Here is a 144,179-nt window from a genome sequence, read left to right as displayed (position 1 = left end):
TCCATGGTGCTTAGAGCCTGCTCTATTGGTTAGAGAGCAGGCTCCCTTGTTTTCCTTTGTTTTGACGAATTTGGGAACAGTTTTGGGCACTGTTTTGGACGTGTTAGGGATTCTGAATTGTTTCAAGGACTGGAATGAGAATTTTAAAAGTAATTTCATGGGATTTTAAACTCTTTAATTGCATAATTTGATCTTTAGTGCAAATAGAATAAACAGTATAAAAATAAGCAACTTTACACACTGCTAACGGATAGGAAGGACTGAATTGTTTAATCATGTTTTAAAAATTTAACGGATTGTAGCATGGACTCTAAACATGATATTATGCTATAATTGAACCCACAGTGCAAAATTTATCTCTATATGCTAATGGTATTCACCATGTGGAAGTTTTAAGCAAATGTCGCACACGGTTGACGGTTATAAAGTATTTAGTTGCTTACATTTATTTTAATGACTTAGATGACTGGAGTATGATTTTTAAAGTTGTTTTGGATGCACAATAGGGTCTTACACATATTAGATTTTGTTATGTTTCTCCCAAATTTAATTGAAGAATTAATTATATATTTTCTGTCAATTACATGGATGTTGGTCTGGTTTTTAATTGAAGAATTAATAAATGATATTCTGTCAATTACATGGATGTATACTAGATTTTGAATTGATGAACTCTTAAATCTTGTCTCATCAATTACATAGATGGATTCTGGATTTTAAATTGACAAATGATTAAACATTGTCTCATCAATTACATGGATATTATTATGGATTTTTAGTTGATGAACTGTTTAAATTATATTTTTATCAACTATATGGATTATGTGAATTTTATTTGATGTACTGTTTAAAGTGTTGTATCATTTACGGATCATATGCATTAGATGCACCGGTATGGGACGGTGGCATATGGAAGGACGGATTAGATCAAAATGCTAATCCTTACCCATTCATACATACGGAATGGATTATCTAAAACGGTTAAATCCTACATGGTTTCATGTCCTGTCAACTAAAACAGTTGAACGACATATTGGATGGTTGTTTATATTTCTGTGTTAGGAAGGATAAGGATTTAATTAAACTATTTAAATCCTAATTATATGTTGTGTTTTGGCGACGAACAGTTGACCGGCACAACATTGTATTTGGATGGAATTTATATATATAATTATGGTACCGCGATATGACCTTAAGTCTCATAGTCGACGGTTATGGAGCGTATATGCAGTAAGATGCGTAGCTGGCTATGTTAGTTGAGGTATACCCTGTTAGGCTTAGGTAGTCATGCCCACTCAGGTGCGTTTTGCATGTTGCCTTCTATACAGGTTGAGACCCTCATCATAGTCCAATAAGAGTCCTGTAGTGTGGATATATATATATATATATATATATTTACGGACTATATAGATATGGTTGAGATATCTACGATGTATCTGCGTATTGGGTCTCTATTTGGATTATAGTTAGGATAGAACTTGTTTATGGACCTGACCCACTATTATTTTTCAGGTAACGGACGGTTCCAGGTCTTAGAGCTTGTTCATGTTGAGCAGAGACGGTCACTCATTCTTCCGACGACGTATGAGTTTTCTTCATGGTTTAGCATTGGATGTTCTTCGGGTGTTTGTTCTTCAGTGTTGGATTTTTATCAGGGGTCCACCAAATGGATTCCCGAGTTGTATTAGAAATTGAGAAGTTGAATGTATCAGAATAGTTTCTTATTTATAAAATTTTATTCTGAGGATTAATTTTGTTTATCATTTTAGTTTTCTTTCAGTAATTTATATTTATTCTATTTATCAAAATTGTATTCTGTGTTTGATTATTGCTAATTGGTTTAATATCCTTGGGTAATCGGGCGTGGCCCTGGCCAACCCGCATCCTAAAATTCGGGGGTATCTATAATACCCCTAATTCTCAAAAGGATATAATTAGAATTTAATTTCATTTTTTTGAATTATGTGTTTATTTGCTTAATTGGTTAATTGTGTATTTTTTTAAAATTACTTGTTTAATTGAAATTGTTTGTTTGTTTTAATTAATTGTTTAATTATTATTTGATTAATTGGTGATTTAATTGACGTGTTTTATGTAGTAGCTTATATGGTTAAATCTGTGTATGCTAAGGTTTTATTTTTATATAATTTTGGTCGCCGACTTATAATTTAGTTTGGGGTTTAGAATTAGGTTTTAGTGGAAGTTTATATATATACACCGTTAAATCTGACATAGGGTTTAGACGCTTATATATATATTCTTATTTACGTCTGCTAGGGTTGGAAAACCCTATTCACGACTGGAGAGGTAAAAAAGAGGGAAACTTGAGAGAGAACAGAGAGAGGCTTGAGCGAAACATATAGAGGCTCAAGGAGGAAGAAAATGAGTTGCTCATGGGTGAACCAAGAGGCAACAGAGGAGGAGAATAGTGAATTGAGGTGGAGAACAGTCTTGGAATTCTGAAATTTAGAGACGATGTTGTAAGGTTTCAAACTGAAACCTAAAGGCAAGTTTTATTCTATCTCCTTCCTGTAAACTTATGTTCTGTGCATTCTAGGTAGTCTCCAGGGATTTAATCAATGTTAAAACAATTCATTTATGCATATGTTAACTATATTTAATTTTGGTGAATTAAATTGGTTTGCAAGTTCTTACAATTTCGTTAACTGGTGCATGTTGTATTTGAGTTTAAGCTTAGTTTATTTAATGTCGTTGATGCATGTTGATGCCTTATAATTAATCTAGGACACTAATTGAACACTTGAACAAGTATTAAAAGAATTACAGAGGTATGGGTATCGCCAGAGGCGAGGAAGACGAAGTAGAAAACGCAGAACGGCTTCAGGGAGTGAGAAAGAAGGCTACCAAAAAGAGGGAGCCAGCTCCTTCATCAATGGAGCCTGCTCCAAGGAGCATGGAGCCAGCTCCTAGCTGCTAAGAGTAGGCTGCCAATGTTAGGGAGCCGGCTCCCATTCCAAAGGAGCAGGCTCTCAATTGGAGAGAGCCTGCTCTTGCCCAGAATTATGTATATATGGTTTTAGGGCACTATTTGGATTGTATAGGGTTTGTTCGTTTTGTTTAAACTATTTTAAATGGTGAATGGGACTGTTATAGACTTGTAATAATATGGGGAAACATTAACTCATAATTGGACTAAGGAATGGAGCAAGATGGATTTAGAGAAAAACCTATAGACTGCACGCTGTTGTGATTAATTTAAATTACTTGCTGTAACTTGGAGCTTCTGTTATATATAATTTAATACTATTTAATTATATCTAAACAGAGTTATAAGTATAGTGAATTACTTAAAATTTAACTATGCTTGGTTTTAAATAAATTGGTATTTATTTGTTGTTAATTATATCAATTTATGGACTATTCGGAGGATGTAAATGCTATGACTTGTTTTAGCAATTTAGTGGACTGTAGTGTGGACTCCAAACGTTACATTCTGCTATAATAGAACCCACATCGCATAATTAGTGTCTTTGTGTTCTTGGATTTAACAGTAGGAAAGTTTAACCGATCTTGCATACTGTTAACGGATAGACAGGATTAAATTGTTTGGTTTTGTTTTAACAATTTAATGGACTATGGAATGATTTATAAATCATGGTCTGGATGCATAATAGGGTCATTTAATTATCAGACTTGGTTTATGCTTACTTTGGGTTTTAATTGCTAAGATATTAAACTTTAATCTGCAATTACATGGATTACGGTTTTGGAATATAATTGCTGAAATATTAAACTTGATTCTGCAATTATTTAGATTATTGATTTGGACTTTAATGGCTAGACTATTAAAATATGTCTGTCAATTACATGGATATTGTGCTGGAGTTTAATTGATGAACCATTAAATACTGGCGTTATCAATTACATGGATATTGGGGATGTATTTGTTGTTCAATTGAGTGTGCATCATTTATGGATCATTTGCATTGTATGCACCAGTATGGGATGGTGGCACATTGGGGATGGATTAGATCAAAATGATAATCCCTACCTATTTATACACACAGAATGGATTAACTAAAACAGTTAAATCCTACATGGATGCATGCTCTGTCAACTAAAACAGTTGAACGACATAACGGATGTTTGCTTTACTTTTCTATATTATGAAGGATTTATATATATACTTATGGTACTGTGATATGAGCTTGAGTCTCAGGATCATGGTTAGGTTGCGTATATCGCAAAGGATGGGTAACTGGATATTGTTGATGTTCCCTGACAGGAGATGTACATGGCCACTGGAAAGTATGGTTTACATGTTTCCTTCCATGCAGGCTGAACTACACTATAGGCTAGTGAGCATCCTGTAGTGTGTATCTATATCTATATGGACTATTTTAGTTATTGCCGAGCTGTCTAGGATGTATTTGCGTATCGGGTTTATGTATGGATTGTAGTAGGATGTGAACTTGCATGTAGGCCTGACCCACTCTTATTTTTTTCAGGTATTAGTCAGTACTAGGCTTAGAGCTTGATCGTGATGAAGCAGATATAGACATTCACTCTTCCGATTACGTAGGACTTCCTTTTGTATTTAGTTTTGGATTTTGGTTATGTAATTTATTTTGATTTGGAGTTCTTAGGGGTCCACTGGATGGATTCCCGAGTTGTACGGATTAGGAAGATTAAATTATATTAATCTATTATTTTGGAGGATTTTTATATTTAGAATTCTTTTCAGCGTATTATTTTACTTTTAAATTCTTTTGTACTCTTGCTTGTTTACATATTAATTATCTGATATCCCTCGGATCTGTGCTCAGACTTGATCACCCATGGCTCTAGAATCGAGGGGTATCACAGTATCACAGTTGGTATCAGAGCACTCTAGGTTCAAGTGTCTTTAGGAGTGTCTTTTGTTATAGGACTACTGTTTTGCGTCTCTTAAAACATAGAGCCATATTTGGATTCGTTGTACTCTATTTACGGTTCGTTAGTCGGAGCGGATGTCAATTGAATTTTGTAGATACAGAATGGTTGACACTAGGAGGAGGATGAGGTCCGAGGCGAAAGCGATAAAGACCTAAAGGAGTAAAGGAATACGTTATCGAGTTCTTTGCCAGAAACAGAACTTAGGATCGAAGGTTTAGTTCCGGGGTTGGCATTACTTAGAAAGTATAAGCCAAGGAAGGATTAAGGTGTAGGTGTTAGGTCACCGCATTTCGGGTCCAACACAATTTCAGTTGTTCTAAAAAATGAGACAAGTGAAGAATAGGAGTCCGAAGAGGATCCTAAGGGAAGAGATTTCAGTGTATCCAAGAAAGAGGATACTAAATCTTGAGGGATCGCATGAGGGTGATCTTGTTCGCTAGTAGTATAGTGAATGATACTAGTAGAGTTGGTATGGATCAATCTACATATAGTTAAATTTTCGTATCATCTCTAAGAGAGCTATGTACGAAGTACTCTTCTGGAGTTTAGGGATCTGATGGAGTTCTTATCAGAACGAAGAACTGATTTTACATCATGTTCCAGAGAGTGTGGGGATTAGGTTATGACGTTCTAAGTTACTTTATAAAGCCACGTTAGACGGTTTGCATTCCGCGTATAAGGAGGATGAGGGTTAAGCCCTTTGGTATTTGCTTAGGCAAATGAATGTTGCTTTTTGAGCTATGTTAGAGGATATGTTTCGCGGTTGGATGATTTCCTACGAAACTATAAAAGGGGATTTTGTGAAACAATTTTTATGCAAGTTGTTTTTGAAGGAGGATTTCTTTTCTAGAAAGGATGATGTTTTAAGTAGAATTATATTTTGTTTTATTATGTGTATCATATGTGTTTTATTTTCGTTAATTGGTCCGGATTTAGAATATGGTTCGGTTCGGGACACAAGTATGTGATCAGCCAACTACTATTTTTAATAACATGGAGTAATAGTACTTTGTGCGCTAGGATTGTGAGCATGTGGTCATAGGATTTGGTATAAATATATAGTTCTAGCCAATTTATTTGACATGGACATGTGTCGTTATGGTATGGTATTTGGGATGGGGTAGTTAAACCATCATTACGAGTTAAATAATCTAGTATGATTAGCTTGACGTACTTTACGCTAGGTCTGGATTGTATCTTTTTGCAACGCCTAGATAATGGTGGTTGTTGATACTTTGGTATGCGTGAGGTTGTGGTAAATAAAGACCACTGTAACACTACGATGGTTTATCATAGGCGTAGGAGGTGCAGAACATCTTGGAAAACTTCAGAAGGTTGCTCCCAAGACGGAAGGAGGATTTAGTACTCGTTTAGGTACTTAGTGGAATGACACCTATTGAGGATAGTAGACTGAAAATTTTCATTAGTCTATCCTTAATCAAGAATTTAATCACAAGAGCGTGTCATTAGGAGGAATTGCCGGTGTTGCACGTGGAGGAGGAAACTAAGTCTCTTCATTGCATAAATAGTATGGAATTTTTGTTTTTTTTTTTAGGTCCCAGGTCGCAACAATTAGCTTTTGCTAGGGAATTGATGATTATATGGAAGATGGAAAAGTTCCATATTCATTTGAAGCGAGACAAGGAGTCAAATTGACACTTACTTATATTAAAGAAGTAGGGTATGTCAAAGACAAGATGGTGAGACCGATCATCTATAATAAGGAGGAGGTGCACGGTGTGTGTGAAAAAGTCATAGCTAGTTAACTTTCGATGAATGGAATTACTGGTTAACTTTCCATATTGGTAAGTCTATCGTGGGTCAGTGGTGCATGGACTTAAGTTGTAGGGTTAGCTTTTGACGATGCTCTAATTTAAACAGTGGGTGCAGACGAAAGCTAGTGGTACCAGACTAGATGGTACTTTCTGTAGACAAATGGGAAAGAGGATGTAAGGACTGAGGTTCATAACTTTTAGTTTTTATTCATCCTGCTGAAAACAAAATGCTCCACGGTATGAAGCAGTTGTTTAGAAGATAGGCAAACAGAGGGACGTAGCGATTTTGACACCATTTCTAATATTTATTAGATGATCGAGCTGGACCATTCGAAATTACTGGATCCTTGCAGCCATTTTTTATACTACAGTGGAAATGATAGAGTATTTTCACGGATTTAGTTGAGGGATTGCTGACTTTACAAAAGGGTCCGGATTTTGGTTGGGATATTGGATTAATTTCTAAATTAAATCAGCTCAACTATTGTTTATTTCGAACTAGTAGGATATCAGCTTATATGAATAGAGTGGATTACGAGACGACTTAGATACATCAAAGTGGTGATTTACACTTTGCATTAAGTTATATCTGGTGGAAGGGAAGATGGAAGTGGATGCTCTCAATAACCGATAGGATATTCATATCTTTCGATTCGTTGTTGAGTTTGCCATTGGAGTTTTAGCTTGAATAATAATGACACGGGCTGTTACCAAGGAAATTACGGAAGTCAACTTCAAATACTGGAGCTGATCTTCATGGAGGTGTGATCTTACTCAGATAGAGTTTAAGGTATTGGCGGAGGATTAGTAGTTTCTGTTAATGTTGTCAGAGTGAATGCGATATAAAATTAGTCACTTCGTTTCAATGCACTCAGACAATTATTAAGGTACATCAAGGTATTGAATGTCTAGTCAAGTGAACCGGCTGATGTAAGGACATGTTTAATTGGTATATCTGGATAGGTTGGTTTTAAACTATGGTTATGCGTATGATATGCATGTTATGGCTATGTGTGATTTAGTTCATTATTAAGTCTAAAATCGGTACATGGTTAAATTGTAGGTATGGTCTATTTGCCAAAGTATAACTAAATATACTTAAGGAAGCATGGTTGATTTGCCAAAGACATTGTTGAATTGTCAGCATGGTTGATTTGCCAAAGACATGGTTGAATTGTCGGCATGATTGATTTGCCAAAGTATAAATAACTATACTTAAGGGGGCATGGTTGAGTTGCCAAGCTATAAATAAATATATTCATACTAACAAAGTTGAATTGTTAAAGCATGATTAAAATTGATGCGTTAAATTTGTTATTGGCATTTGGTATTACATATAGATTAGCGTTGTCAAATTTGTTCACACTGGATGTATAGGAATTTTGTGCGCTTATCTTATGGAACTTGGAGGAATAGGAATCGTTACCTTAACTATATATTAGGTACAATTGAGTCATTGTTCGATACAACTTAGGAGTTGTATAGTTGTGGGGTTTCTTAAATATAAGAACTTTGTTTATTGTTGGATGCATTGGGATTCGGTGGCGTCTATACACAGAGGCTGAGTCCATACGAGAATGGAAATGAATTTTAAAAGCAAATAATTCAGAGTTTCGTGAATTCCAATGACGGAATTCCTTTTATTGGGGGGGAAGAATGTAATACTCCTAGTGTTCAAAAAGGTATAAATGGGAATTTAAATTTATTTTCTTATGAGTTTTAGTTGTGTACGTGGCTATGTGGTTATGTGGTTTCTTGCTAATTGTTTAAATAAATTAATTGTCTAATTTTGTTTAATTTTAAAGTGTATGTTTATTTGGGTTCATGTATATGTTTTAAATTCTGCATTTATTTACTTGGTTGTTGGTTAATTGTTTAATTGATTTATTTTAATTGAAGTATACGCTAATGTGGTAATTAATTGTTAAATTAAATGTATTTTTTTTAGTTTTAAACGGAGTATGGACTTGGATAGAATCAATGGACTTTTTGGATCGTGTAAATGGGTATAGCTTTACCCATGGATGGATATTCATATATATATGGGTATATGTGTATATGTGGATTAATTTAATATTATTAATTATTAATAATTGAATTTGTCATTTAAGTCATCATTTAAGGTATAAAATAATTCTAAAGTTTTATTTCTATTTATAACATCACGGGATTCTAGGTTGCCCACTTGCATACATATAGTTGGTATATATAATTTTTCCTTTGTTTTCCTTAGGTAAATAGGTTTAGTTTACAAATTAGATTTGCCTATAAATATCTGTAGTATATCTGCCTAGGGTTTTAGAACCCTATTCACGGCACAGTAGAGGCAGAGAGTCATAACAGAGAATTGTGAGGAAAACAGAGAGATTACAATGAGTGTTTCGGCTATGGATTAAAGGATGGACCTAGGAGGAGGGAAGGTTGAGCAGTAGGAGGTTGACAATGAATGGACGTCGTCGGAAAGCTTAGGAAGACGGCGACGAGGTTTTGATTCAAAACCACACAGGCAAGTTCTATTCAGTTTCTCTCCCCTTGGCCTATGTTCTGTGCATACCTAGATGGTCTCAAAGATTTTAATTAAATATTAATTGAGTTTTTGCATGCGTATTATATGTCAAAGTGATCATCTATATATGTTTAGTGTTTGTCTGAAATAATTCTTGCAAGTTTGGAAGTTCTTCATCTGTCCTTAAGGCATAATAAATTGGTGTTATTTTAATCATTGTATTAGTTCTTACCATTGTAAACTAAGTACTGGGATGGTACTAGATATATATTAGACTATTAAGATCAGTTTTAAGGAAAAATAGAAGGGTAGGAAGAGACCGGAGACGAAGCAGATGGTTAGAAATGGCGCAGAGGTGGATCAGTGCTCTCAAGGAGGGAAAGAGCTGGCTCCAGGAGGTTGGGAGCCAGCTCCCCCCTTCATAGAGCCGGCTCCAAGGGTTAGGGAGCTAGCTCCATGGTGCTTAGAGCCTGCTCTGTTGGTTAGAGAGCAGGCTCCCTTGTTTTCCCTTGTTTTGACGAATTTCGAAATAGTTTTGGGCACTGTTTTGGACGTGTTTGGGATTCTAAATTGTTTCAAGGACTGGAATGAGAATTTTAAAAGTAATTTCATGGGATTTTAAACTTCTAATTGCATAATTTGATCTGTAGTGCAAATAGAATAAACAGTATAAAAATAAGCAACTTTGCACGCTACTAACGGATAGGAAGGACTAAATTGTTTAATCGTGTTTTAAAAATTTAACGGATTGTAGCATAGACTCTAAACATGATATTATGCTATAACTAAACTCACAGTGCATAATTTATCTCTATATGCTAATGGTATTCACCGTGTGGAAATTTTAAGCAAATGTCGCACACGGTTGACGGTTGTAAAGTATTTAGTTGCTTACATTTATTTTAGCAACCTAGATGACTGGAGTATGATTTTTAAAGTTGTTTTGGATGCATAATAAGGTCTTATACATATTAGATTTTGTTATGTTTCTCCTAAATTTAATTGAAAAATTAATTATAGATTTTCTATCAATTACATGGATGTTAGTCTGGTTTTTAATTGAAGAATTAGTAAATGATATTTTGTCAATTACATGGATGTATACAAGATTTTGAATTGATGAACTATTAAATCTTGTCTCGTCAATTACATGGATGGATTCTGGATTTTAAATTGACGAACGATTAAACATTGTCTCGTCAATTACATGGATATTATTATGGATTTTTAGTTGATGAACTATTTAAATTATGTTTTTATCAACTATATGGATTATGTGGATTTTATTTGATGTACTGTTTAAAGTGTTGCATCATTTACGGATCATATGCATTATATGCACCAGTATGGGATGGTGGCATATGGAGGGACGGATTAGATCAAAAAGTTAATCCCTACCCATTCATACATACGGAATGGATTAACTAAAACGGTTAAATCCTACATGGTTTCATGTCCTGTCAACTAAAACAGTTGAACGACATATTAGATGGTTGTTTATATTTCTGTGTTATGAAGGATAGAGATTTAATTAAAACATTTAAATCATAATTATATTGTATTTTGGCGAAGAACAGTTGACCGGCACAACATTGTATTTGGATGGAATTTATATATATAATTATGGTACCACGATATGATTTTAAGTCTCATAGTCGACGGTTATGGAGCGTATATACAGTAAGATGCGTAACTGGCTATGCTGGTTAAGGTATACCCTGTTAGGCTTAGGTAGTCATGCCCACTCAGGTGCATTTTGCGTGTTGCCTTCTATTCAGGTTGAGACCCTCATCATAGTCCAGTGATAGTCCTGTAGTGTGGATATATATATATATATATATTTACGGACTATATAGATATGGTTGAGATATCTAGGATGTATCTGCGTATCGGGTCTCTATTTGGATTGTAATTAGGATAGAACTTGTTCGTGGGCCTGACCCACTATTATTTTTCAGGTAACGGACGGTTCCAGGTCTTATAGCTTGTTCGTGCTGAGCATAGATGGTCACTCATTCTTCCGAAGACGTATAAGTTTTCTTCATAGTTTAGCATTAGATGTTCTTTGAGTGTTTTTCTTCAGTGTTGGATTTTTATCACGGGTCCACCAGATGGATTCCTGAGTTGTATTAGAAATGGAGAAGTTGAATGTATTAGAATAGTTTCTTATTTATAAAATTTTATTCTGAGAATTAAGTTTGGTTTATCATTTTAGTTTTCTTTCAGTAATTTTTATTTATTCTATTTATCAAAATTGTATTATATGTTCGATTATTGCTAATTGGTTTGATATCCTCGGGTAATCGGGCGTGGGCTTGGCCAACCAGCATCTGGAAATTCGGGGGTATCACAGGTTCACTCTTATACAAAACATGACTGCTGTCCGTATACTCGCATATGAAATTTCAGCTGATCTTTGTGACAAGTATTTCAAGATTTCTGAGCGCATTGCGATCGAAAGCTTGAAGAGGTATTGTGATGCTATAATCGTTGTGTATGCAGAGGAGTACCAACGCTCACCAAATGTAGACAGCATTACACATCTGCTTCGAGAAGGGGAAGAAAGAGGATTTCCAGGTATGCTTAGCTATATAGATTGTATACATTGGGAATGGAAGAACTACCCCACAGCATGGCATGGCACGCACATGGGAAAAAACCATAAACCTACCCTCATATTGGAGGCCGTTGCATCGAAAAATCTGTGGATCTAGTATGCTTTCTTTGGTATGGCTGGTTCACACAATGACTTGAATGTTCTCAATCATTCCCCAATATTCAAGAGCATAATCAATGATACAGTGCCTCCAGTTAATTAAGTGGTAAATGTGCATCGGCGTACAATGCCGTACCTAAATGGGTAACTTTGATGCATACCATGCCGCACCTAACAACTGTCGAAGAGAAATTACTTGCTAACAAACAAGAAGCTGTTAGGAAGGATATAAAACGAGCATTCGGCTTGTTGCAGATGAGGTAGGCTATAACGCATCAATTGCTACTTTATTGGAATACAAAAGATCTAAACAAGATAATGAGAACGTGCATCATATTACACAATATGATCATTGAAGATGAGGGTGAACACATTTTGCAATGGACACCTCCGACGAATGACCCAATCTACCTTCCACATTACATTTGAAACCCATCAATGTTGGCGGCACACATTTCCTCTCTCCTAAGTAGGATTCGCAATAGATCAGATAATGTTGATCTTAGGAGAGATCTCATTGAACATTTGTGGAATCAATTTGGTGATGAAGATTCATACTTTTGTTGTAATTGAATAAAATGTAATTTTCATATTGCTGATGAATAAAAAATATTTTAAAAATTATTTGTTTCAATTATATTTGTTAAGAAATTTAAAGAAATAATTATTTAAAGAAATATCCATTACATATGTAAATAAAAATTCCATTAGCTTCCCACAGATAGAAAAAGAAAATTACATTACATAGCTTCACAAACTACCCATTTTACTGAAACATGCATAAATTTTATTTTGTTGATTCATGATTCATGTTTTTACTGCTGCTGTTAGAGCATCATTTCTCTTTCGAAATCAATTTGCTTCTGCTCAAATTCTAACATTTTCATTTCTTTTTGCGCCTCAAATTCCAACCTTTTCAATTCTTTTTGCGCTTCAATGTCCATTTTTTTTTTATGTTCTTGCTCCAAGCCTAAATCGAATGTAGCTTTCAATTTCATTTTTTGAGATTTGATTGCCAATGCATTCATCAACTCATTTTGATGGGTAAAATCTTTAAATTGTTCTAGAAATAAGTTATGTTGTACCTCATCTTTGCTTTTTTTTGCTACCCTTCTTAGATGTTTTTCGTCCAGGGGGTCGTACAATGCCATGCGAACTTTTAACACTAATTGCAAGCGGATCGTCGTCGCCAAGGTTTACTGAACCTAGTGTTAATTCTGCAGGTGTTGACGGAGTAGATGGATTGGTTAGGACTGTTGACAAAGCAGGTGGAACAGTTTCTGTCCAATTTCTAGACTCATTCATATCGATTCCACTGCTCTTTTATTTTTCCCTTTATCATTGCTGTTAAAAATGGAATTCCATTTTGACGAATTCTTTAAAATACTCCAACAGTGATCCAACTTAAATGGCTTATTTTCTGACGTATTAAATACATTTCTTGCTTCACTGAGCTATAAAAAAATAAACAATAATTAAAATAAATAAAAAAAATTTAAAATTTTACAAAGTAAAAAACTTATTGCATCTTCAACGTTAAAGCCACTAGGAGTATGATGTTGGATCTGTTTATAATATCCAAAAAATTAGTTAACAGTTTTTTTAATGTGTGAGAAACGATTTTGCAAACCCGGTACATTTCGGGACGTAGTGCCCACTGATTGCCGAATAAAATTTTCATGGATTTGTTGTCAATTTGTGATTTTCTGTTGATCTGAATCTGTTATTGGATCGTTCCCAATGTCAACCCATGCTTTGCATAATGCTTCATCTTCTTCAATGGACCAATTTTGTTTCGAACGCCTTAAATTATAGTGGATTTGAGATGGTTAGGAATGAGAAGGTTGGAACTGAGAAGATTGGAATTAAGATGGTTGGGATTGAGATGGTTGGAATTGGAAATGAGGTTGGAATTAGGGATGTGGTAGGTATGAGAAATAAGAGTATTGAGGTTGAGATGGATTTTCGGATTGAAATTTTTTTAAAGAATCTAAATTATAATTGGATTGCGGTGGCAATTCGGAATTATAAGATTGGTTAAGATGGGGGCAAAAGAATGGAGGTGGAGGATCCATGGAAATAAATGTTAAAAGAAATATTGAGATAGATAATTATTGAAAATGAGAATTATTAGTAGAGTTGAATTAGTATTTATAGTGTGTGTGTGTGTGTGTGTGTGTGTGTGTGTTATTTTATAAATAAAAGAGCTGTTTGATAAAAGAGCCGTTTGGTAAACAAATATTGCCGTTTCATAAAAGAGCCATTTGATAAACAAATACTGATGCTGAGTGAAGAGACAGGAGCAGTGAGCCAATAAAATATTATGCACAATGGATAAAACTTATCCAAACACTTTTCTATCTGTAGACAAGAGCATAGATAAGACTATGTGAGGGCCACAAAATTCATTAGGTTTTGACAAATTATACACAAATAGAGTGTTTGACCTTTATTATTTTATCCTTCCCTGAGATGTGGAATGTTTATCCACCCCAAATTTGGAATGTGTGCTCAACAATCTCTACCGTTAAATTTTTTTTTTTAAAATGACTAAATTATGTTTAAAAACACCAATAACATTATATTTTGACATAAAATGATAAAAAATCATAAAATGAAAGTATCAATTTTTATACATTATATTATTAAATTTTAAAATAAAAAAAATTGTTAATCTTTTTAGGGTTTTTTTAAGTTTCTTTTTTTCCCAAAAAAAAAAAAAAAGAAAAAAAAAAAAGAAAGTTAGATACAGTAATTGTCTACAAGATGGGGGAAAAATAAAAGGATAGTCTTTTGGTTTGACAATTTTTTTTATTATTAAATTATATAAGGGTATAATAAATTGGGTTAACTCCACCTACACCCCCTAAGGTTTGCCAATATTCCATTTACAACCCATCTACATTTCATAATTCTACCTACCTCCCTTAAAGTTTGGCTTTACGTATCAAGTTACCCCCTACCGTTAAGTAACTACAGTTTGTGCTGATGTCAGCAGGAAAAATGGATAGAAGGTCAATTTTGCCCTTCCAATCCTTGAAATGATATTTTTAACCTTATTGACTATTACAGAATTACAAAACTATCATTGACTTATTAACTCTAAAATACAACAATGCCCTTCACTTAGGCACGCGTATATATGTGTGTGCATATATTAAGAGTGTTTATTATTTTCAGTTGGAAATTGAGGGTTAGTAATGGTTGTCAGAGAGCAATCCTCCCAGCAAGGCTCGCAAGAGACGGTTTATGAGGGATGGCTGCTTACCAATTTCCTATTTTGGAGTTGGTTTGTTTGAGTTTTAGATTGTCTGAGATCAATTTATGGACATACACTTGCTCCCTCAATGAAATACTACCTGACTCAATTTTGAGATCAAACTATCATTATATTGTAGGCAATGGAAACAAGCAAATAGTTAGGTAGTATTTCATTCATTCATCTGATTCAATTTTGTAATAATAAAAAAAAAAATAGGATTTTGCAATTGAATCGGATGAATGAATGAAATACTACCTAAGGTACACTGATCTAATGGCTGAAGAAACTCAAGTACTAGATGAAATCCTAATGCAAAAGAATAATTAATTCATTTCATTCCATCCAACACAAAGGCCAGTATAGTAAGCCATATAATGGCTATAAAAACATACCAACCTAATCCATAAACACAAGTTGCAAAACATATTATTCTTTTTAGTAGCAAAAACAAATCAACACAAACATAATGCAAAATACTAACAAACATCATTTTTCAACATTACAATTGTCCCATAATGACACATATTGCCAAATAAAGTCTTCATTTTATGTACTTCTTGGATTCTGAGATCTTAAACCCACTTCCTCTGGCTCCAAATTGGGCAAATACAGCTATGTATTTCCCTCTCTATGGTAAACTAATTGGTGCCCCTGTTCCTTTATGTGGTCTAGTGAGGGTCATCTTCCTTGTGCATTTGATGGACCTGCAATCCCTTTTCCTTTCTCTATATTTGGAGCAGCAAAACCACTTCCTCTCTTTAACTGTTACACATAACAAAAAACATATATTAAGACATAGAAATGAATTAGTTTTCTATTAAAGAAAGCCATTACAAGATACCTATTGTGTGTTTAGCCCGCTACTCATTGACTTCCTACTCCTCTTGTTTGTGTATTTGTTGGACCTGTAGTCCCCTTTCCTCTCTATACAACACTTGGAGCAACTAAACCACTTCTTCTTAACTATCACACATAACAAAAACACATATGTTAAGACATATAAATAAATTAGTTTTTTTTATCAAACAAAGCCATTATAAGATACTTGTTGTGTGTTTGGCCCTGATTGGGCTGCTCCTTGACTTCCTATTCCTCTTGTTTGTGCATTTGTTGGACCCGTAGTCCCTTTTCCTCTCTGTACAACACTTGGAGCAACTGAACCACTTCTTCTTGACTGTACACATAACAAAACACATAACAAAAACACATAACAATTGAACCACTTTTTCTTGACTGTCACACAACACTTGGAGCAACTGGACCTGCAGTCCCTTTTCCTCTATGCATTAGTTTTTTTATTAAACAAAGCCATTACAAGATAGCCACAGAACCACTTCCTCTATGTGACTGTCACACATAACAAAAAACATATGTTAAGACATAGAAATGAATTAGTTTTCAATTAAAACAAAACCATTACAAATACCTGTTGTATCCCTTTTCCGTTTTGTTGTGTGCTTAGCCTTGAATGAGGCTATATGATGGCACTAAGCTCCCATTCTCTCTTACAGCTTCTTTTTCCTGACAATAAGATATATAAGTATGTTAATGATTCATTAGATAAAAATAATAATTTAAAGATAAAGTAAATTGAATACCAGTTCTCTTCTAGTTGGAGCCCTTTGACAAGTCCTTTTGTTGTGCCTTATCATTTGGCAAAGCATGCACCTTATTTAGAAGTCCTTCTGACCACACTAGTAGTTTTGCAAGGTTCATTAGCATCTTGTTTTGTTCTTCCCAGGCCTGCCAGGTAATCTTTTAGGAGGAGGAGGCTCTAATAATATTCCAGTAAATGGCTCCCACAATTGTTTGTCAGGTATAGGATGTATATTCCCTTCATGTATCTTCATATATGTGTCAATAGTGTAAGAGGAATCACAAAAAGTCTCAATCTTTTCTCTGTTGTAACATATTGCAGCTGCTGCATGCTTACAAGGTAAGCATAAGATTTGCCAACCCATAGAGTCACATGTTCTTGTATTAAGATTAACAATATGCCTAATTGTGTCATCTATGACTTCAAACTCTCCCTTACCAGCAACAATGACAGCAAATGCCCTTCCCTCATCAATAACCTTGTTTAACTTCTTCTTTATGTTTGGTGTAACCAATCCTTGCCAAGTGCAACCTTGTTGGTACCTCTTGTGAATTCTTTCTATCAGTTTTGCCTTAATCCTATCTAAGCATGAAAGTAGAGGCAACATCCTAAGATCACCCACCTAATTGTTAAAGCTCTCACTTATGTTATTAGTCACATGATCATTCTTCAAATTTGGATTGAATGCATGCCTAGCCCATGATGACAACTCAAAGTTATTCATGAGCCAGTTGTGGGCTACTCTATTTAAGTTCTATATTTGGTCCATGGCCTTCTGAAAATCTACTGCATTATAGGCTCTAGCAACCTTCCAAAATTTTTATCTTAACAGTAGACCAGGATATTTTCTCTTAAATGAATTATATAAATGCCTACAACACAATCTATGAGTAGCTTGAGGAATAATTTCAATTAATACTTGGTCAAGACCCTATCACAAATGATATAAAAATAGTACATGAATTAAAATAAAATTATTGTAGGGTGAATAAAAAAACAGTAAATGAATTTAAAAACAGTAAAGTAAATAAAAAAAATATTAAAATGTAAAAAAATAATAAAATGCTAACCTTTTGCATGTCTGACATGAAGGTCCAAGGCTTAGCAAGTACATCTACCTTAATAACAGTGCTCAAATGCTGCAAAAAAATGCCCAACTTTCTTTCCTCTCACTCTCCACTACACCAAATGCCACAGGAAATAACCCATTATTGGCATCCAAAACAATGGCTGACAATAGCACACCACCATATGGTCCCTTCAAATGGTAGCCATCCAACCCCATAAATGGTCTACATCCTAACTTGAATCCAGTTCTCATTGCTTCAAATGAAAATAATATTCTTCTAAATATTGGATTCAAAGTATAATTAAGTCTCCAATGGTCAAACTTAACTATACTGCCTGGATTGCATTTTCTGATTTCATTTGCATATTATGGCAATAACTCATATGAGGAAGCATGATTGCCCTCAATTTCAGCCATTGCCTTTCCCCTTTGCTGTAATACACCTAATTTTAAAAAGGATAGTCCTGGTATTTTAATAAATTATTTGAATGTATTTTTGTTTGTTAATTATTTATTTGTTTTTATTAGTTGATTTTAATTGCTTTAGCTGATTTATTTGAGATTATTTGCATTTTGTGACTTATTTGATTTAATTGTATTTATTTGAATTACTTGTTAAATTGTTTGTTTTAAAAATTAAATTATTTGAATTTGGTAATTGTTACATTTGAATAGGTTAATTATATAAATACATTAACTAAGGTTTTAATTATGTTTTCAATTAGGGTTTTTCTTGGAGCCGTCATACAAGTATCTAACGTGTGTGTGATTTAAGTTTATGGGCCGACTCTAGTTTAATTAGGGTTTTTGCCTTAGCTCTAGTTTAATTAGGGTTTTCTAAGGGCCTATATATACGTGTATGAGTTTCACTGAGGGTTTGGAGAACCCTATTCACGGCACAGTGAAAATATAACGTAACAGAGAGAAAGTTGAGAGAACAGAGGAAATCAGAAGAGCTACCAAGGACAAGAACAGAGAGGAACAAAGGAGGGTTGTGGTGGATTAAAATCACACCCATAGGAGGCTTGAAGGAAGTAGTAGTTTCCGGAAACTTATAGACGACGCCGGGATTTCATAACTGAAATCACAGGCAAGTTCTTCTCTTTCTCCTTCTCTTTGGCTCGTGTTCAGTGCACCTAGATAGTCTCTAGGGTTTAATTGAACACTAACTAGAACCTATATGTTTAATACATGTTATATCAATGATCTTTAGGTGTTGATATTAATTCTGCAAAACAAAAATTTTTGTATGTTTTCGTTTCAGCATTCTGTTCTTAAAGCATGTTAAGTTAGTTGCAATTTTAGCCTCTGTAATTTTTTCCAACTACTGTAAATAGACCGTTGGAATGATACTAGGTATATATAGGACTATTAAGTTCAGTATTTAAGAGAAACAAAGGAACTAGAATGACCGGAGGTGGAAAAGATAGGCTGAAACGGAGTAGAACAGGGACGAAGGCTCTCAAAGGAGGTGAGAGCCGGCTCCATGGATGTGGGAGCCGGCTCCCACAAATGAAGAGCCGGCTCTAGGGCTGCTAGAGCCAGCTCCAGGCTCAAAAGAGCCTGCTCTTTAAAATCTAGAGCAGGCTCTATTCAATTCCCACTTCCAGACTTGTTTTTTTTACGGCATGTTTGGTACTGTTAAGCATGGACACTGTACTAATGGGTCTAGGTCTTCACAGAGGGACTAAGAGGTTGTTTTAGGATGTTATTAGGACCCTAAATTAATTAAATTTTAATTCTAAGTGATCGGGATTAACAGTATACAGTTGCTGAATTTTCTATGTTATTAACAGATGGAAGACAAAATAATTACTTAATTAAATTTCAGCAATTTAAATGGATTTAATGTGTTTATAAAACTTGTTTTAAATGCACGGTGAAGTCTTTTATTTAACAAACTAGACTTGTAGCATAGTGTGGCCCTGTGCTAAAAGATTAAACGGAATTCAAGTATACAACTAAGTACGCTGTTGCCGGATGGAAAGAAATAATTTGCTTAAGTTAATGTAGCAATTTATTGGCCTATAATATGATTATGAGATTTATTTTTAAGTGCATGATAGAGTCATTGATATGTTAGATTTGATCTACGCATGCTCTGAACGTTAGTTGTTAAATTATTAAATCTGTTACTGTAACTATATGATTTAATTCCTCTATTTAAATTGTTGAAACTTTAAGCACTTTTCTGCAACTATTTAGATAGTGGTTTTGGACTATAAATTATTAAACTATTATATATATGTTGTAATTTACATGGATATGGAGGATTGTATGCACCGGTATGGGACGATGTCATACTAGGGACGGTTTAGCTCAAAACGCATAAACCTAACCTAATGGATTAAAGGAATGGATTGGAAAATATTGAATCCTAACTGTGACTAAGTCAGATCAACTGCGAATAAGTTGAATGGCTTCCTAGATTAATGGATGGTAGTTAAGTCATATCAACTGAATAAGTTGAGTGACTAACTAGTTGGTTTATTGTATGTCAGTTTAATAAATATTTGAACTACATACCCTGGTTTTGGACGGACTTTATATATATGTTTATGGTACCACGAGATGAGTTTGAGTCTCAGACTCATTGGTTAGGATACGTATATGCAGTGGATGGGTAGCTGGTTATAATAGGTTAAGGTGTACCCTGTTAGGTCTAGGTACTCATGCCCACCTTTGGGTGCGTATTAGAATGTTACCTTCTATTCAGATTGATACCCCTATTATAAACCAGTGAATGTCCCTTAGTGTGGATATATTTATATGTATGGACCAGATAGATATTGTGAGGTGTCTACGGTATATCTGCGTATCAGGTCACTGTATGGATTGCAGTTAGATTAGAACTTGCTCGTGGGCCTGACCCACTCTTTTATTATTCTTTTCAGGTATTAGACGGTTCCAGTCTCAAGCTTGATCGTGCTAAGTAGAGACTCTCATTCGTTCCACCAGCAACGTAGGATTTCATTTCACGCTTTAGTCTTGGATTATCTTTATTTTCAGTTATTCAGTTTCAATTGAAGTTTTATTTCGGGGTCCACTAGTTGGATTCCCAAGTTGTAACCTTCGAGGTTTTGGAAGGATTGGATTATTAATATTTTCAATTTGGAGGATTTTATATTTCTTTTGGTTCTTTATTTAAATTCTTAAATTTCTATTCTGTGTTCGCTTTAAAATACTTTAATTGTTTGATATCCCTCGGGTTTGGGCCTGGGCCTGATCAACCCGTGTCTCGGTTCTGAGGGGTATCACAGTTGGTATCAGAGCACTCCAGGTTCAAGTGTCTCTAGGACGTTTCGTATTAAGACTTCCGCGTAGCGTTTTCTTTTGAATAGAGTTTATGTTTAAGATTCGTTGAATTCTTTTACGGTTCGTTTAAACTCGTACTGATGTCTATCTTTCTATATTAACAGCATGGTTAACACTGGAAGAGGACAAAACCTGAACAGTCGACAGAGGAGAGCGGCACGTAGACAGCAGGAACGTCTATAACGTCGACAAATGGAGGAAGAGCAGCAAATGCCAGGGTTTCAAGAGGAGCAGGAGGAAGTTCAACAGGCTCAGGTTCGGGTCAGAGATCCAGAGATTCCTCCACACCTCAATGACCTTGTTGCTTGGGCTATAGAGGCTGGGGTAACAGCTGCACTCCGGAACCAACCATAGGTTCAGCAGGCACCTATACCAGCACCAGTGGTTCAGACGAATTCTTAGGGAAAGGCTAGGAGCTCTTTCACAAAGGGGAGTCCACCTGTGTTCTCAGGCTCCACCGATGCAAAAGTAGCTCACCAGTGGAAACAGGACATTTAGCGTCATCTTCGTTTGGTTCAGTGCACTGAGGTGCAGAAGCAGATGCTTGCTACTTTCAAGCTAGTTGGGGATGCACTACAGTGGTGGGAGTCGGTTACCACCCCAGAAGAGAGGATGACATTGACTTATGATGAGTTCAGTGCTCGTTTTGACGAGAAATATTTTCCCTATGAAGTCAGGGCAGCTATGAAGACCGAGTTTCGTAATCTACAGTAGGGGAACATGACAGTGGCGAAGTATGAGCAGCAGTTCACGCATTTATCACTTTTTGCTCCGGAGGAGGTGGATACAGAGGAAAAGAAGCGGAATAGTTTTGTCAAATGACTGATGTGGTCTATTAAGCGAGCTATCACAGGGAGTCTAGCTTACACTACCTATGCTCAGGTGGTGGACGCCGCACTTCAGTAGTATCAGTTGACTCTGGATATCAGACAGGCTAGAGGTGAGAAGCAGGGTGACAAAGACTCTACTAATCAGTCAGCGAAAAAAGGGAATGGCAATAGACATCGGCAGAATGACAAGGGCAAGTTCTAGGGACAACAGCTTTAGAAGAAGCACAAGGGTGGTTTAGATGCTCACAAGAATGGGGCACCTATTCAGAGGCAGCAGAGTGGGGGACCATAGGCAGGACAGGGTCAGCCTCTAGTTAACCGACGGAGGAGGCCATTTGGTACTTTCCAGGGTAGTTGCTACACTTATGGGGAGTATGGCCATACCTCGAGGCAGTGCCCTAAAGTAGGACAGGGACAGGGACAGTATGTGCAATAGGGACAGAGGGCGTCAGTACCTTTACCAACTCCACAGGTTCCACGGATTCAGGGACAAGTACATCTGGCTTTACAGGCATCGCCGCAGACTCAGGGACAGGCACCACAGCAGTTGTACTATAGCAGGGTGTATAACCTCATGCCGCAGGATGTTCAGGCACCTCAGGCTGTTGAGGGTAAGTTTCCTATTCATGGTTTGCATGGACGTGTTTTTTATTTGATACGGGTGCTACACACTCATTTGTAGTTAGGAATTTTGTTGTTTTATCTGGGATGAGGACGAGGGTATGCACTAGACCTCAGGGTATTTCGACACCATTGGGCGACACAGCCATTTTACATGAGAGTGATGGGCCTGTGACACTAGATATTGGCAGACTCAGGTTTCTAGCCAATCTACTGGTCCTGGACATGCATACTTATGATGTGATACTTGGGATGGATTGGTTATCTCACTACCATACCCAAGTTAATTGCTTCGATAGGTCTATTGTGTTCACCATACCTGGTCAGGATATGTATGTTGTAGCTATGCCACGTTCTAATGGGGGCTGTAGCACCTATTTGTTCCATGTGGAGGAGGAACCGAAGGAGGAGATTACTATGTCATTGGATCGCATACCGATTGTACAGGACTTTTCGGATGTATTTTAGGAGATTTCAGGGTTGCCACGTAGTCGCGAGATCGATTTTGTGATAGACTTAGCTCCAGGCACTGCGCCTATTGCTAGGGCACCCTATAGGATGGCACCGGTGGAGATAAGAGAGCTGAGGGATCAAATTCAGCAGTTACTCAGCCAGGGTTTTATTCGTAGGAGTACATCACCTTAAGGAGCACTGGTTCTATTTGTGAAGAAGAAGGATGGTTCGCTTCGCTTGTTTATAGATTACAGGGAGTTGAATAAGGTTACTATTCGTAACAAGTACCCTCTACCCCAGATCAATGATTTGTTTAATCAGTTGCGGGGAGCTACATACTTCTCCAAGATTGATCTGCGTTCTGGGTGTCATCAACTGAGGGTTAGGGAGCAGGATGTTCCTAAGACAGCGTTTCTTACGAGATATGGATCTTATGAGTTTCGTGTCATGCCGTTTGGGACGACTAATGCACCAGCAGTGTTCATGGACTTCATGAACAGGGTCTTTCAGGCTTATTTGGATCAGTTTGTCATTATCTTTATTGATGATATCTTAATCTATTCTCGGACGGAGGACGATCATGCTAGACATCTTCGGATAGTCTTACAGACGCTTCGTGAGCACCAGCTATATGCCAAGTTCGAGAAGTGTGAATTTTGGCAGCGAGAAGTGAAGTTTCTAGGTCACGTGGTGTCAGAAGGGGGGATAGCGGTTGATCGAGCCAAGGTTTCAGCTATAGTAGAGTGGGGGTAGCCTACTTCACCTTCCGAGATTCGGAGTTTTCTCGATTTGGCAGGATATTATCGTCGGTTCATCCAGGGGTTCTCCAAGATAGCAGGACCACTTACTCATCTGACCAAGAAGGGTGTACAGTTCATGTGGGATGAGCACTGTCAGTGGGCTTTTGATGAGCTGAAAAGGAAGTTGACTTCTGCACCGATTCTGGAAGAGCGAGATCGAGTATCTTGTTTACATGGATGCTTCGTTGCAGGGTCTTGGATGTGTTTTAATACAGGAGGAACGACTGATTTCCTATGAATCTCAGAAGCTTAAGCCTTACGAGCTTAATTATCCAACACATGATTTGGAGTTGGCAGCTGTGGTCTTTACCTTACGTATTTGGAGGCATTATCTGTTAGGTGAGTCCTTCAGATTATTCAGTGATCACAAGAGTCTACAATACTTGTTCACTCAGCGGGAGTTGAATATAAGATAGCGCAGATGGTTGGAGTTTGTGAAAGACTATCACTTTTCGATACAGTACCATCCAGGGAAAGCGAATGTGGTGGCGGATGCACTCAGTCACCGACCTGTTGGTAGTCTTTCCGCTCTATTCACTACTAAGTGGAATGCATTGAAGAAGGTGGATGAGTTATCAGATGCTTTTATGGCTTGCATGATGGTTACACCTTCCACCATTCGCAAGGTTCTGAAAGTTCAACTCACGGATCAGCAGTGCATGGACAATGTTGCAGAGATAGCTTCTGGGGAAGTTCTATTTTACTATGTTGGAACTGACGGAGGCTTGAGGTATAAGGGACGCTTAGTAGTACCTTTTGCTGACAATTTGAGGAATGATGTGATGACTGAGACTCACCACTCTGAGTTTTCTGTTCATCCAGGAGGCGACAAGTTATCAGGATATGAAGCGGCATTTTTGGTGGGCTGGTATGAAGAGGGACGTTGCTCTTTTTGTTTCTCAGTGTAGTACTTGTCAGATGGTTAAGATTGATCATCAGAGGCTGCCAGGAGCTCTACAGCCACTACTGATTCCGGAGTGGAAATGGGAAAGCATATCTATGGATTTTGTGGAGGGATTGCCAAATTCTTTCAAGGGTCATAACTCCATTTGGGTCATTGTGGATAGGTTGACCAAATTAGCGCATTTCTTACCTATTTGCACTGACTACACCTTGGAGCAGTTGGCAAGGCTTTACATTTCAGAGATTGTGAAGCTGCATGGCATTCCATTGTCTATTATATCAAATAGGGATTCGAGCTTTGCGTCTGGCTTTTGAAAGAGTTTTCAGCAAGCTTTGGGTACGGAATTACACCTTAGCACTGCCTATCATCCTCAGACTAATGGACAGACTGAGAGGGTTAATCAGATCATGGAAGACATGCTACGGTCGTGTGTTCTTGACTTCAAGGGATATTGGGAGGATTATTTGCCACTTGTGAAGTTTGCTTATAACAATAGTTTTCAGAAGACTATTGGGATGGCACCTTTTGAGGCGTTATACGGCCGACCGTGTCGATTGCCCGTTTGTTAGATGGAGGTTAGCGAGAGCAGATTCTTGGGTCCTGAGTTCATCAAGGATACTTCTGAGAAGATAGCTCTTATTCGAGATCGCATGCGTACTGCCCAAAGTAAGCAGAAGAGCTATGCTGATCGTCGCACTCGGGCATTGGAGTTTCAGGTTGGGGATCAGGTTCCACTCAAAGTGTCTCCTATGAAGGGAGTTATGCACTTTTGGAAGAAAGGGAAGTTGGCACCGCAGTTTGTGGGTCCATTTATGATTACGGACCGAGTTGGCGCTGTTGTTTATCAATTGGCACTTCCAGATAATTTGGATCGCGTGCACAACGTGTTTCATGTTTTCATGTTGCGGAAATTTCTGCGAGATGAGGATCGGTATCATCATATCGATGTTGGGGAGATTGAGTTGCAGCCGGATGCAACTTATTTGGAGCCACCATTTCGGATTGTCGACCGTCGGGATTAAATCTTTCGTAACAAGGTTATCCCTTTAGTTCGTGTGCAGTAGAGTCATCACAATGAGGCTGAATCCACTTGGGAACGAGAGGATGTCATTCGCTCACAGTTTCCTAAAATATTGGAAGAAGGTAAGAGTGAATTCCGAGGATGGAATTCCTTTTGTTAGGGGGGAAGAATGTAATACCCCTAATTTTAAAAAGGATAGTCCTGATATTTTAATAAATTATTTGAGTGTATTTTTGTTTGTTAATTATTTATTTGTGTTTATTAGTTGTTTTTAATTGCTTTAGTTGATTTATTTGAGATTATTTGCATTTTGTGACTTATTTGATTTAATTGTATTTATTTGAATTACTTGTTAAATTGTTTGTTTTAAAAATTGAATTATTTGAATTTGGTAATTGTTACATTTGAATAGGTTAATTATATAAATACGTTAACTAAGGTTTTAATTATGTTTTCAGTTAGGGTTTTTCTTGGAGTCGTCATACAAGTATCTAACGTGTGTGTGATTTCAGTTTATGGGCCGACTCTAGTTTAATTAGGGTTTCTGCCTTAGCTCTAGTTTAATTAGGGTTTTTTAAGGGCCTATATATACGTGTATGAGTTTCATTGAGGGTTTGGAGAACCCTATTCATGGCATAGTGAAAATAGAACGTAACAAAGAGAGAGTTGAGAGAACAGAGGAAATCGGAAGAGTTACCAAGGACAAGAACAGAGAGGAACAAAGGAGGGTTGTGGTGGATTAAAATCACACCCATAGGAGGCTTGAAGAAAGTAGTAGTTGCCAGAAACTTAGAGACAACGCCGGGATTTCATAACTGAAATCACAGGTAAGTTCTTCTCTTTCTCCTTCTCTTTGGCTCGTGTTCTGTGCACCTAGATAGTCTCTAGGGTTTAATTGAACATTAATTGGAACCTATATGTTTAATACATGTTATATCAATGATCTTTAAGTGTTGATATTAATTCTGTAAAACAAAAATTTATGCATGTTTTCGTTTCAACATTCTATTCTTAAAGCATGTTAAGTTAGTTGCAATTTTAGCCTCTGTAATTTTTTCCAACTACTGTAAATAGACCATTGGAATGATACTAGGTGTATATAAGACTATTAAGTTCAGTAGTTAAGAGAAACAGAGGAACTGGAATGACTGGAGGTGGAAAAGATAGGCTGAAACGGAGCAGAACGGGGACGAAGGCTCTCAAAGGAGGTGAGAGCCGACTCCATGGATGTGGGAGCCAGCTCCCACACATGAAGAGCCGGCTCTAGGGCTACTAGAGCCTGCTCTTTAAAATCTAGAGCAAGCTCTCTTCAATTCCCACTTCCAGACTTGTTTTTTTTACGGCATGTTTGGTACTGTTAAGCATGGACACTGTACTAATGGGTCTGGGTCTTCACAGAGGGACTAAGAGGTTGTTTTAGGATGTTATTAGGACCCTAAATTAATTAAAGTTTAATTCTAAGTGGTCGGGATTAATAATATACAGTTAATGAATTTTCTATGCTATTAACGGATGGAAGACAAAATAATTGCTTAATTAAATTTCAGCAATTTAAATGGATTTAATGTGTTTATAAAACTTGTTTTAAATACACGGTGAAGTCTTTTATTTAACAAACTAGACTTGTAGCATAGTGTGGCCCTGTGCTAAAAGATTAAACGGAATTCAAGTATACAACTAAGTACGCTGTTGCCGGATGGAAAGAAATAATTTGCTTAAATTAATGTAGCAATTTATTGGCCTATAATATGATTATGGGATTTATCTTAAGTGAATGATAGAGTCATTCATATATTAGATTTGATCTACGCATGCTCTGAACGTTAGTTGTTAAATTATTAAATCGGTTCCTGCAACCATATGATTTAATTCTTGGATTTAAATTGTTGAAACTTTAAGCACTTTTCTGCAATTATTTGGATATTAGTTTTGGACTGTAAATTATTAAACTATTATATATATGTTGTAATTTACATGGATATGGAGGATTGTATGCACCGGTATGGGACGATGTCATACTAGGGACGGGTTAGCTCAAAACGCATAAACCTAACTAATGGATTAAAGGAATGGATTGGAAAATATTGAATCCTAACTGTGACTAAGTCAGATCAACTGCGAATAAGTTGAATGGCTTCTTAGATTAATAGATGGTAGTTAAGTCATATCAACTGAATAAGTTGAGTAACTAACTAGTTGGTTTATTGTATGTTAGTTTAATAAATATTTGAGCTACATACCCTGGTTTTGGACAGACTTTATATATATGTTTATGGTACCACGAGATGAGCTTAAGTCTCAGACTCGTTGGTTAGGGTGCGTATATGCAATGGATGCGTAGTTGGTTATAATAGGTTGAGGTGTACCCTGTTAGGTCTAGGTACTCATGCCCACCTTTGGGTGCGTATTCGCATGTTGCCTTCTATTCAGGTTGAGACCCATATTATAGACCAGTGAATGTCCCTTAGTGTGGATATATTTATATGTATGGACTAGATAGATATTGTGAGGTGTCTACGGTGTATCTGCGTATCGGGTCACTGTATAGATTGCAATTAGATTAGAACTTGCTCATGGGCCTGACCCACTCATTTATTATTCTTTTCAGATATTGGACGGTTCCAGTCTCAAGCTTGATCGTGCTAAGCAGAGACTCTCATTCATTCCACTAGCAACGTAGGATTTCACTTCACGCTTTAGTCTTAGATTATCTTTATTTTCAGTTATTCAGTTTCAGTTGAAGTTTTATTTCGGGGTCCACTAGTTGGATTCCCAAGTTGTAACCTTGGAGGTTTTGGAAGGATTGGATTATTAATATTTTCAGTTTGGAGGATTTTATATTTCTTTTGATTCTTTATTTAAATTCTTAAATTTTTATTCTGTATTCGCTTTAAAATACTTTAATTGTTTGATATCCCTCAGGTTTGGGCCTGGGCCTTATCAACCCGTGTCTTAGATCCGAGGGGTATCACACTTGCCCTGTACAACTGTGACCTTTTTGTCTCAAATCCAAGAACCCCTTTAATTACCCCTTTACACTCAATTTTGGATTTTCTTTAAAAAATTTACCAAACTTCTTAGCTAACCACCTATAATCTACTTCTCCATTATAGGAGAGCCTAACACAATCATGCTTGTCATTATATGTCTTAACACAATATGTCTCCTCTTCTCCGATAGGGGATGCATGTATCCTCCATGGGCAGCCTTGTGTTGCACACCTGCAAGTCACTCTCAACCTTTCATTTTTTACCCTTTTCAGTTTAAATCCCTCCCGAATTACATAATCCTTCAATGTATCTCTAAATTCTTCTATATTTTGAAAGATATGATATCTTTGCAATTTAATTTTTTGCCCTTCAACTTTTTCAAACACTTTTCCAAACTTGCTATAGTCAATCACCATCTTTGACCTTCTCTTTCTTTTTCCTTTTGGTTTTATCTTACCATAATACCCTTCATCATCATCATCATGTTCTTCTGCATTATCTCCCTCTCCATCTTCATCATAATCACTTGATGAGTAGCCACATTCATCATTAGATTAGTAGTCACTTAACCCATCATCATTTCTATTGCAATACTTATTCCCCAATGTTGTTTCATCTACTAACCTATCATCACTCTTATTTTCATTCCAATCTTCATCTTCAGTGCTAAAAACATACACATAACCCTCATCCCCATCCTCATCAAATTCTTCTTCATTGTTTTGACCACCCTCAACATTTTCCCTTTCATTATTTTGACCAACCTCTTCATTATATGCCCTATTCAGTGTCAAACTCAACATTTACCTAATCACTGTCAAGACCCACACCATTATAATCTACCTCTTCATTCACACCACAGTATGATGAAGCACTAACATGGACAGAAGAAGTTTCAATTGATTAGGTACAGATTGTGGTCCATTGTTTGGAATCTCAACATTGATAGCTGGAATTATATCTACAAATATGTTTATGTCACTCCTACAATTGTGAAAACTAAACATCTCCAACACATCATTGTCATCAACAACCAACATTCTGAGCTTACTATCATATAATTCGTATTCAATTCTAAGTGCAACCGCCACATCACCAAACAATGGACAACAACAATACTTATAACAATCATCGTGCAATTCCATATAAGAGTATCTATCAGGATTCACATTCCATAATGTAAAATTGCACATTTTCGTTAATAAAGTGGACGATCGTCACTGACAAGGGTGGTAGGTGGAATTATGAAACGTAGAGGGGGTGTAAGTGAAATATTGGCAAACCTCAGGGAGTGTAGGTGGAATTAACCCTAATAAATTTATATACTTAAGGGAAAGTCAAAATAATAAAGGTCAAATATTCTATTTGTATAATTTATTAAAATTTCAAATGAGGTCAGAATAGTTTATCCAATAATCAATTTTAATATATTACAAATCACACAAGTGACCCAGTCATTAAAAGGGTTTCAAAGGGTCAAAAACTCGCGACATTCCTGAATTGACTCACATAAAATTCAAAAACATAGGATTAACAAGTGTATCCGAACTTTAATATATGATGTTGAGAGAGGAAAGGAATATTTTGGTTCTACCTCATCTACATAAGAAAATTTGTAAGATAATATAGAACCTTGTATTGCCATGGTGTATTGCGAGAATTATTAAGCCCTTAAACAATTGAAACCATATCCTTAGTAACACATGCCCTACGCGCAACAAGTCAAAGAAAGCCTTGCAACCAACTAAAATAGTGAGTGAGTGTTTTAATTAGGTCATTAAACAAATAGTTAGTGGCTAGCAACTTATATTCAACAAACAATGAGAATCAGCTGTCGTCTCTTTCTAGGCCTCCCTCAAATATTCAATACCCAGACATAACCAAAATTTGTCCTTTCCTAGATTCGGTTGAAATTTAAGTCCCCTCACAATTTAATTTAAAAAAAAACAACGCGTTATCAAGCTGTATCTCTCTTTTTCTGAGATATCAAGCTGCACTTCACTCACCCTGCTTCCTTCCTAGTAGCTTCTCTCTCTCTCTCTCTCTCTACCTTTCTCTCTCTATAAATACCATGCCCCCCCATTTCTTATTCACTCAAACTAGTACCAAAAAAACCATTACTTCACCACCCATTATATATCTTCTGAAGTTCAACAATGGCTTCTTTCGGTTGTAGTCATTTATTTACAAAAATTGTTCTTTTATTGTCTCTGTTCCATTTCACCTCGGCAGCGAGGAGACTCACTGAGTCAACTCAGGATCAGGAAAACCTTCTGTTTCAGTACCACAATGGCCCCCTTCTTAGCGGCAAAATCTCCGTCAATCTCATTTGGTACGGCAATTTCAAGCCTTCCCAACGTGCCATTATTTCAGATTTCATTACCTCTCTCTCTTCTTCTTCTTCTTCAAAACCCACAATGGCCCAACCATCTGTCGCCACGTGGTGGAAGGCCACAGAGAAATACTACCATCAGATCAACTACAAGAAGTACTCTTCTCTGGCGCTCCTATCAATGGGTAATCACATCCTGGATGAGAATTACTCATTGGGTAAATCACTCACTGGTCAGCAGATCAAACGGCTGGCAGCGAAGGGTGATCAGAAGAACGCCATCAACGTTGTGTTGACCTCGCCTGATGTGATCGTTGATGGGTTTTGCTCCAGTAGGTGTGGGACCCATGGGTCTGCCAAGAGCAGTGCCCAGGTTGAGGGCAAGAATTACAAGTTTGCCTACATCTGGGTTGGTAACTCGGAGACTCAGTGCCCGGGTCAATGCGCTTGGCCGTTCCACCAACCCATCTACGGACCACAGAGCCCGCCCTTGGTTGCACCCAACAACGATGTGGGTCTGGACGGTATGGTCATGAACCTGGCTAGCCTGTTGGCTGGGACGGTTACGAACCCATTTGGAAATGGCTACTATCAGGGCCCGGCGGGTGCACCACTAGAGGCTGCGTCAGCTTGTCCTGGTGTTTATGCTAAAGGGGCCTACCCGGGCTATGCTGGGGACCTGTTGGTGGACCCCACTACTGGGGCTAGCTACAATGCGCACGGCGTCAATGGGAGGAAGTATTTGGTTCCTGCGCTAATTGACCCTTCAACTTCGTCGTGCTCAACTCTGGTCTGAGATCACAATGTTTCACACCTGTGTGTGTGTGTGTGTGTGTAACAAATGTATTCATAGGAGTATAACAGATTCTTTGATTCTTTATTGAATTTTCACGTTGAATAATAATATCAATTTGTTTCAATTGTTATCGCAATATTTATCTCTCCAAATATATATATACTGACTTGTGTTTTGAACTCATTTTTACTCAGGTTTATATACGCTTTTATTAAATATAATTAAGTCATAACAAAAGTCAAACATAATATTGAGCAATTGCTTGCTTAATCGATTCATGAACACTACAACAACTGTATAGTTTGATTAGATGAAGAATTATTTTTCAAGATAACTAAATAGCGGTGAAAAGACATCAAGTGAGACGATGCCATGCAATTCAATAATTTCTTTCCTTTTCTAATTAATTTTTTATATATTTTATTTCCTAGTTTATTATATATTTTCCTTTCTAATTAGATTTTTTTTTTTAATTTCAATATTTTTTACTACTTACATTATTAATTTTAACTAAATAAATAATTTTTTTAATATTATTTATTTTCTTCTCTAATTAGATTTTTTTTATTGAATTAAATTAAAATTTCACTACTTAATTTTGTATATTTTAAAAATACTAATTTTTTCAAACTATTAGGTTTTACTACTAATTTTTTTAACACTAATTACAAAATTATATTAAAACACAATCTACATTTTTTATGGTCCAAATACCTTTTAATCAGGGACGGACCAGCGCGCCGGGGGGGGGGGGGGGGGGTCGGATGCCCCTCCTGAAATTTTAATATTTTCATTTTATACCTTAATGTTTTTAAAATTTATGAAAATGGCCCACTAAAATTACAATTCGTCCCACTGGATTCTTTTTTTTTAGCATTTTATACTTCAAATTTTGATAATTTATGAAGATGCCCCCACTATAATTATAATTTGCCCCACTGATTTTTTTTTTTTTTCATTTTATACTTAAATTTTTTTAAAATTTATGAAAAAAACTCTATTAAAATTACAAAAATGAACCCATCATATAATTTTGTACCCACAAATCCTCCCCCCCCCCCCCCCCCCCTCCAAAATTTTCTGGGTCCGTCACTGCTTTTAATCCAAAACACTCTTCTAGAATTTTTTTGTCTTTGCCCTTCCAACTTGAATTCTTTTTAGTCTTTGGGCAACCCTTCCACCATGTGCAACATGTATATATATATTTTTTTATTACACATGCTTAAGTGTTATTTAACAAAATAAAAAATGCATTACCAATTCATTTTCTTTACAATAACATGGGCAATATGAGTTAGCTAAACTCACACAATATCAATAACAACATATAGGAACAATAATTTCATCCTAACATAAAAAATAAGTGACTTACAAAAGAACGATTTGATAATCAAACTATTTCATCACATTATAGAAACTAAAATTTAAGCTTGATTTATTCGAATAAAATCAAGCAAATAATAATTTTAAGTACATCCCTAGAATATGTCCGATTTACATATAACTAGAATAACGAATAATGTTCTTTTTCTTGAAATTGTGACTCAATGTGCTTCATACGCGGCTGTCCAATAGCTTGCAATCTTCTTTTGTTCTCAGTCTCCCAATAAAACTATCCGAATAAGAAATTGAATAATAAGAGTCCCGATTAGAGTGAGAAAGATATAGAATAGTTTCCTTCTAGAAGGGTATTTTGGACCATAAAAAAATGTAAATTGAGTTTTAGTATAGTTTTATAATAGGTTTTAAAAAGTTAGCAGCCAAACCTAATAGTTTAAAAAAGTTAGCATTTTTTTTTAAATATATACAAAATTAAGTATTGAAGTTTTAAATTTTTCCTTAAATAAATAAGTTTTTTAAATATTATATGCCAACACTTCTTGCCTTGTAAAAAAAAAATTTAATTTATTAATATTATATATTTCCTTCTCTAATTATATTTCTTTTTATTAAATTAAATAATATATTTTTTAATATTATATATTAATGTTGATTTACTGAACTGAAATAGAAAAACTCTTTATAATTTTAAGAATATATATATAATACTAGTAAAACACACGTGTAGTTATAAAGTAAAAAAAATTGTAAGGTAAAAAATATTTTTAAATGTAAAGTAAAAGAATTGGAAAGGATCAAAAAAATATATAAGAATAATTTTGCATTATTATTTATTATATATAAATAATATTATAAAATATATTATTTATTGAAATAAATAACATTATAAAATTTTAAATAAATTATAAAATTAAATATAAAAATAATTTTTATATAGAATTATTAGTTTAGGATGTTATTGGTTTATTTTGATATAGAATTTTGTTATGTATTTATTAAAATGAATTATATTTTTTTTTCTAATTAGATTTTCTTTTATTGAATTCTAGTATTTTCAACTACTATATAATTATTATTAGTATTTATCCTCTAATTAAATTTTCTTTTATTGAATCAAATAAATAATTTTTAAATATTATATATTTACTTCTCTAGTTAGATTTCCTTCTATTGAATTTCAATAATTTAATTTTAAAATATTATATATTTTCTTCTCCAATTAAATTTCCTAGTACATTATTATTCTTATTAGTAATTTTTACTATTATATTATTAAATAAATTTTTTAATTTTATATATTTTCGATATAAACACGTGTTAATGTGTCATGATTCAGGAATGGCCGAATGGGGCTCAAGCCCTGTGGGCTGGACCATGTATAACAACTGGCAAGTTAATTGATTTGGTTAAAGAAAGCAATTTCTGATGCCCAAGTCCACACATTCCTGCCTACAACCATTTTTACATTAATTGAATGATTCTAAGCCCCTATAATCTGATCCAAAGAAATTTGAAATCCCAACTTAGTGGACTCTGTAAAATAGCCCGTGTTGGAATATTTGACCATGTTAACAATCTACCGTACCATACTACTATGTTACACTATATGCAATTCTGCATGTGTGTTTGTTGTGTACATACAGACAAATATATATGGGATTATGGGGTAAATTACACTCACCCTCTTTGAAGTTCTACTAATACATACCGACTTGTTCATCAAATTATACATACCTTCCTTAAAATTTATATGTCAAATACCTCTCATTTGTTAACGGTCAACACAATCAACGGTAAAAAAAAAAAAAAATTGTTATAATAAAATATAACATATAAGGATATAAAAATAATTACAAATTCGACAAGTTTGACAGAAGAGGTCGGTGTAATTTGACAAACAAAAAGATGTCAGTGTAATTCCACAAATAAGAAGAAAAGTCAATGTAAATTGACGAAATCTCAAGAACAATCATATTTTCTCTGTTCCAAAATAAGTAACTTTTTAAGAATATAATTTTTATTATTTTTTATTATATTAAAAGTAAATGAATTATCAAATTTACCCTTAACGGGTGATGGTTTATCTTTTACATGTTAAATGTAAGAAGGTTAAATTAATAATACTACACAAAAGGGTAAAGCACCGCCAAAAGGACACTCAGATACAACTTACCCTATTTTGGGACAATGACACCCCATGATAAGAGTTGCAAGTCAAACATAGCCTTTAAACATGTGAAAAGTCAACATTACCCTTTACTGTTTTATTAATTTGAATTATAAAATATCAAAATAATTAAATAACCAAATTACCTTCCTAATCTGAACACCCAATCAATCCTACAACCATATTCGCCACCACACCAAACTCCACAACCTCCAACACATACCCGCCCCCACAACCACTACCATCCCCACTCCCAAACCACCGCCACCATCTCCACCCCAACAACCACCCCTGTGTATTCCGGCATAATCTAGCATCAATACCACTACCATCCCCATATCCACCCTCACAACTACCTCCATTAACTCATTACCCACAATAAAATCAACACCACAACCCTCACTTATTCACTACAGTCATAGTCGTTGCACTCACCTCATCAGCAACTATGGGCTCCATGGATTCCAGCAACCCCATCGATTTTGGTAGCGATCTACCATGTGTTTATGGAGGTAGGGATTGATTACGCTGGAAATTTGTGGCGGCGAAGTCGGAGGATTGGGCTTGGTTCTGCAGATTGTCCTCATCGGCGAATCGATCCACAGCAACGGGAACGATCTTCCGTGGTGGTGGCGATTTGCGGTAATGACATTATGGTGGCCGGCAATACGCAGGGACGACGACGACAATATGCATTCACCATCGCTGCACTTATCTCATCAGCGACTATGCATCGATGGAATCGAAGGTGGGTCAGGGATCTAAAGTCGACCAGTCACTTATTCATTACTGTCACCATCGCCGCATTTATCCTGCTACTTGTAAGTTAAATAGACATAGAGGTATTTCGCCCTTAGGGACTGTAATCCTTTTTTCTTTCCTTAAATTGGTGATGTCTCTTTAAGGTAAGCCTTCAACAAGATCCGATGTTAACAAACTTCCAGGTGAAAAGGACCCGACGGTGGAGGAAAGGTAGCTCGCCGTCGCCGCCGCCTTGTGTGTGTGTGTGTGTGTGTGTGTGTGTATACATATATATGTGTATGTGTGTGTTGGTGTTGGGGTGGAGGAAGAGAGATATATATGTGTATGTGTGTGTTGGTGTTGGGGTGGAGGAAGAGAGAACAGAGAGGAGAGAAGGAATGAAACCGGTATTGGTCTGAGGTTAAAAAGGTCATTTCAACATTTAAATTGGTTAATATAAAAGTCAAAAGGTAAATATGTCAATTTATTACCATTGGAATGTTTTGATAACTATATCAAACTTGAAGGGATGTCTTTATCTTCAAATAAGGTAAGTTGTATCTGTATATTCTTTTGACAAACCTCAAAAAATGTTGTCGTACTTTACCTTACAAAAAAAATAATACATTGAAATTTTCAAATAACATATTTATTTTGAAAGGAAGGGAGTAGTAATATACCCTTGCACTACACACGCACACACACGATAGAGGTAGAGTAAGCTGCCAATGGATTATCAGCATCAAAAGAGTGGGCCCGCAAATTAATGGACTGAAGCCCAAATATGGCATACCTTTAATTTAGGGCAGCTGCCCATAATAATTGATCATACTGTTCTACTTGACATTAGCATCTGAATTGTGCTGCCCAATTTGTGTTGTACGCTTTGTACTCTCACCAGTGTGCATGTGAAATGGATGGTACCCAACCAACTCGTGTTTGAAAGAAGCCAAATCAGCACGGACCAGTAAAGAATAAAGTTTGGGAAGCAGCATATTCAATTTTCAAACCATACAATAACCAGTGTCAATACAAACGAAACCAACCCATCTCACATTCACATGGTTCAATATGGCCAACAAATTAAAACTATATATTCCAACATTGATGCCATACCCGCCTCTTCTCAGTTCATCTTTTACTCATCCCACTTGAGTCTGTCATGTCTCAATCCATACCTTATAATATGAAAGTAAAATAATATACTCCCTTAGTCACTTATTAATTGTCGATTTTTTATTTTTAGATTATCTCAAAATACTTGTCCGATTTAAAATGTTAAAGTAAAAAAAAAAAAAAAAAAAATTATCTTTTTAAAATTATTCTTTAAATTTTTACAAAACTCTTAATTTAATAATATTCCTATTTAAACTTCAAAGAACAATTTGATAATTTTATAAGAGGATTATGCATTAATTATATGTCCCTTGAAAGTTCTAAAACAAATTGGAGATGTAATATGCGAGACCGAGTACGTTATAGGAAAGATTTTCACATGAGAGCAAGTCTTGCATTGAGTTTGCTGGTTTTTTTTTTTTTTTTTAAAGAATTTCATATGATCTCACCAATAATTAATTTATGTACTTTAACATTAACTCTCCTAAGAAGCATTGATACAGATATGTCAGCACATCAAATTCTAAAAAAGTATAACACCAACAAATGAGACAATTATAAAACTTTAAAAAATTTATAAATTCTATACGAATGTTACATCATTTAAAAAATGATGCTATTCGAATATAAAAAAGAATACTTCCCCTATCTCATATTAATTGTCTATTTTAGGGAGTATAACTTTTCAAGAACATCTTCAACTATTGTGCATGTTTTTTTAATATAAATCTAAGGGTAAAGTACAGTCACACCCCCTGAGATTTGACAAAAGGAGACTAAGATGCAACTTACCTATTTTTCGGACAAAGACACCCCTTGAAAGTTCAAAAATGGATAAAGACACTCCTTTATATGAAAAATTGATCAAAATAACCCTTTGATCATTTAGGGGACTTTTTTTTAACTTTACGATTTAATAAATTGGACCAATCTACCCTCATGAATAATTTATGCATAAAAAATAAGATAAAAAAAAAAAAAACTTTATATTGTTCACCTTTTTTTTTTTTTTTAAATGTCCCAACTTCTTAAAAATGTAGACGTCTAAAATGATTATTTCAAATAAATTATATTTTATTATTACTTCTTCTTTTTTTCTTTTTCTTTTTTATTTTTAAATTACGATGCTTAATTCTTTCATATAAAAAAATTAAACCAATTTCTTTTTCTTAAAAATAAAAAATATGGTACCAGTATAACTTTATGCATCTTAAATTATATATCAAATATTACACATTTCTCAATATAAAAGAAAATGGGTAACAGTATAACTTTATGCATGCCTTTATTTTTTTTTCCCCCTTTGTTTTATTTTTTTTTTCCCTTTTATGTTGTGAAATGCATAATATTTGATATATAATTTAAGATGCATAAAATTATACCGGTACAATATTTTTTATTTTAAAGGAAAAGAGATTGGTTTAATTTTTTTAGATGAAAGAATTAAGCATCTTAATTTAAAAATAAAAAAGAAAAAGAAAAGAAGTAATAACAAAATATAATTTATTTGAAATATATGTATTGGATTAAAAATCATTTTAGACGTCTACATTTTTTAGAAATTGGGACATTTATAAAGTAAATAACAAAAAAAAAAAAAAAGAAGTTAAATTGTTCATGAGGGTAGATTGGTCCAATTTATTAAATTGCAAAGTTAAAAAAAAATCTCCTAAATGGTCAAAAGGTAAGTTGGTCAAATTCTCATGTAAAGGGGTACTTTTGTTCTTTTTTGTCCAAAAAATAAGTAAATTTCATCTGAGTGTCCTTTTGTCAAACCTCAGGGGGTGTGACTGTACTTTATCCTAAATCTAATGTGTTATAATAGATTTACACAAAAAATTTAGATTATTTATTTTTAGCTCCAGCGGTTGTTTTATACATTTTGTGTAAAAAAATTTGTCTTTTAATAACAACCAATCAATGTCATGCCTGGACCCCACATAATTTTTACAAATCTACTTAATATAGGGTAGATTCGTTAATGGAATGAGAAAGAGGAATGAGAAAAGAAATATGTTGATGCAGTTGTGTAAAATACACATTAATTTTATACATTTGTATATTTTAACAAACTACAGCACAAAAGAGTATTTTAACATATTGCTGGATATGCTTTAAAAAGACATTCAATTATTGCATTGTCATCTTTTGAAATTACCAAATTTAAGTTTAATATGTATTATTAAGTTAGAGAGATTTTTTAAAAAACTAAAAGGGTAATGATGGAAACATAATTTTAATTTGGTTTAAGAAAGGAAATGTAAGTAATTAATTTGGAACATCCTTAAAAAGAATAGTGCACTAATATGGAAGTGTTAGTATCTAATATCATATCATTATAATTATGTTTTTGTTTTTTAAAAATTGAATATTTTTCGGGCATTTGTTTGTTTATTTTATAGTTTTAAATAATGAACCCTTCCATAAATTATTGAACAATTGTCTAAAAATATCCATCTAGTGTTAAAGTTTAACATGATATCAGATATACACTACAAACACAATAACTCATATAAGTGTGAAGTGTCACATGAACTTCCTATGGTAAGGATGAGAATTTATCATGTAGGGGCGGGTATCAGTTTATAGCGATTTTTGGGAATCAGTTAATTTATTTAGACAGGAATAATTTTTAGACAATACTTAGATCTCACTGAGGATTTGGTAAATCCTCACCTCTTATGTGATTTAAAAAAAAAAAGAAAAAAAAAAGGTCATTTTTAATTAAACAGGTCAAAAAAATAAAAAAATAAAAAATAAATGGGATGGTGTCCAAATAAAAGCAGGTAAAGAGAGTACAATTTTAGATTTTATTTATTTATTTATTTTTTTAGAGTTCAACGTCTGTTGGTTTTGAACAGGTGTAAAAAAATTTAAAAGAAGGAGAAATTATAGAAGTAAATAGGAAGGGACGGATCCGTGCCGGATAAAAAAAATTAAACAGGAACAAAAACGAAGTAAAAAGATGAACAATTTTGAGCACCGCAGCATTTGTGCCATTGCTCTCTTATGGCATGCAACTTCCTCCTGGGCTTGTTAAAAGATTTTTTGAAAGATTTTGGCAAATACAATATTGCCTTATAGCTTATCCCCCCTCCTCTCTCTCTCTCTCTCTCTATATATATATATTTAATACAAATATTATTCTGCCTCTGTCCTCTGTGACACCTATCACATCTATCTTTCATAAAAGAGAAAGAGACACGTGACCAATAAAAATGCTACTCTAACCAAAGTCATTTGGCTAACTTCATCATTATATATCATAATTAAACTACAAATCTGTCAGGTAGTTGTCGTTGTTGATAGAATAGAATTTTCGCCAAACAGATGCTTTCTCAAACTCAAAATATAATATATGAATAAAAATAAAATATTTTAATAATTTTTATATTTTTTTTTTATATTTTGAGATTTTCAAATACATTCTTAAATATAGTAACTCGAAAAAAATGACCTCTTAAACTCAAAATATAACAATTAGATAAAAATAGGCACTTCAATAGACTCTCTCAAAAGACCTCTCATATTTAGAGATGGTCAAAAATTGTTAAAATGAAAATAAGGCACTCCAATGGGCTCTCAAAACATGAAATGATTGTTGTGTCAAAAAATAGTATTTTGAATGAAATGCACCATTGGAACAGAATTGTAAAAATATAGCATTTTGACACTGTAACTCCTCTCAAAATTTAGATTTGGTATAAAAATATAGCATTTTGCATTGAAGATGCTCTTAAATTCAATTTAGAATTAGTAAATTTTGGCCGATCCTAATTTTCTCAACTAAATTAATTCAATCGATTAATTTGTTAAATAAATATTAACATATTAGAAGAATTCAATTCCCCTTGACCCAATTTGACACATTTAACTATAATAAACACCAATATATTTAAAATCCTATAATTAATCTTATCAATTCATGATATTATTATAAAATTTAAATAAGTTAATTATGTAATTTATTAAGGCGAAATGAAAATTTTACTAGTATTTTTGAAGATTTTTATTTTATAATAAAATATATTAAAAATTATAATTTAATATCAGACCTGTTTATTCCGGATTTGAATTGACACGTAAATACCCTTTTATCGTCCATACGACAATAATAGCAAAGTGTGTCGTTTAAAAAAAAAATTAAAATCGTAGTATTCAACTCCAAATGACAAATTTACCCTTTAGAATATTTCTTCTCAGACATATCTGTCTCTCCAAACAAAATGTAAAATTTCTACCTGAAACTGTTTGTTACTCTCTCTCTCTATGTACCTCGTTTTTCGATGAATGGAAGATGTGAAGTTAACATCGCTTTGGATGCGTACACAGAGTTTTTGATTCCGGTTTTCTCGAATTGTTGTTATCGCTTTTGAGCCTCATCTACCGACTGTTGTTGGTTGAGAAGGGAACGAAAGGGGTGAGTTGTCTTCAGGGGCAGATTCGTCATTTCGTCTGTAATCTTCGGTTTATAGCATTTTGTGGTGTGGCAATAGCCCTCTTTGACAAAATACACTCTCTTTATCTCACACTAGGCCTTGTATAGCTCCTACTCGTCTTTACTCTCTTCCTGATCTTCTTGTTGGGTGTTGCAGTGCTTCTGTGGGCTGTTAGGTAAGCTTATTAGTTTCTCTCTCTCTCCTCTCCCTCTCTCTCTCCGTTGGTTTCTGGCGGATAATTCGGTGTGTCTTTAAAAAACAGTCTTTGAGCTCTTTTTCGCTTGGTGACTTATTTCTCCTGCTTTTTCCTTAATATATACACATATTTACAGTGACTTGGATGATGCTCTTGTTCTTATTGGTTATGGGTGTTTGATTTCTTGATCTGAGTCACTTGCTTCTTCATTTTGGTATTGGTTACTTGACCATTTTTTTTAAAATTGTTATTGGGTGTTGTTGAGGGAAAAAATCTCTTCTTGTAATGATTTTCTTGCAACTTTTGGTCATATTGGTATGTTTGATTTGACAAGGATGGATCATTTTTTTTTCCTCTTCTTTGTGAAACAATGATTTCTTGTCTGTTTTCTAGCAATAGAAACTTGGGTTTTGGTGTTTTTCATGTATTTCTTTTGTTTATGCTTCCCAACCTTGAGTCTTTTGATTAATTATTGTATAATATTTATTTTTTCCCCCCTTGTAGAAGCTTCAGTTCTCTGGTAGTTTGTTAAAAAAAGTTGGGATTTTGAAGAGTGAAAGTGGATAAGGTTTTGCATTTCCCCTCTTTTTTTCTCTCTTCACACTTCCTTTCTGTTCCCTAGAATGCTTGGTTTGTTTGGTTTCTGTTTCTTTGTTTGATCTTTGGTTTCTGCATTCACATGTGTCTCTTTTATGAGATCTATGTATGTATGTATAGAAATGTATAATATTTATATTAATTTGATGAATAAGTGTTTATGCCCCGAATTTTTCGGGTTGTTTGTGGTTGGATTGTTGATCTAATGCTGTTATGATGAAATGGGACTAACTCTGGAACTGGTGTTTGCATTTTGAATTGGTTATGAAGGTTTAGATGGAAGCAGAGGGTGCTGATTTTCGGCGGTGGGACGAGCTAATACCGGATGCATTGGGGCTAATCTTTAGCAATCTCTCCCTCCAGGAGATGCTAACGGTGGTCCCCTTGGTATGCAAATCATGGAGGAAAGCAGTGATGGGGCCTTATTGCTGGCAAGAAATTGACATTGAGGAATGGAGCAATCGATCTAAGCCCGACAACATTGAGCGAATGCTTCGAATGCTCATCACAAGAAGCTCTGGTTCGCTGCGCAAGCTCTGCGTTTCCGGCCTCCCCAACGATCTCATTTTCTCCTTCGTTGCAGAGCAGTAAGCAAAATTGCATTATTTCATGACACAGCCATTTTCATTTCATAATGTTATTGGTATAAGCAAAGTTACTTGCACAGCTCACTAGTTCAGGCTCTAGTTTGTGACATTCAATTATTCCAAGTTTTGAGTTCTTTTTTATATGCCTGCAAATTTCACTGGCTTTGACAGGAATCAGATGAACATGTTAACCCAATTTTGGTGCTTATTTTTGGTATGATAGTCAATTCACTGGTTGAGCTAGAAATCGGATGAAACCATTAGTCCGAGTTTGATTGTCATGTGGTATGGTCAGATGATTTTTTGGTTTACACAGGGTCTGGCCTAACCATTTAGTTCAATTGTAATGCTATTCGGTTTACTTGTAACCATTTGTAATGCTCTTTTGGTTCAGTCGCATATCATTTTTTGATACTGAATTGAGATTGATCCGTTATCGTAGCCCATATTGATATGATCTTGTTACCTAATGGGTTTTGCTAGTGCTGGTGCGCTCCAGAACTTGAGACTGCTGAGGAGCGACATGAGTGATTTAATCGTTGAACAGGTTTCCGGGAGGCTTTCCACAATCACTTTCTTAGATTTGAGCTATTGTTGTAAGATTGGCGCTCGTGCTCTAGAGGCCATTGGGAAGCACTGTAAACTGCTAGCAGTACTGCGCCGTAACATGCACCCATTAGACATGGAAGGCATGCTCTCACAGGAGGACGAGGCCTATGCCATTGCCAGAACAATGCCAAAGCTCAAGCAACTTGAGATGGCTTACCTTCTTATCGATACTGAGTGCGTTCTTGAGATTATCTCCAGCTGCCCCAAGCTCGAGTTTTTGGATTTGAGAGGATGCTGGAGCGTGAAGCTTGACGAGAAGTATGTCAAGGACAAGTTCCCGAAATTGAAGGTGTTGGGGCCTCATGTCGTGGACCATTACGAGCAGAATGATTGGGAAGAAGATTGCTCGGATGAGTCTTACGCAGACTCATTCTATGACTACGAGAGCTTTGATGGTATGTGGGATGATGATGAGGAAAGGCTGGAGCTGAGGTTTTATGAAGGATTTGATGAGGACAATGGTTATGGTTGGCCACCATCCCCTTAAAGTTTTAAGCCTTGTGACATTGTATTGCTCACTCTATTGCTAGTAGTACTTGCATGCTGCTTTTACTTTGGGACTTTGCAGTGCTTTATGGTTGTACATGTTTGAATGGGAATGAAGCTGTGTTGTTTTATTTTACCCTCCTTATGAGCTGTGTCCGCGTTGAAGAAAATCCTCTCCCGTGAATAGTACATCTTGTTCCATCCGGTTTGGGATGTACTTTACAAAAAGTTTGGGATACTTGCTAAACGTCTCGAATTTTTTGTAATGTGTAACCCGAACTAGACGAAACAAGACTTACTATTCCATTGGAGGTCCGTGTCTGTGTATCTATTATTGTAAGAATGCAAATCTTACAAGAATGCCATCTACTAGAATTTAGCTCTGGTGCCAAGTATAGATTAAACTCATTAGCCTAAACCTAGTTGTGTTCAAAGCAAAAGTGCAAAATTTTGAAGTTGCATACTTTAAATAGAAATATGAAATAAGAAAACATGACTATTGCGGAGTCAGGAGACACAGGTTTTGAATGGCTGGTTAGCTTTGCAGGCCATATGTTAAATTTGATACCAATGCAAGTGCCCTGACAATGTTGCTCGCATTAAACTAAAAGGGTCAGTTGGGCATGCAAGTGGGGGGGGGGGGGGGGGGGGGTTGGGGGGTTGGGTGTTTATTTCATGTAGGCACAATGCTCCTGGGAATGTCTCTTGGGAGACGTTTGTTTGTTCCATTCTTGTTTTTTTTTTTTTTTTTTCCTTTGTTAATTACTACATTAAAAAAAGACCTTGTTTATGGGCTCATTTGATAATTTTATAGACTAGCTAGATAGAATTCACATGATTACATGTGATTCGTGTCTTTGGATCTTGTACTTTTACAAGCCCAAAGACTATTGAGATTTGTGTTTGACCATTTAATTGGAGGGTTTAGAAAATTTCCCCTCAAATTATGTGCTGCACGTGGTGGACAAAGATAAATTAAAAGAGAGACGATCTTTTCTGTTACCAAATCACTATTAGCGTGGTTGAAAGAGAGATATATATATGTATATATATATATATATATATATATTTTTTTTTTTTCTGCTACCAAATCAGTATTAGCATGGTTAAAAGATATTTATATATATATATATATATAAAAGGTAAGAAGTGTTAGCCGTTGAATTAGTAAGTGCAGATGGCACTCTAAATATAATTATAAAAAATAATATATAATTTAATTTTCTCTTTTTGAATAAAGAACATGAATACAGGTATATTCGTGAACTTGAATACAGATACACCTATTCATAAAATTAGACATTATACTAACTGGTATCTCACATGAAATTCAAATTCAAAACCCCCTACTTACATGCATATTCACACACTATGCAACAAAGAAAAATTATCCAGTTGCCACCGACATGAAAATTGACAACTCACAGAAATAAATTCAATGAATGGTATGATATATAATTGACCCTTCCTCGCAGATGGTTACAGTTTCAAAGTTACAAAAGCTATGTGGTTGTGCCTATAGTTTTCAATCTTGGCAATGTGTTAGCTTCACCAATGTTGTTCCAAAAGAGCCAAAAGGTTGAATATGAAGAAGTTTTGGCTTTGAAGTAAACCTTAACAGCCGCTTGACATTTTGTTAATTATGTGTCAATGTTTTTTCATAGTAAAATCTCTGCAATTCCGTAGACCCAAGACACGTTTTTAGGTTAAATACATTTTTATTTATTTATTTATTTATTTATTATTATTTTTTTTTTAATGTTTGGGAATACCAAATTGATCCCTCCAACTTTAAATGTAAATGATCAATTCAATGCTTCCAAACATAATAACGAATTTTAATCCTTTACACACTGAATAAAAAAATACGTGAGGTTTAAAGAGTTAACACGTGGAGAGAATGCTATTATTGAAATTTAATAACAAATCTAATCAACAATGCTATCACTGAAATTTAATAACAAATCATATAAAACTATACTTGATTGGAGTGTTACTAAAATATTACTAATAAACAAAATTGTTATTCTCTTTTTTAAAAGTAATAGTAATAAGAATAATCATGTGGAATCCTCCTAATTTTTTAAGTGGTGGGATCCCATATATTTTTATTTGCATTGTTATGGACTATTAATTATTTATATGCATCCCTTATCCACATAAGAATATTTTAGTGACGTGGATTTTCTGAGTCTCTCTGAAAATCTGGGATATTTCACAGTGCTTCGTGGCATCCAAGAATGGTGTCCAAAAAGAAGCTCAGCAATCAGGCTGTGGTCCCCACCATCTATATATATACTTTTCCTTATGTGTTTCATCATTTTCTCCATCCCGGTCCAAGGAGTCTTCATGCTCCAAAATATTTCTGTAATAGATTACAAATTAAGATTAAATGAAAAATAAACTTTTAAAAAGAAGTTGATCAGAAGTATAAATCTATATAATATACATTTAAAATTATAAATTATATCAATGGTTAATTCGGATTTGGGTTGGGCTCATGTCGTTGACACCTCAACATGGGTCCAGTGCAATTTGGGTTAGATTTTTTTTTAATAAAAACAATACCTTAATTATAAAAGTGGTTGTCTAAACTTATAAAAATCGTATTGAGGTTGGTCTGGGTTTGAGTTAGTCCATCCAAGTTGCATCTCTCGGCCTAAATCCAACCCGCAATTGTAAGAATAGAAAATATTAGACAAAGATTATTGCTAGTAGCATTTGCATGATTGTCACATCTTAATTCTCGAATGATGAGAATATATTTGTGTTACATTCAATGTAATAAGTTGAGATATTGTGCCAACATCAAAATAACATTGTCTTGATTCACTGTTGGAAAATATTGTACCTCTCCTTGTACATGAGAGGATCTTGATTTATAAATTGAGATAGAAAATACATAAATGTTAAAATATAGACAAATTATCTAAAATTTAAAGATATTCAAATTAAATTGGGGTTTTGAGAAAATTAATATATAAAAATATTAGAACATCAACTAATATAATCTAGTAGCATCTCCTTTGCCTCCCACAGCGAGAGGTAAGGGTTCAATATCATGCAGTAACAAATGCGTATTTGAAATTATTATATTAATAATAAATAATCATGCAAAATTCATTTTTTTGTTTTGTTTTTGTAGGTGATGTAAGCTATTGGGCTGTTGATCTCAGTAAATTTTGGGTTGGATCCAAATTTGATGTGTTTCGCTTTATAGACTCAAATGATCCTAGAAGGCTAGAACTACAAAATTACTGTAAAAAATAGTTGATTCGACTCTTCAACTTGGGCCCAATGGGATAGTTAGACACAAACCTACACAGCTACTCTAGGTCGAACCACCGGTCATCGACAGGTAAGCAAGCTAAAAGCAGTAGCCCAAAAGCTGGGCTGAGCTAATTAACACATCCCACACCTGCAAAATTCTTTTATTTGAAAAAATGAACTATTTGCTGGAAAAACACACACACACACACACACACACAGTTGTAGTTAAATTTTGGGTAAAAAAACAGAAGAAGGGTAAAGTGCAAAAATTCCCCCTAAACTATGTCTAAATTTTCAAATAACCCCCCTGAATTATTTTTTGTGCATAAAACCTCATAAACTATCACATTTAATCGTAAAATACCACATTGCCTTAAGTATTTTTTATTAAATGATCCTGATACCCTTTCTTAGCTGCACTCTTACATAAATTAACAGCACAAATTATAGCATATCCATATTACCATTTTTCCTCTTCGAATTTTTTATTTATTAAATTTTTTTTTTTGAAGGAGTGAAAGTTATGAACATGAATGAATTAACAATAAATAATTTTAAATTCATAAAGTATAGACATGATTTATATAAGTGTTAAGTGCAAAAAAACCTTCGCTATATAAAAAATGTGCAAAAAACACCTCCATTAGAAAAAGGAAAAAGAAAAAAGAAAAAGAAGTGCATATAACTTTCTGTATTATCTATCTTTTGAGCAAATTGCCCCTTGTTGAATAAATATGTTGAAAAACAGTGTTTGTGATGTCACTTGTTTTTTAAAAATCCAAAAGTACCCATTTTGTGTAACAAGAGTGTCCCTACCAATTTTGTATATATTTGAACAGTTAATGAGTTTGTTTGGATGTGCTTGAAGACCTATTCATAAAAATCTTTCTCTAATATATATATTTTTTTCTCTCTGTCTTAAATATTTATATGTTGTCGTTTAGCAATCTGTTATCAAGAATACATCATTTTTATTTATTTTTTTTATTTTTTGTGATACTATATTTAATTTAGTTTATCAAGTGAGATTCCGTACATCATTTTAAAATTTTTTAGAATATTATTTATTTCAACATATATATAAAGAGAGAGAGAGACATAATCTTTCTAACAAATATTCTTTCTAATTCTATAAAATCTATATATTTTACTTTCATTCCTAGAACTCTCTTTCTATAAGAAATTATAATATATCTCTCTATAAAATTTCTCTATGTAGTTGATAGTATTTATCTCTAATTTTTTTTTTTCTCTCTAAAATGAGCACCCGTAATTAGCAAGCGGCCCAAGAAATTTCATAGTATCAGCTGATAGCACAACTTTCATTTGTGTAGAGTGTTTATAAATAGTTGGATTTATTTATGACTATGAAATAAAAAATAAGTTTGATGGGTGCGTGAATAAAGTATACATATATATATATATATGTATGAAAGATTGTGTGATGGGTGTTTGAATAAAGTATACATATATACACGAAAAGATTCTGTGTGTGTGTGTGTATATATATATATATATATAATTATATAAAGTATTATTAAGTTATGGAAGACGGAGAAGGAAAACCATATATGAATTTAAGGATAATTTTGATATTTTGTTTTTTGTTTTATTTTTGTTAATGATAAAGTAATGTTAATTTAGTAATTTTATTGTCAAAATTATGATTTGTGCACAAATTGAAAAACTTAGGGGAATTTTTTAAATAATAAAAAGGTAATTGCACATTTTATATATCATGAGAGAATTTTCTACACTTAACCCTAGAGAAACCTAACATTATAAGAAAATCAATCAGAAACTAAAACATATGCATGATGAAACTAAAAAGATAAGAAAAGCTTAAAATAAGTCAAAATTACTAAATACCTAATCATTAAAAATTACCAAATGATGAATTAATATATTTATTTTTTTGGATAAATAAAAAAATATTATTAAAAGACGATCAAGAGGGGAGCGAAACCCAAGAAAATACAAAAAAGCACAAATGAATTAATATATTTATTAAATCCTTGAACCCGCAACTCTCGCCAACTGGATAAAGAAAAATTCAAACTCGTTAAATCATGAACAAAAATTCTGAAATATCTTCTACAATTTTCTTATGCGACTAAAAAAAAACAAAGGAGGCCATTTTAAGATGCAATTATGTCCGAAAACAACATATTCGACAAGTACTATTTTTTACCTTTCGCTATATATATATATATAATATAATATAAACCCACAAATATAGAGAGAGACGCACACACTAACGGTACACACGGCGTATTCCGAGTGCACGCGGTATAACCGCGCCTAAGAAACGAAGAAAGATAAAGCACGGCCGCGGTGGCGTAATTTCTACTTCTTTGCAAGAAAACTCGCCTCTCTCTCTTCTCTATTCTCTCTCTAGAAAAGAAAGAGAAAACCGGACAGACTGCTGAATTAGATTGTGAATTGTTATCGATTTATTCTCACATTAGGATCCATACATGGAGGTGGACGAGGGTTGTAATGATGCCCTACCAGTGCCCCAAGATCGAAGACCTGACGCTCTCGGAGACTTCGTCGTTCTTCCAGATGAAATCATATGTGCTATTTTGTTCTATCTCTCTCCTTCAGATGTCGCTCGTCTTTCTTGCGTTAGCAGGTTATACTTCATACTTCTCTATTCTTTCTTTTATATCTCAATCCTATTTCTCACACAAACACAAACACACATATATACATATATATATATCAATTTCACCATCTTCTTCGGATCTCAATTTATACATTTCCCCTTAATTGCTGCGAGATAGCTAGTTTGTTTTGAGAAGAATATGATTTTGAATTATTTCTAGCTGATATTGTCTCTGCGTAGATAAGACTGTCATTAACAATTGTTTGAGCCCAGTAAAAATAAAATTAGCAGCACACATGTCTAATTATTTGCACTCCAAGAAAGGTCATAATTCAACAAGTGCACACACATGTATGTGTGAATATATTACTAAAATGCAGATGAATAAGGTTTAGACCCAATAATTTGTTGTCTTGTGATTTGTTAACAAACTTTTTTCCATTTTGCTAGAGATGTTTGTTAAGCAGATTGGGGGCACGTAAAATGGAAGTGGGGATGAGAATTTTGGCTATAAGATTTTTCGTGGAGGGGGTGTGTGAGTATCAACTAGGAAAAAAAAAAAAAAAAATATTTTTGGCTATAGGATTCCATTTTGAATGATAAATTGTTTGACTAAGCAAGCTATGGGTAGGATCAGGAAATGATAACTTTTTGAACTTATTAATTGGATAAATCTGCATTGTTGCCATGATTGAATCTAATGACTATCATGTGAAAATATGTGCCCTAGCCGTAGTGGATAGTGAGCTGTTTTCGGGTTGGCATTGAGTAATTAGTCGTTGTAATGAGCAAATAGATTGCCATCGATGTATCATATGAAAATATGCACTGGACCTAGCTGAATGAAAAGCTTTTTGCTAGTTGGCATTGTTAAGTTATTGTTTGTTTTCCTTTGGAGCATGTGATAGAGAAGTAGACTAAAGAAAGAAGTGGACAGGATCACAATTTTCAGGGAGGATTGCAATTTTTTGGTGTTTATTGTAGTCGTAGTGAGGAAAAGAAAAAAGAAACCTGTGGAAGTGGGGCTAATATGATCAAGGCCAACAAGTTGAGACAGAAAAAGCCTTGGAAGATTCGAAAAAAAGAAAAAGAAAAAATTAAACTGAGTAAAAAGTCAATCAAATATTTAGCCATTGCCTTAAAAGGTATGGGTGTTCTGCAATTGGTGAAAATATGTGAAGGGAAGTTGATGAGAAATTGAGCTGAAAAGAATGTTTACTTCTTCAAAGGAGCTGCGTCCATGTTGGACATGAACTTGGCACCCTTGATCGTTTATTTCATACATCTTGGATGTTGGCTTGAAATAGCATCTTCGATGCTCCCTTAAACATCATCACAAACTTTGGATGTTTAGACACACACACACACACACACACACACACACACATTTATTTTAAAGTAAAAACTGCCATTATTGTTGTTTCCAACAATTGGAGGTGTTGAAAGGTGTGGACAAAGGTACCTATTCTGTAACTTTAGTTGCACAAAATTGTTATCATCAGTTTCAATCTATGTTGTTTGATAGGGCAAGTTCCTTCTTTTCCCCAATTAATGGTCCTTGTATGACTATATATAAGCATAGGAAATAAGTACAACTGTAAGGGATTTACCAAAAAATAATTCTGAAGACTTTTGTAACACTTACAAGAAGTTCATTATATTCAGGAGCAAACGTAAGGCTGTGAAGGTTTTATCAAAGAGATGGTGCAAGAAGTGGGGAGGAGTCATATTGTTGCGACTTTACAACTACATATAGATAGATAAGCATAAATATAATTCATATGTATCAATACATTTGTATTTATGTGCTTTGTCTTGTTCCATTTTATAAGAATTCTTTATGCTAATACATCACTATCGTGCTGTATCCTTTTGAAATGAACAAAATTTGGAAACCTGGGAAACACAGAAGAAGATTAGGGGTAGGCTGTAGTATTGTTAAAAAATTATTAAGAAATTAATTAAGTAATGACTAATGTGGTGGCCATAAGACCAATGGGGTCAGAAGGTGGAGAAGAGAGAACACCTGAATGACTGAATTGCTTTTCAACGAGGCTGATTTTCTGCCATCATGTGAAATTTAGGATGATGAAATAACTGTTACTGTTATTGTTGAATGTTTTATATACGTGTATGAAACCTTGCAGCGAGTTTTCTTGCTCAAGAATGAAAATTCTTTGGTTAAGAATGAAAAAGAATATGCATGCACATTACTGTAGGATATCAGTTTAAAAGTTGTTGCAGTAGCCTCACTCATTTACTGATGGATCCTACATGTCTACAATTGTTAAATAATTGTGTCATTTTAAGTCATTCTTTTGTGGAAGTTGCTGATGAACTGAAGTTGCTGATGAACTCTTTACCACTCATAATTTAGACAACTAGAGAATTATTTTCTTAGTACCATAATAGTGAACTTATTTTAACTCTCCCTTGGTTCCCAATGAAGCATTTTTATACATGTGGAATCACAATTTAACATTATACTCGTATATATTTATGTGACATATGCCCCTTAATGCAATTTCATAGAAAAATGCATTTGTATTGCAATCCTTCATTTACAATTTTACGTTATAAGTAAGTTTATAGTAGTTGGATTTAACTGGCCCTATTCACATTGTCTGCCACCACTATTTTAGTGAAAGTTGAAGAAATGTCTGCTTCTTGTTCTTCCTTCTTTTTATTTCCTGTTTTTCATTTTCATTTTGTATGATTTTGTTTCTGTTAAATATGCAGTGTGATGTACATACTATGCAATGAAGAACCACTGTGGATGAGTCTATGTCTTAACAATGTAAGTGGTCCGCTTCAGTACAAAGGCTCCTGGAAGAAAACAGCAGTGCATCAGTATGTTTAGGATTTGGCTTTCAAATTTTCATACTTTTATTTACTGTTTGGATTTGGAAAAATGTTGTTTGTGTGTTATTCTTCATCATTTTTTCCTAGGGGTTCTGACAAGCTTTTCTTCCCCACCTCCACTCCTTATGCTTATTTCAGGCTGCATTTGCCAAACGAATATGTGGAACCCCACAGAAAACCACTGCAGTTCGACGGTAACAAATATCGTCCTAAGGGTTTTTTGCTGCTTTTTAACTATAATTGCTATTTTTGGTAATGTTGATGGTATATTAATCGTCTGCAGGTTTCCAGTCTTTATTCTTGTATAGGAGATTCTACCGTTGCTATGTCTCGTTACATGGATTCTACGTTGATAATGGAAATGTGGAAAGAAAGAAGGACCTCTCCTTAGAAGACTTTGATCGTGTGTATGATGGGCAAAAACCGGTATAAAACTCAAATGAAAGAAAGTGGGATAGTGGAAATAACATTTTCACTGTCGGTTTTTTTTTTTTGATAGATAAAACAACATTTCCTCAGATGAAACAATGGGTCAATATATATATATATATATATTTTGTCTTTAGCTATATTAATCCATCAATTTTTTGGGTCCCTTTTTTCCCCACTGATATTATATGACATTTATTTTTATATTTATCTACGCATTGGTTTCATACATTTTCTTCTTTTTTTTTTTGTCACTGGTTGTGCACATGTTTTCTGTTTTTTTAACAATGTTATCATAGCAATACTATCTATAAAAAAAAATTGAAAGCAAAAATAGAACACCTATTCATATAACTGTTGTCATAGTAGATTTTTATTATGATCAACCCTTAATAAATGTTCTTTCATGAGCTTAATTATTCATAATCACCTTATGGTTTACTTTGTTCACATATGTTATTGCTCTCTGCACCAGGTTTTGCTTTCTGGGTTGGCCGAAACGTGGCCAGCAAGGCATAAATGGGGAATTGACCAATTATTGCTGAACTACGGTGACACGGCATTTAGGATTTCTCAAAGGAGTTCTAGGAAAATTACTATGAAATTCAGGGATTATGTCTCGTACATGCAAACTCAACATGATGAGGATCCTCTCTATATTTTTGATGAAAAGGTACCTTGCCTGCACTTGTTTTTGTGTAATGTTGTATATATTTATTTTGAACTGCTCTAACTTATTTGCATATAGTTTGGGGAAGTTACGCCGGGCTTGCTGGAGGAGTATAGTGTGCCTCATCTATTCCAAGAAGACCTTTTTGATGTTTTAGATCACCGACCCCCTTTTAGGTGGCTCATTATTGGGCCAGAGAGGTCTGGTGCATCTTGGCATGTTGATCCAGCTCTTACGAGTGCCTGGAATACTCTTCTGTGCGGCCGTAAAAGGTAAATCTAATACTGATCTGCCTGAAGAAAAATCTGTCCCATGCGTTGGTCCTACCATAGTGAATGAACCACTTTAATATATACACACACTATTTCATGCATATAAAACCTGTTACTACTTAAGCTTGTTTGTGGTTAGTGAGGCTCTGCAAATTTTAGATCATCTCACCATGTTTACTCCTCGTAAGTCCGAGTTCCCAAAACATGATGTTTCATGCATCAAATTCGCCCCTTGTCCTGTGAAGAATATAAAATTGAAACATTTGATAAGCCAGGTCAATTTTTATGCTCCTCCAAAGAGCCTGATCTTTGAGCATTTTTTTTCCTCTTCGGAAATTAGATCTTTGAGCAATGTTAATTACTCAAACATATTCAGTTTTTCCAGATAATCTTTCAGGGAAACAAAAATTTCATGGAGATTATGTCTGTGTGTCCTTTTTATTGTTATTATTATTATTTTCTTAAATAACTGAATTTTCCTTTCGTTAATAAAATCATGAGGCTCCAATATGTTCACGTGTTTACCTTCATGGAATAAAATTTTTTGGAACCAAGGAAATTGAGAAATGAATAGTTTGGACCAAGACTGTGACTATAAGAGAAAAAGGAAAAGCTTGCAACATTTCTGCATATTGGACAATGTTGTGTTTTCCAACTGACTCGTCCCATCCTGAGCTCAAGAACTTAGACTGAGTGTCTCATATTAGCATTTAGGTTGGGTTGGGCTTGGGGATGGTGCAACTAATAGGCTTATAACAACTCAATCCAATCAGTCCATGTTTTTGTCTTAATTTGTTAATCATACCATATGTAAGCAGAATTGCAGTGGTAACATTACCTCTTACAATGTCACCGGAGAAAACGAAAAATTATTCTTGTACCATTCTTACCCAAAAAGAGGAGTAAAATTATAAACTTGAACTTCTACATCTTTTGAATATTTATTTAATAACATTTCCAACTTTACTTATCAAAAAGAATATAATATTAATAACATTTCCAACTTAACACGTCATTACTGAACACATCGATTTGTAGACCTGGTGGTGCTTACATATGATGTATCTTGTCTCTCTTTACAATTTCTTCAAAAACGTGGCGGACCAATACGGCAAGCTGACTTTTTCCATTACTTCTTTTATTATTTATGATATAATGAGAAAGAAAGAAAGGGAGAGAAATTGGACTTCAAGTCTTTCCATGTCTATAGATGTGGAATAGAGTTAGAGAATGATAAGAAAGGGAAGACAAGGGGAAGAGAGAGAGAACTCAAGGCTCTTCCAAATATTCACCATCATTGATCTTTTTCCAGAAGTCTTATCACATTTTTCTGCCCAAGAGGACTCTTTATAGACTTTATAAAACCCTAAGAGAACATAAACTACCTTCTAAAGAGAACATAGAAACAAATAAGACTCCCAAATTTTATGTCTAAAACCCTATACTTTATGAAAATGAAATAATGTCAATATTCTTAAAGCAAAAACTCCTTATAAGGTCTAATAACTAAAATATATGAGATGCCATGTCATCTTCTTGCAGATGTCATGCTTAATAATACTTTACAGGTGTACTGAAATATAAACAGTCGAAGGCCTATAAGGGGGCATCATGTATTTTCTGCAAGTTATGTTTTTTCTCTATATTATTGACTGCTTGGATTTTTCCCATTTTGTTATTGCTTCACATAGCTAACATTGAAAAAGGCAATGCCTCAATCATGTTTGAATAGGTGGGCTTTGTATCCTCCAGGAAGAGTACCCTTAGGTGTGACTGTACATGTAAATGACGAAGATGGTGATGTCAATGTTGAGACTCCATCATCATTGCAGGTACTCTGCTGTAGTTGTGTAAAATTGCATCTAACCATCATAGTTTCTTGTGAATTTTGTATTACTTTAGTGCATTTTGTTCAAGTTACATTATATCGTACCCTTTTGTTCACAGTGGTGGCTAGATTTTTATCCTCTTCTTGCTGATGAAGACAAACCAATAGAATGTACTCAATTGCCCGGTGAGACAATTTTTGTTCCAAGTGGATGGTGGCACTGCGTGTTAAATCTGGAAACCACTGTAGCTGTTACACAGAATTTTGTAAATTCAAAAAACTTTGAATTTGTATGTCTGGACATGGCTCCTGGTTTTCTACATAAAGGAGTTTGCCGAGCTGGACTGCTTGCCTTTGATGAAGGCAGCTTTGAAGATGCTGAAAAGAATACTTTGTATGCCGATGATAATTTGACGTCCCACTCAGACCATACTAGGAAAGAAAAGAGGGTCAGAGTTTGCAAATCTGTAGAGGATACAAATTATGAAACTGATACAAACAGTGCTTCTAAAAGTTACGAGTTGCCTAATCAAAAATTTTCTTATGATATAAATTATTTGGCCAAGTTTTTGGATGAAGAGAGGGATCACTACAGTTCCTTATGGAGCTCAGGCAACTGCATAGGACAACGAGAACTGAGGGAATGGTTATGGAAGCTTTGGGTTGGAAAACCAGGACTGAGAGACCTTATATGGAAGGTACAAGTTTTTCTTCTTGCCGCTTCTTTGTGCTTGTAACTCTTCAAATCGATGGTGTCTTTAAATCTTACGCAAGCAAAATTTAATTGCTAAGGCAGTTAAAAGGTCCATTTTTTTTTTATTTCATGGGTGATGTGAGCTCCACTTGTCCATTTATTACCTCAAAGGTCACCTTGGCCAAGCAGTCTCTCTCTCTCTCTCTCTCTCTCTCTCCTGTGTGAGCCCCCCCCACCCCACCCCCACCCTAAGAGTGGCATCACTGGTCCTACTTACTCCCTCCGTCCCAAAAAGTGTTTCTTTTGGGGAATCGCGACTCTTCAATTTGTGAGAGTCACGGTTCCCCAAAAGAAACACTCTTTTTGGGACAGAGGGAGTATTTTATTTTATTTTTTTTACTAAAGACTGAACAGTTGAGTGGCCTTACATCCAGCCAGCAACCCATACACCTTGGCATCTGCCCTGCCCACGCATGAGAACATGACTATTTATGTACTATGGATGGGCACTGTTCGTAAGACATCCTCATTGTTTAAGTTATATTAGGAAAGGTGAAGGGCTAAAGGTATCTTTCACATCTAACTATCTAATGTTCTGTAATGGTCTAGGGAGCATCTCTTGCATTGAACTGTGGCAAATGGTCCGAGTGCATGGGAAAAATTTGCGACTTCCATAAGTTGCCTTTCCCCACAGATGACGAGAAGTTTCCTGTTGGCATGGGTAGCAATCCTGTAAGTGAGTTTTTCTGTTATGAGTTCTGATTTTTTGAAGATAAACTTAACTGGCATATCTGTTTCATTGCGAAACCTACAGCTTTTTCTCTTTACTTGTTTGCAATACATAAATGCTTAATATTCTGGGAGTTTTCATCTGTTGATTCAGAAACTTTTAGAACTTTAGTAACAAAAGATTTTGAGTCAGTCAAATTGGTTTGTAAAAGGAAAGCCTAAAAGGTTGGAGATCTATGATGAAACGATTTATAATTCCATTTTCAATTGGGGGAGAATTACAAGATGACATTTTTTACCTTGGGAGATATGTATGGTTAATGGAATTGAATGTCCTGGAGTTACCAAGAAAACAAGGCCACTATTTTAGTTTAGCTGTTCCATAGAAAAGCATAACTAATGAAATTAAAGTATGATACTTAGGCTGTTCTTTTGTTTTGTGGGCCGCGTTCCCTGTTTGAATGCTTTCTAATACAATCGTACTTATCAAAAAGAAAAAAAGAACAAAGGATGATATTTGAGAGAAACAAGTATTTCTGTTCCTGGAAAATTATAGTATCAGTTCTAACCTTTTGTAACTTGTTCTATTATTTGCTAACAGGTTTACCTTGTTGATGACCATGTAATTAAAATCTATGTTGAAGGAGGGCTGGAAGCTTGTCTTCATTCTTTAGGCACTGAGGTATAAACTTCTTTTTCTGGATTCTTGTCTCTTAGAGTAGTGGTTTTGGTACCTGCCCACATCTCATAAATTTAAAATGTATATGTATCTTTACAGCTTGAGTTTTACAGTCTACTGTGCCAAGTTAACTCCCCTCTGAAAAATCATGTTCCTGGTATTTTAGCAAGTGGGATTATCTTTTTTGAAAATGGGTCATATACAATTGTTCCTTGGGATGGCAGAGGAGTTCCTGATGTGATTGCTAACTGTAAGATGATTCCAAAAATTTGTATGGAAGTTGATTTTCCATTTGGTGCTTGGAGCAAAAAGCAGTTTGAATACAGAAATGCTGGAATGTCAATAAATGAATCAGTTAGTTCCACTGGATGCTCAAGGATGTGGCCGTATATTGTAACAAAAAGATGCAAGGGGAAAATATTTGCTGAGCTGTAAGTTACTTTTCTCATAGTGTAGCCTTCTTGATACCTTGAAAGTAGTGTGCATGCAGTTCTGTAATCGTCCTTGACTTTGCTTATGTCCTATTTGCAGAAGGGATACCTTGTCTTGGGAAGATATGCTAAATTTGGCTTCCTTTTTGGGAGATCAGCTCCGTACCCTTCATCTTTTGCCAGTCCCATCTTTGGATGATTCTACGTTTTCCGTTATTAAACAGAAAATGGAATTGTTCGGTAATGATGAGGTTATGGAGGCTGTCACTGAAAAACCTAATGCTCCAGCAGAAAGGAAAATTTTCGTCCGAACTCTGACCAGAAAGAAAGAGGATATCATAAATCGCATAACTAAATGGTATGCCCATGTTCGTCAGAAAATAGATATATTCTTTGTTTTCACTCACTAGTGGTACTAATGTCAGTCTCACAGTTCTGAGAATATGAATGAGTTCCATTTATGCATTTTCCCACAAAGTATGCAGTATGACTCCTCTGAAGTTTTCCTATTGTGACCTGTAGGGGCAATCCAATTCCCAACATTCTGATGGAGAAAGTTAATGAATATATCCCCGATGATTTTGAAAAGTGGTTCAATATCTATGAGGTCTTACCTAATCTATTATATTTTACTGTAAAGTATCATATTTTTTGTTATATTTGTTTTGTAACTTCCATCAGTTCTCCTTCTATATGTTTTAGGATGAAAACGGCCCACCAAAAGTTTGTAAACCTTTCTCCTGGATACACACAGATGTAATGGATGACAATATTCACATGGAATCATGTCGGGTTAGTTCTTGCTCAACAGGGAATACCCTAGATGCTGGCCTGATGGACAATGGTTTTGTGAATGGTCATAATCGCAGTGAAAGTGAAAATTCATGGCATCCTAGCCACATCCTTGATTTCAGTGATCTGTCTTTTGGTAAGTGCTTTTAATTGATTTAGTTAGTTTTTCATGTATAGGTATGTTCTTAATTGAGTTGGAATTGGTCTGACCCCTATTATTTATTGAAATAAAAGCTTGGAGTAAGTGGCGGTCTGATAGCATGGTATGTCAGGATCATTGTTATTGTTCCTGAAGTTAGATTGACACTATTGGATTGATTATGGGATAAAATGTCTTCCCAGACCAAACGTTCTGATGGATTTGTAACATTATTTTGGAAACTTTTTAAGGGTTTAACAAAAACAACACAGTGAAATGGAAGATAAGAAAGAGAGTAAAAGATGTAAGAAGGTGAATACATGAACGAACTGCTGTTACAACTTCATCATTGTACTCTACTTCTGGAATTAACCTCTTTCCTTGGCATAAAGACTGCTGCCCGTATTTTTGCTCAACTATTTTTCATTTTAGATGTTTTTGCAACATTATTTTGGTCAATTGGCACAGATGCTGCAGAAGTATTGTAAATTCTCCATGTTTGTCAAAATCCGAGTTGATGCAACTGTCTTCCATGCTCCCTTTGATGAAGAGCCTTATAATTTTCTAGTTCCATCTCTTCCTTGTATTATAATCACTTCAGTCATCCTAAGAATAAGTTTTCTTTTGTTGATTTAGAAATTAGTGTTCTAAACTGGTTTCATATAAAATTTTGGCTAATTTGCGATTTCATGTTGTTATTGTTTTAACCAATTGTGACATTTATATGCAGCTACTGGATGCTGTTTTTGTTCAGTGCGATTTATATGCTTTTGTATGTTTTGTATGATATACTTAGTGATAAGTGTGTAAAATTGTTAATTTTTTAATGACACAATAGTATTTTTGGGCCTTCGGTTTCCAAAGGTTCCTTTCTGATTCTTACCTGGCATGTTTATTGCTTGTGAGAATGTCATGTACTAATGCTGAGGGTTTAAAGTTTTGGCTGTGATTTTTTTTTGCAGTGCCTTTTGTAACAAATGACCAGATTTTAAACTACGTGGCAACTGAAGTAGTCAATCTATGTCAACCAACACAAATAAATAGAATTATAGAACACAAAAGCACTACAATATCATGTTCTAGTAGAAGTTTTTCTTAGAACCTCATCTCCATCACCTTGTACTGAACTTTGTTTCTTTTGCAGGAGATCCCATTTGTGATCTGATTCCTATACATCTGGATGTCTTTAGAGGAGATTCTCGCCTTCTGATGCAGTTTCTAGAAAGCTATAAACTTCCATTGGTGAGAATATCACAGCATGAATCAATAAAAAGTTGCAGTAAGTTTGGACGACTCTCATACCGAGCCATGTGAGTTTAACCTCTTTATACGCTTATATGCTGTGTTTTCTGAACCTAGTTCTTCAGAATATTGTTACTTGACTTGTTCTGGAGATCATTTAAAACTTGGCAATCTTAGCTTACTGTATCCACTGAAATAATCATGATAAATGAGACATTTGGTTTACTGTCTCCATTTTAATCAGATGCTCTTAACGTTCTAAAGTTCTATGAACATTTGGCACACCAAATAAGTTTCTTCTATGTCCTCAAATGAAGCTATTCTGAGTTCCTTTAAATTAGGTTCACAATGACCATCTCAATTTATTTGTTCCTGGTTGATGTTTGCTTTGAGACTGGGGGTACCTCAGAAGCATTTTTCTTGGCTACAAAGTTGATGTGCCTCCACCCTGTTGGGATGTTATGTGGTTTGGAGGATGCAATAATGGTGCGCTTGTTCCGTTGTGATCCTTGTGTAGGTGTTGTAAATGTCCTACATATGGGCAGTATGGCAGAAGGATTACTAAGTTATTCATACAACTGCTTTCTTTGCTAAATGAGTTATTAATCCAACTGCTGGTATCCATTACACGGGTAGTGTCATGTCACATTAAATCAAATTATTTTATTTTGGTGCATGAAATTTGTTGTAGCAGAAGTTTTCTAATATTTCAAGTGTGCTGTTTTATAGCTCTGAATAAGCTTGCCCATCCTTGTTATGAATGCAGTTTTGAGCATTCTCATCTGAATGATCAAAGCTGAAAGAAACTCGTCATTTATTTCCAAATTACACTATCATAATTTCAATCTGCATGTTGCGGTTAGTGTTTAAGTTGATATTACTTTGTTAAAATTCACTTGAACGATTTGATTTTTATACAGGTGCTATTGTATTTTACATGACGACAATGTCTTGGGATCCATTTTAAGTCTATGGAAAGAAGTTAAGAAGGTGAGTTCATGGGAGGAAGTTGAGGAAATAGTGTGGGGAGATTTGAATAATTACAAAGTTTTTTGCTGATTAGTCCCGTCATTTCGTTTTACTCCTTGGGAGCATCGGCCATGGATTTGCAAGCCTGTGCTGCACATATAACATGTTTTATTATACTTCAAAAGCATTTTGCAGATAGATCATTGACATTATTTAGCAGCTAACTATATAGTTGCAGGACTTTTGACAATAATTAGCAAGTCCATCCTTGTATAATTGTCGAGTTCTGTTTGTTCTATGTTTCTTTCAGTGAGGATGTAATAAGGACGCTATGAATGCGTACTGTTTGAGGGTTGTATCATTGTTACAATTGTAAAATAATTTATCATTCTTGTGATTTTTCTATGAATCTGGAATTGCTAGATTTATTTATTTATTTTCGGTAATTAGGATTGTTGGAATTATTGGTTATTATGAGCCTTGCATAATCCACATTATAATACAATTGATAGTTGTAATATAACAAAAATGCTTGAAAAATTGAGATGAAACTGAAACCCTCACTTCTTGGGTTGCCAGGTTTGGGTAACATTCCCGATTATGACACAGCGAAAAATACTTTAATGCTCATGAAATACTGACATAATATAAGCATGGGATTCAACATTGTCTATTTGTCTTGCAGCCCAACAAACAGATGAGAAAATTAAATTTTAGGTGACAACAATAATTGACTTGAGTGTGACAGTGTATTTTAATCTTTGTCCTGTGTTTTTCTGTGTGGCATGACCATATTACTTCGTTGTCTTTCTATTTGTGATAATATCTTAGAAGACATATATGCAAATCTTTACATTCCTGTTTGACCTAGTAATTCCATGATAAATAAACAAGCACTTCATTTTCATTCTCACCCACTTGATCACCGAGAGTGCACAAAGCAAGGAGGCAACAATGGGCCGAACCAGCAAGCCTGTTAAGGCACTGCTTGTACTCTTGAACTGTCTATTGATATCAATTGGTCAAGTAGCTGGCCTTTTGCTTGTAAGGCTCTACTATTTGCATGGAGGAAAGAGGAGATGGCTCAGTGCTTGGATACTTAGTGCTGGCTTCCCAATCTTGATCTTCCCCATTGCCATTTCTTATGCACAAGCTCGAGCCACGACACCAGCCACCACGCTGCTGGTCACACCGAGGCTTGCTGCAGCTGGTGCCTTGTTGGGAATTCTCCTCGGCCTTGATGGCTACCTCTACACCTTTGGTTTGTCTTACCTTCCCATCTCGGTTTCTTCTCTTCTTGGATCAACTCAGCTCGCCTTCACAGCCATTTTCGCGTTTTTCATTGTGAAGCAAAAGTTCACTCACTACTCGGTCAATGCTGTGGTTTTGATGACCTTTGGATCAGTTGTTCTGGGGCTTCACATGAACGGAGATCGTCCTAGTGGAGTGTCTAATGGAAAATATTTGTTGGGGTTTTTCATGACGATTGCTGCTGCTGGTCTCCATGGATTCATTATGCCTGCAGTGGAGTATACTCACTTGAAGGCTGGCGTCGCCATCACCTTTAATTTGGTCATGCAGTTTCAATTCATCGTGTCGATGTTTGCCACTCTGTTTTGCACTGTTCCCATGATCATCAACAAGGATTTCCAGGCAAGTGAAATGGTTAAGAAGTGCAACTTCTCCTGAATTGCACAGAACCTCTAATAAGCCATTGTGCAAGCATGTTAAGAAGTGAAATTAGACATAATTTCTATAAATTAACTATATATATTTGTAGTCTTTTCTCATAATTTGTACAAGCTTCTCTTACAAATCACTTAAAAGATAGTTATGGTGAAAGGATTTGTAACTCTGGCCACTACAAACTACCACTTCAAATGGTTATTTTTTATTCTGCACCAGGGTTAAATCATAATTCTTATGCCACTTTGTCTAACTTTCTGTTTTCTACTCGAGATAGAAAAAGTGACCAAGCTTCTTCTCTGCCCTTCTTGTACTTGTTGTGCCATGAAATTGAATTGAGTATTGCTACAAAAACTGATCGATTTTTTTTTGTTACTCCAATCAATAGAGTCTAACAAGGGGATTCTTGCCAGCTTTTAAAAACAATAGAACCTCTTTTCTAAGTACTTATTCTAACCATTAATTTTCACATCAGGTTTGTCGCATAACCGATATAATAAAGTCGTAAATTATATCATTTTTCAATTGAATTATATCTATGATTTTATTTTTTATTTTTTGGGTTGATGCTTTGGATGTGATTACACAAGCTGTATCTGCCCAAGAAACAAATGCATTGTGGCAAATAACAAAGTTGACTTGGAGTTGCTTTGCCAAAATTAACATAACACATATCAAACACTGTTTATTTCAAGAATTATTATACGTTCACAGATTGTAGGGATTTTACAGCAAATATAAGAGAGTTGAGAATGAATAAATATGAAGCGTTACAAGTTACGACATAACAAGTGCGAATAGACCAAAATACCCCTAAAAAAGGCTTACAATATTTATAGGCTCAACACTTCCCATCAGCATCCTATTTGGCATTTCTAGTTCTACTTGCTTACGAAATATATTGGAGGAACTCATGTACATATATGATTTCTTTCTAACTTCCAAACACCTAGTGTGATTTGTGTAGGCTATTCCAGAAGAGGCAAGAGAATATGATCTTGGAGAGAGCAAGTACTACATGGTACTAGTGTTGGCAGCAGTTGCAATGCAATTCTTGATTATAGGAAGTCTTGGTGTGATCTTCTGCTCAACATCACTCTTGGGAGGGCTCGTGTCATCTCTTCTACTTCCGGTCCAACAGATATTCGCCGTAATGTTCTTACCGGAAAGCTTCAATGCAGACAAGGGCATTGCCTTAGCCATGTGCCTGTGGGGTTTCTCCTCTGACTTTTATGGAGAATACAAGGTAAGCCGGAGGAAGCCAGCAACAAAACTAGAACCAGAGCAAGAGGAGGTAGTTTGAGTTTACCAAGTTTTATGTAGAGATGAGTAATGCTATTTAAACTTATTTTTCAAGCTTAGGAGTGTAAACTTACTTGTTCAAGCTTGTGGTTAACTTCCTCTCGCAATCTACAGTGGCTAACCACAAGACAATGCAGTCCCAAACCATACTCAGGGGCGGAGGGAAGGGATAAAATAATATAGTACATATAGTATAAAATTTATACTTGCCCCCTAAGGAAAAAAAATTATTTCTTTAATTAGAATTTAACAAAAGATAGTTTATATAGTGGTTTAATTAACGACTATAGAATCCCGATAAAAATTAATTCACATAAAAATTTAATGTGGCTATCTTAAAATTTCAACTCAAATACCGTTTTTTCCTTAATGTGACTACAAGCACGATTCTTTCCATAACCTTATTATTCTAAAATTTCATCTCATACATGATTCTTTCCATCACACTTTTTTTTTTTTATTTTTTTTATTTTTTATTTTTTTATTGAAATGCTTTTATAAGAATTCTATAAGAAATTAATTTTTAAAAAATCAAGAACAAAAATTTCATTTGAAGTTTTGAATATCAACAAAAATCGATGATTTAAGAATCTAAATTTTTATTTTATTAATTTGTTTGTGTTTTTATTTATTTATTTTTTTTATCATTGTTATTATTTTGTTAAATTTTCAATTGTTACATTTTTTTTAAAGTTATTTTTATTTTTATTTTTTCCTTTTCGGTAAATAAATAGAGTTATTTAATTGAATTTTTTTTTTTTATAATTTTGGCATAAATTTTATTTGTGTTTGTTCAGAACGTTTGATAAAAAATTTCTTTAAATAACTAGTTTTTTTTTTTATTTAAATAAATTGAAAAAAGTTTAAATAGATATATTTTTGTATGAATATAATAAATAGTAAAATATATTTGCCTACGTAATATATATATATTTTTCCAAAGTTCTAGCTAGGTAATGTTGTTTATAATTTTGGCCCACCCAACCTCAAAATCCTGGCTCCGCCCCTGACCATACTGGCCCTCATACTCTGTCCCCCGATTACATATTTATCAGATCCCATCGAGAGACGGTTTCTATTTAAATTATTATTATTATTGTGTTTCATACTCGTTCAAACAAAAAAGATTCTCGTACCCGTCCCATTGCAAAAATATGATAGTCCAAGGTAGTTTATGCAATTTGCTCTTTCATAAATTTCTATTAAAGGGCATTTTCGTAATTATAATATTACTTTAGGAGTTTGGTCTCAAAGTTGCAACAATTGGATGGACAAATCCATTCCAAAAAACTATTTTAAAGGGCATTTTCATAATTATAATATTCCTTAGGGTAAAGTGTAAAAAATCCTATTGAACTATTGCCCTTTTGTAAATAGTCTTCCTAAACTAAAAACTGTCCCCCTAAACTATTATTTTATTACAATTAAGGACAAACCCATTACAAAAGACTATTTTACCCTTTCTTATTAAATTTGTCATTTCCTATTAAATTATTTTTTATTATCTTTAATAAAATATAGTTTAGGCATTGGGCCATCTTGCAACAAAATGTGATAGTTCAGGGGACATTGTGCAAAAAATATAATTCAGAGGGGGTATTTAAAAATTTAAACATAGTTCAGGGGTTTTTTTTTTTTGCACTTTACTCTAAAATCTATAATGACAAATACTTTAAATGTGTAAAGTACATCCACGTAGCACTTTCACCATCTATTTTAAAAAGTGTGCTATTAACCCCTTTATTCTTTAAAAATTGAGCAAAAATATATCTCAAATTACTTTTTGCAAATATATGCAATAAAGTAATATTGTATTATCCGTTTTGTCCTTTTACTCTTCTAAAAATGCCCCAAGGGGGTATATATGCTAATAATATCATAATAGACAGGTGTTATGTGAAAATTAAATATATTTAACCCACTTTTAGATATTTTCTCTCACATTTCAATAATAATAAATAATTTCTCTCTCTCTCTCTATATATATATTCGCTAACAGGTTTATTATTGCTATGTATTATCTCGATTTCTATGAGTTGAAAATTTTACATTTCGTAGGACTTATTGTACGTCGAGTATATCATATGAAATGGAAACCTCAAAATTTTTTTTTTTTATTTTATTTTTTATAATTATAGAAAAGAAAAAATTATTCTCAATTAAAATTTAATATAGTTATCATGTTATATTAAATATATAATAAAAAAATTAAATTAAAGATGCTTATTCATTATATATATATATATATATATACATAGAAACGAATAGGGTACTCAAATTCAAAACAACAATAATTTGTAAGGTAAAATATCGATATAATATGTTTATAGTGTGTACTACACCCTTATGTGCTAAATGTCGTCATTTTGCTTTGTATCTATTTTCGTCATTTCATAAAATATTTATTTTAAAATAATATGTAATATATATATAATTTAGGCAAACTTTATCTTAAATGTGTCATGTAGAACATATTTGCACGAGGTTTCTTTAACCTATAATACACAGTGAATGTAATAAAATTTGTTATTCCATTCCTCTTGAGATATTTTATTACATATATATAGGTTAAAGAAATGGATAACAAATTTTATTACATTCACTGTGTATTATAGGTTAAAGAAACCTCGTGCAAATATGGCAAACTTTATCTTAAATGTGTCATGTAGAACATATTTGCACGAGGTTTCTTTAACCTATAATACACAGTGAATGTAATAAAATTTGTTATTCCATTCCTCTTGAGATATTTTTGAGCCTTGTCATCCAACTTCGATAGCTAAATTTTTAATTTAAACTCAAACCACTTCATTTCAATTACATTGAATTATTCTTGAATGTTTATGAATTGGCTTTAAAACAAAGGCCACATGATTTGACTAAAAAGTTTATGGAATATAATATTTGATTTTTTTTCACGAATATAATATTTGATCAAAGACGTATAACTGCATAAGATGGGAAAATTTTAAAAAGCCATGTAGAAAGGAGAAGTAAAGGCAAGGTAGGTACGAATGCACAAAAATCACCTGTTTTTTTTTTTTGGGGCACTTTATGCAAAGTTGAAGAAGACTTACAAGGTGCGAGTATGGCTTAGCTAAAAATTTTCTTATGTGGGGCAATCTTTAAAGCAATAATATATATATATATATATATATAATTTGAACCAAAACAAAATATATAAAAATTAAAACATTAATTCATAATATTTTTATTTAGCACATTCACAACCATTTTTCAGATTATTCATTATTGTTTCAAAATTGAGTTCATTCAATTAAATATATTAATAAAAAAAAAATCATATTCAATGAATCAAAAATAAGATATAAAAAAGAAAATAATACACTTACCTAACTGTTCTAATATATCACATATGTGAAAAAAATAAAAACACAAACTAAAATTTAAAGAACAACAAACCCTAAAATAATTTTGATAGTAATAACTAATAATTGTTCTAATTAAAATTACAATATCAAATAATAATAAATTTAGACGATAAAAAAAAAAATATATCAGATTACCTGTCTACCGCACTGTAGTATGACTGACTGAGTCTCTGTCTACTGATAAATGGTTGCTTCGCTTGCTTTGTTTGGATTGTGAAAATGTTGAAGATGAAGAAGTGATGAAAGTAATCCATTTATTTGTGGTATGGTAGAATATCTTGATGAAATGTTTTTATTTATTTATTTATATATTTATTTAAGAAAGTGGTAAATTATATAATATTTTGGGAAAGTGGAAAACAATATCATATTCTCTGGGAAAATATAAATTAATAGATATATTATATATATTTACAATTGTGACACTATTATATTCCTCCCATGAATGGGTTTTTGGTTATATATATATATATATATATATATATATATATATATATATAGTATATATGTATACATTGTCAAATTTTAGAGGGGACAACAATACAAATATAAAACTCTTTCCATATAAAATTTTAAAAAATTAAAAATTTAGTGGGGGCAGTTGCCCCCACTTGTCCCTCTTTGCCTTTGGCTATGTCACTGTCTCAAACAATAGTGATAGAAAGGTTATAGAAAACTAATATTAGATTACAAGTTTACGCACTCGTGCATTTATGCGGTTATTATGTATACTTGCACCTATTTCATCATCACTCACCTATATATATATATATATATATAGTAGGTCTATTCAGTTACTCTATGGTGTGCAGGGAGCAATATACGCGACTTCTATTTTAGTCGTTGTATTTTATCCAACGACTAAAATTGAAAACAATTATATTGTTTATGATTTTTTAAGACTCCAAAATATTAAGTGTTTTAAATAAAATAAAACTCCTTAAAATAAAAAGGTATTAATAATGAAAAAAATAATTAAATACTTCCACTAATATCGCTTGGATATAGAAGAGTGAGAGTAGTGGAGTCCTTCTATTACGGAAAAAAATCTTGCTTTGTACAAATTTTTTGATAGAAAAATTACAATTTTTTTTTTTGCTAACTCTTTTCTCTATATTCATGTTTTGGTGAAAAAGTTTCTCTTCAAACTATGCAAGTTTTGTTATTGCGAATTCAAGTAATTTCTCGCATAGGTTAGTATCTCTATTATCTTTATCAATTTATCACAGTTGCCATCGAGGATAGCACATTAGCTCTATCCCGAGTGACGGTCAACTTTCAAACTCATACTACCCACACACCGCCAAGAAGTTCAACTATCTCTAGTGGGACGGACAACATAACCACCTCCGCTAGGGAAGACACAGTGTTGAATTTTCATGAATCCGTCACCTTGTGCACCCGCGCACCTCAAGTGGTAATCCCACCCCTCCATGGGCTTCCGTACACCCCAACGAGTCGAATCTTCGCAAGTTCATCATCGCGCCGCCATGTGCCATCAGTAGTAATCACGCGCGTGCCATTAGTAGTAATCACGCGCTATGATCTTCAAAACTCTATCATCGCGCTGCCACGCGCCACTAGTGGTAATCACACACTTACCAAAACGCCATTAATGTGCGAAATCCTCACAGATTCGTCATCTATGCGCCTCATGTGCCCTAAGTAGTCTAAACCTCATTCATTATCTCGTCTCCAAACTCAAGTTGGTTTCATTAATTACACATCTTGAATACGTTTGAGGTAGGGGTGGCAAAAGCTGACACGATTCGCCAACACGACTTGAACACAATACGAGTTAAACGAATTTGGGTTAAACTTAAACGAGTTCAAGTCATAAACGGGTTGACACGATTAATCCATTTAGTTAATCGTGTTGTGTTTGGTACAGTAATTTTTGTTTGGGTCTCATATCATTTTTAATGTTGTGTGAAAATTGTTTTCAATAGACCAAATTTCTCTTAAAAGACAGAATTTTCTTACAACAAATTAACTTCCCCTCATTCTCATATATAGTTTTCTCTTCTCCAAAGCAAACAAAACCAACGAAAAGGAGAAACTAAAACAAAAGAAAAATTCTCTCATCTCTTCTCCTCTCTTTGATGTAGAACCGATCATCCTATTTGGCCTCCCGGTTCGGCAATAAGTTTTGCTTCACTCTCCTCCCAAGAAGGTGTATATTCTGACAAAGAAAAGCTGCTTTCGATCGAGCATCGTCTTTCCTTTGTTGTAAAGCAAACTAAAGAAGAAACCAAACTTTGTTGTTTTCTTCTTTTTAGAAAGGTTAACCAAACTTTGATGTTAGTGCTCTTCTTTTTTTGCAGTCACTTTGCCATCCTCCTATTTGTTCCAACTTTTTTTGCTAATATCATCCAAATAATTGAGGATTTCCTCTCTTTCTAAATGATGTTATGAATTAAATAAACAAACACTTCTTTCTAATCTATTTATTCTCACCCACTGTCCACAATCAGGAGCTTAATTTGAGGCAACAATGGACCAAAGCAGCACCAAACCTGTCAAGGCATTGCTTGTACTCCTGAACTGCATATTAGTGTCAATTGGTCAAGTAGGTGGTTCAATGTTTGTAAGGCTATATTTTTTGCATGGAGGAAAGAAGCAATGGCTCACTGCTTGGTTACTCAATGCTGGCTTCCCCATCCTCATCTTCCCCATTGCCATTTCTTATGCACAAGCCCGAGCCACGGCTAGAGACACCAGACTACTGATCACTCCAAGGCTTGTTGCAGCTAGTGCCTTGGTAGGAGTTCTCATTGGTCTTGTCGGCTACTTCTACCCTTTGGCTTACCTTACCTTCCCATCACAATTGCTTGTCTTCTTGGATTAACTCAGCTCGCCTTCACAGCCATTTTCGCGTTTATGATTGTTAAGTAAAAGTTCACTCACTACTCGATCAATGCTATCGTTTTGATGACATTTGGATCAGTTGTTCTAGGGCTTCACATGAACGGAGATAGTCCTAGTGGAGAATCTGTGAGTTGTACGAAGCAGAATGTACTAGGAAAGTTTTGAATTATTTTAAAACAAATCTATGTCTTTTCCAACTTTACTTATTTTAGCAATTAAGCAGTTAATCATAAGCAAATAAAATAATTCAAAGTATAAAGTTAGAGATGACACAAGAATTTTAGCGAGGAAACCCCAGTTGATAAAATACGTCAACTGTTATAGGAAAAACCTCGTGAACTATGCAATCCAAAGTAAACCAATCCACTATGCTTGAAACAAAGTATACTGAACTTTGACTCTGGCTCACACCCTATCATTTTACCAAACACCAACTGTTGACAATCCTCTGGCTTTGCGACTCTCCGTCTTCTGTTCTTCAATCGTCTGAACTTGATGTAGAAGAATATCTGCTTTGTCTGATCGATGTAGATACGACTGTATGATCACGATCAGGAGTTGAACTCCACAACTCTAACCTAACTAGGTGAATATGTGTATGTTTAAGGAAGACAATAGAAAAATCAACTTTGATTTTCTGAGAGGGATAAACTTCCTAAGGCTTTGTATGATATATGAATAATGATGTAAAACCGTAAATAAACCAATGATTATGACATGGTTTATATAGAGGTTTGCAAAGTCCTATTCCTTCTGAAAATAAAGGTAATTTTATGCATAGGACTTGGAAGAAAAGTTGGATAAAAAAGGAATTAAATAGAATAAGGAAACTGGAAAACCTTTTGCAATCAGGACTTGTGAAATTGGTTCCCACATTTGGTACCGGTTCCCAAAGGACAGTAAAGAGTTCTTCGAATTACAGCTTCTGGATCCGGTTCCTAAATCTTGGTACCGGTTCCCACTTGACAGAATCCAACTAAAACTTGGATTTTCTATATTTTGGGAACTCTGAACATATACCGTGTAGGTAATTGTGTCCTAAGTGGGAAACGATGTCCTAATATGTTGTTCTTGCCTTTTCGATGATCAACAATACTTTCTTCTTCTGAATAAACTTCTAATTCCGCAGTCGATGTCAAGTCTGATATGGTAACTGAAATTATAACTCGATTAGGACGTGTTTTGTTACCGAAATATGCCAATTACAAAAATATATCTCACAATCTCCCCATTTGGCAATTTCGTGACAAAACCCTAAAAACAATTTATAATCTACCTAAAGCAGTAAATTACATCTGTTTAAGCAAACACATAGTTTTTTTTTTTTTTTTTTTTTTTTTCTCTGTTCTCTATTCTTCTTTTGGACAAAATTTCACCTGGTTTCCTGCACATGGATTAAGCAAGACTACCAGTGAAAGTTTAATAAAACAATTTTAATAACTCCCCCTAAATAAAGTATCCAAAAATTTCCAAAAATTTTTAGATCCTTCTTAATGTAACCTTGTTCTCCCCCCTTTTGGAACAAATTGTCAAAGTAATTGAAAAGGCCATCAAGAGTAAAAACAGAGAAAACAGTAATCAGTTTAATATATGCAGCCAAAAGATAATATTAAAAAATATCAAGTCATGACAATATAAGAACTGAACAAAAAGTGATGCATGTATGATATGATCATAAAATCAAGCATCAGGATCATCTCCAGCGAATGGAGCTGTAGAAGTCAGAATCTCCTCATCACCATCATCAGTGTCACTCCCACTACCATCCTTATAATCCTCTGCATCCTCATCCTCTTCATCTTTATCATCTTCAGAAATAAGTGATGGATCTGGAGGGGATGGTTTACAGACATCCTTAGATGTACTACCTGTCCTCTGCTCTTTAAGCAAATGAACATCTTCTTGAAGATCAAGAATATCATCCATCAAGGCCTTTTGATTCTGAAGAATCATAGAGTAAAGCAAATTGGCATCTAGACTGTTAAAAGCACGCTTAGTCGGAAAGAGCTTAGTAATCTCTGGAAGAGATGATGAAGAAGCAGCTGCACCCTTACTAGCTTTCCTGGATGAAGCTCTGGCATCTTTGGGCTTGTTAAAAGCCCTAACATCCATCTCAGACATGATCTCAATATGATGAGCACGAGGTGGAAGTGGAATCTCAAAATGCCGATATAAAGCCATAATGATCATAGGGAATGGAGATAATTTCTTCTTGGAATTGTTTTTGTAGTGTGCTATCATCAGTCCATAAATAGAATAATCAAAATGTATCTGTGCATCAATAGATAGGAGATATAGTACCTCTGCACGATCTGAAGAGATCACATTTTTCTTCTCAAAGTAACCCAGATTTGAGATGGCAAACAAATTCAGAAACGCCGCCTCATCTGTAAGATAGCGATTTGGAATGTAGTCGGGAAATCTTGGTGAGTCTGGAACACACAACTCATTGCAAATATCTTCCCATTTCAGCTCGGAATGTTCCAGTGGAAGACGATAGTCAGTGCTTGAAAAATTCTTGGGAATACCAAGAACTTTGCCAATCATATCTGTATGAACAACATAGTCCGTCCCGAACAATGACACCTCAAAAATTCCTGAATCATGAACTTTGCGAATATTTGAGTAAAAACAGTGAACTAAATCGGGACTGTAGGAATTAGCCATTGTGGTAAAAAACAACCACTTGTGTTTCTCAATGTAGTCAACCAATTTCTTCCCCGGACTGTCTCTGAGCTTCTTCAAGTTCACATTTCTTTCCGATTTAATCGGACTATCCTTATACACCTTCATGTATACTTGCTAAGCATGCTCATTGTAGAAGTGTTCTTGAGCAAACTCAATCTTCTCGATAATCAGATACTGAAGGATACCCAGGTGGTATCTCAGTGGTAGGAGAGCTAGAGCACATAGGAGAAGTCGGAGCATCCCTTGGAGCGGTTGGACCCTCTTGTGGTTCTCGGATTAAAATTGTGGTTCGCGCTCTTTTAAGAGGTGGAGGAATCGCAATACCTTGCCTTTGGCTTTCCGAGACAATTTTGGAGGCATCTTGTGTTCAAAAATTTTTGGTTTGAAGCTCCGGAGTTCACTGGGTAATTTGCACAAACACTTGGTATGCGTTTCACAACTTGTTTTTCAACAAGTTTGTTTTGATTTTTCAAAACCCCAACAATCAACCACAAGTCTTGAATCACAAACCAACAAAGTCTTCAATATCAACAAAGCAACCCAAGATTCAATCTTAACCAAATCCACTAAGAGTTCTTTCTCTAACCCCAAAGCCAAACTCCATAAATTCTCTTCACCTTCTAAGCTTTAATCTTCAATTTTCAAGTTCAATTAAATGATTCTATGTTATCTTGCACTAATATGATGAGAATGATGCAACATCAATACAATATATATAATGTATATATGTGAGCAATATAGAGAGAGAAAGTGGGTATATAGAGAGAGAAAAGGTGTGTGCAACATAACCCAACAAAGAGTAAAAAATGAAACTTTGATACCCAATGTCGCTGCCAGGAACCGGTAGCCAAAATGGGAACCGGTTCCCACTGGGCAATGAGCAAAACGTGGATGTGGACCACTGTTGAACTGGTACCAAACTTGTGGTACCGGTAGCCAAGCACCAGAGACTTATGCGTTGCTCCTTTGCAACTTGAACCGGTAGGCACATGACAGACCTGAAATTTTTGGACTTAAAAATTTTCCAGAAAAATTTTCTAACAGTCTTTTTGAAACACTCAATGATCAAATAAATAAACTACAATTTAAAACCAATTTTTTTTTTGAATATTTTTTAGTTTTTCCATTTTTTAAATTATTTTTTAAAAAACAAAATAAAGAACAAATCATTGAGCAGTAAATCAAAGTCATTCAAGTCCACACATGATCCAAATTTCCAAAAAAATTTCAGAGATATCTATGAATGAAAATTTCGACTCCACAGAATATTCAATCAATTTCAATTCTCAGGAAATAATCACAACACGAATTTTAACTTGCAAATTTTAATGAAACAGTTAGAAATCAATTTAACAAGTTCAAGTGTGTGTGTGCAATCCATCTAATCAATTTTTAATCAATTATCAATAAATCATTGTCCAAACCATATTGATCGAAAAGTATCAAGATAAAATTGTCTTTGAGCAATTTTTCTAAGTAAGGTGGCTTTCACTCTAAAGAACAGACAGCAATTCCCCAATTCAACTTATCTCTACCTTTCTTTTTACTCATTTAGCTCCACTTCAAAGTTTAATGGGAACTTTCGAACACATCTCAATAGGTAGCCTTTTCTTAAACAAAGAATTCAAAAAATTTCACATTTTTTTTTTCAAAGCTGAATTTATTCATTTTTTTGAAGCTCCTATTATTATTATTATTATTTTTTTTTTTTCCAAACAATAACCTTTATAACTTTTATGATCAATATATCCCAGTTAACAATTCACAGATTTTCAATCAAATTTTTCAGATTTGGACTAGTGCACAAAAGGTTATGAAATTAAGAGATTCAAATCTAAACATCCCTTAATTAATGCAAATGAACTTTCATTGTATAGATTACAAGCCAAGAATCTATTTCTAATAAAAAATCATGTGTCCAAATTTGCATTCAAAGATAGATCATAAATTCAATAGAAGAATTTTCTTAAATATATCATGAAGACTATGATTAGAAACTCAAAACCTTAACCAAATCCTAACAAGTGATCCAATGGCAACAAAATTTTCTTTTAAACACAAGCCATGATCATTAATTTCATAGGACTCAGTTTGAAGGTGAAATCCTTTTGGAAACTTGTTCTATGGACCCAACAAGCATATAATTGATCAAATCAGACTTTTTGATCCAAATAGTTCTTACTCTCATTTCATGAAATTCTTTTTCTTTCTTTACCTCTTTCTTATGTAAATTTTCAGCTCTAGAAATCTTAGGTGTCACATTCTTTTTTCTTCCTAAAACGCACCCTTTTCTTAGCATGAGAATTTTGAGAATGAATTTTTAAAAAATCTTTCTTTTTCATGTGAAGACATGAGTTATACTTATGTCCATTCTTTCCACAAAAAGTGCAATGCAAAATTTAGGCACATAACTCATATCAGAATGTGATGCATCAGGCAAACATGGTTTAGGCATAATAGCAGGTTTTACAAAAGTTGTTTTACCTTGATTACTAGAAGAACCTTTGACAAATCCTAACTTTGTTTTATCATTCACATCCTTACCCATGTTGATTATCTTATTCAAACTGTTTTGACTCATATTGAACCCTTTCAGTTTATTTTTTTCAGATTTCAATTCAATTTCAAGATAATCATTTTTCAAAGCAAGACATTCCTTTAATGAGTTAGCAATACTTACCTTATCCTCAAGAATGATGATCTTCTCCTCAGTGATGACAGAATTGCTTTTAAAAGCTTTCCTTTTGCCTTCATCGATCTGTTTCTTTAGATCTTCATTCTCTCTTTTTGCTTGGATAAGCTCCTTTGCTAGCTTATTGATTGACTATTTGACTTCAATGGTTTCTTTGACCATCTTCTTCAACTTTTCATCGTCCTTTTCAGCCTCTTGCTCCTATTTATCACGAACTTCATTGTCTTCGTTATCTGAAATATCATAGTCAGATAAAGACATGACATGAGGACCTCTATCAAGAAAAGCGACATAAGAAAAATCATTTGTATCATCCAAAGGAGAATCATTATCACTTAAAGTAGAATTTTCAGACATAGAAACTTTCATTACTTTTCCTTTATTCCTATCCTTTTGTTCTTTCTTATGATTAGGACAAACATTGGATGCGTGACCTTTGCCACCACAATTCCAGTAAATGAATTCAGTTTCTTTTGATTCTTCTACTTTCTTTTCATTAAACTTAAACTTTGACGTCTTGTCAAACTTTTAAGAATTAGCCATGTTGTTATTCCTTCTCCTTTGTTGTCTCTGCAAAATCTGACTGAATTGCTTTGACAAGAATGCAATGTCATCATCAGAGTCGTCATCCACAGAATTTTTAACCTGTGTAGATTCTAAAGTAAGATTTTTCTCCATCTGATTTAAATCAAAGTTCTGTATCTCAAAAGTTTTCAATGAACCTATCATCTCATCTACTTTACTGGTAGACAAATCCCAATGTTTAGTGATGTTTCAACTCTAATCTGGAATCTTTAGGTAAAGACATTAAGATTTTCTCACAGATTTTCTTATCACTAACTTTTTTTTACCTAAGTGATGCAGTTTAGAAATTATTTCAAGAAGACTAGAATAAAAATCAGAAAATGTTTCATCTTCTTTCATCACGATGTTCCCAAATTTATGAGAAAGCAACTAAATTTTGGACAACTTCACTTTTGAAGTTCCTTCATAAGTAACCTGCAAAATATCCTAAGCTTCTTTAGCAGTTTTACAATCAGAAATTTTAGCATATTCAGATGGAACAACAGAATTAATAATTGAATATAAAGTTTTGCCATTAGCATCATTACGCTCAGTTTCAATAGCAGTAAAAGCAAAAGTATCTTTTAACTCTTTGACTATTTTACCATCCATAGTTATATCTACTGCAGGATTTGTATAGCCAGATTCAACTATTGCCCAAGTTTTACCACCAGAATTTTGTAAATAGGCTCTCATATTTGATTTTCAAAAATTGTAATTATCTCTTTCAAATAAAGGACCACGTTGATTAGAACCGCCTTCTTTCAACGCATAAGACATGATTTCGAAAACAATTTTTGAAAAACAACAACAAAACTTTCCAGCAAGGATCAACTCAATGTGTAGAGATTGACTCTGATACCAAATTGTGAGTTGTACATAGCGGAATGTATTAGGAAAGTTTTGAATTATTTTAAAACAGATCTGTATCTTTTCCAACTTTACTTATTTTAGCAATTAAACAGTTAATCACATGCAGATAAAATAATACAAAGTATAAAGTTAGAGATAACACCAGAATTTTAGCGAGAAAACCCCAGTTGAAAAAATGCGTTAACTGTTATGGGAAAAATCTCGTGGACTATGTAGTCCAAAGTAAACCAATCCATTATGCTTGAAACAAAGTATACCGAACTTTAACTCTGGCTCACACCCTATCGTTCTACCAAACACCAACTGCTGACAATCCTCTGGCTTTGCGACTCCCCGTCCAACAACTTGACCTCAGGCTTATGCTTGATATTTGTAGAAGAGTAGCAGGTAGATTAGACAACATTCCATGAATGCTCTAACCCTTTCAAAGTGTGATTGCTTTTACTTCTGTTCTTCAATCGTCTGAACTTGATGTAGAAGAATATCTGCTTTGTCTGATCGATGTAGATACGACTGTATGATCACGATCAGGATTTGAACTCCACAACTCTAACCTAACTAGGTAAATATGTGTATGTTCTAGGAAGACAACAGAAAAATCAACTTTGATTTTCTGAAAGGGATAAACTTCCTAAGGCTTTGTATGATATATGAATAATGATGTAAAGCCGTAAATAAATCAATGTATATGATATAGTTTATATAGAGGTTTGCAAAGTTCTATTCCTTCTAAAAATAAAGGTAATTTTGTGCATAGGACTTAGAAGGAAAGTTGGATAAAAAAGGAATTAAACAGAATAAGGAAACTCGAAAACCTTTTGCAATTAGGACTTGTGGAATCAGTTCCCACATTTGGTACCGGTTCCCAAAGGACAGTAAAGAGTTCTTCGAATTACAGCTTCTGGAATCGGTTCCCAAATCTTGGTACAGGTTCCCACTTGACAGAATCCAACTGAAACTTGGATTTTCTATATTTTGGAAACTCTGAACATATACCATGTAGGTAATTGTGTCCTAAGTGGGAAACGATGTCCTAATATGTTGTTCTTGCCTTTTCGATGATCAACAGTACTTTCTTTTTCTGAACAAATTTCCAATTCCACAGTTGATGTCAAGTCTGATATGGTAACTGAAATTACAACTCGACTAGGACGTATTTTGTTACCGAAATATGCCAATTACAAAAATATATCTCACATAATCTAATGGAAAATATTTGTTGGGTTTTTTTCCTGACCCTTGCTGCTGCTAGCCTCCATGGATTCATTATGCCTGCAGTGGAGTACATTCACTTGAAGGCCCGCGTCACCGTCACTTTCAATTTGGTCATGCAAATTCAATTCCTTGTAGGCATGTTTGCCACTCTGTTTTGCACTGTTCCCATGATCATCGACAAGGATTTCCAGGCAAGTGAAATGATTGATAACTAAAAAATGAAATTTAGTCACCTTCATTTCTAAAAATCAATCTTATATATGGTCATTTTTAGTTATGCACTAAGGTTAAATCATAATTCTTGTGCCATGAGATTGAACCGTATGAATTAATTCATCATCATAATTCATACCTTTATCCCAACAAACAAGGTTGGCCATGTGAATTCTCTTTTTACAATCTTTTCCATCATAAGCCATTTCTCCTAAAAAAAAATTCAATTGTTTCTAACTTTGAACCACCTACTGTGATTTGTGTAGGCTATTCCTGAAGAGGCAAGAGAATATGATATTGGTGAGAACAAGTACTACATGATACTAGTGTTAGCAGCAATTGCAATGCAATTATTGCTTATAGGAAGTATTAGTGTGGTGTTCTGCTCAACATCACTCTTTGGAGGATTTGTGTCATCTCTTCTACTTCCAGCCCAATAGATCTTCGCCGTAATGTTCTTACCGGAAGCTTCAATGCAGATAAGGGCATTGCCTTAGCCATGTGCCTGTGGGGTTTCTCCTCTTACTTTTATGGAGAATACAAGGTAAGCCGAAAGAAACTAGCAGCAAAACAAGAACCAGAGGAAGATGTAGTTTGAGTTCACCTGCATGTTTCATGTAAATTTCAAGCCATGCATGCTATAAGTAAGTGGAGGACCAAAACCTTCACAGCATTGCAGGGCTGTGATGGTATTGGCCCTCTATTTCAGGTAATAATTGCTTTATTTTAAATCGAAAATTCATGGTGCCCATGTTTTAAATGTACAAAGTTTGTTGCTTTGAAAGCTTATAACCTGCTTAGAGATCGAACACTTACTTGGGATGTTTCGTGCTGCTTGTTGAATTACTACCTACGCCCGTATTCCAGTCTTGCATCATTTTCCTCCTCTCTAATATTCTTGCCTTAAAAAAAAAAAACATTAATAATCATAATTAGCTATTATAAATAGGGTTTTGAAAAAAAAAAAAAAAATGCCCTCTTTTAAGTTTTTACAAAGCAAAGGGAATTATTTGCCAAGTTAATGGTCCCAAGGAATTATTTGAATATATGAAAAATTCCTTTTTTAATTTTAATTTTAATTTAATTATTTTTGGCATTTGAGCCCTAATGTATAAGTCGATTTGTATGTAGTTTGAGTTTTTACTGACATAAACTTTGATCAACATTGTGGTCAAACCACGTTCCCCATGAGGTTGTACAAAAATTACACCCCTTAAGTTGCACTTAGAGGAAAAGAGATACATTGAAGTGACCAATCTGTCCTTAAGTGCATTAAATTTATAAGAATACCCATCTACAGTCAACTTGTTTGTAATGACTCATAATTACAATTTTTATTTTGACCGAAATACCTATCACTCACCCTGGACTCTCTCTCTGTGGCTGGACTCTGTCTTGTTGGACTCTCTCTCACACACTAAAATGTGTCTGTGTTTCTCAATCTCATAAAGTTTTGTCAAAATATAATATTTTAGGTCAGTTGGGCCTATCATGGCAAATTCAAGTGGCCCGACAACAATGTCCATAAATGGAGGTACAATTAGTTTTGTCGAGGTACAATTAGTTTTGTCTTTTCAATCTCTCTTGGCGTGCTTTGTGAACAAACCTAAAAGATTATACCCAGCTTACATTATTCGACGTAGATACCTCTAATATTTTCTTACATCCGAACTTGTAATGTCCTCATTAGAGTCGGCGTGCTTTGTGTACAAACCTAAAAGATTATACCCAGCTTACATTATTCGATGTGGATACCTCTAATATTTTCTTACATCCAAACTTGCAATGTTCTCATTAGAGTCGGGCCCTACTTGGAATAAAGTACCTAGACTCATTTTGACCGGGCTTTGGCGTGACACCGAATTAACGACGGGATCTAACTCTGATATCAATTGTAACGGGTCGAGTGTGCGCAGGCACGGATTTACAGTGGGCTCAGTCTCTAAATTTGTACTTTTTTGCATTTATGTTCATAAATTTTTGAAATTGCCCTCACTTAAATTATATAAAAAAAATTCTTCTATATAAATTTACCCCCATATGAATTTCTAGATTCGTCCTTGGGTGCGCTCCCGGATCAAGGACGGGGTCTGACTCTAATATTAATTGTAATGGGTCAGGTGCTTCGCAGTCTAACCAAAAAATGTGATAGTTTAGAGGGTATTATGCACAAAATATAATTAAGAGAGGTTATTTAAAAAATTTAAGCATGGTAGTTCAGGGTTTTATTTTGCACTTTACCTTAAAATCTATAATGACAAATACTTTAAATGTGTAAAGTGCATCCACGTAGCACTTTCACCATCTATTTTAAAAAGTGTGCTATTAACCCCTTTATTCTTTAAAAGTTGAGTAGAAACGTATCTCAAATTACTTTTTGCAGAGATTTGTAATAAAGTAATGTTGTAATATCCGTTTTGCTCTTTTACTTTTCTTAAAATGCCCAAGGGGATGTATATGCTAATAATCTCATAGTAGAGAGGTGTTATGTGCAAATTAACTATATTTAACCCACTTTTAAGAATTTTCTCTTACCTTTCCAAAAATAATAATAAATAATTTCTCTATTTATATATATCTGCTAACAGGTTTATTATCTCTATGTATTATCTCGATCTCTGTGAGTTGAGAATTTTACATTTCCTAGGGCTTATTGTACATCGAGTATATCATATGGAATGAAAATATCAATTTTTATATTATTTTTTTAAATTATAGAAAAGAAAAAATTATTCTCAATTAAAATTTAATATAGTTATCATGTTTTATTTAAATATATAATTAAAAAATTAAATTAAAGATGCTTATTCGTTATATATATAATATACATTTTAAACTTTAGAATTTGCAATAAATGTTTACAAATAATATATATATATAATTCTTTATATAGAAACAAATGGGTACTCAAATTCAAAACAACAATAGTTTGTAGGGTAAAGTGCAAAAAATACCCCTATAGTATGTTTACAGTGCGTATCATATCTCTCATGTGTTAAATGTCGTCATTTTGCTTTGTATTCGTTTTCGTTATTTCATAAAATATTTATTTTTAAATAATATGTAAAATGTGTATATAAAAATAATTTAACCAAATTCTATCTTAAATTTGTCATGTAGAACATAGTTGCACGAGGTTTCTTTAACCTATTTTAAATGCACAGTGAAGGTAATAAAATATGTTTTTCCATTCCTCTTAAGATATTTTTGAGCCTTGTCATCCAACTTCAAAAGCTAATTTTTTTAATTTAAACTCAAACCATTTCATTTCAATTACATTGAATTATTCTTGAATGTTTATGAATTGGCTTTAAAACAAGGCCACGTGATTTGACTAAAAGAAATACTGCTACAAATTTATGGAAGATAATATTTGATATATATATTTTTTTCATGAATATAATATTTGATCAAAGACGCATAAGATGGGAAAGTTTTAAAAAGCCATGTAGAAAGGAGAAGTATAGGCAAGGTAGGTACGTATTATTTTCCAAAATATGATCTAAGTATACTATACATTATAATATTATTAATTAAAAATTATACATAAATATAATGTGTATATATATATAATTATTATTATAAAATAATAATCTATATATATAATATCTTATAAAATAAAACAAAATAAAAGAACCTGGAAATAAGTCGAGGTTATAATTTGATTCTATATCCTTAAAATAGATTCGCCCCTTTGTGGTGCTAACGGACTCAATGGCGTCTATCCCTCAGGATACAACAACTTTTACTTCCTTCGGTAGTAGCACTGCAAACCAAAGGAATAGGTGAACCGGTTCGGTGTAGTACTCTATGATTATAACTTGGACTCGTAGTGACTGACTAAACTTGGACTCGGAGTGACTGACTAAGGCTCAAACCCAAAGACAAGGGCTCGTACCCATAGACACTTATAGAAGAAGAGAGATGAAGGAGATAATTCAGAATTAGAGAAGAAGGATTTTGAATTGGAATGCTTTGGAATGAGCCCAAGGGGGGTTTTATATAGACCTCATGGAGCATTCAGGTTTTAATATTTTTTCGATGTGGGACAAACACTTCCCACATTTTGCAAACCCATTTAGGCTTATCAAACACCTTACTTTGGAACTAATTTCTCATTCACCCGGAAATGGATTTGACAAAGTAAATATATCACGTTCATCTCCTTGCAGAAAGGAACATACTCATCTATAGACCCGCAAACAATTCTTAGCGGAATCTATTCAAAATCTCATCCAAAGTTTATGTTTTAATGCCTCCATTTCCAACAATCCTCCAGATGAACGGAAATTTGTGTAAATTGCAAATGAAGAAGATACAGACACTAGAGAGAGTACTATTGGAAAGTAACTGCATTGGGATAGGTAGCTTTTAGTCTTGAACCTTCCCTAGTATATTACTATCGGATTTACTGGCTAACCAGTGAACATGATGTCTTAAACTGTTCAGCCGTTGATGTAAACCAAGACAATAGCAAACATACATTTCCTTTTCGTACAAAGTCGGTTGTCATGGTTGTGTTCATATGGCCCTGAACAACTCCTGATATTTCATGAGTGCTCTAGAAAACTTAGCCTTAGAAGTTCTTATACAAGCGGCCCCACTTCACACTCATATAGGTGACTTCTTATTAAGAGTATCCTACAATACCCCACTTGAATTTTCAAAGTATAAGAGTCATTAAAAACATTGGTTATCCTAATCATCGTTGTACGTAACACTGTCTCAACATAGAAATGGGTTGAAGATTAAATTTTCCCAGTGCTTTTGGTGAGCCATTTAGAATTTCTGTTGTCCCTTTGAACCTAAATCTTGGGATCTCCAGTGAACTAGGTTGGACTTTCATTAAGATGACTCGTTAGCTTTCGGCTTTAATCCCATTCCCCTCGATGAACTATACACTTGCTCTCTTGTCAAACCTTTTGTAAACGGATCCGCTAAATTATCTTTTGACCTGATATAATCTATTGAGATTATCCCACTTGAGAGCAATTGTCTAATGGTATTATGTCATCGACGTATATTTCGAGACTAATTATTATACATATTACTTTGCGCCCTTCCAATTGCTGATTAACTATCGCAATGTATACATATAGAGGGCACAGGTTTATGCCAATTTGGAATATCTTCTAAAAAATTACGAAGCCACTCAGCTTCTTCACCGGCTTTATCCAAAGCAATAAATTCAGATTTCATAGTGGATGTGCCAATACAAGTCTGTTTCGAAGATTTCCAAGATATGACACCTCATCCATAGTAAAGACATAGCCACTGGTGGATTTAGAATCCTTCGTATCTGATATCTAATTAGCATCATTATATCCTTAAAGTACTGCTGGATATCTAGAAAAATGTAATCCATAACTTATGGTATATCTTAAATATCTTAGAACCCTAATTATTGTAGCCCAATGGTTCTTTCCTAGATTACTTGTATATCTACTCAATTTATTAACTGAGTATGCTATGTCTGGTCGTGTGCAATTCATCAAATACATTAACCTTCCTATAATGCTAGAATACTCAAGTTATGATATGTTGGACCAGTATTTTTCGATAAATAAAGATTTACATCAACAAGAGTCTTTACAAGACTACTATATTCTTTATTAAACTTTTCTAATATTTTCTCAATATAGTGAGATTGAGATAATACTAGACCATCTGATGTTTTAGAAATCTTGATTCCTAGTATGACATCAGCTATGCCTAAATCTTTCACATCGAAATTTTTGGTCAACATCTTTTTAGTAGTTTTGATTATAACATCATTTCTACCAATTATTAGCATATTATCCACATATAGGCACACAATGACATATCTCATTTGAGTGTTTTTCATATAAACGTATTTATCACACTCATTAATTCTAAAACCATTTGACAACATCACTTTGTCAAAATTTTCATACCATTGTTTAGGTGTTTGTTTTAATCCACTTTCTTTTCTTTTTCTAGAACAATAAAACCTTCAGGTTGTTCCATATAGATTTCGTTATCTAATTCACCATTCAAGAATGCAGTCTTAACATCAATTTGATGTATTTCTAAATTTTGCAATGCCGCAATAGCCAGTAATAATCTAATGGATGATATTCTTGTGACTGGTGAATATGTATCAAAATAATCCAAGCCTTCTTCTTGCCTGTATCCCTTAGCAACAAGCCTAGCTTTATATTTATCTATTGAACCATCAGGCTTCATCTTCCTCTTAAAAATTCACTTATTCCTTAATGGTTTAGTACTAAGAGGAAAATCCACCAACTCCCAAGTATGATTTTGTATGATGGATTCAATTTCACTATTTATGGCTTCTTTCCATAAACGAGTTTCAGGAGAAGACATAGCTTCCTTATAGCTTTGTGGCTCGTTCTCCAATATATATGTCAGAAAATCAGTGATGAGTGCTCAAATATGACGCATTTTAGTACCTAAGTTAGGGTATTCTAGTCCAATCATCTATCTTATTTTCATGTCTTAGATACTTATTTGTGTTATTACCTTATTTCAGGTGAATAATGTTCAAATAGGCTAACAAGAGCCATTTAGATCATTTTTGGAGCTAAGGAGCAAAGTTGGAAAGAAACCAAGAAAAATGCATCAGGGCAACTTCAATCGATCGAAGGGTAGTCCTGATCGATTGAAGTGATCTTCAATTCATTGAAATCAAGGCGGTGCCAGCTTAGCCATTTGGATAAAGTCTGAAGATATTTTTGTGCCACGTCAGCTTCGATCGATCGAAGCTCAAGTGTTTGATCGATCGAACATCTTCGATCACGTCAGCTTCGATGGATCGAAGCTCGAGTGTTTGATTGATCGAACATCTTCGATTGATCGAAAGTGCTGCTGGCAGTGAGCTGTCTAATTCCCGAGCGCGCCGTTTTCCACCTACCTTGCATAGTTGCGAATTTTGTGATACCCCATAATTTCGGAACACGGGTTGATTAAGTCCGCGCACAAAATCAGGGGATATCAAAACAATTAAAGTATTTAAACAAACACAGAATACAAAGATGAATAATAAAGAATAAATAAACCGCTGAAGTAAACTAATAAATGAATATTAATTAATAATTTTCCAACATTTACAACTCGGGAATTCTGCAACTCAAGGACCCCTTAAAACATTATCCAATACTACTTAAAAGTACACAAGATGAATAGATGAATGACATCTCATGCATATTAATAAATCCACATGTACACATATATAATTATATATATATATATATATATATATATATATTTATTAATATGCATGAGATGTCTATGAGTGATTTAGTTCATCGTTAAGTTTAAAATCAGTACATGGTTGAATTGTAGGCATGGATGAATTGCTAAAGGCTTAAATATAATGCCTAAGTATTTGTATGAATAAAAATACATACATAGAAAGTATGGATAAGTTGCTAGTTTAAAAATATAAAATATATACTTGTGGATGTATGGTTGAATTGCTAATGTATAAATAAATATACTTGTGGAGGCATGGTTGAATTGCCAAAGTATAAATAAATATACTTAAGGAGGCATGGTTGAGTTGCCAATATATAAATGCAAATATCTATAATGGCATGGTTGATTTGCCAAAGCATAATTAAATTACTATGTGTTAGATGATTAAAATATCATCTATGGTTATTGTATGTATAGGTTGGATTAGGATTAGATATATATATATTTCACCTCCTATCACCAATTATTAGTTAATTATATATACACGTATTAAATATCGTGGTGAAATTCTGTGTGTCTCCGAACATCAATAACACATCATTTAAGGGTCGATTTCAAGATTAACAAGCTTAAAATCAATTCTAGGACATCACCAGATCCCACAGGAACTTTCTGGAACACCGTACGCCTCCCCAAGCACCCAAACACACTGCACGCGCTTCCACGTGCTACCACAATCAGCCATATGTCTTCACGCACCCCCACGCGCTGCACAAGCACCTGATACCTCCTCTGGCTGATGTGGCGCGCTGTCATTCACTGGTTTTACTCTATCCATATGTGCGCGTCTCACTGGATCATCTCTTCACGAATCCATGCACCTGTGCTACACCATATCAATCTCTCCTTGATTAAGCTACATTAATGGGTCTAATCCATGGTACACTGAATCCCCATGTATTCAAACTACACTAGATCAATCTACTTAATATTAAAGTAATCTAATGGACCATATCAGTGTATGTACCATCTTCATATATACCTGCCCACACCGGATCATCTGTTGATCATTAGGACCATCCTGTGGTCCTGATTTGAGGTGCACTGAAATGCTATGTGCCACGCCGCACTATAGCGCACCCTTTATTGGAGGCGTCGATTCCAAATCCAACGTATATATATATGCTGTGTATATATATATATATATATCCAAACAAATAATAGAAAAATCAATCTGATGAATTCAAAAATATATATATATCAAAATACCAGAAAATTTCAGAAAAGTACCAGAAATTCCATAAACCCTAATTAATCATCTTAGGTCACAGATCAAGCATAACAATTATTTTAAATATATACAACCTATATATATAATTAAAAACCAACAATTCTAAAAAAATAAAATAATAATAAAACATGCTTTTCATACTTCAATTTAATCCTAATTTGATCAAATACAAATATATATATATTTTTTATTAATCCGTTCTAACTTTGATTAATCCGTTCTAATAAAGTTTTAAATTAATAATTTAATTAAAGTGTTGATACTCAAGGTGAAATATTTATGAGTTCTAAGAGGAAAGATAGAGAAAACTCGTCTGAAGGTTTTGAAATGAAACCGACGCTTCAAGCCTTGAGTGTCTCTTCCTATTTCGGCATCCTCTTTCTTAGATCCGGCTGTTTCCTTGTCAGCCATCTCTTCTTCGCTCTCTGTCTCTTTTATTTTTCTAACGTGACAAAACTCATATCGATAAAAACTTAAGTGTATATTTATACACATTAATACCTAAACCTATACCAATAATGACTACTAAATAAAAAAGAAAACTAATAATCCTTAACTGATATAAATATCTAGACACGCATATTTTATATAATATATATATGCATATTTTCTTCCATAATTAATTATTAATTAATTAAATCATATATACCTACATATATCCATAAATATATATCTATATATATATTTATATTCTTCCATAATTAATTAATTAATTATATTTATAATTATACAAAAATAATTATTTAAATAACCACAAAACCATGGGCTTTATTAATTAACCCAATAAAGCTTCATCCAAGCCCAAGACCATATCCTTTGGTCTAACCTTCCTTAAGCCCAATCCAATTAATTTAAATAAATAAAATAATTAAATAAATACTTAAATTAAAATAACTAATTAAAAAAAAAAACATAAATAAACAAGAATTTTAATTAACACGCCAACAATTCAATCAATAATTAAACACGCACCACAATCATTAGATCAATAACTCACGAAATATAAATAAAATAAAACAATTAATCTAAGCACTTAATAAAACAAATCAATTAAAAATTAAAATAAACACAATTAATTCAAATTAAATCAAATAAACCATTTAAAATAAAATAAAAATAATTAATTTCAATTAATAATTCCTTTAAAATATCGGGGTATTACAAATTTCCTCCAATCAGAGGCTATTATTCTGACTTGGTTCTTACTCAAAAGAGTGTGTAATTGATTTATTGAACAATCATTGTAAGAATAAATAGTTTTTTTGATTACCAATTATAGAATAGAAAATTTTCCTCTCTAGAACTAGGGTTTTGAAGAAGAAAACAAATGATGAAGATGATGATGCCAACCTCCAAGCTAGCCCTTGAGGGTTCCATGTCCACTACTATGAGTGGCTAAATCCTTCTCTTGGGGCTAGAGATGGCCCCTAGGCTTGCTTTTCAAACTTAGCTTTTATGTTTTTTTGGGGTTTTAGTTGTAATAGATCTTGTAACCATGAATAAATATAGATCATACAATTTCTACTTGATTTGTATTGATTAATGCTTTCAATTGATCATTTGGCTCTAGTCATATATATATATATGCTAGAATTGATGTTCATGTGTTTTTCTCTAGATTTAATGGAATTGATGCATGTTTATGTGTGTTGATGATGTTAGTCTAGTGATGTTCAAGACATAGTGCTTAATTGAACACTCTTGAGATTTATTTGATGGTTCACACTTGTTTTTTGATGGATTTTATCACATCTCTAATTTAATTAGTTTAATTTCATGTCTCTCGTCTAGTGTAGTGTAACTGCTTTAAATTCTTAGGTAGGTGAACAATCCATACTTGTTTCTTGGTGTTCCATACTTGTGAATGCAAATAGTGCATTTGTCTAGATATTTGTGTGTGGATTAGTTGTGGTTTAATTGAATGGATTTTAGTCTCATTTGATAAGTTGTACTATTCATTTAATTGCCTAGACAAACTATACTTATTTGCCTTCTATGCTTAGTTTTAATTAATGTCACACACACCTAAGTTACAATTTAAATTTCCCCATTAATGTATAATTGCTAGTGTTTGATGAAGTGAAGCTTAGTGGTGTCTCTATTCCCCAATACCTTTTCTCATATCTTTTCTCTACTCTCTAGATTGCTCTTTTTACTTGCATTAATCTTTAATTGCATTATAGTTTAACTAAATAACCACCAATCATCTTTGATCACTTGACCTACTAATCCGACATTAATTTTTGTCATAAACACACCTCCGATCCCTTGGGATGATCTCTACTCATGCTAGCTATATTTTTAGTTGGAAGTGGTAGTGACATTTTACAAATTTAAACTTGGCTACATTTTATTGCGTATAAGACGAGGTTGACACCAAGTTTTGGCGCCGTTGCCGGGGATTGGCACTGTCGTGTTTAGAAATTAATTAGGAATTAGTACTCTTTTGATCTTGTTTTTTTATTTTTATTCTATTTTGGTTACTTATTGTGTTTGTTCTTGATTGACTAGGTGCATTGAGCCAAGAAGGCGAAACAAAGAGAATTAAAGAAGCAAAGAAGCCAAGTGAAGCTAAACAAGAGCATACAAAGCTCAAAAATAAAAATTTTGCAAAGTAAGCAAGGCAAAGAAAGAAAAATTAAAAAATCATTTGAAGTTGCTTAAGGACCCTTTGTGAGCTTTTCTAAACTCAATCTCTAGTTAAATCGTGAGCCCGCGTGGAGGCAAGTTTTTTTTTTTTTGCATTTCTTAGATAGATCGTGAGCCCACGTGGAGGCAATTTAATTTTCCTTGCATATTGTTGAAAGCATGGGAGTATGGGATCATTGTATGAGGAGGATGTTTGTTGATTGATTTGTTGTGGGGGTGAAGTGATTGCTATTTGCTTGTTACTTGTTTTTGTTTTGTTTGTGCATGCATGGTCGTAGGTCATGAAATCCTACTCTTGTCCCACTTAATTTGAATCATGAATCCATTGTTCGTAATTCTAAGGGAAGGGTTAATTCTAGTCACTCTATTTTATCAATGGAGGAGTAAAATGAGGACCATGTGGAGGACCTTGGTTACATAAACCAACAAGGCATCCTCCACCCTAATGTGCATTATGACAATATTCAAGTACCATTAGGCATGCCGAGACCTTTTATTCCACCACAACAATAAGGCCAAGTTCCATTGGGAATGCCTCGACCAATTTTTGCTCTACAACCTCCCATTATTCAAAGGAATCAAGGTGCTTATGTTGCACCCCCAATTGTGAATCCTCCTCTTGTTTTGCGTGGCCATTATGTGCTAAATGAATATAATGCACCTACATGCATTCAATTGCCCCCTTTTAGAGTACATCACTATGAAATTAAACCGTAAACTATTCAAATGCTTCCTAACTATCATGGACTTCCAAGTGAAGAACCTTACAAGCATTTGGATGAGTTTCTTGAAGTATGTTCCACTGTAAAATACACGGACATGCCGGAAGAGATTTTGAGATTAAATTTTTTTCCTTTCACTGTTAAGGACAAGGTAAGATATTGGTTCAACAATCTTGGGCCTTTTTTGATAACTTCCTGGGCGAAAATGCAACAAGAGTTCTTGAAAAAGTACTATCTGATTTCAAAGACCAATGCCATGAGAACTTCAATTCGAGAATTTTCTCAAGGGGAAGGGAATTGTTTCATGAGGCATGGGAACACCTTAATGATTTGCTTAGGAAGTGTCCATATCATGACATTCCTAAATGGCAATTGGTGCAATTTTTCTTTGAAAGTTTGTCAGATAATTTCAAAGGTATGGTTGATGCATCTATGAGTAGTTTTTATCTTGATAGATATGAGGATGATGTATGGCGTCTTTATAAAAGCATGAGTGAGAATTTAATGCATAGATCCTTATCTTCCAAGAATGGTAGAAATCTAGGTGGAAGGAAGAATGTTGGCTTATATCAAGTTGATAATTCCAATGACATAGCCGCCAAAGTCAAGTCTTTATCTCAAAGGTTTGATCAATTTTTGGTCAATCACAATTCGGTGAATCAAGTGTCTTCCTCCCCTAATCATACTCATCATGTTTCAAATGAATCTTGCATGACTTGTTCTAGTGTTTTACATTATACTTCTAATTGTCCCTATAGACATGTGCAAAATGAGCACCATGAACAAGTAAATGCCACTTTTGTTCACCAAGGGAATAATCCATATGGCACATATTACAATCCCGGATGGAGGAACCATCCAAACTTCTCTTGGAAAAGTTAAGGGGAAGGCTCAAACCCTTACCAAGGTGGTTTTCAAGGAAAGTATGTTCCACCTCCAATGCAAAGCCGAGGTTCCCAAGGTTATAGATCATTTTAATCATCACATGGAAATCAATTTTCTAATTCTCATTTTCCTAATCAATCTTCTTACTCTTAAAGAAATTCTAGGAGTTCCGCTTTTGAAGAAAAAAGTGTGTTGACCGCGTTAGGTACTTTAGAGGCCAATACTCAATTGCTTCATTACCATTCTCAATCCATTGCTAAGCTAGAAACCCAAGTCGGGCAAATAGCTAGTACCTTGAATGCTAGAGAGAAAGGGAAGATGCCTCTAAGTACCCCACCAAAGCAATAATTTATGGTGGAGACCAATTCCTCATCGGAAGGTCACACAATTGAACATGTCAATACGGTGATGACCTTGAGAAGTGGGAAAATTGTTGACAACCAAGTTGGTGTTTCTAATGAAGAAAGTGAACCGGTGCAACCAAAAGTTGACACCCGTCCCGTTTCACATTCTATTCCTTCTTCATTGCATGTGTATGAATCCTTTGTTGAGAAAGTATTGAAAAATGATTTAAACAATGATTTGAAAAAGGGTTTGAAAAATTCTTGTGTTGAAGATGTTTTGAAGAAAGACTTTGAAAAGGATTTTGAGCCAAAGGGTCCATTTCAAAGTCTTTCTTCAAAACATCTTCAACACAAGAATTTTTGGATGCCTTAAAAGGGTCCATTTCTCTTGAAAAGCAAAAGACCAAAGTGAATGAAATAATTGAAGTGTTTAGGCAAGTGAAGATCAATCTTCCACTTTTGGATGCAATTAAGCAAATTTCGGCTTATGCCAAGTTTTTAAAAGATCTTTGCATCCAAAAGAGGAAGAACAAAAGTCAAGCGTCAAAGAAAGTGGTCTTGACCGAGCAAGTAAGCTCCATTTTGCAACACAACACTCTTCCAAAATTTAAGGACCCCGGTTCACCTACTACTTTTTGCATCATTGGTGACCATGTCATTAACCGGGCTCTTCTTGATTTAGGAGCAAATGTTAATCTTCTTCCTTATTCGGTGTATATTAAATTGGGCTTAGGAAACTTAAAACCGACGTCGGTAGTTTTGCAACTTGCCGACCGATCCATCAAAAAGCCCTAGGGTATCATTGAGGATGTGTTAATTAAAATTGATAAATTCTTTTTCCTGGTCAATTTTATTGTCATTGATACGGAACCGGTCCCAAATCCCAAGAATCAAATTTCCGTTATCCTTGGCCGTCCATTCTTGGCAACCGCCAATGCCAACATCAATTCTAGGACGGGGATAATGAAAATTTTATTTGGGCACATGGAGGTGAAATTGAATATATTTAATCTAACCCCAAATTCAATGGATAAGCATGAAGAAGTGTGTGTTATGGAGAAGTGTCTTGACAATGAATTTAAAAAAGATGAGTCGTTGCTTGAAAATCGTGTTTTCAAAGGTTTGCATTCCAATTTGATTTCAAAGAAAGTTGTTTCAAAAACAAAGTTTGAAAGGGCATGGAAGCCCAAAAATTGCATTGACAAAGGACCATCAATCTCCTTTGAATCAAATCTAACAAGTTCTCTAGGGAACCATTTGTTGGGTGGGATTCAAAAATCCATTCACCCCGTTAAGGAGGGGATATATCATAAGATTTTTGATCCGGGCCAAAAGAGCCCAACATCTTACTAGAGACGTTAAAGACTAGTGCATTTCATAGGGTTTGACAACCTTATTCCTCCTTCATTTCTATTTTTACATGTTTCTGCGTCGTCTAGATATGAGTTGATTTGAAAAATCCGGCTTGAGAGCCATTTTCTTTATTTTGAGTACTGCTAAGGACATTTTTATCGATCGAACTCAAGTTTGATTGATCGAAGTCCCACTTCGATCGATCGAATCTCCTGTGATGAGGACTCTTCAGTTTCCATTTCGATGGATCAAGGTTAAGTTTAATCAATCGAAATCCATTTTGGATCAATCAAAGTTAAGGGTTCGATTGATCGAAGAATTTCGATCGATCGAAATTGCATCATTTGAAATTTTCGGAAACCCCTTTGGCCGTTCATTTCCTTCTTCCATTTTATTTTTATTTTTATTTTTCTTTTTATTTTTTCTTTCTCTCCCTATTCATTTTCTTCCTCACTTCCAAACCCTACCCACCACCACCTTCTCTCTCACCCGATTCTCTCTCATCTCTTCCTCTCATCTCGTTTCTCCCTCAATCTCACCACAGCCATTTCACCTTCTCTCTTCTCTCATTCCGGCGAGCACCAAAGGAGAAATCGAAGCTTTTCACAGCCGTCCTAACAATTTTCTCGGCGAGATTTTTGGCCATTCGGCCAATTCTCATCTTCCATTCCCTCTTTTCTTGTTTGGGTAACATCAAAGCCTTCATCTCCGGCCGATTTAGGCCAAGGAGACGCCGAATCTATCTCTGGCGAGTTTCTGCATTTTCCGGTGAGTCGCCGGGGAGCTCTGGTCATCTTCCCTAAGTCCGACGAGGCTTGAAAAACTCCAATTTTTACTCCAAATCTCTTCCTCTACTCCTCTCTACTCTCTAAGTTGTTGGGTGAGTTCCAAATTTCCGAGTTTTCATTTTTGCATCGTTTTATTTTTATTTTTATTTTTATTCTATTTTGCTTCTTGTTTTCATTTTATTTTTGCATTTCAGTTTGCATTTTTAATTTTCATCTTGTATATATTCTTGTATAGATTAAAATCTGAAAACAAAATAGAAAAAAATAAAAAGAATTAAAAACAAATACAAAAATGCAAAATAGCAAAGCAAAATAAAAATTTTTTGTTAAAAATTTCTAAAAAATTGGGAAACATATGACTTGAACTGGAATTTGATATTTTTTTTTGAACAGTGATGGGCAAGCATTAGAATAATATCGAATGTGATTGTTGGTGTAGTTGTTAGAAGGAGAATGGGCAAAAATTTTCTTGGTTTAATGAATTGCTGTGGGTGGTGTCCCTTATTGAGATTGATATTTGATTGTGTTGATATATACATGCTATTTGTTGTGTTTGCAATTTTTTGGGATGTCTATTTTTAAAGGGAAACCATGCCGGATTTTTGAAAAATTTCCACACTTAGATTTTAGATTCAAAACGGCATGAGATTTGATTCATGAATTTTGAGTTGAAATTTGGAAGAATTATACAAGTTGATCTTGGTTTGAAAAGAAAGAAAGTTTTAACTTGTTTTCAAATGTTGATGTTGATTTTGAAATGGCTTTGAAAGTTTCAATTGTTGTGAGCATAGTTCCATCCTGTTTCCTTTACTTATCTTGAATATGAAGTGCATGGATGTGTTATGTTTCAATGGACCTCTTTGCAAAGTTTTAGTTGGATTGAGTGCATTATTTTGGTAAAATGATTTTTTATTGTTGAAATGCTTTGTGATCACACTTGTTGGGTTTCAAATGATTCAAAAAGGAAAATTTTGAACTTTGTTTGCAAAATTTGAAGTTGAATTGCATGATTCCTTCAATTAATTTTCATTCATTGAATGATTCTTGTTATGAAATTTTTCTACAATGCAATTGAATGTCTTGACCCCAAAGTTTTCAAAAATTCCAATTTTACCCCCAAAGTGTTGAGAAATTCCAAAGTTGACCAAAATGCCCTTGTATGAATTGAAACTTGTTCCATTTGATTCTCTTGCATCCATTGGCATGATCTTGTTTTGAACTAAAATGTAAACCAAGTTGGGACTGTGTTTTACTTGATATTGCTGTTTATCTGATTCCATGCCATTGTCTTGATATTTTATACATTTGTGATCATTCTTGATGACCAAGGTTCTTTCCGGTCTAGATTTTGACTTCCAAAAGGTAAGCCTCTTGTATTCTTGATATTTATTCATTCTCTGTTTCATTTAAGCATCAGAGGAGGTCACGAGCCATGAGTGATCATAGGATGTTGATTTTTGTTGCATTGTAAGTACAGGATATTTCTTTGTCTGGAGTTGTTCTTACTTGTGCATCATTCCGATATATGCCATCTAGTTGCATATCATGTCCAGGATTCTTTCTTGAACTTGTCTGTCATAACATGCCTTTGATTGCTGTGTTTTGCAACCGTGCATTTCATTTAGTCTTTATTGCATGGCATGCATGTTTCTTGAGTCCTAGACTGACATTTGCCATGCCTATATGCTCCATGTTATCCTGTTGCTTTATTTGCTTTTCATTGTTGCATTTGTAGACATTCTTGCTAGGAATTGATACGATGTCATCCTGGAGTCTATTTGTCATATTATTGCAGCATTTTCTTGAGTTTTAGGTCTGTGAATACATGTTGCATTCCTTACGCACATCACAGCCTATGCTTGTTCTGTTGATCATGTTTTTGCTTAGATTGTTCCATATGTGACTTTTCTGCCCTCTATGCCATCATTGCATATCTGATTTATTTTGTTTAGCTGAAGCATATTTTAATCTGATTCTGGAGCTTTCTTATTCACTTCTTGTACAAGCATGATCGTATTTGTCTATTATTTGCTTCTACTTGATTCAGGCATGCTTTGTGTTTCCTTATCAATTGCTTACCTTATCCTTTACCTGTGCATTGATTTAAAACTGCTTTCGCAGATGCAGCATAGAATAAAGACTCTTGCCAGAAAAAGAGTTCCCCTAGTGCTACAGCCTGCACCTCCAGTTGTAGAGTCTTCATCTTCATTTTCTTCATCTTCTTCTGCCACTGTGGATGCTGAGTAGGCCATTGTTAGAGAGGTCCCCACTGAGACTTATGCCAACAAGGCCTGGGAGACTGAGTAGAGATTTGATACAGAGTTATTCTCTACACTGGACCAGACCAGATGGTCTTACGATGAGTTAGTGAGGCGAGGCATTGTTGCTATTATGACTCCAGCAGATACAGTTGTTTACCCCCTGTTGGTTGCCCTTTTCTACCAGCACCTCCGGATGGATGAGGATGACAGACTTTTACTACACACTACCATTGACGGTCAGGAGATCGATATTTCTCTCCCGGCCATAGTTGCTGCCAGTCGATGCCCACATACTTCTCCGCGGGGCTGAGGACACTCAGGAGCTTCTATTCCTTGACCATCCACCATTTCCTACTGAGTTGACCATGGTAGCCACATTATCTCCACAGGTGGCATATGAGGGGCACACATTTTTAGATCGGGTCGAGAATAATCCTTGGTACTGGTTCTTCGATTCTGTGCTTCACCTCAATGCCATCCTTACTGGTCATAGCACCAGAGGAGAGAGGGGATCTTCCAGGCCTTATATTGTGTCGATTAGGGTTACTGGTTCTCCATTCCTGCACTTATCTGTGAGCTTATCCACCAGTTTAAGAAGAACTTGTATTTTTCGCCTACCACCCGAGCAGAGACCTGGCATTTACCCTTTGGCCATCTTATCACACAGCTGCTTATAGACTAGGGATACCAATTTGACCATGAGGAGATCCCAGAGCCCAATTCTGACAGGGCAAAGAGAGCTTATGACTTGGCCTGGTGGACCAAGACTTTCAATTCCCGTCGCAAGAACAGAGCCAATAGAGATTTCAATAGATTACAGGCAGCAGCAGCAGCAGATGATGCACCAAAGGATGATACAGCAGATAGATTTCCGCCCAGACAGAGACGTCGTGTTACTACTTCCGGATCCACCTCCCAGCCAGATGTACCGGCTGCATCACAGCAGACTAGCCCGTCACATGCCCATCCTCCTGCACCTACAGCACAGACCAGCATTGACTCTAGCTACCGATCAGAGGTAGCTCAGTTGCATACAGATTTTATATCTTTCAGAGCTGATATGATTGGTCGTCACAAGGATATCACGAGGCAGCATGATGACCTGGTGTGGAGATATGACGATCTGGTGGGGAGACATGATGATTTAGTTCGGAGATTTGATGCCTTGCGTGACGAGGTAGTTGAGGTGAGACATAAGCTTGGCGCTTTGAGGACCGACCTAACTACTTTGCTCACTTGCTACAGCACCGAGATGTCTGCCATGCTGCAGCATATTGCTGACATGCTTACCCCGAATCCTACTGTCTGATCCCCTTTTCTTTCTCATACTCATGATCTCTATTGCTCTGCCTATGATATTTTTGCATCATATTTGGATATTTGCACTGGTCTTGGATATATATTTTTGGATATTTATTTGGATATATTTGGATATTTCTTGGATATTTATTTAGATTTGATTTAGATACTTTCAGATCTAATGCTCGACCTCATGGATTGCTAGAAAGTATAATAGATCAACACATTGCACCATACTTCCATCTTTGATCCTTAGGATAATAAAAAACAAAAAAAAAAAAAAAAAAAAAAAAAGTGAAAAGAATAAGCGCACCTAGATGAATAAAGCTTTAATAAAAGGTCCACTCTTTGTTTTGATGATCGGGACTAGATTTGTGTGCTAGTTTGAGGGTAAAGATGTGATCATTTCTTTAGTTGGCTTAGATAACAACATATTTGATGACAGTCCACTTAAAAGAATTCTAGAGTTGTTTTGATTTGCATGATCATTTTCTTGATGTGTGGAGGACCATACTTACTTGCTTGATGTTGAGATTTTGGGAGATTGCTTGGAAAGGGTTGAAAAATTGCATACTTGAGGTAGTTTTCTCTCAATGCTTATTTTGTGTATTGGTACCTCTCTTGTGAGAAAGAGCTCAATGTTTGTGGGTATCATTTCTGGAAACCCTCACGAGACTTCACTCGTCCACTAGGGTCAACCTAGGGGTTTATAAGGCTTGTTGCATATTCTAAATGCAATCGTGTTCCGTACGAAAGTGGCGGTATCCATTTATTGCTTTCTAGTTCATAGTTGTATAGTTGTTTATTTCATTCATTTCCTTGTAGTTCATTGCTAGGGACTAGCAATATCTAAGTTTGGGGGTGTGATGAGTGCTCAAATGTGACGCATTTTAGCACCTAAGCTAGAGTATTCTAGTCCAATCATCTATCTTATTTTCATGTCTTAGATACTTATTTATGTTATTGCCTATTTCAAGTGAATAATGTTCAAACAGGCTAATAAGAGCCATTTATATCATTTCTGGAGCTAAGGAGCAAAGTTGGAAAGAAGCCAAGAAAATGCATCAGGGCAACTTTGATCGATCAAAGGGTTGTCCCGATCGATCAAAGTGATTTTCAATCGATCGAAATCAAGGCGGTGCCAGCTCAGCCATTTCAATAAAGTCTGAAGATATTTTTGTGCCACATCAGCTTCGATCGATCGAAGCTTAAGTGTTTAATCGATCAAACATCTTCAATCGATCGAAAGTGCTGCTAGCAGTGAGCTGTCTAATTCCAGCGCGCTGTTTTCCACCTACCTTGCATAGTTGCGAATTTCCTCCAATCAGAGGCTATTATTCTGACTTGGTCCTTCGTCAAAGGAGTGTGTAATTGATTTATTAAACAATCATTGTAAGAATAGATAGTTTTTTTGATTACCAATTATAGAATAGAAAAGAAAATTTTTCTCTCTAGAATTAGGGTTATGAAGAAGAAAGCAAAGGATGAAGATGATGATGCTAACCTACAAGCTAGCCCTTGAGGGTTCCTTGTCCACTACCATGAGTGGCTAAATCCTTCTCTTGGGGCTAGAGATGGCCCCTAGGCTTGTTTCTCAAACTTAACTTCTATGTATTTTTGGGGATTTTAGTTGTAATAGATGTTTTGACCATGAATAAATATAGATCTTATGATTTCTACTTGATTTGTATGGTTAATGCTTTCAATTGATCATTTGGCTCTAGTCATATGTCTATGTATGCTAGAATTGATGTTCATGTGTTTTTCTCTAGATTTAATGAAATTGATGCATGTTTATGTGTGTTGATGATGTTAGTCTAGTGATGGTCAAGACATAGTGCTTAATTGAACACTCTTGAGAATTATTTGATGGTTCACACTTGTTTTTTGATGGATTGTATCACTTCTCTAGTTTAATTAGTTTAATTTCATGTCTCTAGTCTAGTGTAGTGTTATTGCTTTAAATTCTTAGGTAGGTGAACAATCCATGCTTGTTTCTTGGTGTTCCATACTTGTGAATGCAAATAGTGTATTTCTCTAGATATTTATGTGTGAATTAATTGTGGTTTAATTGAATGGATTTTGGTCTCATTTGATAGGTTGTACTATTTATTTAATTGACTAGACAAACTATACTTATTTGCCTTCCATGCTTAGTTTCAATTAATGTCACACGCACCCAAGTTACAATTTAAATTTCCCCATTAATGTATAATTGCTAGTGTTTGATGAAGTGATGCTTAGTGGTGTCTCTATGCCCCAAGATCTCTTCTCATATCTTTTCCTTACTCTCTAGATTGCTTTTTTTACTTGCATTAATCTTTAATTGCATTATAGTCTAACTAAATAACCACAAATCATCTTTGATCAATCGACCTACTAATCCGACAATAATTTCCGTCACAAAAACACCTCCGATCCCTTGGGACGATCCCTACTCACGCTAGCTATATTTTTAGTTGGAAGTGGTAGTGACATTTTTCAAATTTAAACTTGGCCACATTTTATTGCGTATACGACGAGGTTGACACCAATTAGGACCAAATTGTAATACTCCTATTTTTTGAAAGGATAAAATTGAAATTTAAAGTTTATTTTTGTGCATTTTTAATTGATTTTGTGCCTATTTATGTATGTGTTGAATTGTTTTATTTCTATTTGATTTAATGGAAAATTGTGATATTTAAATTAATTAAAATTTTATTTTATTACTTGAATAATTGTACCTATTTGTAATTATTTGAATTATCTGTGTTAATTATATTCTTATTTGACTGAATGGACTTATTGGAAATTATTGGAATTAGTTGTGTTAATTTCATTGTTGGGTTTAAATTATTGTTGGTTGCGTTAATTTCATTATTGGGTTTAAATTATTGTAATTAAGTTAAGTGAGTTGTTAGACGTCACCTAAATGTAGCCGACATAGAATTGAAACGTAGGCTTTGTTTATGGGCTGACTAGGATTTAGATTAGGGCTCTGTTTTTAATCCTACAGGGAATAGGGTTTCAGTTAAGTCTATATATATATAGAGCAATATGTCACGTTAGGGTTTTAGCGAGCACAGACCTTATTTACGTTCAGCGTTATTGAGTGAAAACAGAGAGGAACGGAGAGGGATTGTGAGAAACAAACAGAGCAACTTTGGTGAGGGGAAGATGGAGCAATAGGAGATTGAACAGTGAATTGGATTGCCGGAAAAACTTAGAACGACGGCAACAGAGTTTTGAATCCAAAACTATAAAGGCAAGTTCTTTCCTTTCTCTCTCCCGTTGCCTGTGTTCTGTGCATCCTTAGACTGTCTCTAGGGTTTTAATGGATCACTAATTAAAGTTTACATGCTTGTTATATGCCAATTCTGATATCTTTATGCATGGAATTATTCTGTTATAGTTCTTGTATCTCTGTGTTTTAGTCTGCGTTAAAAGCATGTTAAATCGGTAACGACTTTAATCACTGTAATTGAATTGAACTATTGTGAACAAGTCATAGGGATGTTATTGGATGTTTCTAGGACTCTTAAGACCAGGTTTAAGAAGCAACAGAGGGGTAGGAAAGGGTCGGAGATGGAGCAGATCGTCGGAAACGGCGAAGAAACAAACCGAGGCTTTCAAAGGAGAGAGAGACGGCTCTCCCATGGAGAGAGCTGGCTCTAGGAAAGGAGATCCGGCTCCCCCTTGTGGGAGAGCTGGCTGTAGGCTGATTTGAGCCTGCTCCAGGATTTTAGAGTAGGCTCTATGGTTTTGGGTGTTACAGCGTGTGTTACAGAAGCTAAAAAAAAACTTAGAGAAGACTCTCCCTTAGTTGGAGAAGTCTCTAGGTAGCTTAGAGCCTTCTCCATTTTTTTTAAGAGAAGGCTCTCTTAAATAGTACACTTGTTGTAATGACCCGAATTTTTTGGATAAATTTTTTCCGTTGTCTTTTCCTTCTGAGTTTGGTTTCTTATCGATTAGTGTCGTCTCGAGTGCTCTGGAGTGATTTCCGAGACTTTTTTCTGTGGATTGACAACTTCCTTTAAGGACTGAGTCAGTTCCGCATTTTTCGTTTTTTGACACTATTCACTTTTTGTCTTTTCCTTATTTTGTCTTTTTCCCTATTTCATCATTTCCTCGTTGTCACTTTGTTTGCGTAACCACTCTTCTTGTGTTCGGAGTTGGTTTTTGACTTCACGTATCTTGAGTGATTTCCATGAAATACGTATTTTCACTTTTGCAAGAAAGTACTCTGGTTGCTCCCGGTGCCCATAGGGGCATGGATGCATAAATCTTTAGAATTAATTTCATTTCTTGGGGTGTTTTTCGTAAATATATTTTGAAGATATTTTATTTTAGGGGTTTTTAAGAAAATATTTTTGGAAGATATTTTCATTCTAGGCCATAAGTGCAATTTCACTTTTTGTAGGGGCCATTGTGCAATTAATGAAAGTTATTGCAAAATATCTTGTCTGGAGCCTGGATCCTCGTACGAGATTTATTTTCACTTTCTGTTGAGTCGTAAATTCATAGAATTTCCTTCTGGTCGTTTTTTTTCCAGTTTCAGGGTTTCTGGCCCTAGTTTGTGCCAATCTTGTTTTGGGCATAACTTTCTACTCGGGACTCTGTTTTTGACGTTGTTTCTTCCGTTGTTCATATTTTATCATTTTGAATCTTTTTCATTCACAAAGTTTTTCCATTTGAGCGCGTCTGCTCAAATTTTACTTTTTCGGACCTGGCGGGGCCCGTTCGGGGCACTTTTTGAGATTTCTATAAAAGGGGGTGAGATATTTCATTTTTCAGCTTCTCCCCTCTTCAAGCACAACCTGGAGCTCCCATGGCAGCCCAAGGGGTGCTACCATCTTCTATCTCCTCTTTTGGTTCACTTTTCCTTGATGGAAAGTCTTCGGCTTTAACGTTTATTGTTCACCTCGCCGTACTCTATCTTTCACCCTTATTGGAACCCATTTCTAGCCAAATTTTGCGTTTGGTTTTGAGGTCAAGTTGTGATTTTGATGGGGCTTTCATGGGGGTTATGTGCACGGTGTAGTCCCCGACAAAACCTAGTAGTTTCGTCGGATTCGGAGCCGCTATATTTTGATGGCTTTTGAGATTTTCATCTCAAATTGAGGTAGGGAATATTTTTGGATTGTTTGTGTGTTGTATTGAGTGTTTTCCATGATTATACAACTCATATGTATGCCTTGTATCAAATCTAGAAAGTTAGTATTATTTATTTCTTTGTGTAAGATTTAAATTTCAAGGGTGTGTATAGCTTAGATTTGAATTGTGGCATGATGATAAATTAAGCTTTAATATGTTTGTTAACATATATTAAATAGGGATTATTTGAATAAGAGTTGAGCTTTTTATTTAATATTTTTATTTTGTGAAAGATAAATTTACATGGATGAACCTTGCATGAAATTGACTTGTAGCATACTTTTAAATTAAGTCTAGGCATGTTGTTTAACATACTTAAATTTGAGAGCATTTGGATAAGTATGAAAATCTAGAGACTTTAATTAAAATGATTAATTAAAATCTATTTAATGGTTCCTTTAGCTTAATTAAGTTTTGACTTGATATTTGAGATGACTAGGACTTGTATACTAGTATATGTTAATATGGGACCATTTTATGTTGTTTTAGAATTTAGGGATTTGATTATCATGATTTAATTAAATTCTATTTTTTTTATTCAATTGGCCTAATCAAGTTTTGGAATTGGTATATGCAATGACCATGCTATATTGCTAACATGTGTAATTTGAGGCCATTTGGTTGAGAATTGCAACTTAGAGGAATTAATTAGTTTACTTGATTAAATTCCATTTCTATTACATTATGGATTTAAATCATGTGTTTGACGTTGATTGTATATCTAAAGTATGATTTTAGACTTGTAATGAATTTATGAGATTACGTTTCAAAATTGGATTATATTGTTATAGCGTGTAACGAGTCGCACACTGAAGATTCGACATGTGATGTTATTATAGCGCGTAACGAATCGCGCTCTGAAGATTCGACATTTGTCATCCTATAGTAGTTGTGGATTTAGAGTATGTATTGTGTGGTTACAAACTACTTGTGCATGGGATGTGGTTTCGTATATATATAAGTTGTTAACTTATTTATTTTGGAATCACTTAGGGCATGGTTACTATGATATGGCTAACGTTCGGCTTTAGTGCGGGAGGTATGAGTTCTCCCCAATTGAGATAGTGCGCACTTAGGGTGGTTTTCCCTGCGGGTTAGTGCCCGGAACAACCATGGATCTCAGCAGAATTTCGAGTCTAGATGTCCAAGTCTTCTATTATTTATTTTCGCATTCAATTCCAAGTTAGCAATCATGTTTATATTGTGACTTGTGGTTTTGGTTATCAGCGATTTTGATGTTGTTAAGTACATCCATGCTTTATGATCTTTGTTGATTTTGATGTTGCCAAGTACATCCATGTTTTATGATTTTAATAAATCATTTTAATGTTGTTAAGTACATTCATGTTCATGGTTTTTAATAAATCATTGTGAGCTTTTAATGTTGTTAAGTACATTCATGTTCATGGTTTTTAATAAATCATTGTGACCTTTTAATGTTGTTAAGTACATTCTTGTTTTATGATTTTAATGAATCATTATAAGCTTTTGATGTTGTCAAGTACATTCATGTTGTGTTGTTCAAATGTAAAGTAGGAATGATCCTATAGATTCATTTGGAACATAGACGTTAGGTGGCATGATCACTTATGTCGTTTTCGTTCTTTAGATTTCAAATTGATGACTTTGAGAATCTATGTTAGTTGCTTTGTGTAAGCATGCTCCTATGTTGTTGCTTTGTGTAAGCATGACCCTATGTTGCTAAAATTGCATGAATGAGGTGATTGATGCTAGAAATGAACTTAGGTAGCTAGGATGCTCCTTGAGTCTCATCTTCGACATAGACGTTAGGTGGAATGAACCACAATAATTAATCATGCAAACTTGTAAAACGTAGGTCGATGCATACTCATTTCCTACGAGTAGCTTTATGTTACTCACCCCTACAATACTGGGGCATATTTCAGGTACAGGATTCAAGGTTAGAGATTCTCACTATGCTTGGATGATTTGGGAACTTGAAGGGTTCAATTCTTGTGAAGGTTAGCTTGAAAAGCCATTTGTAACCTTATTTGTCAAATGTGTATATTTGCTTCTAGACTTGTAATGTGTGCCTAAGCACACTTTTTGATTCTCATTTTATGTATATGACATGGGACCAATGGCCAAACTCTTTTTGAAATTACATTTATGTCATGGATGTTAATTTTTGCCTTCAATGAGAACATATGGAAAACCATGCGTTTTAGTGCGCTATTTTGCACCAGAGCGTGCATTATGTATGAACTTCTTCCATTAGCATTCATTTAACATGCATGAAGTGTGCCCAAGGGCCAAACGGCATTTCTAAACCATTTCAATATTTTAGGTTTCAAGTTTTCATTCCAAACTTCATTTTGTCATTTTGGCCGTTGGGGGGTCAGATTTTACATTGGCTATGTTTTTAAGCCATGGACCATTGTAGCGCATCTAAATAGGTAAGTTACGTTTGCGTGCATAGTCGTTTCCGGGCAAAACCTCATCGTTTGTATTTTGAGCCTCCAACGGACTCATTTTGCGTTTTTGTTGCATATTCTGACCTAAGGGTATTTTGGAAATTTTCTTTGGGAAATAAATTCCGTTCTTCACATGGTTGAATAGAAAATGTGATTTTAGGGGGGGTTTCTTCTTTGTGTTTTTCCAGAAAATGCCATCTTGGCATCGGAAATCGCATCCGAAGTTCAGCTTCTGTTTTTCAATTTAGCAGCTTTTTGGACCCTCTGGACAATTTTCTTGGGAGGGCATTTTGGGCATTTCAATTTACGTATTTTTCAAGTTTTCGTGAGAGTCACATAGAAAACTCAATTTTGAGGGGGGTTTCTTCTTTGAGTTTTTTTAGAAAATGTCATCTTGGCCCTCAAATTTCCATTTTTCTCGGAAAAACCCCTGCTGCCAGGTTTTTGAGCTGCCCATTCTGCCTCCTTCACATGTAAACGGTTACGAGGGGTTTCGTAACCGGTTACATGTGCATGGGCAGTGTTTTTCTCATGATTTTGGCCTCCTAACCGGTTAGGAAGGTCTCCTAACCGGTTAGATGATCTAGGGTTTGCACTTTTTGACCGTTTTGCCCTTTCTTCTTCCGTTAGCCATATCTTCTTCATCCGGACTCCAAATCAAGTGATTTTTGAGTCTAAGTTCATTAATTTTTCATTGTCTTTCCAATGGTGTGCTCGATGGCACCCACTTTTAAGCTGGAAATGACATTTTTGCCCCTAGGTCCATTCTTGTCCGTTTTTGAAATGTTGCTTCCGCATTTGTTTCCTTTGGGTTCCGTGACCTCGTTAAGGGTCACATTGGCATCTTAGAGTTATGTTATATCTCTAGAGACCGTTGTCTTGTCTTTTGCTTCTGCATTTTGGATCCGTTATCGGGTCATCTTTCGGTTCATCACTGACGCACCAGGTTGAAAAACTTGGGCCGTCACAATTGTTTTGAAATTTTTCTACGAACTGTTGGTACTTTGGAGCATGGGATTACTTCTGTTGATTATGGGGTTTCACAGAAGGATTAGAAGATTGGTTTTGGATGTTGTTAAATCTTTATATTAAGTAAGGTTGACCTCTAAGTGAATGGAATTGATAGTGCGCTATTTTAACAACTGTGCGTACGGTTAACGGCTGGAAGGAGATTTATTGTTTAGTTTTAATTTGACAATTTAAAGTGCTATATGATGATTCCAAATTAAGTTTTAAATACATAGTGAAGTCTTTTAATTAACAAATTGGACTTGGGCATAGTGTATGGCTCCATGTTAAAGGATAAAACAGAATACGTGTATAGAACTTAGTACGCTGTTACTGGATGGAAAGAACTAAATTGCTTAAATTAATTTAGCAATTGTTTGGACTATAACATGATTATAAAACTTATTTAAATGCATGAGAGAGTTGTTGATTTATTAAAACTGATCTATGCATGCTCTGGATGCTGGTTGTTGAACTATTAAACCATTTCTTGCAATTACATGGTTTAGATCTTGGATTTAAATTGCTGAAACTTTAGTCACTTTTCTGCAATGATATGGATATTTGGTTTTGGACTGTAAATTACTTGCTTATTATTTATATGTTGTAATTTATATGGATATGGAGGATTGTATGCACCGGTATGGGATGGTGACATACTAGGTATGGTTTTGCTCAAAACGCTAATTCCTACCTTATGGATTTTAATTGGTGAACAACTTTACCTGTTCTATCAATTATATGGATTTTGTGGATTGAATGCACCGGTATGGGACAGTGGCATACTAGGGACAGACTGATTCAAAATACTTAGTCTTACCTATTTTGGAATAAGGGTACGAATTATAAAAACATAATTCTGCACCGGTATGGGACAGTGGCATACTAGGGACAGACTGATTCAAAATACTTAGTCTTACCTATTTTGGAAAAAGGGTACGAATTATAAAAACATAATTCTCCTTATATTTAAGTCTATGCAGTTGAATAAGCTGAACGACTTATTGGATCTCTTATATAAGTCTGTGTGGTTGAATAAGCTGAACGACTTACTAGATTTCCTATGGATGGATGGGAACAGATTTTAAATATATTATTATGATACCGTGACTTGAGCTTGAGTCTCAGAGTCAACGGTTAGGGAGCGCATATGCAATAGGACGCGTAGCTGGCTATGCTGGTTGAGGTGTACACTGTTAGGCTTAGGTAGTCATGCCACTCAGGTGTGTTTTGCATATTACCTTCTACTTAGGTTGAGACCCGTGTTATAGTCCAGTGAGAGTCCTGTAGTGTGGATATATATTTATCTATTACGGACTATATAGATATGGTTGAGACATCTAGGATGTATCTGCGTATCGGGTCTTTGTTTGGATTGTAGTTAGGATAGAACTTGTTCGTGGGCCTGACCCACTATTATTTTTCAGGTAATGGAGGGTTCCAGGTCTTAGAGCTGGTTCGTGCTGAGCAGAGATGACTACTCATTCTACCGACGACGTAGGAGGTTTCTTCTTGGTTTAGCAGTGGACTTCTTTTTAGTTGTTCGCTTTCCAGTATTTGTTTTGATTAGGGGTCCACCAGATGGATTCTCGAGTTGTATTAGAATTGGAAAAGTTGGATGTATCAGATTAATACTTTATTTATAAAATTTTATTATGAGGTTTTCAGTTTTGGATTATCATTCTAGTTTCTTTTCAGCAGTTTTATTTATTCCTGTTTCCTTAATTGTATTTTGTGTTCGTTTCTTGCTAATTGGTTTGATATCCTTGGGTAATCGGGCGTGGGCCTGGCCAACCCACATTCGGAAATCCGAGGATATCACAGTTGGTATCAGAGCACTCCAGGTTCTAGTGTCCTTAGGAGTGTGTTTCATTATAGGACTTCCGCGTTGCGTCTCTTAAAAACTTAGAGCCATATTAGGATTCGTTGTACTCTCTTACGGTTCATTTGGAGGAGCTGATGTCAAGTATATTCCATAGTTATGGAATGGTTGACACTAGGAGGAGGTAGGGTTCAAGGCGAAAGCGATACGGACCTAACGGAGTAAAGGAGTATGTTGTTGAGTTCTTTGCCAGAAACAGAACTTGGGGATTGAAGGTTTAGTTCCAAGGTTGGCATTACTTAGAAAGTATACGCCAAGAACAGATCAGGGTGTAGGTGTTAGGTCACCGCATATCGAGGCCAACACAACTTCGGATGATCTTAAAAAGGAGACAAGCGAAGAGTAGGATTCTGAAGAGGATCCTAAGGGAGGAGATATCAGCGTCTCCAAGAAAGGGGATATTAAAGCTTGAAGATGAAAGATTGTACGAGGGTTCTCTCATTCACCCACATTATAGTGAAAGATACTGGCAGCGTTGGTGTGAACCAATTTACAGATGGTTGAATTTTCGTATCATGTCTTAAAGAGTTAATTGAGAAGTACTCTTTAGGAGTTTGGGAATCGGATGGAGTTCTTATTAAAACAAGGATGTGATTTTATCTCACGTTCAGGAGAGTATGGGGGTTAGGCTGTGACATTATAAGTTGCTTTGCAAAGCTGCGATAGACGGTTTGCATTCTGTGTATAAGGAGGATAAGGGGTAAGCCTTCGGCATTTGCTTAGGCAAAAGAATGTTGCTTTTAAGCTATGGTTACAGATAGGTTTCAAGGTTGGATAATTACCAACGAAACTATGAAATGAACTTTTGTGACCTAATTTGGCAACTTAAAGTTCAAAGGAGGTTTTCTTCTCTAGAATAGAGGTTGTCTTAAGTAGAATTATATTTTGGTTGTTTTGTTGTATTATGTGTATCTACGTGTTTTATTTTTTGTTTTTATGTGTTGCATTTTGTCAGTACGTGTTTCATTTCTGTTAATTAGTCCGGATTGGGATATGGATTGGTTGGGTACACAAGTATGTAATCAACCCACTATTATTTTAATGACATGGGTAAGAACGCTATGTACGCTAGGATTTGTGAATGTATGGTCATAGGATTGGGTAGAAATACAAATTTCTAGCCAATCTATTGGACCTGGATATGCATCAATATGGTATGCCATTTAAGATGGGATAGTTAAACTATCAATACGAGTCAAATAATTTAAAACGATTAGTTTGATGTGCTCTATGCTAGGTAGGGATTCGTTATTACAACGCTATAAGAATGGTGATTGTTAACGCTTTGGGGATTCGTGAGGATGTGGTAGGTAAAGATCACTGTAATACCATTATGGTTCGGATGAAGGATTTCGTGCTGGTAGGTACTTATTAAAATAACGCCGGGAGAGGGAAGCTTCATCAGTCTGTTTGTAAATACGACATTATTTTACAAGGGTATCATTTGGAGGGTTTGCTGGTGTTGTACTTGGAGGAGGAACCAAAGTTTCTACACTGTATAAAATGTGGGAAATTTTTTAGGGGTATCTTTTGCAACAATTAGCTGTTGCTCCGATACTGATGACTATATGGAGGATGGGAACGGTTTCATATTCAATTGAAACGCGACAAGGAGTTAATTGGACACTTACCTATGTTAGAGAAGTAGGGTGTGTTAAGGACAGGAAGGTGAGACTGAACAACTATATAAGGAAACGGTGTATGGTGTGTGTAAAAAGTCATAATGAGTTGACTTTTGATGTATGGAATTACCGGTTGATTTTATTATCGGTATGTTTATCATAATTATGATCGAGCTAGACCATTCGAGATTACGGGACCCTTGTAAACATTTTCTATGTTCAAATGATAGACCTTTTTCACGGATTTGGCTGAGGGGTGCTAACTTTTACAAAGGGTCAGGATTTGGTTGGGATGTTGGTTCGTTTCTTTATTAAATCAGCTAAATTCTGGTTTATTGTGAACTGGCGGGTCATCAGTTCGTATGAATAGAGGGGGTTACAAGACGACTTAGATGCCTTAATGTGGTGATTTACATTTTGCATTAAGTTCTGTCCGGTGGAAAGGAATGGGAAGGTGGATGCTCTCAACAACCGATTGGATATTCATATCTTGTGATTTATTGTTGAGTTCATCGTGGTATTTTCGCTTGTATAACAATGATACGGGCTGTTATCATAGGAAATAAGGAAGTTAACTGCACATATTGGGGTTGATCTTCGTGGAGGTGTACCTTACTCAGTTAGAGCTTAAGGTACTGACGCGCGATTTGTAGTTTTGTTAATGCTATCAGAATGAATGTGATTTCATAATTGACACTTCTTCTCAATGCACTCGGATGGTTATCAGGAACATCAAGACATCAACTGTCGGTTCTAGGGATCAAGTTTGGGAAGAGACATGAATATAACTGTCTATACGATGGATAACCAGAGATCATTGGGGATTTTTGCCACTGCCTAAATCAACATGGGAGTAGGAAACAGTTGATTTGGGATGTCTTCTATATCAAAAGCAAGGTGTGTTATTGAGGAAGGACAATTTTTATATATTACATTGACTGTCATAGAGGGTGTTGCTGCGTTTAGGTGGTAGCCTATCGATTCGTGATTTAAAACGTTAGGATGAGATGCATAGAAGTTTTACACATTTATGCTAGGTAACTTGGAGGGATGCAGATCTGTACCTTGTTTAAACAATTTGGGTAAGGATAGGAAGTTGCTCAATACAATTTACGTGTTGCATAACTTTTATATTTCCTTGCTATGGACTTAATAAGTTTCCTTGGAGGATTTGGAAATCAGTGGAGCTCCTGCACAGCGGTAGCGTCCACAATGGGATGAAAATGAATTTAAACATAAATAATTCAGAGTTTCATGAATTTCGAGGACGGAATTCCTTTTGTTAGGGGGGAAGAATATAATACTCCTATTTTTCGAAAGGATAAAATTGGAATTTAAAGTTTATTTTTGTGCATTTTTAATTGATTTTGTGCCTATTTGTGTATGTGTTGAATTGTTTTATTTCTGTTTGATTTAATGGTAAATTGTGATATTTAAATTAATTAAAATTTTATTTTATTACTTGAATAATTGTACCTATTTGTAATTATTTGAATTATTTGCGTTAATTATATTCTTATTTGACTAAATGGACATATTGGTAATTATTGGAATTGGTTCTGTTAATTTCATTGTTGGGTTTAAATTATTGTTGGTTGCGTTAATTTCATTATTGGGTTTATATTATTGTAATTAAGTTAAGTGAGTTGTTAGACATCACCTAAGTGTAGCCGACATAGAATTTAAACGTAGGCTTTGTTTATGGGCCGACTAGGATTTAGATTAGGGTTCTGTTTTTAATCCTACAGGGAATAGGGTTTCAGTTAAGTCTATATATATATAGAGCAGTATGTCACCTTAGGGTTTTAACAAACACAGACCCTATTTACGTTCAGCGTTATTGAGAGAAAACAGAGAGGAGCGGAGAGGGATTGTGAGAAACAAACAGAGCAACTTTGGTGAGGGTTTGGCCGTGGCTTGAAGGACGGACGTAGGAGAGGGGAAGATGGAGCAATAGGAGATTGAACAGTGAATTGGATCGCCGGAAAAACTTAGAACGACGGCAACAGAGTTTTGAATCCAAAACTGTAAAGGCAAGTTCTTTAGACTCTTGGTCTATATTCTCTTGTATGTTGATATTAGCAATATCATGATTTTTTTTGAGAGGATTTTTATAAGGAAATATATCCTCAAAGAAACAAGCATTCCTTGACTCAATAATTGTATTGACATGGATGTCAGCAATTTTTTGATTTATGCACAAGGAAACGATATGCACTACTATTCTGTGCATAGCCTATGAAAATACCATCAAAAGTTTTTGGTCCTATCTTAACTTTCTTAGGAGTAGGAACCGCAACCTTAGCTAGACACCCCCACACTTTTAAGAATTTATAGGAAGGTTTTTGACCTTTCCATAATTCATAAGGTGTTACATTTGTTTTCTGTTGAGGTAATTTGTTGAGAACATAATTAGCAGAAAGCAAAGCTCCTGATGAGCGTTGAAAAGTGCGCATTTAAACCCCTTAAGCTTTGGTATTCTAGAACCTTTATCTATTTTATTTTCCCATTTTGTATTGATTTCATCTTATTTCCATTTTTAGGTACTTATCCCTAAAATAAGCCAACTCAGCCAAATAAGAGCAGAAATGAAGCAATTCTGGGATGAATCAAAGAAAGGAGCAAAGTAGAGCAAAAGGAAGCAAATGGTGGAATTTCAGCAACTTCGATCGATCTCAAGAAAAGTTAGATCGATCCAACTTTCATCGATCTCAGCATTTCAAGATGGATCTGAGCCATGTTTGTCCTTATTCAAAGATCTCAAAGTTCGATCAATCCAACTTAATTCTTTGATCGATCGAACTTTCTTGTCCTTAACCGAGTAAGTAAGCTCAATTTTACAGCATAACACTCTTCTGAAGTTTAAGGACCCCGGTTCACCTACCACTTCATGCATCATTGGAGATCAAATCATTAATTGGGCTCTTCTTGACCTAGGAGCAAGTGTTAACCATCTTCCATACTCGATATATTTCAAATTAGGCTTAGGAGACTTGAAACCGACATCGGTGGTTTTGTAACTTGCTTTGACCAAGGACCAAAAACGTCTTTTGAGCTTAATACAACAAGTTCCTTAAAGAACCATTTGTTGGGTGGAGTTTAAAACACTTATCACCCCATCAAGAAAGGGATGCACTACAATATATTTGATCCGGGCTAAAAGAGCCCAACGTCTTGTTAGAGACGTTAAAGACTAGCAAGACATTTCGTAGGGTGTCAAAACCCTATTCCTCCCTCATTTTTATCTTTAATTTCATTTCTTGTGAAGTCTAGATATTGGCTTTGGGTTTATATGCATTGCTAGGAACTGTAATTAGGATTGCATGCACTTCTAGGTTGAAATTGAGCATTTTGCATAAGTTCGATCAACGATCGAACTTCCCACCTGCATCAAACCTGCATCCAAATCACTCTCTGTCCAATTGTTCGAACAAAACCTGCATATTTCAGCTCTCTGTCCCATTGTTCGAACTTGTTCTAGATCGATCTTTAGTTCTTTGATCGATCCAACTTTATCTTGGATCGATCTGCAGTTCCAACACTTAGAAAAATTTTGAACCTGCATCCACCTGCATCCAAAAGCCTCTCTGTCTCATCGATCGAACATTTCTTCAAATCTTTGCATTCTTGATTGATTGAAAGTATTCTGAGATCGATCTTGGAGAAATCGATCTTTGTTCATTGATTTTCAATTTTGACTTTGTTTTGACTTTGTTTTAAATTCTTAATTTCAAAAAAAAAAAAAAAATTATTATTTAATTATTATTGTCATTTTTATTTTCCAAATATATATATATATATATATATATATATATAAAAAATAATAATAATAAAAATAATAAATAAAAATATAGTAATAAATAAATATATAATATAAACAATATAAATAAATAAATATTTTTCAAAAATCCTAAAAACATTTTTACTTTTATTTTATTTTATTTTTATTTTTATTTTTCAAACAATCCCAAAAGTATTTTGTCATTTAAGAGGAGAGACCGATGTCAGTTCGATTGATCTAAGGTTTCAGTTCGATCAATTGAACTGGAAAGGGAATGTTTTTAAAAATCGATTTAGGGTCATTCGATCGATTTCACAAGAATTGATCTCAAACCCTCGTTTCACCCTTCTCCGTTGCATACAACTCTTCTCCACCTCAGGAGAGACTCCGGCGACCATCCCAAGCATCGAATCTCTCTCTCTTCTCGGATCTAGGATCTCATCTTCATCTCAACTTCTTTCTCGATTCTGGTAAGATTCGAGATCTCACATGTGACTTTGAGCTTCAATTTGATAAATACATGCTCTAATTGTTAGATCTATGTTGTTTTGATGATGCATACCGCCATTGATGAAGCTTCGAACCTTTGTGTATATATATGTATATATGTTTTGAATATGTTCTTGATTTGATTTGATTTTAGGGGTTATGGGCCTAACCAAGTGACCCAATATGTTGATTTGTTGTGTAGATGGGCCCACGACCATGTTCATGATGGCCCTGTGCCATCCATGTCACAGATCTGTGACTTTTCGAGTTTCACCTCACAGTTCGATCGATCGAACTTTTTATTCGATCGATCTGTAACAGATCGATCTCACTTATTCTCGATCGATCGAACTTGCATCAATCTCACATTTTTGTGATCGATCGAACTTCACAGATATACTTCACACATTTCACACACCATTTCTTGTGTTTCATGCTATCTCATACATGCCCAATGCCTGTGTTTTCCACATTGGATGCATTCCATACTTAAACTATTTAGCATGCTTCACATTATATTACTCATTCCTTGTCACTTACCTAGATTCATGTTCCTTATCTATTTTGTCTATCCTATTTGACATACATGATTCTATCAACTGTGCTTTAATTCTTTATACCGGCACTGATTTCCTTTTTGCAAGTTTTCCTTTTATTTTTGCAGGCCATGGCTTGGGTCAAGACTGTAGCTCGCGAACACTATCATCGTAGGGCCATGCAAAGTTTGGACGATGAGGCAGGTCCATCTCACGCCCAGGACCCCATTCAGGAGAGCCAGCAGAGCCCACTCTACCTCAGTCTCTAGCTGACAGTCGACTACAGTCTTCAGCCGAGGCAACCTCTTCACAGGCTGACGCTGAGGCTGAGCATATACCATCTCCATCACCACCGCCAGCTCAGCCAGCCCAGTACTTAGACCGGCCATTACTTAGATACTCACGCCTTTGGGTGGCGCACGAGTCGGTCTTTGACATAGACTTTCTTCTGATCTGTTCTTACTAGAGTAGCATATGATGATATAGACTGGAGGGGCATCTCAGCCATACTAGCCCCTGTCACATACCCAGTGTACCCGAGGTTGGTCTGAATGTTCTTCTAGAACCTCCGACTTGCCCCGAGTAACCTGGCGGAGCTGTGGACTACCATCGATGGCCACTCTATCAGTATCACGGTGGACACTCTTTCCAGATCCTGCCATTGTCCACACATCTGCCCTCCCGATCTCCAGGATACCTATCCTACTCTATGGAGGCCCACATATGCAGACATAGCCATTTTACTCATAGGTCACTATGCCAGTGGCGAGACTTTCGCCACCCGGACTTATCTGCCAAACGACCTGTGGTTCTTTGATTCGGTGTTATACCGAAATATTTTTATGGCCGGCCACAAGACACAGAGGCGCGGCGAATATCTTACAGCTCTATACACCTTCTATACAGGGCACTGGCTGTTTATTCCTACGCTCATCTGGAGCGTGATGATGAAGCTATATGTTGACCATATCAGCAAGGCGAAGCCCAAAAGGACTAAGTATCTCCCATTCGGCCATCTCATCACACAGATTCTGAGAGACCAGCGCTATCTCTTCCAGCCACGGGAGCATACTGAGTCCGGGGCTTGTTAATTCAAGAAGAAGGATTGGGATAAGAGCTACAACGCTCTTATCAAGAGTCTGCGGGACGACGCTGCCGAGGCAGCTGAGGAGTTAGAGTTAAAAGAGATGGAGCAGGCAGCAGCAGCGCAGGCGACGGACGATATACCAGTCGATCCACCTACCATGCACATGGATATTGACTTGGAGTAGCCTGCAGAGGACCAGGAGCATTACTCTCTGGCTGGGTCACCCATTCATGATGAAGAACAGGCTCAGGATCATCATTCTCCCTCTCCAGCGGTACCTGAGGCTCCAGCATAGACACTCGGCTTTGGAGAGCGACTCCAGGCTTTGAAGGATGCTATAGTATCTATCCGCACAAACATGGTCTCTATCCGAGAGGATGCTGTCTCCATCCAAGCTGACATTACATCTCTCCGTATCGATGTCATGGCTGCGTTGTGAGACTTATCTCAAGATATCTGCAGAGCACGCCCTGCCCGTCCTACCTCCTCTTCCTGATCTCTCTATCCCTTTACTCCTGTCGTTTATATATATCTGTGATACATTATTACTGTTACTCTATTTTTGCGGCCAGTCTGTTGGCCCTGATACTGTGCTATGATGTATATTATTTCTGTTTATACATGCTATATGTTGGATGTCATACCTTGTATTGATATATCTGTTTGTGATTGACTCCATCAGGTGTATTCCAATGACTTCAGTGAGAGAGAGTACTACCCAAAATTTTCAGGACCACCTTTATACCTCTCTCTATTTTCAGTTGCTATTCCATTTATACTTGCATATCCACTATGCACTGTTATTATCCCTTTTGTTATCTGATGAGTTTTATCCAAGTGCCAAATTTTTAGGACCACAGTTAATCCCAAGTTTGGGGGGGCTATGCCACCTACTTTGGATACTTCTGTTCCGGCTATTCTTTGCTATAGTTGCACTGGTATACTTTTTCCTTTTGTTCTTTTTGGCACATTGAGAACACTATGCCATTTAAGTTTGGGGGAAATAGTGTGATTTGCAGTGTTTGCTTTAAATTCAAAATTTTTAGCATGACTTGTGTATTTGAGGGATTTTCTATGATTGGTCCATAACTAACTATGATTTTGATCTTGTGAGGACTACATTGCTTAAAATTTAAAATTTGCTTGACTTGAGAGTCCAATACCCCTTTTATGCCTTGTGGATGCTATTTAGGAGTAAATTTTTCGAAAGATTGATATCTTGCTTGTACTTATGGTCCACATCATCCTGATTTTGTGATTATTTTGAAATTCACTTTAGGATTCTACACTAGCACAGGCGTACACTAGCATTCATTTGTGGGGTACATGCTTTGTTGATTATTGAATTGGTTATATCACAATTGGGCTAGTAGTGCATTGAAAGCTTTCATTCTTGATAAAGGTGGATAACAATCCCTTTTTCACTAAGTAGCCGGGATTCTAGCCTCATCAAGCACTGAACTTCTCGCGCTGAAAGGTGGAGGGCCCAAACTCTAGGTTAATAAATGAAAAAAAAAGAAGAAGTTGCAAAAGCAATAAAAAGTGAGGACTTCTTCCAAAAGGTGAGAAGTGGGAAATGATTAGATGGAGGTTGTTTTGATTTGTAGCCTAGTTAATTTGAGCTTGTAAGTCTTTAGGGGTGTTTAAACACCTAGTGCCCTAAAGCCGTCTGGTTTGGAAGTCATTGACCTAACGCTCGACCTCATGGATCGCTAGAAAGCTTAATAGATCAACACATTGCACCATGCTTTTACCTTTGATCCTATGATATATATATATATATATATATATATATATATATATATATATATATATATATATATCGAGTGAAAAGAATAAGCGCACCTAGAACAATAAAGCTTTAATAAAAGAACCACTTTTTGTCTTGATGATTGGTACTAGATTTGTGTGCTAGTTTGAGGGTAAGGATGTGATCATTTCTTTAGCAGCATATTTGATGCCAGTCCACTCAAAAGGATTCTAGAGTTGTTTTAATTTTCATGATCATTTTCTTGATGTGTGGAGGACCATACTTGTTTGCTTGATGTTGAGATTTTGGGAGATTGTTTGGAAATGTTTGAAAAATTGCATACTTGAGGTAGTTTTCTCCCAATGCTTGTTTACAATATTGGTGCCTCTTTTGAAACAATGAGCTTAATGTTTGTGGGTATCATTTCTGGAAACCCTTACGAGACTTCACTCTTCCACTAAGGGTAACTTAGGGGTTTAAAAGGCTTGTTGCATATGCTAAATGTAATCGTATTCCCTACGAAAGTGGCGTTATCCATTTATTGCTTTCTAGTTCATAGTTGTATAGTTGTTCATTTCATTCCTTTACTTTCTAATTCATTGCTAGGGACTAGTAATATTTAAGTTTGGGGGTGTGATGAGCACTGAAAAGTGCGCATTAAAACCCCTTAAGCTTAGGTATTCTAGAATCTTTATCTATCTTATTTTCCCATTTTGTATTGATTTCATCTTATTTCCATTTTTAGGTACTTATCCCTAAAATAAGCTAACTCAGCCAAATAAGAGCAGAAATGAAGCAATTTTGGGATGAATCAAAGAAATGAGCAAAGTAGAGCAAAAGGAAGCAAATGGTGGAATTTCAGTAACTTCAATTGATCTCAAGAAAAGTTTGATCGATCCAACTTTCATCGATCTCAGCACTTCAAGATGGATCTGAGCCATGTTTGTCCCTATTCAAAGATCTCAAAGTTCGATCGATCCAACTTGATTCTCTGATCGATCGGACTGTCTTGTCCTTATCCACATGCTAGATCTTATCCAGCTGTACCACCCTACCAACCACTTTTATCCTTTTACCAAAAATATCTTCAAAATATCTCAGATTTGTTTTAATCCAGAAAGGCGCTGCCATAGAGGATCAATCCAGCTTCAATTCGATAGATCTCAGTCATGTTCGATTGATCTCACCACAAGTTTGATCGATTAAATTTCTCAAATCCCGAGAAAATCCAAATTCCAGCTCATTAAATATCCAATCATTGGAGGAATATTTGGTGTATGAGCCCAGCTCATTTGGGGTGATATTTGACTTACCTATATAAGGAATATGAGCCATTTTTGGATGAGACTTTTGATATACTTGAGAGGCATAATTTTCATATCTTAGTAAGGAAGAAAAGAAAGGAGGAGGCTAAAGACACAAGCTTGGAGTTCTTCCATCAACCAAGAAAAGGAGCAATCTCTACCATGGAGTTAGCCTTTGAGGGTTGGAAGACACCATCCATGAGTGGCTAGACATCCTCTTGGGGCTAGAGTTAGCCCTAAGCATGCTTTCTACATTTTAATTTATGTATTTTTGAGAGGATTTGTATTGTGATACATGTTTTGACACTTTTATATATATAGATCTTGTTTATTCAATGATTTATATGGTTTAATGCTTCTAATTGATCATTTCATGCTATCCATATATATATGTATACTAGAATAGATGTTCATGTGTTTGTCTCTATTTCTTGTGTTATTGATGCATATCTATGTGTATTAATGCTATAGATTTAGAGATTGTCAAGACATAGTGCTTAATGGAATGTTCTTGTGGTTTAGTTGATGGTTCATACTCATTTCTTGATTGATTGTACCTCTCCCAGTTTAATTAGTTTAATTTCATGTCATTAGCTTAATTGTAGTGTAGTTGTAGTTTAGATGTTAAATGGGAGGACAATCCATGCTTGTTGTTTGATGTTCCATACTTATGAAAGCAAGTAACATATATCTCTAACCTTGTGATGTGTTTGGTTGTGAGCTTAAAGAAAGGATTAATGGCTTAATTTGATATGTTGTGCTATCCACCATGTTGCTTAGACAATATATGTTTAATTTGTCATCCATGTTTGTTGAAACAACCACATACACACACTTTGTTGCAATACATGTTTTTCCCTTTCATTAATCATTCATTAAGGATGTAGAAAAGCTATGCTTAGTGGTGATCTCTAAACCCCAAGATCTCTTTCTTATTTTCTCTCATTCATATTTAATTGCCTACTTTAGTTTAAATTGCATCTTAGTGTAATTCAACCACCAACCAATCTTTTGATCACTCGATCTACTAACCCTAATCTTGATTCCTCAATCTAGTACGACCCACCAATCCTTTGGGACGATCCCTACTTGTCCTAACTATATTTTTAGTGAAAGGTAGTAGTGGCAATTTATAAATATAAAACTTGGCCACATTTATCATAGCTCACACCATTATCTTTTGGTATCACAAACCATGGGTTTTGGGTTGACGCCCCGAGACACACCAGCTTCCCCCCACAAATTCTAGGTTAAACCAGAACTTATCAACATAGCATTCATCATTGCTTTTAAGGTACGGTTTTTGCGTTCCGCAACACCGTTCTGTTGAGGTGAATAAAAAGCAGTAGTTTGGTGAATAATACCATGTTCTGAGCAGATGTCAGAGAATGATGCTTCGTATTCACCACCTCTACCACTTCTAAACACCTTTATCTTCTTGCCAAGTTGATTCTCAACCTCATTCTTGTAATGTTTAAACATTTCCAAGGCTTTATCTTTGCTTCTTAACAAGTATATATAACAGTATCTTGTGCAATTATCAATAAAAGTAATGAAATACTTTTTCCTACCTCTGGTTGTCATAGATTTGAAGTCACAAATATCACTATGAATTAATGTTAGAGGTTCAGTACTTCGCTCTATATAGTTGTAAGGTAGAACATCATTTTCTGTTGCCACCTTTTAAACTCCGCCCCATTAAATTTTTCGGGCTTCTCCCCATGACTGATGGGAACATTAGGCATAGTAATACTTGTACTTGTCATTTGTCTGATATATATTAAATATACAGACCATAGAAAAATTTACAGAAATAAAATAACAACAATATTTAAATAATTAAACTATAGTATAAGCAGAATCTGTCTTAAGATTGTTTTCCAAAATATGGTCTAAGTATACCATACACTATAGTATTACTATTTAAATATTATGCATAATTATAATGTTTGTATATATATAATAATTATTATAAAATAAAATATATATATATATATATATATATATAATATCTTATAAAATAAAACAAAATAAAAGAACCTAGAAATAAGTCAAGGCTAGAATTTGATTATATGTCCTCAAGACATATTCGCCCCGTTATGGTGTTAAAGGACTCAGTTGCGTCTATCTCCCAGGATACAACAACTTTTACTTCATTCAATAGTAGCACTGCAAATCAAAGGAATAGGCGAACTGGTTCAGTGTAGTACTCTCTGACTATAACTCGGACTTAGAGTGACTGACTAAACTTGGACTCGGAGTGACTAACTAAGGCTCAAATGCAAAGATAAGTAACCACAAACACTTATAGAAGAAGAAAGATGAAGGAGATAATTCAGAATTAGAGAAAAGGATTCTGAATTGGAGTGCTTTGGAGGGGGTTTTATATAGGCCTCATGGTGTCTTTAGGTTTTAATATTTTTTTGATGTGGGACAAAAACTTTCCACATTTTGCAAACCCATTTAGGCTTATCAAATACCTTACTTTGGAGCTAATTTCTCATTCACCCGAAAACGAATTTGAGAAAGTAAATACACCACGTTCATCTCCTTGTAGAGAGGAACGCGCTCGTCTATAGATCCACAAACAATTCTTAGCAGAATCTATTCAAAATCTCATCAAAAGTTTATGTTTTAATGCCTCCATTTCCAACATGTATGCATAAAAATCATAATTTTTTTTTTTTTGGCACTTCATGGTAATGTTTATGATTTATTATATATATATATATATATATATATATATATATATATATGTTGTGGTGGAAATTTTTTTTAAAAGGTTGGATTTTTTTTTTTGTGGGACCCACTTCCCACTTATTTTTCTAAAAGGCCAAGAGGCCACTTTGTAGCCTCATTTATCTCTCTCACTCCTGGCAGTTTCTCTCCCCCCTTGGTTTATTTTTCTTTCAATTAAGCTTTCAAAGCTTGATTTCTTTTACACCAATTGGAATTCGATAGCACTTCCTTTGGCAAAGTTGTAGAGCTTGTCGAGGCTGTCAGTTTGATAGGAGCCAAGTACCATTTGGCCAAGCTTTGGGATTTCAAAATTAGGGTTTGAATTTGGGAATTTTGGGGCTTTTCTTCAATTAAGAGGTAGGGGTTTCTAATTCACATTTTTCTTAGATTTTTATGAATTAGTCTTCATAAATTGTTGTATAGTATGCTTAATTCGTGTGGATCCTAGCAAAAATGATTTATTTGTTGTATATGTGATATGTGATTATGTGTTAGTTTCCATTTTATGAGAAAATATGCCTTAAACGATTATATTTCATGCCTTATGTATTTGAGTTGCTGGAGATATAGTAAGAAACATGATATATGTATTATATAATTTTTCTCTCAATTGTGTTTATGATTAAGAATTCAAATGTATAAAGAATTATGATGTTTAAGAGGCATGGTGCATTCATGCATTTTCATTGGGCATGGAATGGGGGAAAAGTTGTTTTGGAAAAATGTTTTTGGAAAGTGTTTATGAAAACCGGACTCCTAGGAGTCGCCTAGTGGTCCGTGGTGTTAATGTGATCTAGAGGGAAATAGAGAGAGACTCTAGTGTGGTTGAGCTACCTAGACCTAGACGACGCCATGGAGGTGCCATGTGATCGGGGAAAGCTAACTAACCCTTCCCTCGTGATGCCATGGAGGTGCTATAAGTCGGGTTGCATTAACGGTTTGGAACGATGAAAATGAATTGTTTTGGAAAATGGGGAGTGACATTGGCATGACATTGCACTTCCTTTGCATATTTGGTGTAATTGTGTTACAATGACAATTATTTATAAGCTTGTAGTTGTGGTTGTTGATGTGCATTCCCTATGATATGATCCCGTCTACTTTTTGCCTATTCTTTGCGTAGATTCATGGGGTTATAAGAGGTGTGTCTTAGACACCACCTACTGAAACCCATTATTTTAACATTTTTCAGGTTTGGGGAAAGAAAGGGCAAACGAAAACCCATCGCAAATTAAGACTGGACTAGAACTCTTATTTTGTTGTCTTTTATATAAAAACATGATCATGTACCTTTTATAAAAAAAAAAAAAAAAAAAAAAAAGTGTAACTTGTTTAGTGTTGTAATGATAAAATTTATGTAAATAAATATATTTCATGGACTGTAACTTAATGTAATTAAAGTGATTCCTTGTTTGGAGGAGATGGAGGGACGGGACATTTTGTATGTATGTGTTGATTTTGGGGATGTTGTATATTATTGCATTGTGCGTTGGGACATGATAGATTAGTTTTGAGGTCATTGCATTTTATATGTATTTCAGCAGGTTGTAGTAGGACTTTTTCTGTAGAGGTCATGCCGAAATTTTTATTTTTATTTTAGTATTATTATTTATTTATTTTTTGGTCGTTACAAATTTGGTATTAGAGCTTTAGGTTCGAAAACTTAAGGACGACGGGTAGGGTTTACTTAAGTAGGACTTGAGTTGATTTGGAAGTATTACCTGTTAAAGTGTTTATTGTTTTGAGCAACATGCCTACTTGTTACTTGCTTATATGTTTACGGTTTTGAAAGACATGCTTTCTTAATAAGTGTTCACATGCTTACGTGATTAAATGTTAAAAATATGTGTTACATGGCCATGTATGTGGAATATTAATGTGATAATGATTGAAAGCATATTATACGTGATATGATAGCAAGTATTAAGTGTGGGCTATGACATGTAAGTGGTGCATGGTAATGTGATGGACAATTGAGCACGGGTTGTGCATGTGGGTATTATAGGAAATAATGATGGGGATCGATAGGATGTTTAATTTCGCATAATAAATTAATGGATTTATTGTTTAAAACTTATATGATAGGACACGGTCGTGTCAAGGTTTATATCCTTGTTATTATGTATATATATGTATGTCTTGTATATATACTGTTGACCTTAAGGATTTCATCCAAGGACAATTTAGTTATTTTGATGATAACAAACCATTAATAGTGTTTAAGGACTAATGTTTACATTGAGTGTAAACTAGATTATTCACATTCAAAGAATGACCTCAATGAAACACTAAAGATCATTCTAAGTATTCCATTATTTAAGATCACATCAATGAAAAAAAATGAATACAAAGAAGAGTTGAAGTTGCAAGGAACAAAATGCAAAGTCCATCCAAAGATAGCTTGGACTACAATAAGCAAGAAAATAACTCAAAGGAAGGAAGAAAACAGTACTACCTCAAAGCCTACATGATCATGGACAAAGCTTGAAGAAAGGGGTAGATAGGTTGGTAAGTGTTTAGGATTCAATGTCAAAGTATTTATGAATCTATTTGAAACTCATCTCTATAGGACCATGAATATCATATCATCATTCATATGTTCCTATATTTATTAGCAATAGACTATACACTTCATTCATATATAATTGCATATGAAGTTATTGCTAAAGAGTGAGTTAGTTCAAGCTTGTATAAGCTTTGAAAGAACTCATCACTTGTGCTAGAAATGCTAAGACCATGCACATCAATCATATAATTCATATTGGTCAACAATTAAGGCATATGAAGCCTTCATTACCATAAGTTGGTAACGGACATTAGGACCCCAGAATGCGCGTCATGAAAAACTGTATTTTTGGCTAAGTGTGAAAAATGGATTTTTGAAATAATGATTATTTCAAAATAATTTTTTTCGGTAATAACTCTTTATACTTTATCTAGCCTAAACTGATTTTATCAGAATTTTTGACCAAGTCTACATTAGTCTACATAACGATTCATTTTTACCAAAACTGTCGGAAATCCAAATTTGTACTAAAACTAAATTTACATTTTGATTTAGTTGGATTTCAATTTTCTAGTATTTTTTATTGAATCCAAATGGGGGGGGGGGGGGGGGGGGTACTTCCTTATTTACATTGTAAACTTATAGTAAATGGACATATGAATACTGTAAAGACATTTACTTTAATGTTTTCAAAGGAAATAAGCTATGTGCAGATGTCCTGTACTGAAAGTCCTATGCATAAGCTGTCATATGTTAAAACTATCAATGCACCAGGTTTTACATCGACCGGTTCTAACTTCACGTCGACCGGTATCTAGGCAGTACCAAAATTTCAGGAACATAACATTCACGTCGACTGGTTTGATGCATATGTCGACTCGTATCTAGGCAGTAGCAAATGTCAAGATGAAGCTCATTTACATCGACTGATTCAAAGCGTACATCAACTGGTTCATGAAGAAAACGTCGATCGGTTTGCTGCATACATCAATCGGTTTGTAGCATACATCAACCGGTTTATACCAGATGTCGACCGGTTTGGTCGCAGCTCTGCAGATTTCAAACTACAACGGCTCTTTTCTCCTCGACCCTTGTGCATCCAACTCCTAACAGCTCTAATAAGCTTGCAAACTTTATAAATACATTGGGGAATGTCTAAATAATTAAGAGACATCATTTAAAAGACTTCATATTGCATTAAAGAGAGCTTTTGTTCTCAAATCTTCTTTTCATCCCTCTCATTCACTTTTAAATATTAAAAGGGCTTTTGCTCTTGTTTTAATCTTCATAGAGTTTTTGCTCTATTATACACTTGAGAGATTCTATTGAATTCATAAGATCTTATATTCTTCACACATTTCATCTTCTCTCATTCATTTCATTCATAGAGTTTGAGTTTCACTTATATTCATCAATACTTTAGTTATGAGTAAAATTTGTACATCTATCTTTAAGAGATTTCTTGTACTTCTTGTATTTGTTATAATCTATTGTAAGGGGTTGGTTTGACCTACCCGGTTGGTGTAACCCAAAGAAAGACTAAGGGAAGGTTGTTCTCTTAGCAAGGTGAAGCAAGGAGTTACTTCATGTAAAGGTTTGCTCTCCACCCTTAAGGAGGTGCTATAGTAGATTGGGAAGTCTCAAGAGGAGTCTTGAGCCGATGAGTAAGAGTTTTCAAACCTCGCTAAAATTGCCGAGTCATTATTTACAATTTCTCTTCGCTTTTCTCTTTTACAATTGTGCTATTAATTGTTTACTTTCATATATTGATTATTGAATAATTGCTTAAGTTGTTGATTAGAAATTGTAAATCTATAAATTGCAAAAATTGGCCATCGACTCTATTCACCCCGCTCTAGAGTTAATTCTTGGGCAACATATACCTATATTCTTATGTGTATATGCGGTCGAGTATGGGATAGTTGTGTAAGTTTTGATATGAGTAGGCAAGGAGCTTGGTTGCTCCAGGGTTGTTAGGTGCTAGGTCTTATCGAACAAGTGGCTTGGACTTTTATCTCGTGGATTGAGCTATTCAGTGTGTATTTAGTTTGATCTTCTTGTTGCATTTTATGTGGTGCTTAGTGTGCGACTTTAGAACGGGTTCATATTTTATGGCATGGTCTATTTGTTGTGTGCGAGTTTCATGCATCGGTGGATAGGTTCCTGTGACTGTGGAGGTCGGGTGTGCAAGTGAGGGTTTCGAGAGAGAAATGTATGACCTTAGGAGGTTAGTGTTTGTGACTTGGGACACTGTTTGGTACGAAGGTTCTCGAACTGATCGTGGTAGGTGTGACAGAAGTTGTTTGAGTCACGAATGTAGTTTATGAGTTATAGATGTGTATTGCGGGTGTTCTAGTGCGGTCTAAGAAAGTGTGTTGGTTACGGTTGGTTAAGAGGTGATTTCCGTTCTAGGAAATTATAGGAGTGTGTTGCGGGTAATCGACTCTCGGTGAATCGATTGTATGGCTTGGTTGATGAGCGAGGTTCTAGGTTGGCACAACTGTCTAGAGAGTCTCGAGGTGGAGTAAAGTGGTTAATTTTAGTGGTGTGGTGCAGGATTACACGATAAGGTATGTAGTTTGGGATTGTTGAAGTGCGTGGTTATTTGCGGATGAAATAATAGATGGTAGGTGCTGCATACCAAATAGATTGTGTTTTAGAAATTGAAGGATGTGGATTGGAGTTGTATTTCAATTATGTTTGGGGTATCAGGAGATATTGTTAGTTGTTTGAGGATTCGAAAAGGTAGATTGATGATAAGAATGATTGGGACGAAGTTGATCATATAGGTTTAGTTGGTAGCCCTATTTAACTTTTGTCGAGGCAAGGGGGTTCTGAGGAACGGGGAAGTAGTGACATTGAACTTGGGGTATAAAGCTTTCTTGTTAAAGCATGTAGATTGTCTTGGGAAGAATGGTCGAAGTAGTCGATTAAATGTTGGTGACTGATTGTGTTGTAGATGGTTTGAGGAGACATTTGGATGTTGAACATTCTGGTTTTTGCGCTCATTTTTCCTTTGGGATTCATTGGAATGGTATTGCCGTATAGAGATTCTTTTCAAGTGGTAAGTAGCAGCTATTATGGGAGGTATTGAGAGTAATGCTTATTCTTTTGTTATAATGGTGTCATAGGAAGAATTGTTTGGTAGTGACTTGGTGATCTAGTGAGATAAGAGGTTTGAGTTGTCATTCGAGGATGATGATAGTAGAGGCGTTATGACGTGATGTTTAGTATTAATGAGCAGAATTGTTTGGGGTATGATCAGAGGGTGGATTAGAGAGTATGAGTTGTTGTATGTTATTAGGTAGGTGATGTGGGTTGCACATTAGTCGAGGTGATGGTGAGCATCTTAGTCTTTAGAGCCAGTGAAGACAATGTTGCCAGATAGACACCTTTTTCTTTTGACGAGTTGATGAGCACTGAAAAGTGCGTATTTAAACCCCTTAAGTTTAGGCATTCTAGTACATTTATCTATCTTACTTTACCGTTTTAGATTGATTTCGTATTATTTCCATTTTTAGGTACTTATCCCGAAAATAAGCTAACTCAGCCAAATAAGAGATTAATTGAAGCAATTCTGGGATTGAACAAAGAAAGGAGCAAAGTGGAGGAAGAAAGAAGCAAAATGAAGTAAAGCAGCAAGTTCGATCGATCCAAGTCCAAGGTTCGATCAATCGAACATTGATCGATCTCAACACTTCAAGATAGATCCAATCCTTGACCCAAAACACTTAAGTCCAAAAGTTCGATCGATCTAACATCATTCTTCGATCGATCAAACACCTTTGTCCTTATCCAAATGATTGATCCTATCCACGGCTGTACCACCCACTAACCACTTTTGTCCTTTTCCCAAAAATATCTCACAAAATATCTCAGATTTGTCTTTTTCCAAAAAGCTCAGCCAGTTGGATCGATCCAGCCTCAGTTTAATCGATCTTAGCCAGTTCGATCGATCCAAGGCTAATGTTCGATCGATCAAACTTCCTGCGAGTGCAAAAAGTTAAAATTCCAGCCCATTGAAAGTTGTCCTTTATCCAATCATTAGGGAATATTGTGTGCACAACCTTAGCTCATTTTGGGTGTCATTTTGACCTACCTATATAAGGATAAGGATTGTTTTTTCAAAGGGAGCCAACATTATTTTTGATATCATCTCTTGGAGAGGAAGTTTAGAGAAAGAGGAGGCTAGAGACACCATTGGAGATCTTCATCAACAAGGAGCAAACCTCTTCCATGGAGTTAGCCCTTGAGGGTTGGAGCATCCTCACCATGAGTGGCTAGACATCCTCTTGGGGCTAGAGTTAGCCCTAAGCATGCTTTCTATATCTTAATCTTGTGTATTATTGAGGGATTAGTGTTGTAATTAATGTTTTGACACTTTGATATTTATAGATCTTGTTTAATCAATGATTTGTGTGGTTTAATGCTTCCAATTGATCATTTCATTCTATCCATATATCTATGTATGCTAGAATTGATGTTCATGTTCTTGTCTCTAGATTTTGTGTTGTTGATGCATGTCTATGTGGATTGATGCCATGGATTTAGGGATTGTCAAAACATAGCACTTAAATGAATGCTTTTATGATTCTTTTGATGGATCATGCTTATCTCTTGATGGATTATGCCTCTCCCCTAGTTTATTTTCATGCTAATAGCTTAGATGTAGTGTAGTTGTAATGTAGTGTTAAATGGGAGGACAATCTATGCTTGTTGTTTGATGATCCAAGCTTTTGAATGCAATTAGCATATGTCTCTAATCTTGTGTTGTATTTGGATTGTGAGCCTAATGAAAGGATTAATGACTTGTTTTGATTTATTGTGCCTTTCACATGTTGTTTAGACAATATATGCTTCATTGCTTAGATATATTGTGCCTTTCACATGATGTTTAGACAATACATGCTTAACTAGTCATCCTTGCTTGTTGAATCAACCAAATACACACACACACCAATATTGCAACACCCTAATTGCCCTCATTAATCACTTATCAATAATATAGAAATGCATTGCTTGGTGGTGATCTCTAAACCTCAAGACTCTTCTCTCTCTTACTTACTCTTAATTGCACTCTTTTGCTATTACTTAGTTTAATTTAGTTGCTCTTTAATCAACCAACCAACCAATTGTTTGATCACTAGACCTACTAGCCCTAATAGCGATTCCACAATCAACTCCGACATTGCTCAATCCCTATAATCCCTTGGGATGATCCCTACTCGCCCTAGCTATATTTATAGTGAAAAGTAGTAGTGGCTTCTATAAATGTAAAACTCTTGGCCCTCACCTTAATGCACACTCTTAAGCCTATGGTAGGACGTCCCTACCATAACACCAACAAGTTTTTGGCGCCATTGCCGGGGATTAGTTGATTAGATTTGGCAACGTTGGATTTGTGGAATTGATTAGGATTAGTACTCTTTTGATTATGTTTTTACTTTATTTTTATGTTTCTTTTTGGTTACTTATTGTGTTGTTCTTACTTAACTAGGTGCATTGTTGGAGAAGAAGCAAACAAAGGAGCCATTGAGCATTTAATTCAAGCAAGCAAAGAAAGGAAAAATGCTAAAAACTTAAATTTTTTTTTTTGCTAAACTAAGCTTTAAAATTTGGAGTTGAAGTGCTAAAGGACTTTTGTGAGACTTTCTTTACTCAATTCCTTAGTTAAATCGTCGGCCCGCGTGGAGGCTATTTTATTGTTCTTTGCATCATCTTTGTTAAAGCATAGGAATATGGGTTAAGTGTTTGTGGAGGGAGTTTCATTGCATTGTTGTGAAGGCATAGTGTTTGTCATTCTTTGTGTTTGTTGTGTTTTGTATTGTTCATGTATGGGCGTCGTTCATTAAGACTAACTCTTACCCCTCTTGATTTGCATCTTGAATCTATCGTTAGAAATCCTAGGGGAAGAGGAAGTTAATGGATGACCATAATGATGACCATATTGAGGACATTGGCCATATAGACCAACAAGGTATCCTTCATCCGAATGTGCACAATGAAAACATGCAAGTACCATTAGGCATGCCAAGGCCATTCATCCAACCACCACAACAATAAGGCCAAGTTCCGTATGGAATGCCAAGGCCAATGTATGCTCCACAACCTCCCGTCATTAATCAAGGAATTCATAACCAAGGTGTTCATGTTGCACCTCAAGTAGCTAAGCCACCTCTTGCTTTAAGAGATCACTATGTGCCTAATGAATACAATGCACCCACATGCATTCAATTGCCACCATTTAGAGCACATCATTATGAAATTAAAGCACAAACTATTCAAATGCTTCCTAACTTTCATGGACTTCCTAGTGAAGAACCTTACAAGCATTTGGATGAGTTTCTTGAAGTATGTTCCACTGTAAAATATACGGACATGCCGGAAGAGGTTTTAAGACTCAAACTTTTTCCATTCACCTTAAAAGACAAGGCAAATTATTGGTTTAACAATCTTAGGCCTTTTTCAATCACTTCTTGGGTGGAAATGCAACAAGAGTTCTTGAAGAATTACTATCCGGTTTCTAAGACCAATGCCATGAGAACCTCAATTCGAGAATTTTCACATGGGGATGGAGAAACATTTCATGAGGCATGGGAATGCTTCAATGAATTGCTTAGGAAGTGTCCACATCATGACATGCCTAAATGGCAATTAGTTCAATATTTCTTTGAGAGCTTATCGGACAACTATAAGGGTATGGTTGATGCTTCCATGGGTGGCTCATACATTGATAGGCATGAGGATGACGTGTGGTGTCTCTATGAAAGCATGAGTGAAAATTCTTTACATAGAACACTATCATCCAAGAATGGTAGAAATTCACAAGGTAGGAAGAGTGTAGGCTTACATTAAGTCAAACATTCAAATGAAATAGCTGCCGAAATGAAGTCTTTGTCTCAAAGGTTTGATCAATTTTTGATTAACCAAAACTCGGTGAACCAAGTATCTTCCTTTCCTGACCATTCTCATCGTGCATCAAATGAAACTTGTATGACTTGTTATAGTGTTCTTCATTCTACTTCTCATTGTCCTCATGGACAAGTGCAAAATGAGCCTAATGAGCAAGTCAATGCAACTTTTGTGAACCAAGGGAACAATCCTTATGGTACTCATTATAATCCAAGTAGGAGGAATCATCCAAATTTCTCTTGAAAAAACCAAGGAGAAGGCTTAAACCCTTCCCAAGGCGGTTTCTAAGGGAAATACATTCCACCTCTACTTCAAAACCAAGGATCCCAAGGTTATAGACCTTATCAATCACAAGGGAATCAATTTGCTAATTCTCATTTTCCCAACCAATCTTATTCCCAAGGAAACACTAGAAGTCCCGCCTTTGAAGAAAAAGTTTTAAATGCTTTGGGGACTCTTAAGGCTAACACTCAATTGCTTTATTCTTACTCAATCTATCGCAAAGCTAGAAACCCAAGTAGGGTAATAGTAAGCACTCTCAATGCAAGAGAGAAGGGAAAGATGCCCATTAATGCCTTACCTAAGCAACAATGTGTTGTGGAAACCCATTCCTTATCGGAAGGGCATACCAATGAATATGTTAATGCAGTGACTACCTTGCGGAGTGGTAGAGTTGTGGACAATCAAGTTGAAATGTGCAATGAAGAAAGTGAACCGGTGGAACCTCAAGTTGTCACTCGTCCCGTTTCACATCACATTCCTCCTTCATTGCATACACATGATCTTGCAAATGAGAAAGTTTTGAAAAATGTGTTTGACAAAGAAGTCTTGAAAAATGATGTTGAGAAAGAAGTTTTGTTGAAAAATGATTCGAAACAAAATGATTCGAAAACTTCTTGTGTTGAAGAGAGTTCAAAAGAAAATTTTGAAAAAGTGTTTGAACCAAAAATTCCATTTTCGGATGCCTTAAAAGGATCTATTTCAAAAGACAAGCAAAAGGAAAAAACCAATGAAATCATGGAAATGTTTAGGCAAGTGAAAGTTAACCTTCCACTATTGGATGCAATCAAGCAAATTCCGGCTTATGCCAAATTCTTGAAAGACTTTGCACCCAAAAGCGGAAGAACAAGAGCCAAGCACCAAGAAAAGTGGTTTTGACCGAGCAAGTAAGCTCAATTTTGCAACATAACACTCTTCCAAAGTTTAAGGACCCCGGTTCACCCACTACATCATGCATCATTGGTGATCATATCATTAATCGAGCACTTTTTGACTTAGGAGCAAGTGTTAACCTTCTTCCATATTCGGTCTATGTTAAATTGGGCCTAGGTGAATTGAAACCGACGTTGGTAGTTTTGCAACTTGCCGACCTATCCATTAAGAAACCTAGGGGTGTAATTGAGGATGTTTTGAACAAGATTGATAAATTCTTCTTCTCGGTTGATTTCGTTGTCATTGATACGGAACCGGTTCCCAATCCTAAGAGCCAAATTCCCGTTATCCTTGGCCGTCCTTTCTTGACAACCGTTAATGCCAACATAAATTGTAGGACGGGGATAATGAAGATTTCATTTGGCCACATGAAGGTGAAGTTGAATATCTTTAACCCCATACCCAATTCATTTGACAAATATAAAGGAGAGGTCAATATTGTAGAAAAATGTCATGATCTTCAATGTTAAGGAAATGAACTTTTGTGTAAAACCAAAACTTCCAAAGGATCATCTTCAACCTTGCATTCTCAAAGTGTTGTTTCAAATTCTTGCTTTGAAAGGGCATGGAAGCCCAAAAGTTTTGATGGCATAGATAAAGGATCAAAAGCCTCTTTTGAGCTTGATCCAACAAGTTCTTCAAAGGACCATTTGTTGGGTAGAGTTCAAAGCATCTATCACCTCAACAAGGAGGGGATGCATTATAAGATCTTTGATCTGGGCTAAAAGAGCCCAATGTCTTACTAGAGACGTTAAAGACTAGCAAAAGTATTCGTGGGGTGTCAAAACCCTATTCCTCCCCCATTTCTATCTTTCATTTCATTTCTTGCGAAGTCTAGATACTTGTTTTTGGTTCATATGCATTTCAAGGAACTTTGGTGAGGATTGCATAAGCTTTTATGTCATAATTAAGTGACGAGGTCGCTTGTAAACGCCAAACTGAATGTAGTGAATGTGTGGTTCAAGAAAAGCCTTTTATGTCAAATTTAAATTTATAAAAACCACTACCAACACCACTACTAATGTAGCAAGAGTGAGTAGGGATCGTCTCAAGGGATTATACGTGTTGGAATTTCAACTTCGACTCTAGCGTACCAAATGATTGCAAAAGAGAGTTGGGTTGGTTGATTAAGCTAAATTGAATTCAACTAAATAAAATAATATGAAGTAAACAAGAGAGAGAGAGAGGTCTTGGGGTGTAGAGATCACCACCAAGCAATACTTTTCCAAACCATAATCAAGTGACTAATGAGGGAAATGAATGTGTTGCAACAATGTTGTGTGTGTAAAAGACATTTAATTGGTAAGGGTGACTCAACAAGTGCAAATTGTCTCAATCAACATGTGTGAGGCCACAATACATCTATTGGTAGAGGAATATATTGTCTAAACATCATGTGAAGATAACAAAATAACAATTCAAGTCATTGAACCTTTCATTAAGCTCATACTCCAAGCAATCCATAAGGATGACTTAGTTAAACATGCATTATCTAAACATCATGTGAGAGGTACAAAATATCTATTGGGAGAGGAATAAATTGTCTAAACACATGTGAAAGATACAACATATCATAACTAGTCATTAATCCTTCATTAAGCTCAAAATCCACATACAACACAATATTAGAGCATATGCTTCTTGCATTCAAAAGCATGGAACATCAAAGAACAAGCATGAATTGTCTCCCCCATCTAACACTATACTACAACTACACTACTAGCATGAAAATAAACTAAGGGAGAGGTACAATCCATCAAGGAATAAGTATGAACCATCAAAAGACATAACAAGAGCATTCCATTAAGCATATCATCTTGATAATCTCTAGATCTATAGCATCAATATACATAGACATGCATCAAAAATACTAAATCTAGAGATAAGCACATGAATATCCTACTCTAGCATACATAGACATATGGATAGAATAAAATAGTCAATTGGAAGCATTAAACCATACAAACCATGAAATAATTAAGATTTATATATACATGAATATCAAGATGTATCATACAACACTAATCCCTCAATAATACACAAGATTAGAGTATAGAAAGCATGCTTGGGGCTAACTCTAGCCCCAAGAGGATGTCTAGCCACTCATGGTAGTGATGATCCAACCCTCAAGGGCTAACTCCATGGCTACTCCTTGTTGGTGAAGATCTCCTCCAATGGTACTCTAGCTTCCTCCCTTCTTCTTCTCCAAGAATAGCCTCCAAGATGATTTTCAATGTGTGACAAGAGACTCTAGACTCCCCCTCAAAAAGTGTATCATATTCCTTATATAGGTAGGTCAAATACACCCCATGATGAGCTGTGGTCATGCAAGGCATATTCTCCAATGATTGGATGAAGGACGGAATAAATGAGCCGGACTTTAACTTTTTCTCGCTGGAGGAAGTTCGATCGATCGAACCTTAACTTGGATCATCGAAAATGGGTTCGATCGATCGAACTGCATCTTGGATCGATCGAAGTGGTCTGACTCCTCCGGATAATGACAAGGCTGGGATATTTTCAAGATATTTATGGGGAAAAAGACAAAAGTGGTTGGTAGGCGTATAGCTGTGGATAAGATCAATCATTTGAATAAGACAAAATAGGGTTCAATCGATCGAAGGTGATGTTTGATCAATTGAACTTGGAATTTCAGCAAAGGCCAAGGTTGGATCTATCGAGAAGTACTGTGATCGATCATAGATGTTCGATCGATCGAACTCTAAGTTGGATCGATCGAACTTTTCAGCTGCACAACTTGATTCCTTTTTGCTCCTTTCTTTCTCCACTTTGCTCCCCCCTTTGGTTTATCTCAGGATTGCTTCAATTAAGCTCTTATTTGGCTGAGTTAGCTCAATTTTGGGATTAGTGCCTAAAAATATAAATAACACGTAATAAGTCTAAAACGGCAAAGTAAGATAGATAAAGGTACTAGAATGCTTAAGCTTAACGGGTTTAAATGCGCACTTTTCAGTGCTCATCACACCCCCAAACTTAAATATTGCTAGTCCCTAGCAATGAACTAAGAAGTAAAGGAATGAAATAAACAACTATACAAGTATAAACTGGAAAGCAAGTAAAATGATAACACCATTTTCGTAGGGAACACGATTGCATTTAGCATATGCAACAAGCCTTTTAAACCCCTAGGTTACCCCTAGTGGACGAGTAAAGTCTCGTGAGGGTTTCCAGAAATGGTACCCACAAACATTAAGCTCATTCTTTCAAAAGAGGCACCAATATTGCAAACAAGCATTGGGAGAAAACTACCTCAAGTATGCAATTTTTCAACCGTTTCTAAGCAATCTCCTAAAATTTCAATATCAAGCAAGCAAGTATGGTCCTCCACATATCAAGAAAATGATCATGAAAATCGAAACAAGTCTAGAATCCATGTGAGAGGTCCGGCATCAAGTGTGTTGCTATCTTAGCCAACTAGAGAAGTAATCACATCCTTACCCTTAAACTAGCACACAAATCTAATACCGATCATCAAGATAAGAGAGTGGACCTTTTATTAAAGCTTTATTGTTCTAGGTGCGCTTATTCTTTTCACTCATTTTCTTCTTCTTTTTTTCCCTTTTTTTTTTTTTTTTTTTTTTTTTTTTTTTTTTTTTTTTTTTTTTTTGAGGATCAAAGATGGAAATATTGTGCAATGTGTTGATCTCTTAAGCTTTCTAGAAGATTCATGTAGCGAGCTTTAGGTCAATGACTCCCAAACCAGATGACTTTGGGGCATTAGGTATTAAGACACCCCCAACGGACTTACAAACTCAAATCAACTAGGTTACAAATCAAGACAACAACCATCTAATCATTTCCCACTTCTCGCCTTTTGGGAGAAGTCCTCACTTTTATTGCTTTTTGCAACTTCTTTTTTTTTTTTTTTTTTTTTTTTTTTTTTCAATTATTAACCTAGAGTTTGGGCCCTCCACCTTTCGGCGCGAAAAGTTCACTGCTTAATGAGGCAAGAATCCCGGCTACTCAATGAAAAGGGGTTGTTATCCACCTTTATCAAGAATGAAAACTTTCAATGCACTACTAGCCCAATTGGGATATAACCAATTCAATAATCAACAAAGCATGTACCCCACAAATGAATACTAGTGTGCATCAGTGCTAGTGTAGAATCCTAGAATGAATCTAAAAAAATCACAAATTCAGGATGATGTGGACCACAAATGCAAGCAAGATATCAATCTTTTGAAAAATTTACTCCTAAATGACATCCTCAAGGCATACAAGGAGTATTAGACTCTCAAGTCAAGCAATTTTTAAATTTTAAGCAATATAGTCCTCAAAAGATCAAAATCATAGCTAGCATCAATCTCAAATCTCAATCATGCATTTAAAGCTCAAATCTTAAGTAGAATGCAACAAGACACCTTACCCCCAAACTTAAACCGCACATTGTCCTCAATGTGCAATGAGAACAATGGAAAAAAAAGTGGAAAGAGTATACCGTGGTGGTGTAGACATGAAGCCCGGTCATGATCCAATTCGAAAGACGTCTCCCCCAAACTTGGAATCAACAACCTACTTGAATAACCACGCTAGCAAACTCACATTAAATATCAAATGGGATAAGAATAATCAAATCAAGCATTCTAAGGCAATGTAACACATGATGCAAGAGAGATATAAGATCAAGCCCTAACTAAAGCATAAAGTATGCATGACTACACATAAGGGCACAATGATGAATCTTTTTATATTTTTCATTTAATGAAAGCAAGTATATACAAAATGCAAGTAAAACAAAGAATAAACTGCATGAACAAAATATAAAAAGAAAATTAAATAAGGCAAAATGTAATGAAAGAATATGTTCAATGTAAGAAATGAAAAACAATATGTGCAATGCAAGAAATAAAAATGAACATGTACAATGCAAAAAAAAAAATGGAAAGAATATGTACAATGCAAGTATATACAAAATTTTCTTACTTTTTGTTTTTCATTTTTTTTTTTTTTTTTTTTAATATATATGTGAAAATATGCAAAGAAAAATGAAAAATGTAAGAAATATGCAAAATAGGTGCTAAGTTTAACGTCTCTATAAAGACGGAATGCTTCTTTTGAAAAACCGTCTCATTTTTTTATTTTTTATTTTTTTAGACAAAACAAATATGTACACAAATAAAAATAAAAAGACAAGTGAATAAAAATAAAAATAAAAATGCAAGAAGTAAAAATGTAAGGAAATAAAGAATGCAAATTTTTTTTTTTTTTTTTCGAAATTAAAAATTAAAGTTAAACAAAATATTTTTGGATTTTTGGAAATAAGATAAAAGGAAATAGAATAAAAGAAAAGAAATATTATTATTTATATATATATATATATATATATATTATTTTTAATACCAAGATAGATATAACTAAATAAAATAAAAGAAAATAAAAAATAAAATAAAATAAAATAAAAATAGAAATATGAAAAAGTCAAAAAGTGAAAGGGTCAAAGGGGCAAAGTTGTGATCGATCGAAGATGAAGTTCGATCGATCGAACATAGCTGTGATCGATCCGAGATGAAATTCGATCAATCGAACATGTAAAATTTTAGAGATCCCGAGAGCATGCATTTTCAGAATTTGGATGCAGGTCCAAAATTTTTCTAAGTGTTGGGAGTCATGATCGATCAAACCACATGTTGGATCGATCGAAAGGTAGTTCGATCGATCGAAACGGTTTACGATCGATCGAACTTTTGAAAATTTGGAGATCCCGAGAGCATGCACTTTCAAACTTGATGAAAGCTTAAAATTTTTTCTAAGTGTTGGGACTCAAGTGGAGTTCGATCGATCGAATCCATAGTTGGATCGATCGAAGAATAATTCGATCGATCGAAGGTGATCTTGTGATCGATCGAACTGGCACCAAATGCTTAATTTTGAATTGAAAGTGCAGAAAATCCTATGCTAAGCCCCAATGATGGTAACAAGAATGAAAATTTGAAAAATAGATGGAAGAATGTACACAAGAATGAAAAATAAAAAGAAATGAGGGAGGAATAGAGTTGTGAAATTCTACGAATTCTAGTGTTTAACGTCTCTAGCAAGACGTTAGGTCAACTCACTAATCAAACGAATCAAAAACTGGATATGAAACATCCTTATTGACCCTCTTTTCACTTTTCTCATTTAATGTCCCACTTATGACAATGAAATCATCCTCCAAAAGAATGACTTGAAAAGAAATAAAAGAGATGATATTGTTTCTTTCATCCACGGTCTTGAAAACAAAATCAATCATGGTTAGGCTTGCCTCTTTGTTGTGTTCTTGAAACACATTCAAATGATCATCCATATTGATAATTGGTGAGGCATTGTCTTTCAAAGACTCATTTGGATTAATAAGAAACACCCTCTCTTCATCCCTCTTCTCCTCCTCATAAATTACCATTTCCTCACCTTCCAAGTTAGCTAAGGAGTCCATTAGAGAGTTCACTTCATTTTTGGAGCTTTAAAAGTCAAAACCACAATTTTTATACATTTCCAAAAGACACTCCTCAAGAGAGTCATTAGAGATAATAGAAGGAAGGCCCTCTTCAACAAGTTCCTCCTCCTTCTCTCTTACCTCAAGTGTGGTCAACATCTCCTCACTCTCTAGAGTAGCCATGTCCGAGATAAAATCATAATCAAAACAAGGAAAGTTCTCATTAATCATGTTATGTTCTATTGGATTAGCCACTAACTCACTTGCCACTTCCTCCTCTATACAAGATAGAGTGCTAGGCATTAGCTCACTTATTTCATTCTCCTCACTCTCATCATCCTCATCTATATTCATTGAAGTTCTTGCCATTTTTTCATTTGCCTCTTCCTCCTCCTCTTGATGAGAAAGAGTACTTGCAATTTCCTCAACTTGAGCTTCTAAGTTGGCTAAAGTTTGAGAATGAGAATTAATAAGTGAAGTGTGTGAAATATGTACATCAAGTAAAGCTAACACTTTTTCTTCAAATCCGGGTGAGTACTTAGAAGGTGGTGGAATTGATTCATCATAAAATGGTGGTGGAGGGCAATAGTCATAAGAAGGATTAAATAAGTGATCAAGTCCATAATAAGATGATGCATGAAATGAATTGGACTCAATCTCATAAGGATTAAAATGTGATGGAGGAGCATAAGGTAAAGGGATGTAATTCCCCCCCAAACTTGGATCAAACAATTTCTCCATTCACAATTAAAACCCAAATGCAAGAAAAAATTGGCCACAACAAGGGCCTATGCTTGGACAAAAATTTAGCAATAAAATGAGCCTCAATAAGGGCTATCACAAGCATACAAAGAAGTGAAACAATTAAAATACAAGAGAGCCAAGAATTGGTCACAATGGTCCTTTAGCACTTCAACTCCAAATTTAGCTTTTAAGCTCCAATGATTGCTTTAAGTTCCAAAGTTCGCCTTCCTTGTAGTCAAGTACCTAATTGAACAAATAATAATGAGAATCAAGAGAAAAAAATATACAATGGAAAATAAAATAAAAATAGAAGCAATTTGTCTAGTTTAATTCCAACAAAACCGTTAATCCCCGGCAACGGCGCCAAAATCTGACGAGGTCGCTTGTAAACGCCAAACTGAATGTAGTGAATGTGTGGTTCAAGAAAAGCCTTTTATGTCAAATTTAAATTTATAAAAACCACTACCAACACCACTACTAACATAGCAAGAGTGAGTAGGGATCGTCCCAAGGGATTATACGTGTTGGAATTTCAACTTCGACTCTAGCGTACCAAATGATTGCAAAAGAGAGTTGGGTTGGTTGATTAAGCTAAATTGAATTCAACTAAATAAAATAATATGAAGTAAACAAGAGAGAGAGAGGTCTTGGGGTGTAGAGATCACCACCAAGCAATACTTTTCCAAACCATAATCAAGTGACTAATGAGGGAAATGAATGTGTTGCAACAATGTTGTGTGTGTAAAAGACATTTAATTGGTAAGGGTGACTCAACAAGTGCAAATTGTCTCAATCAACATGTGTGAGGCCACAATACATCTATTGGTAGAGGAATATATTATCTAAACATCATGTGAAGATAACAAAATAACAATTCAAGTCATTGAACCTTTCATTAAGCTCATAGTCCAAGCAATCCATAAGGATGACTTAGTTAAACATGCATTATCTAAACATCATGTGAGAGGTACAAAATATCTATTGGGAGAGGAATAAATTGTCTAAACACATGTGAAAGATACAACATATCATAACTAGTCATTAATCCTTCATTAAGCTCAAAATCCACATACAACAATATTAGAGCATATGCTTCTTGCATTCAAAAGCATGGAACATCAAAGAACAAGCATCAATTGTCTCCCCCATCTAACACTACACTACAACTACACTACTAGCATGAAAATAAACTAAGGGAGAGGTACAATCCATCAAGGAATAAGTATGATCCATCAAAAGACATAACAAGAGCATTCCATTAAACATATCATCTTGATAATCTCTAGATCTATAGCATCAATACACAAAGACATGCATCAAAAACACTAAATCTAGAGATAAGCACATGAATATCCTACTCTAGCATACATAGACATATGGATAGAATAGAATAGTCAATTAGAAGCATTAAACCATACAAACCATGAAATAATCAAGATTTATATATACATGAATATCAAGATGTATCTTATAACACTAATCCCTCAATAATACACAAGATTAGTGTATAAAAAGCATGCTTGGGGCTAACTCTAGCCCCAAGAGGATGTCTAGCCACTCATGGTAGTGATGATCCAACCCTCAAGGGCTAATTCCATGGCTGCTCCTTGTTGGTGAAGATTTCCTCCAATGGTGCTCTAGCTTCCTCCCTTCTTCCTCTCCAAGAATAGCCTCTAAGATGATTTTCAATGTGTGACAAGAGACTCTAGACTCCCCCTCAAAAAGTGTATCATATTCCTTATATAGGTAGGTCAAATACACCCCATGATGAGTTGTGGTCATGCAAGGCATATTCTCCAATGATTGGATGAAGGACGGAATAAATGAGCCGGACTTTAACTTTTTCTCGCTGGAGGAAGTTCGATCGATCGAACCTTAACTTGGATCGATCGAAAATGGGTTCGATCGATCGAACTGCATCTTGGATCGATCGAAGTGGTCTGACTCCTCCGGATAATGGCAAGGCTGGGATATTTTCAAGATATTTATGGGGAAAAAGACAAAAGTGGTTGGTAGGCGTACAGCTGTGGATAAGATCAATCATTTGAATATGACAAAATAGGGTTCGATCAATCGAAGGTGATGTTTGATCGATCGAACTTGGAATTTCAGCAAAGGCCAAGGTTGGATCTATCGAGAAGTACTGTGATCGACCATAGATGTTCGATTGATCGAACTCTAAGTTGGATCGATCGAACTTTTCAGCTGCACAACTTGATTCCTTTTTGCTCCTTTCTTTCTCCACTTTGCTCCCTCCTTTGGTTTATCTTGGGATTGCTTCAATTAAGCTCTTATTTGGCTGAGTTAGCTCAATTTTGGGATTAGTGCCTGAAAATATAAATAACACGTAAGTCTAAAACGGTAAAGTAAGATAGATAAAGGTACTAGAATGCTTAAGCTTAACGGGTTTAAATGCGCACTTTTCAGTGCTCATCATTAAGCATTTGGCAAAGTTCGATCGATCTCACATTGGAGTTCGATCGATCGAACTGTGGATTGCACTCAACACTTAGAAAAATTTTCGACCTGCATCCACCTGCATCCAAAATCAGCTCTCTGTCCCATCGTTCGAACCAACTCCAAGATCGATCAAGAGACCTTCGATCGATTCAACTTCCAAGTTCGATCGATCTTAGGACTCAACACTGAGAAAAATTTTGAGCCTGCAAAAACCTGCATATTTCAACTCTCTGTCTGATCGTTCGAAACATTCCAAGATCAATCAAGAAGTTCTTCGATCGATCTAACTTCCCTGTTCGATCGATCCAACTTCCCAGTTCGATCGATCTCATATTCCAACACTTGGCCAAATTTTTGAACCAAAAACCTGCATATTTTTGCTCTCTGTCTGATCGATCGAACTCTTGTTTCGATCGATCACAAATCTTCATTTCATTATTTTAACTTTAGTTTGACTTTTCAACTTTTCAAAAATCCAAAAATATTTTCATTTTTATTTTATTCTATTTTCACTCTCATTTTATTTTGTTTCAATTTTCAACAAATTTTCATAAATTCAAAAATATTTTAATTTATTTAGTTTTTAATTAATTAATTTAAAAAAAAAATTCAAAGCAAATCAAAAATATTTTGTTTTACTTTATTTTCCAATTTTTAATTTTATTTTTGCAAATTTCAAAAAAATTAAAAATCCAAAAATACTTTGAAAGGAGTTCATCAAAGTTCGATCGATCACAACTCATCTTCGATCGATCAAACTAGTCGAGAAATGTTTTTTAAAAAAAGATCCAAGGGTTTTGAGATCGATCATTTGGATCGATCTCAACACATCAAACCCTAGCCTCTCATTCCCTTCTACTGCAAATCATCTCCCCTAGCTCAGGCCACCACTCCGGCGAGATCTAAGCACCTTGAATCTCAGTCCATCTTTATCTTCTTCATCTCAGTTCTTCACAAGCTCATTCTCCATCCTCTTATTCTCTTAAGGTAAGTTCCGACACACCCCTCCATGGATTTGACCTATTATGCATCAATAGCTGTTTCTAAATGTCATAATCGTGTTACTTTCATGTTAAATCTGCCATTCTCCAAGCTTGAGCATCCATGTCTTTGTATATATATATGTGTGTATATATGTGTATATGTTTTGGGGATTTTGGTTAGATTTAGATGTTGGGCCATGTTTGGGATGGAATTAGGATTCAATTGTGTTGTTGGAGGGCCCACGACCTTAGTCGTGTGGGCCCCATGCTTCAAAAGTCACAGATCTGTGACTGTTAGGTTTCATCGTCGCACTGTTCGATCGATTGAACAACTTTATGATCGATTGAATATTTGTGATCGATCTAACTCAACCTTCGATCGATCCAACTTTTGTGATCGATCTCATTTCTTTTTTCTGATCGATAGAATTTCACAGATCTTATATACACACTCCATTCATTTTATCTTATGTTCATGCTACCTTATATATGCCCAATGCCTGTGATATTCCACATTGGATGCATTTCATACTTACATTGTTTGGCATGTTTCATATTCTGCCACTTGTATAGAATTATGCGATATCTTGTTTTGTCTATCTTATTTGACATACATGTTTCTATATTGTGCCTTATATTCTATATAAGCTGGCACTAACTCTTGAAATTATATTTGCAGACTATGGCTCGCGTCAAGACTGTAGCACGTAGACACCGTCATGGCACCAGACGCAGACTTGACGACGGGGCCGGTACATCTTATGTCCGGGATCCTAGCCCCGAGCACACACAGAGGAGAGTCCGACAGCAGATAGAGGAGATTGCGTAGCCCTCCCATACAAAGGAGCCATTACACCCTACTCCACCCCAGTCGCCAGCTCGTCCAGCATTCACTCCATCGCCATCTACACCGCATAGAGGCGCTAAACAGCCAGCTCAGCTAGCTCCACCTGTTCAGCCAGCTCTTGTACAGTGCGACAGACTTGCGCCCCGATCTGCACACATGACTATCGACCACGAGTCAGTATTCGACACCGCATTCTTCTCCAGATCGTTGCTGACTCGATCTACCTACCAGGACATCATTCAGCGGGGCCTCTCAGCTATTCTTGCCTCA

General features: G+C 35.1%; 4 protein-coding genes and 2 pseudogenes across 8 annotated transcripts; 5 read left to right on the top strand and 1 right to left on the bottom strand.

Moving 5' to 3' along the window:
- The first annotated feature begins 30,844 nt into the window (after positions 1–30,844).
- On the top strand, positions 30,845–31,917 carry LOC132278690 (protein PHOSPHATE-INDUCED 1-like). Its single transcript, XM_059780536.1, has one exon. It carries the CDS (start codon positions 30,912–30,914, stop codon positions 31,881–31,883), a length of 972 nt encoding a protein of 323 aa, XP_059636519.1. The 5' UTR covers positions 30,845–30,911; the 3' UTR covers positions 31,884–31,917.
- Positions 31,918–41,747: 9,830 nt separating this feature from the next.
- On the top strand, positions 41,748–44,298 carry LOC132278767 (F-box protein FBW2-like). 4 transcript variants are annotated; one of them, XM_059780649.1, is made up of 3 exons: positions 41,748–41,862; positions 42,751–43,067; positions 43,551–44,298. In XM_059780649.1, the coding sequence occupies exons 2-3, from the start codon at positions 42,757–42,759 to the stop codon at positions 44,161–44,163; spliced, it is 924 nt and encodes a 307-aa protein (XP_059636632.1). In that variant the 5' UTR covers positions 41,748–41,862; positions 42,751–42,756; the 3' UTR covers positions 44,164–44,298. The 4 variants fall into 4 exon arrangements, with proteins under 4 accessions (XP_059636632.1, XP_059636635.1, XP_059636633.1 ...); XM_059780652.1 differs by lacking the exon at positions 41,748–41,862 and adding an exon at positions 41,907–41,930; XM_059780650.1 differs by lacking the exon at positions 41,748–41,862 and adding an exon at positions 41,943–42,097.
- Positions 44,299–49,673: 5,375 nt separating this feature from the next.
- Positions 49,674–62,208, top strand: LOC132280100 (lysine-specific demethylase JMJ21). 2 transcript variants are annotated; one of them, XM_059782224.1, is made up of 16 exons: positions 49,674–50,067; positions 52,780–52,890; positions 53,041–53,096; positions 53,186–53,328; positions 53,807–54,004; positions 54,080–54,273; positions 56,006–56,105; positions 56,221–56,799; positions 57,405–57,527; positions 58,126–58,206; positions 58,303–58,634; positions 58,735–58,992; positions 59,157–59,241; positions 59,337–59,562; positions 60,710–60,875; positions 61,728–62,208. In XM_059782224.1, exons 1-16 carry the CDS (start codon positions 49,910–49,912, stop codon positions 61,864–61,866), a joined length of 2,949 nt encoding a protein of 982 aa, XP_059638207.1. In that variant the 5' UTR covers positions 49,674–49,909; the 3' UTR covers positions 61,867–62,208. The 2 variants fall into 2 exon arrangements, with proteins under 2 accessions (XP_059638207.1, XP_059638208.1); XM_059782225.1 differs by lacking the exon at positions 49,674–50,067 and having other exon boundaries at positions 52,804–52,837.
- Positions 62,209–62,730: 522 nt separating this feature from the next.
- LOC132277700 (purine permease 3-like) lies at positions 62,731–64,765 on the top strand. The gene is made up of 2 exons (XM_059779547.1): positions 62,731–63,429; positions 64,430–64,765. The coding sequence occupies exons 1-2, from the start codon at positions 62,731–62,733 to the stop codon at positions 64,763–64,765; spliced, it is 1,035 nt and encodes a 344-aa protein (XP_059635530.1).
- A 5,885-nt stretch (positions 64,766–70,650) lies between these two features.
- Positions 70,651–79,867, top strand: LOC132277699 (purine permease 1-like; annotated as a pseudogene).
- A 50,990-nt stretch (positions 79,868–130,857) lies between these two features.
- LOC132280449 (small nucleolar RNA R71) lies at positions 130,858–130,956 on the bottom strand (annotated as a pseudogene).
- Positions 130,957–144,179: the final 13,223 nt, after the last annotated feature.

This window comes from Cornus florida, unplaced genomic scaffold (genome assembly GCF_030987335.1).
Source record: "Cornus florida cultivar Cherokee Brave unplaced genomic scaffold, ASM3098733v1 CherokeeBrave_3.0.0_Hap2_Chr10, whole genome shotgun sequence".
Classification (NCBI taxonomy): domain Eukaryota; kingdom Viridiplantae; phylum Streptophyta; class Magnoliopsida; order Cornales; family Cornaceae; genus Cornus; species Cornus florida.
Note: the sequence above shows the minus strand (reverse complement) of the source record. Positions and strands in the feature narration are given on the sequence as shown.

Excerpts from the sequence above, each read along its gene's own strand:
- LOC132278690 (XM_059780536.1), top strand. The coding sequence starts at position 30,912 with ATGGCTTCTTTCGGTTGTAGTCATTTATTTACAAAAATTGTTCTTTTA.
- LOC132278767 (XM_059780649.1), top strand. The coding sequence starts at position 42,757 with ATGGAAGCAGAGGGTGCTGATTTTCGGCGGTGGGACGAGCTAATACCG. Across the intron at positions 43,068-43,550 it reads TTCTCCTTCGTTGCAGAGCA|TGCTGGTGCGCTCCAGAACT; the intron begins GTAAGCAAAATT and ends GGGTTTTGCTAG.
- LOC132280100 (XM_059782224.1), top strand. The coding sequence starts at position 49,910 with ATGGAGGTGGACGAGGGTTGTAATGATGCCCTACCAGTGCCCCAAGAT. Across the intron at positions 59,242-59,336 it reads AGTGGTTCAATATCTATGAG|GATGAAAACGGCCCACCAAA; the intron begins GTCTTACCTAAT and ends TATATGTTTTAG. Across the intron at positions 60,876-61,727 it reads CGACTCTCATACCGAGCCAT|GTGCTATTGTATTTTACATG; the intron begins GTGAGTTTAACC and ends ATTTTTATACAG.
- LOC132277700 (XM_059779547.1), top strand. The coding sequence starts at position 62,731 with ATGGGCCGAACCAGCAAGCCTGTTAAGGCACTGCTTGTACTCTTGAAC. Across the intron at positions 63,430-64,429 it reads TCATCAACAAGGATTTCCAG|GCTATTCCAGAAGAGGCAAG; the intron begins GCAAGTGAAATG and ends TGATTTGTGTAG.